This window comes from Magnolia sinica, chromosome 12 (assembly GCF_029962835.1).
Source record: "Magnolia sinica isolate HGM2019 chromosome 12, MsV1, whole genome shotgun sequence".
Taxonomy (NCBI): domain Eukaryota; kingdom Viridiplantae; phylum Streptophyta; class Magnoliopsida; order Magnoliales; family Magnoliaceae; genus Magnolia; species Magnolia sinica.
In genome coordinates this window covers 62847017-62991195 of record NC_080584.1, presented here as the reverse complement: position 1 = coordinate 62991195, position 144179 = coordinate 62847017, and the positions used below count along the sequence as shown (strand labels likewise).

Genomic DNA, 144179 nt, shown 5'->3' with positions numbered 1-144179 from the left:
CCAGTGAATGGAATGGATTTATCAGAAACATAATTTTGGGCCTCACTTACGCTCAACCAAATCCCACTCTTGACTTGAATTTCCTAGACAGATTGATTGACGTGGATTGTCATGCTGATCTAAGCTCGACCATACATGGGGCCCACCTTGATGTTGGTTAGAAATCAACCCCATCCATCTGCTTTTCTAGCACATGAGCCACATCCATAGTTCAAAGTGGCCCCTTAATGGCTCCAATATGTTTCAACAGTTGGTATTCAATCCCATGTTTCCTATCGTATGGGCCACTTAAGCTTTGGAGCTGCGTCATTTTCTGCCAATGTCTTAAAACGATCTGGATATACAAATGGACAGGGTAGATTTGTCGCAAACAATCCGTGACCCTGCAAATGTTTCAACAGTGGGAATTCAATCCCACTTATTCTGTTTGTTTGGCCACTTGAGCTCTAAATCGGCCTCATTTTTGGGTGCATGTCCTGTGTGTTATCTAAAATCCAATGGCTAAACCTGAGTGGATTTTTCACAAACATGACAGTGGGCCCCACCTAATGCTGGATAACCCTCCTTATCTAGACTTAAAATGCCCAAAACCTCTCTCGAAAACTTTCCTGACGCTTGATTGACTTGCCGACCTGACCTTGACTGTGCGGGTCCTACCTTGAGGTTGTGAGAAATCCACAGTCCATTTGTTTTGCTAGCTTGATGGGCCGAAAAATAAACGAGATCCAATGCTCAAAGTGAGCCCCATGATGGCCCAAAATGTTTTAAGGATGAGCTTTTAATATCACCGTTCCCTTAGGTGTTGTCCTTCGTGTTGGCCTCATTTTTGGCCCATGGCATAAATGGAGCTATCAAAACCTATGGACCAGGTGAATTTCTCACAAGCATCTCATGCCCTATGAAATTTTCAACCGTGGATGTTCAATCCTCACTGTTTCCTGTCATGCGGCCCAGTTGAGCCTTGGATTTGTTTCATTTTTTTTTCTATCAACAGTGCCTGTCAGCAACCACGATATCATTAGTATAGAGAATTGTACAAATTGTGTATAATGATGGGATGCATGACCTTCGGCTCTCATTAGCAAAAATCTAGAAACAAGGTAAAGAAATACTAGTGAGTGAAATTTTGTATTATTGTCCATCCATGATTAAATCAAGGATTTGGACGGGTTGGATTATCCAACAACCATGATATATGTATACAGCTTGATAAGTGCATGTGTAGACTAAGTACACTCCACCAAGCACTGAACTCCACTCCCCTCATTCTTTAATGTGGCTATTGTCAGGCATTGGTTGCCTCGCCTAGACGATGGAAGCCGATTTATTTATTATTTATTATTTTTTTATTTTTATGGTTTAAAAAAAAAATTTTAAAAAAAAAAGAAAAATTAGTAGACACCCACGTCAGCACCCACACTCCATGTTAGCCACCCCACTAGGGATCGATACCAAGTCCTTAAGTATTGAAACGAGGTATCTCCCCTCTTGCGTCTCGCCCATGCCTGTCTCTAGTAAGGAACGGGAAGATCTGCATAGGGGCACCGTGAAGATTTCAACGGTGGGTACCATTATGCCTACTCTTTCCTTTGTAAGTGGCCCATATATGCTTCAATTTTGAGCTTATGCCCTAAAATGATATAATAAAACGGATGGACGGCATGGATAAGCCACAGTATCGTAGAACCTATTATCCTCATGGGTTTTGTAGGGCGAGCCATTCATGGAATTAAACTAGCTGGAATTAGAAAGAAAGTGAGGGTAGTGGCGTCGATTGGTAAAGGTAAAAGCATGAAATGAATCCGACCGTAATATCTGTTCAACAGGGTTAAGAGAGACTTTTTTGTGGGTCGTGGGAAATAGTTTTAAATCAGGAGGTTTTCGGTCTATAGCCAAAAAGGAAGGCCGCCATATGGAAAAATCCCAAAAAAAAGCCCCAGTTGTTGGGTATCTTTCATGTTTTGCAGGTCTACAAAACGGGATCTACTGACCTCACTGTGGGGCCTACTTTTTATTTATTTTTTATTTAATGTAAGCTCTGTTGTGGGTGAAAATGGAAACCTAAAATGAGCTGGAAAAACGGATGAGCGGTGTGGACATACTGCATGTCCAGTTCATGGTGTAGATGATTTCTTAAACGTGGGCCATAGTTTGGTGAGTCGAACCACGACTTGAGGACAGGGCATCACCCAAAATCTTAAAAATTACAAGTCGCTATGCTTTCAATCAATGGATCAACGTAGATGGTCAGGAGAGGCTCCATTTTTATAATCAATCAAATGCAGTTGATGTGCTCTCACATGTTAAAAGGAAAATTGCTCAGTGATTTCAAGCACCGAAGTATTCCCACATGGGTGATACTTGAAGTGAGCCAAGCACAGGAGGACCGACCACTTTGTATATGTGAAATCCATTCCATCAACCAGATATATAATTAAAATAAGCCTGATTAAAAACTCAGACCAATAAGTTTACATGGTGTACTGGCCTGATGAGTTTTGTATCTTCTATTCATCATGGTAAGTTACACCTGATTAACAGGTTTGGTGAAAAATACACACCAGGGTGGCCCCACACACGACCCTATGGGGTTGGCATGGCATTCCCATTGTTCCATGTGGTATATATGACCCAGCCAAGCAGTGGATCTAATTAATAATTTTGGCCTGGGTTTAACTGAGGATAGAACCTGATAGACACTGAATTTCACAAATTCAACCTAATCGGCCCAGCAGACCTGGGTGTTTTAGGCAGTCCCCCATGACATATGGAGTCAACATCAAGGACTATATCTACCTATGCAGAAGCGGTTTGGCTAGTGGTCGGTGCTTTGTGGGCCCTATTATGATCTATGTGTTTTATCGACACCTACCATCCATTTTTACACATCATTTTAATATTCTATCATATAAATAAGGTAGATTCCCAACAGAAATAATATCGACCTGTTTCTGAAGTGCAATAGGTGATCTTTTAGTAAATAAATCCGTTAACTAATTCATGCTCTTGGCCTGGCCGACCATCCACTTATTAAAGGTTTCAGTTTGAGCTCTCAAGTGTTTAGCTCGAACTCGTGACAATTCTATGATGTCCTGAATCCTTCGTTGCATATCAATCATCTTAGTTGACATAATGTTAAGCAGTTCAACTCGGGATGTCGATTGTCTATCTAAATTTGATGGAACGAGCACCAGACTAGGTGATGGATTTCCTTGCTCGGGCACCTGTTGAATTTGTAACTCTTCATCGTGAGTAGGAGGCTCATTTGCTACAATAACTGTTGAATTTGTAACTCTTCATCATGAGTAGGAGGCTCATTTGCTACAATAACTGTTGAATTTGTAACTCTTCATTGTGAGTAGGAGGCTCATTTGCTACAATAACATTGGTAGTGGATGTTGATGCATTGCCACCATGCCTTTGGCTCATGATTTTGAGAAATTACTATCCCAATAAGTATACTTGTGTGCTAAAATCATTCTTTTTTCGAAATTAATGCAAAAAAAAATGATGACAGCCAAGTAGTTTGTCCTGTCCCACCATGCATACAAAAAATGTGGCATTTTGGTTTTGCACGATACGTGCACAATAAATATTTATGACAATTTAGTAGTTGTAAGTCTCACTAAGCGTGCCAAAAATGTCGGCTAATCGATTTGCTTTGTCAAGTGTAATGTGTGCGACCATGTCATAATCAATAAAGTGGCTCGATGCAATTCAATCAACTTTGACCCCAATCGCCAAATTGAGCAAATACATCTAAATTGAATGTTTATGAGCAGATTCTGAGAATATCAATCGCTTACTCAGCCATTTACAAAATTTTATAATAATTAGGCAATAATTGGAGGGTGGGGTACCTCCTTCGAAGATGGACTACTTTAGGTCTTCCATAAGAAAAGACTTTCATAATACCATTGTATTCAAACAAAAGGAAAGACTCATAATCGGTTACTAGGAGGAATTGCAAGATTGCGTCTCTTGAAAGAACTGTGTGATATTGGATAAAGGATAAATTCAACTTATGACCATAAATTTGGATTACAACTAAATATTATACTTAAGAATTATTGCTACTCTAAAGATAAGCTAGAATAAAAGTAATTTGATAGATTGATTATTATTTTTTTTTTATATTGTGTTGTTTTTTCTCTATTGGATTCCTATGCTATTTAAAGAGTTTTGTTTCAGGTTATTCATCCATATCCTTCTTCCATTACTGCAATTGTTACAGTGGTCAAAAACACTTTCTCTAAATCCTTCTTTTTATTACGTTTCTCTTTTTCAACCATTCTTCTTTTGTCGCTCAAGCTTTGCTCACATCGGTTGCCTTTTGTACCTCAGATTGCTGGACCGCGTTTTTCTCTTTACTCGTTAGACTTTCAAATTACTCGATCAATCCTTAGTCATGAAGACATGTGAGGGTCACAAATATAATTGTATGGCTTTGGTTCACTTTATAAGGCTACCACATGGCCATTAAAATTTGGTATGATTAGGAACATTCATAAGAGTTTGTTGATTTTCACATGGGCTAATAAGAGGTCCATTGATTTTCTGAGGATGTATTTATGGTGAGATCATGACTATGGAAGTAAAACTATGGTGAGGTCTATGTAAGCCCTTTTCATGCTGGGCACGACTTCTACAACTCAAAGGATCAAAAGTTATACTCGAAGTAAAACTTACTATTTATAGTAAAAATTAAAATAAATTGGACTTTTGACCAACAATCCAATGGAATCTGGCAAATATGGCTTGTGAAACTATACACGGCAGGGTTGGTTAGTTAAAGTAGCTTCTCCTGCCCCAAAATCATATATGATATGTCGAGAAACTCATCCCGGTATGCGTGATATGACTGTTTTAAGGTTCTGACAGTCTAGATCGTTTCCACCTCCAATCTGGCCCTCTCTAGTCCATCTTTGCCATTAAAGTGTTTGCGACCCGCTCTTCATGACGCAGGGTGTGGGCCTCTTTTGTATTCTTTGGATGGCATGCCCATTGGAAAGAAATAAGTCTTTTTGGTTGTTTTTGAAAAAAAAAATAATTCTAATTAGATTTACAAAAAATATATATAATAATAATAATTTTAAAAAATAAAATTAATTTTTAAAAAAAAAACACTTAAATTCTTCTATGTTTCTAAAGAAAATCCTATAGCATGGTGCTCCAACTTGACTTTTATTATTATAAAACACAATCCATGCATAATAAGACGCACAATTTAGATGGTCTTATACAACACTTTCTTTCTTCTTCTTCTTCTTCTTTTTTTTTTTTTTTTTTTTTTTTTTTTTTAAGATACAGTTGTATAACGGTACCTATTGCAGATTTGTATAGGGTTGGATTTATAAATATCTAATAGGTCTCTCACATCTTCTATATATTCCTATCATCTTCATTAAAATAAACACAATAGAACTTCCATGATGTCGTTCCTCATAGATAAAGTTGTGGTTATTAATTTAACTGTATCAAAGAATCTAGTTAAGTTTTCCAGTTTTGGAACTGTGAATATATCTATTATTTGCTCGATTACAAGTCATCCAAGTTGGCACCAATGATGAGCTCCCACTTTTCTTTTCTTTTCCTTTTTTCTTTTTCTTTTTCTTTTTAAAAAGTAGATTGATACCCCTATTTGATAAATAGTATGTACTATGCAAGTTAAATTTATTTTTTACTAATTGCTTTCATTTATATATTGCAGGAACACAATTTCTTTCCAACTATAGAAAGGTCATAGTAAAAAACCTGTAGCCACTCGTCCACTGGGTTTCTCTAGATTTTGCTAATGTAGAGAAAACGAATCATTGATGTATTTATAGCAATCGAACATTTCAGACTTCATCAAAGTCCGTTGAACATAAAGTTGATCGATCATGCAACTAGGGGCTTTCATGGATGGACGCACAAATTTAACCGCATCAATTCACCAGGAGCCGTGTATATGATGGCGAATGGAACGGAACAGATAAAAGTGGCCATCTCTTTCATGAAATAAAAGCTTGAGCATCTTCCATCCACTGGGCTTCCACTAAAGTCCATTGACGATAAGGTTGGGCGGTTGGCGTTTTGTAACTAAGGGTCTTTACGTACGGGTCCACCAGATTGACTGCGTCCACCAACCAAGACGTGTATTAGGTGGCCAAGACAAACCTCAATCATCTCTTTCATAAGATAATCGAAGGGAAAAACTTCAATACTCTTGCATTATGTGAAGCATGATCAGCGGGCACTTATAGATTGATTAGAAATTCCACGGTTAACATATAACTAACACAAATTAATCTGTCTAAATTTTGTATTATAATTTAGATGTGACATGAACCACAAAGAAATAATAAAATTTAAAAAAAAAAAAGAATAAAAAAACATATTTAATTATCTAACTATCAGATTAGTGTACATTTAATTTACTTGATGGATCATATATCAGTTCAAGTGTTGACGAATTTGAGGATAAAATTGTGCATCCAATCCGGCTGTTAGATTAATCTAAGTTGGAAAGAATGGATTACATAGTTTAGACGGCTTAAGTTGAGTAAATGTACTGCAGATGTACCATTTGGAAGTGCCTACGTATCAAGCCTCATATGCAGCCGGAGTATCAACTAACGCCCCCAGTTTAAATTTTTTTTAAAGAAAATAATAAATAATAATAATAATAATAACGAGAATTTTCCATAGGACCTAATACCTCCTGCATTTGAACTATTTCCCGAAACCCGCCCAAAGTTTTCACCCTAGGCATTGCACCACCCGCTGTCAATTAAGTATGCTAATAGATTTTTATATTTTCATATCACCGAAACTGCCCTCTCATTGCCGCACTCGGCAATCTCCCGTCCTAAGTACACATCTCGTGCCAACCTAACTTTAACCACACGTGGATCCCATCTTGATGTTCGCAACAAATCCGCCCCGTTCATCTGTTTCTCCAGATCATTTTATGACATGTGCCTGAAAATGAGACCGATCCAAAGCTCAACATGTGGTCCAAGACGGATATAATATGTTTCAACGGTAAAAGTTTAATTCCACTCTATCCCATTGCGTGGCCCACTGGATATTGATATTGGCCTCGATTTTTGGACCATATTGTAAAATGAGCGGAAAAAACACATGGACAGGGTGGATTTGACATAAACATTCCATGACCCCAAAAATATTTCAACAGTTAGCGTTCAATCCCCACCGCTCACTTGAGATTTGAATGAGACTCATTTTTGCGCCCATGCCCTAAAATGAGAAAAATCCGGTGAATGGATTATCCTAACATAATTTTGGGCCACACTTATGGTCAACCAAATCTCACTCTTGACTTGAATTTCCTTGACACAACATTGATTGACGCAGATTGTGATGCTGATCTAACCTCGACCATACATGGGCCCACCTTGATGTTGGTTAGAAATCAACCCCGTCCACATGCTTTTCTAACACAAAAAATTGAGCTACATCCATAGTTCAAAGTGGCCCCTTAATGGCCCCAATATGTACAGTCGGTATTCAATCCTATGTTTCCTATCCCTATCGTATGGGCCACTTAAGCTTTGGATCTGTGTCATTTTCTGCCAATGTCTTAAAATGATCTGGAAATACAAATGGACAGGGTAGATTTGTTGCAAACAATCTGTGACCCCACAAATGTTTCAACAGTAGGAATTCAATCCTCACCTTTTCTGTTAGTTTCACCACTTGAGCTCTGAATCGGCCTCATTTTGGGTGCATGTCCTAGATGTTATCAAAAATCGAATGGATGGAGTGGATTTTTCACGAACATCACAATGGGCCCCACCTAATGCCGGATTACCCTTCCTATCTGGACGTAAAATGCCCAAACCATCTCTCAAAAACTTTCCTGACGCTTGATTCACGTGCCGACCTGACCTTGATTGTGCGGGGCTACCTTGGGGTTGTGAGAAATCCACAGTCCATTTGTTTTGCTAGCTTGATGGGCCGAAAAATGAAAGAGATCCAACGCTCAAAGTGAGCCCTATGATGGCCCAAAATGTTTTAACAATGAGCATTTAATCTCACCATTCCCTTATGTGTTGTCCTTCATGTTGGCCTCATTTTTGGCCCATGGGATAAATTGAGCTATCAAAACCTATGGACCAGGTGAATTTCTCACAAGCATCTCATGGCCATTGAAATTTTCAACCATGGATGTTAAATCCCCATTGTTTCCTGTCATGTGGCCCAGTTAAGCCTCATTCTTTTCCATCAACAGTGCATATGTCAGCAACCTTGATATCATTCGTATAGAGAATTGTACAAAATGTGTATAAAGATGGCATGGATGACCTTCGGCTCCCACTAGCGAAAATCTAGAAACAAGCAACAGAAGTCCTAGTGAGTGAAATTTTCTATTATTGTCGATTAAATCAAGGATTTGGACGGGTTGGATTATCCAACAACCATGATATGTATACAGCTTGATAAGTACATGTGTAGACTAAGTACACTCCACCGAGCACCTAATTCCACTCCCCTCATTCTTTGCTGTGGCTATTGGCACGCAATGGTTGCCTCGCCTATACGATGGAAGATCTGCATGGGGGCACCGTGAAGATTTCAACGGTGGGTATCATTATGCCTACTGTATCCTTTGGCGTGACCTATATATGCTTCAATTTCGGGCTCATGCCCTAAAATGATATAATTGACGGATGGACGGCATGGATAAGCCACAGTATCGCTGACCCTAATATCCTCATGCGTTCGTAGGCAGAGACATTTATAGAATTAAACCTTCTGGAATTGGGAAGAAAGTGAGGGTAATGCTGTCAGTAGGCAAAGGTACAAGCATGAAAAGAGTCGGACTGTAATATCTGTTCAACACAGGCAAGAGAGACTTTTTTTGTGGGTTGTGGGAAATAATTTTAAAGCAGGAGGTCTTCGATCCATATCCAAAAATGAAGGCTGCCATATGAAAAAATCACGAAAAAAAGCCCGACTTGCTGGGTATCTTTAACGTTCTGCAGGTCTAAAAAAAGGGGACCACTGAGGGCCTACTTCTTCTTCTTTTTTTCTTTTTCTTTTTTTTTTTTCCTTTTTTTTAAAATGTGAGTTCTGTTAGGGGTGAAAATGGAACATGACCTAAAATGAGCTGGAAAAACGGATGAGCGGTGTGGACATACCGTGCATAAATCAAGGTGGGCCCCAACGGTCAGGGTCTCTCCAACATGGCTGGTCAGGGGTCGCAGCCAAGTTGCGCTGGACGACATGCCGGTATGAGACGGAGTATCCGAGGGGAGAGTGTCACCTGTCACCAATTGCAACCATTAGTCCATGAAAAAATTTCCTTAAATTTCAAAGATGACGGCCATACCGTGTGGTTCGCGAAGAATCCCAAGGTCGTTTTGACCAAACTGCATGTTCATTTCATGGGGTAGGTGATTTCTTAAACGTCGGCCATGGTTTGGTGAGTCGAGCCATGACTTGACGACAGGGCTTCACCCAAGATCTTAAAAATTAAGATCTATGTGTTTTTATCGACACCTACCATCCATTTTTACACATCATTTTAATATTCTATCCTATAAATAAGATAGATTAAAATCTCAGGTGGACCACACCATGGGAAAACAGTAGTGATTGAATGTCTACCATTAAAAACCTCCTAAGCCCACTAGAATGTTTATTTGACATCCAACCTATCGATTATGTCATACAGGCCTGATGAAGGCAAATTAACAAATATCAGCTTGATCCAAAACTTTGGTGTAGCTCTAAGAAGTTTTTAATGGTGATAGTTCAATCAACACTTCATGGCCCACTTGAGATTTTGATCTAGCACATTTTTAGGTTCATGCTATAAAACTGTCTGTAAAAATGGATGGACGGAATGGATGAGACAATAAATACATCAAGGTGGGCCCCACACTGTTAAGATAACACCTACTTTAGTGTTGCCCCGGTAACGGCTAATCCGCTCCTTTATAAAATGGGGAACTACTTGGTACGGCAACTGAAGTCAACGTCAATGACAGGATGCCCCACCAGCCTTTCAGAAGTATGAGGATTAAGTACTATTCCCAATTTTATCCACACCGTCCATACATTTTTCCATATAATTTAATTTGAGACTACTAACCACAAAAGTATAGTGTGTCCAAGTCTCAATTGGATCCGGAAGAAGCCGTGCTAACGATATCCACCCTTGAAACCTTTTTGGCATCCACCTTATTGTTTAGTTTCCATCCAACCTATACACCCTGATCTCTGGCTCAAGTGGCAGACTGTGTGAAAGATACCTCGTCTCAACTCACCCCCTCTTGGTATGATTCCTAGTGGGGTGGCTAACAGTGAAGTGTGAACTGACAGCGGGTGTACTCACGAGCTAAAAAACAAAAACCAAAAAAAAACAAGAAGAAGAAGAAGAAGAAGAAGAAGAAGAAGTTACGGTTTAGAGGAGATCAAAGTTACGTGGGCCCAAAAATGGTGTATTTATTATATCCCCACCATTCATCCATTTTTTGAGATCATTTTAGAGTATGAGCCAAAAAATAAATCATATCAAAATCTCAACTGGACCACACCAAAAATAGCAACGGGGATAATGATTTTCACCATTAAAACGTTTGTAGGGCCTATTATAACGTTTATTTTCCATCCAATCTCTTCATAAGCTCAAAAAAACCCGGATGAAGAGGACAAATATGATATTGATCCAAAACTTCTCTGACCCCCAAGAGGGTTTCAACGGTGGATGTTCAATTCCCCCACTGTTTTTTGCAGTGTGGTCCAGTTGATTTTTAGATCATTCTTATTTTTAGGCTAGCCTTACAAGGAGCTCACCAAATGGATGGATAGTTTGGATATAACATGCCTCATGATGAGACCCACAGAACTTGCTGACGTCAACACACCAGCAAGATCGCTGTTGTGCCAATCCGCTTCCGTCCCCTTGGGTGCTTCTTGCTAGGTTAGCCTAGTTCTCATCATGCCCCGCTGCAAAGATGGTATCGTCGGCCAACTCACTGTTCATTTTTCCTGTACAAGTGTGATCCACGTGTTAAGCTATTAAGCCCCTGCAACGTATTTTTTAGACCAAACCATGTTCATGGTGGATTCATTTTATCTTTCACATCCTTTCATTTCACTTGACAGTCTCTATCAGAACTTTTTAAAAGGTTAATGATTTATAATTATAAATTGTGTTCAATCACGGATTGTAAGATGTTCAGATCAACAATTAATCATATGAATCTCGCAGCAAAACCACGTAACTTTCTTGTTGATGCAGAAATATGGTTAGACTTTCTTGGAACTTCCCCTACCTGTACAAGGGACAACTAAAGGATACCCGGCTAACACAAGGGACCGTACGATGCCTAAGTCAGGTATGAAATCTGGGTCTGGTTGAGTAAGAGGTTTTAGGCTAGAGATTGTGCATACCTTTCACTATTAGAGGGGCTCTTATTTATAAGTGAGGAGAGGTGGTAACGTAGAAGAAATCTCTTTGTTTAGCGAGGGTGTGTTGTAGTAGGATTCGGATCCCACACGTGTCACAGGAATCTCCCAAGACTCTCAGCTAAGATCTTGGGCGGATCCACATATTGGTCGATTTCCTAGATCTTCGGCTGTGATATAGGGTAGATGTTATTGGAGTATGGTCGGAACTAGCAGAAGAAGTGTCGCACTGACCTGGGGTTGTGTCGACCTGACTCCTTTGACAAGGGGCCAATCAGTGGGTCTTCTGACCTGTTGTCGAGAGACCGGGCTCGATTTCATCTCTAATCATCTGACCTACTGACGAGAGGTCAAGCTCGACCTCATTTCCTATCACTACCAGAAAACAGGGAAAAGGCTACGGATAAAAACCGTAGCTAAAAGCCTATGGCTACGGTTAAAATCCGTAGCACGACCGTAGCCATTGGTGCTGTAGCCATAGGTCTAAAAGCTATGGCTACGGCTAAAATCCGTAGCTACATAGATAATAGATACGGATTAAAGCCGTAGCCGTTGCTTCTGTAGCGGTCAAGGATTTACGGCTACGGATTATATCTGTAGCCAAAAGTTAGGCAAGAACTGTAGCAATAGGCTGAAATTAGCAACAACTACGGTTAGTAGCCGTACCTAATGAAAGTATAGGTACGAAATAAATCCGTAGCAATATTGTCTGTAGTTTAAAATTACATACAGCTACAGATTTTATCTGTAGCTAAAAGTAGAATGAGAACTGTAGCGAAAAGCTAATTTTAGCAAGAGCTACGGTTTCAACAAAGGGCTACGGTGAATAGCCGTAGCTAATGCTTGTTGTTAATAGAAAATTTAATTAGTAATGGCAGCTGTTACCATTGTAGTACACCCTGATAAATTATTCATTCATTCAATCAAATACAATCATTCATTTCCATTCACAAAAGTACAATGCCAACATAATAATAGTTATATGTCTATTTAAAGTTCTCATTAACAATAAGATCCAATCGGCATCGACAGTAAATACTCATAATCACTTGCTCTTACAACTATTCCCACCTCCGGTGTCTCTTCATTTTCTTCTGTTTCCATTGCCTCGCTGGTATCAACGCCTTTGGTTTTAGAGAACGGTGTGAAACCCTTCTACTGCAACTCGAGGACCAGATCTGCTCTCTTCCTGTTACTCACAATAATCTCTCCTTCTACCACCCCAATGATGAATCTGACTTTGTTAGACAATCTCAACAGCTTTATTTCAAGATTATCCAACATTACTTTCTGCATGAAAGTAGCAAGTCAATACTACCATCTTCTCAATTACCAAAAAGAAAAAATGGGGGGCCTAGATCAAAGCTCACCTTTCTCTTTACATAGAACTCAAGTCTTAAATGAAAGAATTCTTCAAGAACTGCAAGAAAAGAAGGCATGGTGATGAGAAAGCATGTATAGATTTAAGAAATTCATAGCAGTACATAGAATAAGCAAACTTACTTTGTTCGGGACTGTCATATTTCTTGATGACACCCCTCACGTCGAATGAGCATATCAATGATCTTACCGAGACTGAACATGATGAGCATATCAATGATCTTACCGAGACCGAACATGGCCATCCCAAGACCTGCATTCGACAAGATCGTGACAAAATTTTTCATGATTTGAGGCTTCTTAACACCCCATCTACAGTAAGAAAGATGTTAGAAGAAAATCAGATGCACATGGAAAGAGCAACATATCTAAAATTCAAATCTCTGCCGGAAAAAAGGAAAACTATAATTCCAAATACCTACTTCCAGTTCATGAAGAAAGACTAAAGATCACACTGAAATCCATCGCTCTCCCCGAGGACCTGAAATTCCAAACTCCCAACCTCAAATTCAAGAAAAAAGAGCAAAAGAACAAAGCTAAATTCAAATATCTCTCTGAAAATCTACAAAACCCTTCATCAACTGTTCTATACAATAGCAACTGTTCAACTAAACCCTTCATACCCCAACAACTGTTCCACACACTTCAAAAATCTGCTACCATTGTTCTATACAACAACAGCATTAAGATATATTTAAACAACAACGGTGAGTGAAGGGCCAGTGAATAATCATACATTTTGAACTGTGTTTGGACAGAGATGCTAAAAAAGATTTATTTTTGTTGATCTGAAGAGGCCAGTGAATAATCAGATTGATGCATCATGTGTTCATGAATCTGTAGCTCCACCATTTTGCAGTCTTGGATTAGCATGCACAAATGATGCCTGCAACCTTCTCAATTCCTTAGAAAGTTGGTGGGAGATGAGCTGGCCAAAATGGGCTTGAAGGACCTGTGAAATATTCATGTGCATAATAGTTCTCTATGACGCTGTGTATAGGTAATAGAAAAAGAAATTTTGGAAGTAAAAACCTTCAAATGAGTAGAACTTGTCTCTAGATAAAGATTCATGACAGAGCAGGAATGTTGGAAAGGATTGGCAGATGCATCATTTGTTGCTGCAGAAGGTATTTCTTTTAAGAACTTGAGGCAATCCTGGGAAAAAAGAAAGAAAGACGTTCATGAGTGGACTCTTAAACATTTTCATGTTCAAGAAGCTTTAAGAGAAAAAAAATGGAGCATATATTGAGGACAAGTTCATTCATACAATGTCAATGAAATAAAGCATGTGAATCACCTCGAAAAAAGTATCCTTATATGTGCACAGAAGTTTTGGATCAAGCTTATATTTTTGTTTAAATGGACCACACCACATGAAACAGATAAAATGTACTACGGTTGAAAATTTCTTGGGGGGCACAGAAGTTTTGGATCATGCTTATATTTTTGTTTAAATGGACCACACCACATGAAACAGATAAAATGTACTATGGTTGAAAATTTCTTAGGGGGCACAGAAGTTTTGGATCAAGCTTATATTCTTGTTTTCCATTCATCCATGTCTGTATGATCTTATGAACAGGTTGGATGACAAATAAACATCACTATGGGGTCTAGCAATCCAATTTCCTTAAAATGTCATGTCCACATTCCATTGGAAAAGTCAAACTACATGTGCAAGATTTTCCAGAGGTGAACTTTGGGAACAAATTCATGATGGCACCACCAGATGAATGGTCAGGGTCACAGAAAGGTGGAGGCCAACAACACCATTGCTAGCAAAACCAAAAACACATTTTTGTTCGGCCAAACATCATCTCTATCCATGTAAATTCATCAGAAATTGGGTCAAGTAAAAAGAATTGATGTATTTTTTAAACAGTTAAGATTTATCCTTCAAACTTCATCAGGTTTGAGAAATCAAGTTCTGTTTTCAACTATTCTCATCCGAGGAAAACATCAAGATTCATGCATTCCATGTGAAAGCTGACCCCAAATGGCTGGGACAAGGCTACTACTATGATGACAACATGCCTTTACAGTGTATCCTTCTCTTCTGATCGATAAGCTAAAGCAGAAACATGCATTTCAATGCAATATCACAATGTGGCAGAGTCAGATCCATTTATCTGCTGCTACTGGGGCCAACTAAGAGTCTGGACCAAGACAGTGACAAGAATGGAATGCTAATAATAGTTCATCTATGACCAGAAGACGCTTGTTTTTTGTCCAGTTATGACAGAATTTCATTATTAAGAAATGAATGAATGACCAGCCAAGTTTTCAAATAAATCAAAGTTAGATTATGCTGCATTTGGACTAAAATACCCAAGAAAAATTTATCAACAGATAGCTAATCCCATGATATACCACATAAGAAAAGTGTTTGTTGTTTCAAATGCCACCCACTCTTTACAATATTGGCAACATTGGACTGGATTGGACTGTCCCACATGAATTTTTTTTTCTTGGGGATTTCAGTCCAAAAGTAACTGAAACCTCTAGCTCTATAATTCAAGAAATGAGAGAATGGAGACTTACTGCAATACATCGACAACACGACCACAGTCCATTAAGAACTCCCATGGCTGCAACAGAGCATCAAGACGATCAGACAATGCTATGAATTATATTAGTCTTTGTTGCTCGTGGCTGTCACCTTTATCATTACCTTCGCATTCTCCTCTGCTTCCTGTTGAAGTTTCATTGACTCTTGGACCACCCTTTCCATGATGAGTTCTTGTTCAGCAAAAGAAAAAAGAAAAAGATTCCTCCCTTTTCACGCTTCTCCTGTTCAGCTGCTACCCTTTCTGCCTCTGCAGCAGCCAGTCGAGCTTTGAGATCTCGGCACATCTAGTATAAAATGCAAGATAAGGTTAGAGAAGAGGTGAGGTCTGAAAATCTTAATATCTTTCTATCAAAACAGTGGGTGGCATTTGAAACAATTGATACTATCAAACATAATAATTGTTGAAATTAAATATATTATTTAAAACATAATATCTTTCTATCAAAACAGTGGGTGGCATTTGAAACACCAAGTGCATTCGCACTTTTGCCAATCCACATATGCTAGTTCTAGCAGAAAAATTATAACAGCTTAAAAAAATGGAAAAAAAAAATAAAATGATAAAACTCACCTTGAAGCTATTGTTGTTTCTTCTTCCCAATAAGTTAGGATTGTCATATCAGTGACATTTTTTGGAAATTCCCAATTCCAAAATGGGCCATCAGATCAACAGTCTAGATCACTACACCACGGGCCTACCCCACATATAAAAACATATTCTCAGGTCTGAGGGCCATAGACACTTCTGTCTAACCTGAAAGCATTTGGCTGAAAACCAATCCAACAAATGTCCTTGGTTTTGCTGCAAATATATATAAGCCATCATTAGTGACAAGTTCTCAATCAGGTAGCTACACATTCCATAGAATTTCAAGTTTATAGGCTATGACAGATTTGTTTACAAACACTAATGCAGAGATTGGTGCCATGTCTTTTTCTTTTCTTTTCTTTTTTGTTTTTTGCCATTTTTGGTTTCATGAAAAACGGAACCCAGATTCAGATAGCAATGAACTGAACACAACATTATTCATGCAGTGCTCATACCAGGATCATGATATGATGATACCAATGCCAATCACTGTTCAAATTCACTGTTCAAACTAGATTAATGTTCAAATTCACTGTGCAAAACCTCAGAATTTTATGGCGTGTTTGCATGGTCCGTGTCAAAGAATTCGATGACAGGCATGCATCCATTTTTCATTCAAATTAGAATAATGATACCTGATTCAAGATTGTTTTTTTCCATTTTTCTTTGTTTCCTTTAGTTCAATTCAACTGAGCATGCCTTGCATCCAAACACGCCTTACGTTTAATATAACAACCTCGCCAAAATTTGTGGCCCATAAGACAGCTGCATTGAGATCCATAAAGTGAGTTTGGCAGCTTGAATTTGAATCCTGTCAGATCCATAAATTCAGTTTGGCAAACTACATTATGACATTAGAATTATTCAAAAGAGCTTTTCTTTTCCAAACAAACACAAACCCATGTAACTTAAGTACATAATCAAGTCTAATCAGCCATGTTTAGAAAACCAATAACTAGGCACTGAACATGCCCCACAAGTGTTATATGATTTTTAAATTTGTAGGGAAATGATAGTTGGGTCATTTGGTAAGATTTCACTGTTCTCACCTTTTGCACTCCATCCCTAGTCTCAATGTTGAAATAGAGTCTGTATCTGCTTCATTTGAATAGTTAAGGGTGTAAACTGGCCTTCCTCTAAAAGCTGGGCTGAGCAAATTAAAATTTCGAATAGTAATGGCCTAACAAGCCAGCCCTAAATAGTTCAAAATCCAGTCCCAAATCCTACATTTGGTGCTTCTGAGGATAAACAAACGAAGTGATCAATAAAGCATTAGATTGAAGCCTGAAGGCAAGAAGAATGAAGCATGTATCGATCTATAAATACTGTTAATTACATATATTGAAAATGTATAAGTAAAACATACCATTCAGAAGAAAAACATCATTGCAAGTGCTGCTAAAATGGATATTGTTGCACCTGATAATGATGCCTCTGTCAAATCTAGGAATTTTCATGTCAATGCGTGTGTACACACACACACACACACACAAGGACACACCATGTAGTAAAGAACTCCCCTGCCAAACTTTAAGTTTATATATGTTTGTAAAAATAAAATAAAATTTAGAGATCTAATGTCTGTAACTTGCAGTATGTCTGTAACAAGCTTATATTTCTTACTAATTGTGACAAGAAGGATGATACAAGTTAGAAATGCTAAAAACGTTTTTCTAATCGGCATTGCAAAACAGTCAAAGTAGCAGAACATAAATCTAATTGACTTTATTACTTCTAACAATAAACCGTTGCTGCTTTAAGAAGTGATGGTTTTTCAACATTCAGTTTCTAAAATTTCTGCACATGGATATTTTACCCTCTCCTGCTCCTACATCCAAGTAATGAGTTACATGCGTACACACACACAGAGCAAGATTTGGATTCAGATTCCCAAGGAAATTTAATAAACACCAAGAACAAGAGTAGAAACCACTGCAAGGCATGGAATGAATAAGTTCCTGAATTGAAGTAGGGGAAAAAAGGATCACAGCTGCGAAAGGAAAAAATAGGAATTTGGGGATTGTAGGGTGGATTTGTCAATGCATATGGCTAGGATCATATAATTCCTGGCAGAGGATCATATAATTCCTGTTTACATTAGATATGTTGGAGTCCTTGAGGAATTCTATTATGGTGAGTGAATGATTGAAGCAATATGCAGTTCCCTCATCACTGTACACATGAAAAACATGTATGGTAATTGGGACTGTCTGGCGGGAGTGGGTTAGAATTGACCTAAGATAAGTTTTGTTGTTTTTCTTGCTGTTTTTTGTATGTGGCTAATTTATTTATTTTTTATCTTAACTACTCTCTCCTGCGTGGCCCACTTGAGTTTTGGATCTACCTCATTTTTCATCCTATGTTTTAAAATGACCTCAAAAAACATATGGATATAAACTATGTGGGGCCCGCTATGGATGTATGTCTTATCTACATTGTCCATCCATTTTTCCAGCTCATTTCAGGGCATGAGCAAAAAATTGAAGCATATCAAAGGCTTAGCTGGACCACACCACAGGAAACAGCGAGGACAATTGCATCCAACTGTTCATATGGTCACATGGACATGGATGAAGGGAAAACGCAAATATCGGCTCGATCCAAGACTTCTTTAGCCACTTAACAATTTTCAGCCATAGGCGTTACATTCATACAGTTTCCTTTGGTGTAGTCCAATTGCATCTTCATCTTGGATATGCTTCAATTTTCGGTTCAAGCCCTAAAAGGAGCTTCACGTATCATATACCCCAACAAAAAAGATTTTAAAAAAAAAAAAAAAAAAAAAAAACAATGCTGCATGATAAACAGCTTGCATTGACTCAGAGACACATCCCCAAAGCAATACTGACAATTAACTTCCTTCTCAGCTGAGCATTGTGTCTGCTTCCCGAGAGTACACCCATCACAATCCAAAAATCGACTCTGAGCTTCCAAACAGAGCATGAAGACTGATCCTTGAACTAACTTGCTAACCAGAAAAGCAAGGCAATTCAAATTCTTTGCATAACAAAGATTCCCCATGCAACCCAACTTTTGTTAACATTTTCAGGTACACTTCCAAACAACTGATATGTTGCTGAGTTGCAGTTGCAAATTTCTTTTGGGTTGCGGGGCTGAGAAAAATGAGAATGGAGAGGTGGCATTCTCTTAGTGTGCTATTATTACTCTTAATGCAGGCATGAGAAAAATGAGAATGGAGAGCCGTCCATTAATTTATGAGCTCATTTTAGACATGAAACAGAAAATGAGGCAATTCCAAAGCTCAAGTAGACAACACCACAAGAAGTAGTAGGGATAATGACACCCACCTTGAAACATTCACAGGGCTACTATGATGGCTAATTGTCATCCAACTTGTTCATAAGGTCACAAAATTTGCTTACAGTCAAGCAGTCCAAAGTGGATCAGGGTCACTACCGATCCGGTTTTAAATGGATCATGGTTCTTTTTTCTTCTTTCTTTTTTCTTTTTACCCATTTAAAATTCAAGTTAGTCATAGGTCCACAATGTTAGACCTGATTTTGTTTTTTTTGTTTTTTTTTTTCAAGTTACTCATAGGTCCACAAAATTTGCGATTACTCTTCTACCTTTGTATAAGCTAACTACCTCACGTAGAGACACCCCAACAACAACTAGGATCTGAGAGATATCAATAGACAGACATTTGATACTCCAACACATTAAAAACCAGGCTTCTCAGGAGCATTCATCTCTTATCAAAGTAATCATAAAAACTCTTTGAGTTGCTCGGTCAGAAAATATGCAGGTTGAGTTGAATGGGGCCCAAGTACTAAAAAATTATGGAAAACAAACTATAACATATTCTTGTAAACTAACTGTAAAGAGATAACATTCCTATCTGTTGTCCCAAATGTAAACAGTGTAATTCTTTTAAATCAAATAACTACTGTACTTAAATTTTGTAACCACATCTCAGTAAGTTCAAAATGTGTGTAAACCAAGGATCAGAGCAAGATCGTACCTGCAATAAGTTCAAAACCCAGTATGCTATCGAACAGGTTGCCGTGTAATGCTGCATCAAACAGGTCAAGCTACTGATCGGTTTGCTCATGTTCTAACAAACACAATACAGGAAAATCTACCGCACTTGAACATGAAAATGAGGCATAGTAGAGCTCTCACTTTGGCAATCTGTAGTGCAAGGAATGCAATTCAGACAGAGACAAAAAGGATGAGGTCATTCCAGTAAACATTCTTAAGAACTGGGACTTGGGATGGTTACAAGAAATTACTCTAACAGCTTAGATAGATGGGAATACAACTAACAACATAAACTCACCTCTGCATCTCTAGATGCCCTAGTCTCTTTTTTAGTACCATTTCTTAGACCACCCGGGAGAGGCTTGTACTCCACCTCTTCATTGCCAGTGCCTGTTTCAAAAGGGAAAAGGAATTGTAAGTCTCAAAAAAAAAAAAAAAAAATCCAATTTTCCACAGAATAAAATTCCAAACTCTGCTTACAGCTGGAAATACAGAGTTCTGAAGAGCTCTTTTTGCCTGAATCTCCTATAGTTAGGTTGGAAAAAACAAAGATTTTTAGCTACAAAACTTCAAAATAGAGAAATTCAAGAAAGTAATCTGATCTATGACTTCTCATTTCCCATTGCTGCATACAACCAAAAGAGTAAGACCAATATTAAAATCAATATAAAGAAGGCTAAGAAGCTGTCCTCATTGGTAGGCAGATTTGCGACAATTAAAAAGCTCATAAAGAAGGCTGAGAAGTGTTCTGCATGCTTACTTTGAATAAATGCAACCTGTTCTGGAAGCCATGTGTCGAGTGTAGCAGATCGTACCTATAGCACATAGCCAATACTTTCATTTTTAGACCTAGCAGGGATACAAAGCTAACCAGTAAATAGCTGTGTACAAAAGGGATGTGTACACAACTTACCTTTATAGGCTTTCAATTTTGGAACAGTGATTTGTTTGGGGCTGCAAATTCCTGTAACCATATCAAATTTCAGGATCTTCGACAAACAACGTAACTAGCAAAAAATAAATAAATCTCACGGGCCTGCCCCACGTATAAAAACATATTGTTAGGTCTGAGGGCCATAGACACTTCTGTCTAACCTGAAAGCCATCATTAGTGACAGATTCGTTTTGCTGCAAATATATATAAGCCATCATTAGTGACAAGTTCTCAATCAGGTAGCTACACATTCCATAGAATTTCAAGTTTATAGGCATAATATGTTTCAACGGTAAGAGTTTAATCCCACTCTATCCTATTGCGTGGCCCACTGGATATTGATATTGGTCTCGATTTTTGGACCATACCATAAAATGAGCTGAAAAAACACATGGACAGGGTGGATTTGACATAAACATTCCATGACCCCAAAAATGTTTCAACAGTGAGCATTCAATCCCCACCGTTTTATGTTGGTTGTCTCACTTGAGATTTGAATGAGACTCATTTTTGCGCCCATGCCCTAAAATGAGAAAAATCCGGTGAATGGAATGGATTTATCATAACATAATTTTGGGCCTCACTTATGGTCAACCAAATCTCACTCTTGACTTGAATTTCCTTGACACAACATTGATTGACGCGGATTGTGATGCTGATCTAACCTCGACCATACATGGGCCCACCTTGATGTTGGTTAGAAATCAACCCCGTCCACATGCTTTTCTAGCACAAAAAATTGAGCTACATCCATAGTTCAAAGTGGCCCCTTAATGGCCCCAATATGTACAGCCGGTATTCAATCCTATGTTTCCTATCCCTATCGTATGGGCCACTTAAGCTTTGGATCTGCGTCATTTTCTGCCAATGTCTTAAAATGATCTGGAAATACAAATGGACATGGTAGATTTGTTGCAAACAATCTGTGACCCCACAAATGTTTCAACAGTAGGAATTCAATCCTCACCTTTTCTGTTAGTTTCACCACTTGAGCTCTGAATCGGCCTCATTTTGGGTGCATGTCCTAGATGTTATCAAAAATCGAATGGATGGAGTGGATTTTTCACAAACATCACAATGGGCCCCACCTAATGCCGGATTACCCTTCCTATCTGGACGTAAAATGCCCAAACCATCTCTCAAAAACTTTCCTGACGCTTGATTCACGTGCCGACCTGACCTTGATTGTGCGGGGCTACCTTGAGGTTGTGAGAAATCCACAGTCCATTTGTTTTGCTAGCTTGATGGGCCGAAAAATGAAAGAGATCCAACGCTCAAAGTGAGCCCTATGATGGCCCAAAATGTTTTAACAATGAGCGTTTAATCTCACCATTCCCTTGTGTGTTGTCCTTCATGTTGGCCTCATTTTTGGCCCATGGGATAAATTGAGCTATCAAAACCTATGGACCAGGTGAATTTCTCACAAGCATCTCATGGCCATTGAAATTTTCAACCATGGATGTTAAATCCCCATTGTTTCCTGTCATGTGGCCCAGTTAAGCCTCATTCTTTTCCATCAACAGTGCATATGTCAGCAACCTTGATATCATTCGTATAGAGAATTGTACAAAATGTGTATAAAGATGGCATGGATGACCTTCGGCTCCCAATAGCGAAAATCTAGAAACAAGCAACAGAAGTCCTAGTGAGTGAAATTTTCTATTATTGTCGATTAAATCAAGGATTTGGACGGGTTGGATTATCCAACAACCATGATATGTATACAGCTTGATAAGTACATGTGTAGACTCAGTACACTCCACCGAGCACCTAACTCCACTCCCCTCATTCTTTGCTGTGGCTATTGGCACGCAATGGTTGCCTCGCCTATACGATGGAAGATCTGCATGGGGGCACCGTGAAGATTTCAACGGTGGGTATCATTATGCCTACTGTATCCTTTGGCGTGACCTATATATGCTTCAATTTCGGGCTCATGCCCTAAAATGATATAATTGACGGATGGACGGCATGGATAAGTCACAGTATCGCTGACCCTAATATCCTCATGCGTTCGTAGGCACAGACATTTATAGAATTAAACCTTCTGGAATTGGGAAGAAAGTGAGGGTAGTGCTGTCATTTGGCAAAGGTACAAGCATGAAAAGAATCGGACTGTAATATCTGCTCAACATGGGTAAGAGAGACTTTTTTGTGGGTTGTAGGAAATAATTTTAAAGCAGGAGGTTTTCGGTCCATATCCAAAAATGAAGGCTGCCATATGAAAAAATCACCAAAAAAAGCCCGACTTGCTGGGTATCTTTAACGTTCTGCAGGTCTAAAAAAACGGGACCACTGAGGGCCTACTTCTTCTTTTTTTCTTTTTCTTTTTTTTTTCTTTTTTTTTTTAAATGTGAGTTCTGTTAGGGGTGAAAATGGAACATGACCTAAAATGAGCTGGAAAAACGGATTAGCGGTGTGGACATACCGTGCATAAATCAAGGTGGGCCCCAACGGTCAGGGTCTCTCCAACATGGCTGGTCACGGGTCGCAGCCAAGTTGCGCTGGAGGACATGCCGGTATGAGACGGAGTATCCGACGAGAGAGTGTCACCTGTCACCAATTGCAACCATTAGTCCATGAAAGAAGTTCCTTAAATTTCAAAGATGACGGCCATACCTTGTGGTTCGCGAAGAATCGCAAGGTCGTTTTGACCAAACTGCATGTTCATTTCATGGTGTAGATGATTTCTTAAACGTCGGCCATGGTTTGGTGAGTCCAGCCATGACTTGACGACAGGGCTTCACCCAAGATCTTAAAAATTAAGATCTATGTGTTTTTATCGACACCTACCATCCATTTTTACACGTCATTTTAATATTCTATCCTATAAATAAGATAGATTAAAATCTCAGGTGGACCACACCATGGGAAAACAGTAGTGATTGAATGTCTACCATTAAAAACCTCCTAGGCCCACTAGAATGTTTATTTGACATCCAACCTATCGATTATGTCATACAGGCCTGATGAAGGCAAAATAACAAATATCAGCTTGATCCAAAACTTTGGTAGCTCTAAGAAGTTTTTAATGGCGACAGTTCAATCAACACTGCGTGGCCCACTTGAGATTTTGATCTAGCTCATTTTTAGGTTTATGCATAAAATTGTCCGTAAAAATGGATGGACGGAATGGATGAGACACATCCATCATGTTGAAGCCGACAGAGAAGCGACCAGTAGCCATTAGCCAGTGGCAGGGTGAGCCGCCCATCCGTTACGGTTTTATGCACGGCAGCACCGTCGGGCCGACCGTCATGATGCGTTACATAACCACGCCGTCCATCCTTTTCTCCAACCCAAGTAGACAGTCCAGAAAATTATGCATATACGAATATCATGTGGACCACACAGCAGGAGTCAGTAGCGATTTAGTTCTTCGTTATTAAAATTTTCAAAGGGCCATCATCACCGTTTCTAGTGGTATAGTCTACCTGAGATTTGCATCGTTTTAAGCTTGGGATGACATCTTAAAATAAGATGAAACATTAGATACATGCGGTAGATATACAATAAATACATCAAGGTGGGCCCCACACTGTTAAGATAACACCTACTTTGGTGTTGCCCGGCTAACGGCTAATCCGCTCCTTCATAAAATGGGGAACTATTTGGTACGGCAACTGAAGTCAACGTCAATGACAGGATGCCCCACCAGCCTTTCAAAGTGTGAGGATTTAGTATTATTCCCAATTTTATCCACACCGTCCATACATTTTTCCATATAATTTAATTTGAGACTACTAACCACAAAAATATAGTGTGTCCAAGTCTCAATTGGATCAGGAAGAGGCCGTGCTAACGATATCCACCCTTGAAACCTTTTTAATATCCACCTTATTGTTTAGTTTCCATCCAACCTACACCCTGATCTCTAGCTCAATTGGTTCCATCCAACCTACACCCTGATCTCTAGCTCAATTGGTAGACTGTGTGAAAGATACCTCGTCTCAACACTGAGGTCTTGGTATGATTCCTAGTGGGGTGGCTAACAGTGAAGTGTGAGCTGACAGTGGGTGTACTCACAAGCTAAAAAACAAAAATAAAATAATAAAAAAGAAGATGAGACGAGTCAGGGTTGAGTCAGGGTTGGTATGGATAAAACATATGTCACAATGGTCCCAAACATAGTTGAGTCAGGGTTGATTGGTGGTAAAATGGGTCACTGTTGTTTCCCGTGGTGTGGTCCATTTAAGCCTTTGGATATACCTCATTTTTTATTATTTATTTCTAATTAAAGGAAAGGCTGTAACTTAAGATGTGATTCATGTTGAAAGTGGAAATTATCTAACGCACGTTAGTGATATAAAAAATAAATAAATAAAAACTTTTTGGGAGCCATAGAAGTTTTGGATCAGTCTGATCTATCAGCGAAACTACACAACACACACACTCTCTCTCTCTCTCTCTCTCTCTCTCTCTCTCTCTCTCTGTCTCTCTGAGAAAGATAGGAGCAGATTAATGTATTGCTAGATTGCAAATGTTTTAAAGCTTCAAAAAATAAATAGTAGAGAATACCTGTTTTTAGATAATAATTCCCTGTTGAGATGAGACGAGAACTTTTTGTAGGCCAGGAACACAAACAAGATCATAGAGGCCTAGGACATGTTTAGCCCCGCCTATTTATCAAATCCTGGTGCTGTGGTTTGCAATGGATGCAGCCCACAATCCTGCTATAAATGTGATAATTGGCACTAATTGCACTCTTGGTCCAATGCAGTGACTCAAAGATGGGCTAGTGGTGAGAAAATAGAGAAAAGATAAAATTTTCTGTATTTCAGATAATAGAAAGTTGCATCATTACTTAAAGTAATTGTAATTAAAAGATTAATTACCAAAATATGATCATTTAATATTTTATTTTGAACTCTGATTGTTAGATAATCAAATAAGTATGTTTTTTAGGTTCATGTTACATCTAAACTATAATATACAATTGTAAGACTTAATTTGTATAAATTTACATGTTAACCACGCAATTTCTAAGTAATTTACAAGTGCCTGCAAATCGTGATGATGCTTCATACTCTTCCAGAGTATCAAAGTTTCTTTCTTTATTATCTCATGAAGGAGATGGTTGCTGGTTATCTAGATGCCATGGGTTATCAAAGACATGACTTGCTTAACAGATGCTTTTAATCTGTTGGACCCATGAATATCTGATGTAGAGCAGGTCAAGGACAGTTTCATGGCCAAGATGGATCAGAAAAGGCCCGGTCGATGACAAAAGTGATTCGGACCATCGGACCTTAGATCGGGCGTATCTCGCAATCCGGAATGAGTTATCTGATGTAAAATATATGATTTTAAGGTAGAATGAGCTACTTTAGCCAACTAACTCCGCTACGTCGGGTTACGTAGCCCGGAATTGCAAAAAACCCCTGGATCGACGGTCGTTTCCCTGTTTAAATTTCATTTTTACTATAAATAGTAAGTTTTAGTTTAGCTTAGAATAATTAGGAGAACGGTTTGGCGAAGCCAAATAGGACACTCACTATTTTTGGCCGAAAACCTTATGCACTAGTAGACATCACGACCGTCTATAAATAGTAAGTTTACTATTTATAGTAAGTCGCGAATTCTAGGAGTTTTAGTTGTAGTTTGATTCTAATTTCTTTCCCATTGCTTGGTATCCCTATTTAAAGGGTTGTGAACTCATTTTTATTGATTTATTAATCAATTTCGAATTTATTGGAATTTATTTCTATTTTATGCTTTCTTTCCTCGTGGATTCGAGAAGTCTCTGTGAGGAGTCTAGAGAAGTTCCGTGGATTCGGAATAGTTATCCTTTTGAGGAAGACGGTGCTCGACCTCACGTCCTCCCCTGCGTCAGTTTAGTATAATCCATGGAACTTCTCTGGACTCCTCACAGAGACTTCTCGAATCCACGAGGAAAGAAAGCAGGAAATAGAAAGAAATTCGAATAAATTCGAATTTGATTAATGAATAATTGATAATCCTCTAATGCGCCTCCTTACACCATTAATAAAAAAAAAAAAAAAACTAAAATTCGTAATTACCAAAAATAGCAAAATTCCAACTCTTATAAAAATCCTAATTCTAATAAAACTCTTCTAAGGCCTAATTTCTAAAAATAAAAATTGCAAATAAACTTTTCCTAGAATAGTCCTAGTATAACCAAAAGTTATTTCTAAAAGTAATGAAAATCTAAAACTCTAAAAATATTTGAAAAATCAGAATTACTAAAAATAGTAAAATTTTCCTAAAAATTCGTTTTTGAGCTGAAAGCGCGAGTTTTCTGACGAAACGGATAAATGCGAGTCGGTTCACCTCGGATGACCCATTTCAGTAAAGATTGATAGGTTGTGCGCCCCGTAACGATACCCGGATCAAAGGTTATGGTCAATTTAGGGTCCATCTTCTTTTGGCCCAACCATGCTAGGAACGTATCTGTGACACGTTCTACATCAATATCCATTACCAGTGAATGATGCCAACCATATAATCAATGGATTTTGGTGGAAGCTCATTGGATGGAAGATGCTCAGCATTTAATTCTTGAAAGAGATGGCCATTACCTGTTTACATGCAGGCGTTATCCATTCCTTTCACCACCTTACACACGGCTTGGTGAATTAATGCAGTCAATATGGTGGCTCCATCCATGAAAGCCCTTAGGTACATAAGGGCTTCATTGGATGATGCTGACCTTATGGTCAATGGACTTTGATGAAATTCTACAAGTTGGATGGCTGCAGTTACACCAACGACTTGTATTCTCTAAACTGGTAAATTCTAAAGAAGCCCCAATGGATGGGCGGCTACAGTACCTTGGCTATGATTTTCCATAGCAGGATATTAATTGTGCCTTTCAATGTATAAATAAAAGCAATCAATATGGAAAAAATATATTTTCAAGTGACCAACTTGTGTAGTGTATAGTATTTATCACATAGAGTTGTCACCCTAGTTGGACGACTTATTACAGAGAAAATAACAGATACATAGTGGAGGTTCAGCTGAATTGTGGAAACTGTAGTTGTGTCATTTAATTGAAAACGTTAGTAATTTTTATAAGAGGTGGAAATTCTGTAATTAATACAATATTTTTTAAATAGCTTTAAATTAGTGGAGGCTGCTCCTTCTCATATGTTCAACTCTTTTACAGAGTTGGGTGATCAGGAGGGGTATCTCTTGCGACCGGTAGGCAATCCGTGTTCTCTACGTTTCTGGACTTTGTGGCATGTATCCCTCACATGTTCACCGCTTTAGGACATGGGATGATTGTTTCGGCTCAACAGTTTGAAGGTCACCAGTTGAAGGGATGTTGTATGTGCCATTCATGGCGAGGATCATTTGATCAACAGTCTAGATCAAACTACAGATTGAAGAGTTGTCGTATAGTAACTCCATTGACCAAGACTTCGTACCAAGACTGGAGGTTTCCTAACTTGAAAGCCACGATGATTTCTTTTCTTTCTTTTCTTTTTCTTTTTTTCAGAAAATACGGTAGATGCTGATCATCGAGAAGGAAACGGATTGGCTACTCCCCTGCCACCGGCCAATGGCTGATGGTTGGTGCACTGTGGGCCCCATCATGATGTATGTGTTTCATCCATGCTGTCCATCTATATTTCTAGATCATTTTATAGTATGAGACCAAAAATTAGGTATATCCCAATCTCAATTGGGCCACATTACAGGAAACAGTGTTGAATGAAAGTCGACCATAAAAAACTTTTTGGGGGCCATAAATGTTTTGGATCAAGCTGATCTTTGTTTTTCCCTTCATCTGGGTCTATATGACCTAAACAACGAATTTGATGTCAAAAAAACAGCACAGTGCGCCTTATGAGGCTTTTAATGGTGGATATCGAATCACTATTGTTTTCCTGTGGTGTGGTTCACCTGAGATTTATATCCCCTCTCATATTTGGGATCAAGCCCTAAAATGATCTATAAAAATGTATGAAAGGAATGAATGAAACACATACATCATGGTGGGGCTCACAGAGCACTGCCCACCAGCCACCGGGCTGGTGGCAAGGGGAGTAGCCCATCCGTTTCCTATTAAGAAATCCTAGCCATCTGTTCATCTGCCTGCAAATGGACACTAAATAAAAGATTGATGCCTACATTCTTTCTTTCTTTTTTTTCACTATCTTGATAATTTGATTAATATAACTTTGAAAAAGGATTGCATATTCTGTTTGGCAGATTTAGGAAAAAGCTTTTCTTCACTGTGAAATTGTGGGCAGTGTGCTTTCTTTTTTATAAGCCTAGTAAATGCTCTTCTTTATTAAAAAATGAGACAGCACGTATTCTTTTATGTTTTTTATTTTTTTAATTGCTAAATGTAGGACAAGCAGAACTGTCAATGGGACAGGCTAGTCCATCCGGCTTTTGGGCCTGTAGTGCCTTGGGCTGGACTTGTGATGGTGTACCAGGCCTTGAGGCCCAGCTGGAATCTGTCCGGCTGTACTATTACTCACTTGCAATGGCAGTGTTGTTATAAAAGAAACTATGGGTATGTTCTTCCTCCTCAATCACTAGGCGTTTCACCATATATTAGGCTCAGGATCCAAAAATCAAACCTATCCATTCTTTAGGTGGACCACACAATTAGAAACAATATAGAGGGCAACTTTCACCTTACAAACTATTTTCCTGGCTATGGCTTATATGAATCACATATTGGTGTGATTTTTTGGGTTTTGGGTGTAGGTTCTATGCTATGTATGGCATCAAATGGATCGAATGGATTTTACATAATCATCATGGTAAGCCTTGTAAAAATCAACGGTGTACATCTATCTCCCAAATATGTCTGTTGGTGTGCCCCACCTTAATTACATGTCAGCCTGATTTTATTTGCCCAACGCCTAATATGAGATTACTCATCCAATGCCCACAATGGATCTCACTTACACATCACCGTGGGCCCCATAAAAAAATCAAGGATAGGAGTCCTATAAATTTGTTATCATTACTATTTCTTATGGCATATAATGGTTGGAGTGTATATCATATAATCATCATGATGAACCATGAAAAAAATCTCTTTCAACTATTTCCTTTATTGTGGCCCACTTTAATCACAAGTTGTCCTGAGTTTTTGGTCCTAGTATTAACTTGTGATTACACATCAATTTTTTAGGTGTCCCACCATGATGTGAATGTGAAATTTGCTCCTACCATTCGATGTGTAATCACTAGTTAAGAGGACCAAAAACTCAGGCTCACTTGTGATTAAATAGGGCCACAACAAAGGAAAAAGTTGAGAGAGATTTTTTCATGGTTCATCATGATGATCATATGATATACACTCCAACCATTATATGCCATAAGAAAAGGTAAGCCTGTGATCCAAAACAAGAACCCCGTGTGTAAAACAAGTGAGCTACTTCATGGGAAACAGTTTAGGGTGAACATTACCCTGTATACTATTTCTAATTATCTGGTCTCCTAGAATCATAGTTGAGACTTATTTTTGGGCCTTGGTTTGGTTCCACCATGCATTGATGTACCTAGTAGTCACGGTGGATTTTACATAACCAACATGGTGCGGTCCATTGAAGGCGCTTTCTTTGGCACTCTTTCTCTCCTCCCTCTATGGGCAGCATTAAGCTTTTCATTGCGGAGCCTTCGACTGAAGGCGCTTTTTTGTCACTCTTTCTAATGGCCAAAGACCTCGTTGTCAACCTCCTCCACCAAGGAAAAAATCCACCACACCCTCAAGCAAACCGATATCACCTATGTCCATGTTTGAGATTTTTTAATGAGGTTTAATTTTAAGCTTGGGCTTGGGTTGGGTTCAGGTCAGGCTTGGGTTGAACTGTTTTGGCCAATCACTGGCCCATGCTGAATTTGGACTTTGGTTCAAAAAAAGCAGGCTGGGTTTCAACAAAGCTTGTCCCCGCCCTAACCAAATCCATTGCTTGGCACGTGAGGTGGAAAGCATCTAAACTAGGGTGTCAATGGGCCTGGGTTGGGCTTTTAAAAAATAGAATTTTGAGTAGTCTGGCCTGAACACTCGGCCTACAACAGTTCAAAATCCGAGCTGAGACCTACCTCAAGCCCAGCCCATTGACAGTTCTAATCTAAACCGGTGTTGGATTAGCAAGCCTGCACGTTATTTGCCTGTGCCGTGCCCACAAAAAGTTCCCATGGTTGGAAATTATGTGGGCCAAACGAGACTCCAGTGAGCAATCCACTCCCTTAATCAGTTTTTAAAGCTCACAGTAGAATAGAAGTCCAAAAATAAGATAGATCCAAAACTCAGGTGAGCTATGCCACAGAAAAGATTGGGGATTCAATGCCCACCATTGGAAACTTTCTAAAGGCCACAGAACTTTTGGGTCCGGATGCTATTTGTGCATATAGTTTATCTATTGGTAACCTAATGAATGGTTTGGATAGAATATAAACATCACGGTTGGCTCAAGGAAAGTTTTAACAGTAGTTGATGTTTTCATTCCTACTATTTCCTTTCATGTGGCCCACCTATGTTTTGGATCTATATAATTTTTGGATTCCTACCATAATTGGGATATATTTAGAAGTTGAAACACGGACGAGAATCTCTGCGAGCTCCCACAAAAGCTTCCAACAACAGGAACTTACCATGGGTAGGATTCCGTGGGGTGGACACATGGGCAATTCGTGTCCACAAAACCTCTGTGCTTCTAAAAATCACTACCCTTATTTTCTCCAGACCAGCTATTTTACTCATGCATTTGTGGCCCAACTGATGAGTGAAAAGTACTGATATTTGGAATAGATCATTTTAACAGCATGCCTCGTAAGGAGGATGGAATGGATACTTCACAGTAGGGGTGCACAACGAACTGGTAGAACCGTGGAACCCGACCGGAACCAATCCAATGGTCCGGTTTGGTCCGGTTCTAGACTGCACCAGTTCCAGTTCCAAAATTCCAAGAACCGTTGGATAGAGTTCGGTTCCGGTTTAGGGGCTTGTAGAGCCGATCCGAACCGTTAACCAAACGGTGGACCTGAACCATGGATCCGAACAGTGGATCCGAACGGTGGACCCGAACTTGTGATTAAAACAACAAAACAAAAAAAAACAAAAAACAAAAACCTTGTATCTTTTTCTCTCTTTCTCTCGCCGTCTCCCTCTCTCTCGCCGTCTCCCACTCTATTTGCGTGCTGCTGCAGCCCCTGCCCACTCTCACCTCTCGCCGTCTCTCTCTCTATCTCTCTTTCTCTCGCCGTCTGTGAGTTTGCGTGAGCCGTGCAGTTGCCCAGGCCCCTGCCCTCTCTCTCTCTCTCTCTCTCTCTCTCATACATCTAAAAATCTGGCCTCTCTCATCTCTCTTGTTTTCCCTCCAGCATAAGGCCGCTGACTTCAACTTCGCAACCATGGCCTGTCCAATAGAGAAATGCATCTTCTAAACCCTTGATGCAGAAGATGAAAAGAGATGGGCTAATGTTTTTGGAAATGGGCCTGGATGAAGGGCCTGTGGTCTATCTCGTTTAAAGGCCTGATAGAGTGAAGTTTTAGCCACAGTACAAGCACAAACAAAGACAATAAGTTGACCTAGTAAAAGAGAGTGAGATCAAGTAGAAATGGATAATGGATTGGATTTTTAGGCCTTGTCTTTAGGCTAAATGGGCTTGCATGAATATTGTCCATTTTGCAAAGTTTTTGAGTTGGATTTTACAAAGCCCGGAACCGTGGAACCAATCCGGAACCGAACCAGTTTTTGCGGTCCCGTTCCGGTTCGGTTTGAGGGTGCTAACGATCCAGTTCCAGTTCTGAAAATCCTAAAACCGTTAGGAACGGTTGAGTTCCGGTTTCACCTCAGAACCGGACCGAACCAACCCGTGTGCACCCCTACTTCACAGGTAGGCCATTACATAAGGTGAGGTAAACAAAGAGAAATAACATTTTTTGTGAAATTAGGGATCGTTTGAATAGTGGTAATTAAATGGGGGCAAGTAGTAAAGACTTACTAGCAAATCATTTAATATTTGTATTTAGATGCTCTAATTTACTTGTAAATCATTTAGTACTGGTAAATGATTTACCACGTCAGACCAAACAGTGGTTGTTAACCACTAAAAACCTTCCGTAGGCCAAACTGTTTTGGATCAAGCTGAAATTCGTTTTGCTGTTTCATTCAAATCTGTTTAACCTTATCAACACGGTAGATGAAAAAAATAAAAAAAAACATCATGGACCCTACGAAGCTTGTAATGGTGGGCATTCAATGACCATTGTTTCCTGTGGTGTGATCCACCTGAAATTTGCACCTTCTTCATTTTTTGTATCACGCTCTAAAATCAGCTTGCAAAACATATGGTCAGCGTGGATATACAATGTATGCGTCAAGGTAAGCCCTATGGTTAGGGTCCACCCGACATTGTTGGTTCGAGCGTAGCAGCCCAGTTACGCTCATCCTTTGCCTTGTCCACGTGCACCTTTCATGTTGTCACGTATGACAAGGTGTCATGTTGTAGGACATTCTCTCGTGTTAGGTACGTTGGACGTGCCCTTTTACCACCTTGGGGGCATTATATCAATGGTAAGGATCACCGTACATGTGCATGCACATACAAACTGAAAAGACGTTGTAGTTTCACAAACTCTTGGGCCAGGTGCTATCTTTAAGTAAAGCCACACCTCTGTGTATGGAATATTGTCTTGTGCTTCAAGTCCTCCCAATCGCTTGAACCACATTACCAAAATCTCCTACGGGTGTAGTCTTCACTCTAAAATGGATAGGACATGCCTTTTTACAGATAAAGATGAAAGTCTTAAGGCTCAAAAATAAATTGATCTCATTTTAAATAACAATAATTATGCAAGAGAAATTAACATCTTTATTTTATTTTTTTAACACACCCCCACACTTACACACCCATCTACACCACATGCATGGTCACCCAATCCCTAGTCTCGGTATTGAAATAGAGTATATCTACCACTGAGCCATGGAGCTGGAATGATGTAGTGGATTGCGGACACTTCCATGGCAAAGATGCAGCAGAGAAGGCCCGTTCGGAGGCAGAAATAATCCAGACTGTTAGAACCTTAAAACAGTCATAACTTGCAAACTAGGATAAGTTTTTTGACGTATCATATATGATTTGGGGGTAGAAGAAGCTACTTTATCGAACCAACCTATCTATGCCACTTTTCCACGTTGGATTTGCGAGATTCCATTAGATCAATGGTCAAAAAACCCACAAGTTTTAGATTAAGCTTATATTTGTGTTTTCTCTTCCTCGAAGTTTTCGTGATCTAATCAACAGGTTAGATGATAAAAAAAAAACATTATATTGAACCCTAGGGAGATTTTAATGGTAGGCATTCAATCTTCATTGTTTTTTTTGTAGTGTGGTTCATTAGAGATTTTTATATCCCTCATTTTTTGTATAATGCTCTATAATAATCTGGAAAAATAGATAGACGGCTTGGATAAAACATACATACAACATTCGGGGCTCACATAGCACTGTCCCTGGCCACCTCTCTACCGACGATGTCAGTACGCAGTCGGGAGCGGATTAGGTCTTATTAAGGTGCTACCGTTACCATGGGGCCACCTTGATAATATGTTATATATCTATTCCGTACATCCGTTTTTCAGTGAAAAAATTAAGCATATATAAATCTCATGTGGATCACACACACCACAGGAAATAGTGGTTATTGATCGCCCACCGTTTAAAACTTCCTAAGGCCCATCGGAAGCAGATCCATCATGTTTATTTACCATCCAACCTTTTGATAAGGTCAACCTGACCTGGATGAACGGAAAATAGGAACATCAGATTGATCCAAAACTTTTGTTGCCTATAAAAAGTTTTTAATGGTCATTGGCCACTTTTCCAGTTGTGTAGTCCACCAGAGATTTGGATCTGCTTAGATTTTAGTACAACGTCCTAAAATGAGCTGAAAAAAGCAAGATGTTAGTGGTGGATATACAATACATTCATCAAGGTGGGCCACTACCAATACGATGTTACTCAGGTTAACAGCTCCCTGCCTCACCTAATCGGCACCCCCTGCCACCAAAGAGGTCATGTATATCCCTGACTGTGGGCCGGCCATCCACACCGTTCATTTGTTTTGACAGCTTATTCTATGGCACGATCCCAAAAATGAATCAGATCCGCAGGAAACAGTGGTGATTGACCGTTGAAAAGTTCATGTGGCCCACTAAGGTTCTAGATCAAGATGATATTTGTTTGGTCCCTTCATCCCGGTATTTGGGACTTTATCAACAGGTTAGATAGCTAATAAACATTCCATTGGATCTCAAGAAATCTTTAATGGTGAGCATTCAATCACCGCTTTTGTTTCCTGTGGCTGTGGTGTAGTCCAGTTATATTCTTCTGCATCATGCTTGCCACGGGTTGAATACATGTACGGATAATACTTCATCTGAGTTCACAAATCCCCGTCCAAGTCAGTGGCTTACCTGGATCTCACCTGGACCCCAGGAAATTCCTGCCGTTAGAAGCTAGGTGAGGCTTTGTAGACAATCCACTCAAAATGAGATTAAATTGATTTTCATACTTTAACTGAGCTTCGATGAAATCATCCTTAGACAATTCAAAGACCATTATAAACTCAATTAGACAGGACCTTTCATGTGTCAGTAGAACAATCAATGGACATAATCGGTAGATCCAAAACCTAATCAATCAAATCCTTACCAATCATCCAAACTCTTCAAGAATCCCTGTTTGTAATTTATTTCAATAAAAGTTATCTTTATTTGACATGTGAAACATTCTAAATCCAAACGGGTCGCATATTAATGATTCTCGATACCTGAGAAGCAACCAACATATTAATGATTCTCAATACCTTCTAGAAGCAACCAGCAGACAAAACTGTAAGTGATGTCATCATCCCCACTTTCATTTTTGGCTCTCAAAAGTATCAAGGAACTTATTTTGTCTAACAAAATGGTGCCAAGTGGACCGTTAGCCCACCTCAAGCTAATGACCACCTAACATAATTTTTACCTGACCAAGATCTATATATGAACCCTTGTAGATGTCCAAATATGAAAATGGAACTAGTGTCGGTCTTTGTCTACAAATGCAGCATTGCCGCCCCCATTCCATGGGGGGCCATTGACAGATAGGGTGAGTGAGAGAGATGTTGGGGTGGGGTCATCTTCTCCGAAGACTTCGTAGATTCTTGACTGAGGTGGAAGCCCAACCCAACCCAAGAGGCTAGCTCTGAAAAAAAAAATGTCCCTAAATTTGTGGAACCATTGCACCCATTCAAGTGAGCTGTCCCCTGAGCAAATATCTCAACCTTCCACCCTGGCCCAATTTGTACCATATCCAGAACAGCCATGGCTAATAGTGAAATAGCTCTCCCCTTCTCAACCTTTGAAATGCGTAGGACTCTCCTCCATAACCGCATTCGTAAAATCCATGCTAATTTCTTACATCCAAGAACTGACACAGCATGAAGTTCATGTAGGAAATGCTTTTTCAGTGGGTACAAGCACCAGTCCCATCAGCCCGAACCCAAGATGGCTCAAGACAACAACAACCGCCACTGGCTCTCATGCTTCTTCCAGCCTATAGTTCACTCCCACCCCAGCAGACGAAGACTGCACAAGATATCCAATACCCTCTCAAGGAAAGCCTCCAGCCAGACTGCATACATATATACATATATGAGAAATGCTCACACACAACTAGTTGGACCGTCCAACTAGTTGTCTTATTAATGCTAATAAATATTATTTTGGAGAAAGTTGTTTTAAAGAGGAAAAGGACTGATGGCTTAGGTGGGACCCATGCTGGAGTTAATATGAAATCCACACCAACCATCTGATGAGTCGCCACATGTTGGACCTCGGGGCTGAAAATCAGCCACATCCACATCCATGGTTAAGGTAGACCACACGATTAAAAACAGTGTATAGGAAAAGCTTATCCTCCAAATTACTTCCCTTGGTATGGTCCACTTGAATTACAGACCAGCCTGATTTTTTGGCTTTGGGCCTAACATGGATTTACACATCTAATGATCAAAGTGGATCTCATGTATACATCATGGTGGGTCACGTCAAAAGATGAAAGGTGGGAGTTGGTTTCAAGAAAGACTCGGATTGCAGGCAGAGAACACAAGGCCGAATTTGTGTGCCTCGCCATGACTTATGTGTTATATTCACACCATCCATCCATTTTTTCACAACATGTGGGCATGAGCCCAAAAATGAGGCAGATCCAAAGCTCAAGTGGACCACGCAGAAAGCAGTGAGGATTAAACCCCCACCGTTGAAAACTTATTAGGGGTAAGTTCTAGATCAGATATTTGTGTTTTTCCCTTCACCCAAGTCTACATGACCTTATGAACAAGTTGAATGGCAAATAAACATCATGGTGGACCAGGAAGGTTTTAACGATGGGTGTTATTGTTTCGTTGCTTTTTATGGTGTGGTCCACTTGAGCTTTAGATCTTTCTCATTTTTTGTCTCATGCCCTAATGAGGGAGCGTCCTCACCTGGGGAGAACATCCACTAGCCGATGGTTTCCAACCCTATATGAACAACACCCGCCCCCCTTTGTCCGGAGAGGTAAAAAATAGTAAAGAGAATAGCTTAGATGCTTGGAGAAATTATCTTCAGTTTCCGCTCCCCAACAACGAGGAGATTCTACCACCTAGGGTGCTCTACAACTCGCATGCTCCTACCTAAGTTCTGCACAACAATCCAACTCACCAAAGCCAGCGAGTCAAGTTTCGAGTAGAGTCAAGATTAGGGATGTTTGATTATCCTTTTCTGGCTCAAGAAAATGGTATTTGACTTTGCTTTTTCTCTTTCTCACATCTCAATGAAGCTCAAAACGTGGTCTATTATGCACATTTCTCCTCTCAACAAATATCATTTCTTATTTTACTTGCCTGCCCAAGGTCTCAGCTCTGTGAAGCAAGGCTAGAACCTTTTATCTTCTTTGCTACATGTTTATTTTATCACTTAAAGTCTTGGCTCTATGAAACAAGGTTAGAACCTTTAATCTTCTTTGCTACATGTTTATTTTATCTCCTACCCATTGTCTTTCGGCTTTGCAAAGCAAGTCTAGGACTCTTTTTGTTTTCTTTCTTGGCTGTCTTATCCTCTTATAGGGTTATGCGAAGCATGGCCGTATGACTAAATTTTGTTACGCATATATGATTCCCTTAGAAATTGCTCGTCCCTTAAAGTAGAGACTACATATGAGTCTAGGTGAAAGAAGGTGCCTAACTTCTTCCCTTGTAACCGAAATCCTTACCCAGGTTGCGGGCCATATATCAGGAGTCATTTTAAACACCAGGAGTCATTCACGATTCCCCAGCCTAGGACAGGTCCATGGACTATAGCCGACTGTGGGCATATTGCAGCCTAACCTGCTAGTGGCGACTCAAGTCTTTTAAACACAACATCCAGAGGCCACCCTTGGAAAGGTACTACACAACCAAGGAAGACAAGACAAGCCCAACAACCCATATACATCAGGCCCTTGTTACCCCAAGAAGATCAACTGCACGCAACAATGAAAACCCCCATCTAGTGAAAGGCGGTCTTCCACTGCAGCTGCGCATGTGCCTCAGGGGAGGGTGTTCACAACTGTTCAATGGCCAATCTAGTGTACCCAGGTAACACCGCAATGGGTGTTTCCATGACCATGGGGCCCACCTTGATATATGTGTTATATATCCATGCCATCCATCACTTTTTTCAGCTCACTTTAGCTTATGGCCCGAAAAATAAAGTAGATCAAAATCTCAAGTGGACCACACCACAGCAAAGAGTGCTGATTGCCCATTAAACACTTATTGGGGCTGCAAAAGTTTGGGATCAAGCTGATATTTGTCTTTTCCCTTCATCCGGGTCTATGTGACCTTATCAACATGTTGGATGGAAAATAAACATTACGGTGGGCCCTAGGAAGTTTTAATGGTGGGCATTCAATGTCCACTATTCCTATGGTGTGGTCCACCTTGATGATGTGTTATATATCCACGCCGTCCATCTGTTTTTTTTACCCCCCTTTTAGGACATGGTCCCAAAAGGTTAAGCAGATCCAAATCTCAGGTGACCGCACCACAGGAAAAGTGGTGATTGAACTCCCACCATTAAAAACTTCCCAAAGCCAACCGTAAGCAAATCCGCAATGTTTATTTGGCATCCGTTGATAAAGTCAACCAGACCTGGATGAAGGGAAAATACAGAGATCGGCTTTGATCCAAAAGTCTTATGGCCTCCAAAATGTTTTTATTGGTCATTTACACCTTTTTCTAGTGGTGTGGTCCACCCGAGATTTGGATCTGCTTAAGTTATGGGATAACGTCTTAAAATGAGCTGAAAAAAGGGATGGACATATATATACAACATATTCATCAAGGTGGGCCCCACACGATAAGGGTAACACCCACCCATGTAACACCTAATCCGCTCTTACGCCTATGATATTGTTATGATTGGACTCGGATTCCGTAGTCACCCTTCTGGTACCGCCATGGTGGGTTTTGGAAAGTTTTGGATCAAGCTGATATTTGTGACCTAATCAACGGGTAGGATGGAAAATAAACATTATTGTGGAGTTTAGGAAGTTTTTAATGGTGGGCGTTAAACCACCACTGTTTTCTATGGTTTGGTCCACCTGAGATTCAGATCTGTGTCGTTTTCAGGCTCATGCCCTAAAATGAGGTGGCAAATGGATGGACTAACATGGATAGCAATCCAATTGTAAGACATTGAGAAAACACAACAAAATCTTATGAGCTGAAAGAGCATGCAATTTCTAGTTTCACTACACTTTTCTTCTCAATTTTGGAGGCTTATGGATGGTCTCAACTGTAGGAAATTTCAATCATCAGGTGGGTCACACAACATATGAGTTAAAGAGAATCAAACTTACAAGAAATGGACCAAAATCCACACTCAACGTAAACTCATGCCCCACCAAATAACCAAAATGACCAACCTAGCTCTCCCCACTGTCCATTACAAGTGGGACCCACCTGATGAGCGACCCACCTTCACAAAAAAAAACCAATGCATCGCTTGTTTTGGCTGATCAGGAACTAAATTTTATGATAAACTAAGCACGATATTTCCAATGAAATCAATTAGTGAGTTGGGTAAAGTCCAAAACTCATACCACTGATCTTGGTTTCCTCCTTCAATCTCTAATCTCCAACAGTCTTTGCTTGCTTTCCTTGAAATCTCCTTCTTCTCTAATTCTCTTTGTTGTTGACCAATCGATCGTCGACCATTGCAGGAGAGAAATGGCCATGGAAACCTTAGGTTCTATAATCCTCCAAGCAGGAAAATACCTCTGTGGCTTCATATTCTCCAAGGCCACCATATTCATCAAATTCTGATCGAACGTGGAAGAACTCGACCGGTACATGAAACGACTTGTGAATCTGAAAACCACCATAAATGAAGAGCTTGAATCCGCCGATAAAGAAGGGAGGCTACCGACTGCGGAAGTTAAAGAGTGGCTGAAAGATGTCGAAGAAATCCAGATCAAAGTGAATTTGATAGAGGAAGAAGTCACAGCAAATGAAGAAAATCTACGTGGGTGTGGGTTAAATTGTTGTATGCGATATAGATTGAGTAAAGAAGTGGTGGAAAAGCTCGTGGACGTGAAAGAAGCTATAGATTCAGCTAATTTTCCAATGGGGATGGTGGTGAGGAATCCCCGAGCACGGGCAGTTGAGGAGATCCCGGTTGCACCAATCATGGGTCAGAGAGTGGCACTTGATACACTAGAATGGATTTTGGAGCTTGTGGTAGATGAACGAGTCAGAAATATTGGGATATGGGGTATGGGAGGAGTAGGCAAGACTACTCTAGTAAAAAACTTGAACAACAAGCTTGAATGTTCTTCCTCAGCTCAAGCTTTCGATGTTATCATATGGGTGACGGTATCAAAGGACTCAGACATGAAGAGGGCTCAATCGCAGGTCGCTAAAAGATTGAACGTGAGGATGAGAAGGGGAGAAACCATACAGGAACTTGCTATTCGGTTGTTCGCAGAATTGAAGGGGAAGAAATTCCTCTTGATTCTCGATGATGTCTGGGAGAAAATCGATATGGATGAATTGGGTATACCACATGGGGAAGGTCACAAAGGTTTTAAGATCATATTGACCACTTGATCTCTCGATGTGTGTAGGGGGATGAAGACGGATAAAGAAATCAGAGAAGAAGTTCTTAGCGATGAAGAAGCTTGGACGTTGTTTTGCCAAAACGCAGGAGACATGACTGATTTGGACAGGGTAGGAGATCTTGCAAGAGCTGTTGCTAGAGAATGTAGCAGTCTGCCACTGGCGATCATCACCGTAGGGAAGGCTATGAGGGGGCAGACAAGGATCGAGTTGTGGAAGCATGCTTTGGAAGAACTGCAAAGCTCAGTCCTAGACATCAGAGGGATACAAAAGGTCTTTTCTCCATTGCATACTCACTCACAAAAGCCTAGCAATGTAAAAGAAAAGACCTATGTGAATATCGGTCAATGCCTAACAATGTAAAAGAAAATAAAAGGACACAACTCACCTTGACGCCCTTTTCCCTCAGAGAAGATTCGAAGAAGTATCCTCTTCCATCTTGGAGAATTTGCAGCTACGAGTCCTCCCGTGTTCTGTTGAAGTTGAAGCCTTTGCAAATGTTTTAAAGAAATTCATCTATTGCATCGATCTTGGAATATCACTTCCAAAGCTGAAAACCATGTAGAGAACATCATAATTTCTGACTCGCTGTAAATTTAAAAGGAATACAATAGAACGCGTAGCGATAACTTGCTATGATAATGTGGCACTTCATAACAATGAAGATTTTTATGCAAGAAGAAAACCTGTAGTCCGACCAAAGGACCAAGCATAGAGGACTATCTAGATGAAAAAAAAAAAAAAAGAAAGAAAAAGAAAAAAAGAATCATAAACGACCAACTGATGTACCAGCTGCAAATCTAAGATGTACCAGTTGATTTTAAAAAATCTTTAAAGAGTTTTTGTTGCTGCCTATATAGCAACGACAAAATCTTTTGAAATTCTTGTCAAGCACATATCTACAAGGCTTTAGGACAAGACCTGATGAAGTAGGAGAGTTTAATATCATTTTGTTTTCTATTCTCTCCCTCTTACCTATTGTGCTGTGCTATTAGCTCATTTAAATACTTACTAGGAATTTTTCTATTGCTGGAAGTCTTATACAACTTTCTTCTATGGAAAACAGTTACTGAGTTGATGTTACTGCAGGAGCCAACTACCAATGCAATCATTTGGAAGTGCACCAAGCTCCAACATTTTGAAATTCAACAACAGTTCGACAAACGTTGGAAGCAACATACTAACCTTCTCTCCAGTTGCACTGCCACACCATCCCGGTTCTGCAAATAATAAGTTAATCAGCATCCTCAATGGGACTGAAATTGCAGTTAATAAAATATTAACACCCAAATGAAGGAAGAATGTCCAAACTTCTGAAAAAATTTCAACAAACAACAGTCCGAGGGAGTTGGCAAAGGAAGTAGACCCAAGAAAAGAAGCAAACAGGGAATATAAAATCAACTAAGCTGATACAAATCCAGAGACTCCCCTAGATCTAGAAATGATGATAGAAATATAACTTCCAGAGTAGCAGCATACATCTCCAAGTATCAGGCCCTGGTCAACTCAACATGTGGGTATCAATGTACAAAACAAATAAACAGCTACCAAGCTTTACCATGTTCTTCTGGAAATTTATGTGTCGTGGTCCATCTGATAGTGGACCAAGGTGTGCCAAAACGGTTACGTATCGGCCGTAACGGCCGATACATAACGGTAACGGTGGGAACCGTTACCCGTTTCGGGGTCGTATCGGCCGATACCCGATTTTGTACCCGTATCGGCCGATACGGGCCCGTAACGGGCCCGAAACAGTAACTTTTTTTTTTTCTTTTTAGCTTTGTTTTTGCTGTTTTTTTGAAACCTCTTGCTTCCAAACTGTTTCTAACTCCTTTTACTACTAATTTCGACCAACCTTAGCTAGGTATTTGATAGAAAAACACATTATATTATAGATTTTTTTGAATCAAAGCTCGGTGGGCCATTTTTCAGAAATTCGTCAAAAATAGGTATTTATACTTTTTTTAATATATTTTGCTGTTTTAATCATGTCATATGATGTGTTAATCATAGTAGAACATGTTAATGTGCATTTTACAGATTTGGGGTGCCATTTAATAATTTTTTAATATTTTTTTCTATTTACGCATGAATTTTGGCCCCTTTTTTTAAAATTCGAAAGTTCAGTTTTTAATGGTTGTTTTGCTATTTTAATCATGCCATTTGATGTGTTAATCATAGTAGAACATGTTAATGTGCATTTTACAGATTTGGGGTGCCATTTTATATTTTTTTAATATTTTTTTCTATTTACGCATTTATTTTGGCCCTTTTTTTGAAAATTCGAAAAACCATTTTTAAATGATTCTTTTGCTGTTTTAATGATGTCATATGATGTGTTAATCATAGTAGAACATGTTAATGTGCATTTTACAGATTTGGGGTTCCATTTTATATATTTTATATATTTTTTTTCTATTTACGCATTTATTTTGGCCCTTTTTTTGAAAATTCGAAAAATCATTTTTTAATGATTCTTTTGCTGTTTTAATGATGCCATATGATGTGTTAATCATAGTAGAACATGTTAATATGCATTTTACAGATTTGGGGTGCCATTTTATATTTTTTTCTATTTACGCATTTATTTCGGCCCTTTTTTTGAAAATTCGAAAAATCATTTTTTAATGATTCTTTTGCTGTTTTAATGATGCCATATGATGTGTTAATCATAGTAGAACATGTTAATGTGCATTTTACATATTTGGAGTGCCATTTTATATTTTTTTTTCTATTTACGCATTTATTTCGGCCCTTTTTTTGAAAATTCGAAAAATCATTTTTTAATGATTCTTTTGCTGTTTTAATGATGCCATATGATGTGTTAATCATAGTAGAACATGTTAATGTGCATTTTACATATTTGGGGTGCCATTTTATATTTTTTTTCTATTTACGCATGAATTTTGGCCCTCAAAAATAATTGCAAACACCTAAATGTAAGATATTTTCATATTACATTCATTCTAATATATCTATCATTGATAGTAGATAGTTAGAAAATTAAATATATGAATTTTGTAGTCAAATTCAGGTTATCTAGTTCATAAATTCATCAGACAGTCTGATACAACTTCTCACAAAAGAGTGGACCGTTACACCACCATAAACATGTTCCAATTTATAAATGAATGCATATTTGGAATGCTTAGAATATTCCGGATTTAATCCATATTTTTTCATATTTTTTTGGCAAAAAAAAAAATTTGCGCCGTTACGGGCCGTTACGCCCCCGTATCCGTATCGGTTTTGGAGGTCACCGTTACGCCAACCGATACCGATACGGGACACCTTATAGTGGACCCATCCTATGGACAACTTGGATGTTCCACAAGAGTGCCAGCTTGGCCTTGGTGGCGGTATGTAAAGGGCGCCACGATTTACAAGAATGTGGCATGGATACGGTGAGAAATATGCAGACATGCAAGATTCACAATCAAAGAAACCTGGAAGGACAGCCCTCAAATTCAACTTCTACTGATTCATCTGTAGTTGATCCAATCATATGATTCACCCATGCTTCAGCCTAAAAATAATTGCAGTCAAAACTCTGTTATGAATCAGTTGCCAATAGGAAACTATCTCTTGATCAAATACGGAAATACTTCAGTGCCATGGAAAATCCAACGGATAAACTATTTGCCTACGAGCTTTTGATATTACAATAATGAGGAGAGATTGATATGAGTTTCTCACTTTTGAGCTTTCGGACATGGAAAATGTTTCTGGCATTTAGGGGAAGGGCGTCAATGAAGAAAATGCTTTCCACAATGCATATCAAACCACAGTTTTCTGATCAATAACAAAGCAGTCAATTTAAGATTCATCAGTTGAAGTTCTAAAGAAAAAGATTGAAACAACATGGTCCTACAGATGCTTTGTCAAATGTACTGAGTCCAACACCAATAGCAAAGACAAGAAGGCCCTGCCAAAAAGACAGGAGACTCATGTTGGTTGAAGTTACATTTGAGATTATGAAATAACCACAACGGGCATTTTAACTGACTATAGTATGACCAGAACAGGCATTTTACGGCAAGTAAAAGCTTACAAGTACATATTGTACAGGCTTACCTCTTTTGAGTATCCAGACAATCCAATAAGTTGAGAATCACGGTATAAATCAGCAGGAATTATAGGTTTCTGTAATGACAAACAATACTCACATTAAACTTCTCAAGACCATAAAGACTACTCACAAACCTTTTATCAAGACTATATGCTTGAGACTTCTCAAATTTTTCTTGACTGACCACTCCAACCAAAGGTTTAGGAAGAATTGGCAGCTTTAGAGATGCATGTTGCTGTATATCCAGATGTCTCAAAGATGTACATCAAGACCATAAAGCCTGCAAGATGGGATCCTCATCACCAAGAAATTCAAGCAGAAAATAAACTTGACAATGCAGAAAATGATCAAACATTTATTAAGCATTTTCTAACAATAGTCAAAACAGATATACAAATACATGACACCAACCACATTTATTAGAGTTAAAAAGGAGTAGGAATACAAAGAGGTTTATATACATGGACCTGAAAGTCAAGCAGCTCTTGCTAGAAATTAAACGGTAAAAATTAAAAAATAAATAAATAAATAAATAAAACCCCTTCCATGCAGATAACAAACCAAGTAACTAAAGTATGGATGACAGTGTGAAAGTTCCTTGTTTATGGATACCCCACAATTTATTAAAAAGGAAAAGAAGCACAAAAATGAAAGATGGCAATGCAACATGAACAGTAGTAAATACATCAATCAGCCAAGAACTGCAGTGCACAGCAGATATCGAGAATTTCCTCCAATAATATCGGCCAAATGCTGAGGAAAGTACATGACTATCATATCCTAAACTTAAGAAATTAAGGGCACATTTGGTCGTCTTCCAAACTGACTATCTGAGGCAGAACAGATGCACATCTGTCATACAAGCATTTGCCAAATTCTGAATCTAAATAAGCAGCATTTCCAATAGTTCTTCGCTCCAAACTGATAGAAGTGGGGAAACAAATCTTCCGGCATTGCTTTTTTAGATATCCTTCAATCCCACAATGGTTACATGGGACATCCAACAGGCCTTAAACCTGTCAAACGAGCTAGAAAGTATAGCTGCAGCCAAAGTTTTTGTTTTGTGCCCACAGTTAATTTGATTCAAACACTTCACAAATTTCATGGAACTCCCAGGACCCATTTGATCAACATAGTGCAAGTTCTGAATGAACAAACCTGATAGTGCAAATGCAATATTATGATGCAATCGTCGATCACAAAAAAAAAAAAAAAAAAAGTAAGGTCTTCAGCTCTAACCAAGTAGCATGAATTTTACAGTAGTAAAAGAAGGTTTGTTGAGAAAAGGTTGGAAGCCCCACGAGTCTCCTTAGAGATTAAGGCTTGCTACTCTCCAACAATCTCCACCATAAACATGGAACATATACACTTATATATGTAAGAAAAGGATTCAAATGAACATATCCAATAAATGAGAACTGAGAAAATAAAAATCACCAAGAAATTTTATTTTATTTTTTTTAAAGGAAAACTAAATTCATACATTTTGGTGCAGTTCCCATAGAGACAAGTCCTGTACGAACCTGGCCCCCATGGTCCCAACTTGATCTAATTTTAGGCCTGCAAGTCAAACACGGGCCTATTTTTAAGTCCACCAAATGAACAGGACAGGCCCAGTCCAATTTTGACAGGCCCACCAATTGTACATGTCTTAGTCCTCCCACCCAATGAATCACGCAACAAACGTGTGAGTTTGCACATAGGAAATGCCTTTTCAGCCTTGAATGTATCCAAAGCCGCATCTACTCCACCAATCTCACCTTGCCAAATCACTTCCTGCAGGTTCATAAAACAGTCAATCAAAAATTATTGAGTAGGAGTATTTTTCACAACATGGGCATGGATTATGTGGATGTGACCATGCCAAAAGAAGAACATAGTAAAGGGAACTGCAGAAATAATCAACCATGCTTTTGGAATGAGAGGGACCTTGGATTCATCCTTCATGTCAAATGTAGACATCAAAATCCCAGCTCATGATGGAAAAATAGATTATTATTATTATTCAATAAAGATCGACATAAATCCGGTACTACAGGCAGATTATGATACACAGCAGATAACCCATTTCTTTTTGACAGTCCAACCTTTTTTTTCTTTTTAAAGTACACCAGGACAACAAAGTCAACTGATTTTCTGCTCCCACTTAAAAGTTAGACAGTTCTTTAAAACTTGTAAAATCTGATAAGGATACAGAAAAACATATATGAAGTTATTAGTGCAAAAGTCTACCTAAAGAGAAAACCAATTCACTGAATGCAATAGCCAAGCTATTGCAGTTGCATTCACCAGCCTTGGGTTTGAGTCACTTGACCAGTGCTAATGCCCATTTCAGAGTTATCTTAGTTTTCAATGTCTTTCTAAGAACTGAAAATGTGAACGTCACAATTTGGTGAATCCTGGAGGGAGAACCATCACAGTTGAATGCAGTTACAGACTGGGTATTGATGATTTGAGTATTTTTATGAGTTTGCCAGGATCTAAAGAACCAACCTGCAAAAAGATTATAAAGCTTTGGCAAATTTAGCAAATGCACGGCTAATGTAAATGGTGATGCCAAAGTCGAAACAAGAATGGAACCTGCAAGGGAGACATTATTAAGTGATTGCCACATGCTCATTTCTGTTTTGATAAATGAGCTCACTTGTCATTTGAAGCCAGTTTGATGGACTTTCTGCTTTCCACCTAATATAGAGTGGGGCTTCCACAGTTTCTGAATTGGGTGCATTTTGCCATTGAAACAGGGCACAATTACCTAATATAGAGTGGGGCTTCCACAGTTTCTGAAATCTTGACTCTCTAGGAACCAAATATCTATTACAATGAGTTCATACAATGGACCAAAAGGTGAAGGGACTGAACTTGCCTTCTCTAGATGATGGCGAAGATAAATAACATCATGCATTGCCTTAATAGCAGCAACCCGAGATGATAACAGCACGAAATAAATGAGTTATCATAGGGCCGGATTTGAACAAAATTTACATGAGCTAGAAGTAAAATTGCATGGTGTTAACAACAAAAACAATAACAATTATGACACGATGAAATGGTTAAAAGCAAAATAATATTTTTTTTTAGAGGAAAGATGTTGGCTGATTTCAGGAAATAACTGAGCCCATGGGTGCAACATCAGTTGCAAGCTCGCTGTTTTGCAGGAGTCAGCAAAATCATTTATAAGGAGAAGAGATTAAATTATGATCAATTTACATTCCACCTTCTTTTGGTCCAACCATGCCAGGAATGTATCTGTGCCATGTTCTACATCAGTTTGCTAGTTTCTGTTATAGTAGTGTAAGCATGCAAAGTACAAACAAACAACTAACCAAAAAGTAAACAGCTTATACTATGGAAAAAGTAAAATGTTTATACTATGGCTGTCTTCTTACAAGGAAGATGGAGTATAAGAAAAATAGCATTTGCCTTTTAGGGCTTGTTTTACATATTTATGATAGAAAAGAAGAAGAGAGGGGAAAAAAAATTATACTTACTAATTCCTACAAAATCCCTAATCATAATGAAGCTTGATGATCCTATTCATCCATTCTACAGATCCATAATAGGCATATAGAGATTATAGTATGTCAAATAATATCCAAAGTGTTGGTTTCGGAAGATGGAATGTCTAATGTTCCCCGGCCTTGCCAGTTCCTTTAATCATCCATCTTTCTTTTACATGAGACCTACTAGAGACCTCATCAACCTGATTTTTGGCTACATGGAGGGGTCCACTTGATGAATGCCCCAAACTCATACATGTTGCCACACTTGCATGTATTGGGAGTAGGAACCAAATTCCTACAATGATTAACCCTGCCAGGGCTCTAAGATAATATACAGATAGATGACAAGCACATCATTATTTAGTTAAAGAAAGCATACATAGTTTTTCTATGGAATACCTGTGTATAATTATGTTAAGTGTGATATTATCTTTTAAAAAAAAAAAAAAAACCAGCTGTATATTGATATGGACAAGTATACAATATGATGATTCGGGAGGGCCCAGCTAAACAGCATGCCACTCCTATCATATGAAAAAAGGCAAAATCAGACAAAAAAAAAAAAAAAAACAGGGGAGCAGAAAATCTGAAGATAATGGCACTGTGCCCGGCTGCTGGAGAAAGGCTGAAAGCAAAGCCACAATATGTTTGCACATGCCATCGATCACCCAAATGATGAGCGGCCTATGGACCTCTTTGAATATAAGACAATAAATCCGCAGAGGGACAAACTGATGATTGAAAATGGCTGATTTGTAGACATCCACGGACAAAGGCTTCTGCAAGAAAAGCTTTGTATGATCTACATCCCTATTGCAAATCAATGTTACGAAACCTAAAGGGAAGGTGATACGACTGATTGACAGTACTAAATAGTTAATCGAAAGAGGGTGCCCCAGGTCTAGCCAGCATATTTGCTTTGGGTGTGAGGGCCTATTTATTTACCAATCGTGGTTGAAGCATTTCTCAAACACATAGGGGGCCATGGACAGCGGCGGACATGGCTGCCACTGCCATGGATGCTGCCCAATTTCTGGCCATCGAAAGAGGAAAATAGAGAGAAAGAGAGAGTACCTTCAAGTGCCTTCTCAGATTTCTTCTTTTCTCTTCACCGTTGATGACCACGTCCGTAGGTTACCGGGCCTACTCGATCTGTAGCTGTAGATCTGATCTAAGAACCCTGAGAATGAGAAGAAAGGAAGAGAAATAAGAGAGAGAATGAGATTTGGAGATGGGAGATGGAAAGTTCCAAATCAAAGATGGGAGAAGCGCAGGAGACGAGAGGGAGAGATGAGAAAGGGAGTGCTACAAACGAGGAATAGAAAGAGGGGAGAAGGGTTTTGGAGAGGAGGCGCGCGGGAGAAGAAGCGCGATTTGGAGTTCGGGCGCGCGGGAGAAGAAGCGCGATTTCGGAGTTCGGGCGCGCGATTTGGGGTAAAATAGATTTTAGGTTTGTTTTTTTTTTTTTTTTAATTTGGAAGGTGCGGCGGTGGATTCATCTTACACGGGCGGCCACATAAAAATGCCCCTGATTTCCATCTACAGTGGCGTTTGTTGTGGCCGCCTGTGATTAAAACGCCCCTGATACTAGTATTTCTTGTAGTGACATCAGGATACACAGCATTGCTTGTCTTGCCTTAGATTTCAGTTGGTTGAAACAGTTGAGAAGATTCCACATATGCATTGATCCAAGAACCTACGTTTCGAAATACTCGCCAATGTGGAACAATGAAAGAAGCACAATTATGAGCGGTGTTGATCTCTCAGGGGAAGGGGCCGACGTGTTGTTGAGCAGCACAAGTGCACTAGTGTTGGGTTCATGTAAGGGTCTAAACAGCATATCCGGATTAGTTCAGAAGAGCAATTTCAATCTTGCGACCCTAAAATCAATTTGGATTGCAGGTTGTCGTGGGATCAGCAGTGTAATAAAAGGAGAAGACGTACACGGTAGCATATTACCAAATTTGGAGGAACTGGACCTGGATTGGCTCGGGAACTTGACTTGCATTTGGGAAGGAGTGGTTCCTATTGGAAAAAGCCTCAGGAAATTAAGGGCATTGCGAGTGGGGGGCTGTCCATTGACTAGTCTTATTGCTTATGATCTTCTTCCACAGCTGGAAAACCTTGAAGAGATCAAGGTAAGATCCTGTTATAACATGCGGGCGATATTCGAAGAAAAGGAGGAGGTTGAAGTAACAAAACTTAATGGAGAAAGCCTTGGGAAATTAAGAACCATAAAAGTAGACAATTGTAAACCGTTGAAAAGTCTCATCTCCTATGATCTTCTTCAGCAATTAAAGAACCTTGAAGAGATTGAGGTAAGAAACTGTTCTCAGATGGAGGAGATAATCACAACCAAGGAGGTGGCAGATGGACAAGCATCGGATATCATCAGGGAAGAGGGAAATGCAATTCCAAGGCTAGGGATTTTGAAACTCTTTAGCCTTAAAGAATTAATTCATGTTTGCAAGGAGGCATTGCCATGGCAGCATATTGAAGTGAGTGATTGCCCAATGTGACAAAAGGATTCTCAGTCTGTCGCTCGTCCCAGGTTCTTGGAAGATCTTCACAGGTTCTCAATTCCAAATGGGGAATGAAGCACATACTTCGTTGGGCCCTGCAGTCATGTGCCATAACCCGGAAGTCACAGCACTGGGATGATCCTACCCCCAATTGGAGGACTCCTGAGGAATATAAATGGCAGCTAGAAAAAAGTGCAGCCCATGTCTGTGCACGGTAGCACATGAGAGCACGATTTGGCTGCGACCCTAGAACGAGCGATGTGGGTGGGACCCTGACCCTAGGGCCCACCTAGATGTATGCATTGTATTTGTTGACACCATCCATCTGTTTGTCCAGCTTATTTTAGGGCATGGTCCCAAAAATGAATCAGATACAAATTTCAGGTGGACCACACAACAGGAAAAGAGTGCTCATTGAACACCCACCATTAAAAACTTCTTAGGGTTCACTGCAATTTTTATTGACCATCCAACCTGTTTAAAACATCACACAGACCTGGATGAAAGGAAAAAAACAAATATCTGCTTGATCCAAAACTTTTGTGGCCCACAAAAAAGGTTTTTAATGGTCAATAATTACTCTTTCCTGTGGTGTGGTCCACCTGATGTTTTTATCTGCTTCATTTTTTGGACCATACCCTAAAATAAGTCAGAAAACAAATGGACGGCATGTATATACAATGCATACATCGAGGTGAAGTGGTGAACCCTAAGGTCGGGGTCACACCCACAGGAAAGTGTATCAGGATAAGCTATTTAAGCATTGTGAAATTCATTTGGGAGATTTACTTTTACTTATTTTCTTTGCTTATCTGTTTAGATAAATCTTCAATTTTGCTTTATTCCCTGTAATAGTTTCTTAAGTTCTTATACATTGTGATGTAAACAACTACCTCATTGGATAAAATATACGAAATGTATTAAGTTGCTCTTTTGATGTGTGGTACTGTCAACCTCATTCTATCCATGGATGGGCATGCTATTTTGGCCAGATTATATAGAAGACAGTGGGTCCACTTGATACACAGATTAGATGCCATGTGAAAAAGGTGCATGTGGGTATGCAGACATTTTGAGAAGGAAAAAAAATAATAAAAAATCACATGCAATTGGTATATGGTACAATAGGGAATTTCACATTCAAATTCAATGAAGATTTTCAAAGAATTTTTTTAATTTAACTATAGTAATGAAATTTGTTTTGATTTAGTAGAGGAGAGATTTCCTATTTGCACCACACAAACAGTTGTATGTGATAATTTCTTATTGGAGTACGAGGTAAAAGATGTGGCCTTTAATAAATCAAGACTCCAGTACAAAACCCTTTTGCATCTTCCAAATCATTCCCGCAGGAGATACGGACCGATTTTTTTTCTTATCCTTCGATAAAAAGATTCATTCTCTTTGTAAAAAAAAAAATAATAATAATTAAAAAAAAAAAAAAGGAGGCAGAACCCATTCATCTATGGAATTGGATGCTTCATTCAAGAATTTTAGAGATCAATCCATAGGAACTGGTACAAAAGGCAAACCTCTTATGCTACACTAGATCTAGCTTGGTTATTGATAGAGTGAATAAATCTACCATTCTATTTTGATTCAACCAGTGGATATTATACAATTCTATGATTAATGGACATTTGTTCATTGAAGTCAGGCTGTTTGACTATTTTTTGATTAATGTTTGTGATTCATCTAAATGTAGCCCATAATTTAAATGGTTTAACTTAAGTTGCTTTTATGCCACTTGTACGCTTTCTTAGTGCATGTGTTTATGTGTCAACCATCAATACCTGCCTGAGTATCGAAGTTTTTCTCTTTCATAATATATTAAGCTCTTCAGTTCTAGTGGGCCGATGGTTCAGCACCTAGATCACTCTACTGGGGTAGGACAACCCCAGTGGACCGATGGTTCAGTGCCCAGACCACTCTATTGGGTGGGACAAGTATCATTGAGATTTTGAAAATCTCGCGAAATACACTTAACCATTTCATCGTGAGATTTTAAAAAATATTAGTAGATTTTAAAATAGGGATTTTTATCACAAAATTCCTTACAAATTATGATTTTACCTAATGACTCTATAACTGAAATTTAGTTCTTTTTGAGTGGTGAAAATCCCATAATGCACACAGTGCACCTTTTTCTTCAGAATGTGGTGAAGTGGAGAATTGTGGGGCCCACGTGATATTTTTATGATATTTAACCCGTCCATTGATGTACTCTGCCATGATGTTCAAAAGAACCAAAAATTTAGTCAATCTAAGCATAATGTGTGTCACACCATAATAAATAATATACACCAATCAAAAACATCACAATGCATGTGCAGTCCCTCTACGGATTCAATCAGAAAGATTTTCAGTTCATGTGATTATTACGGTCGACTGTGTCTACTTGACAGGCTCGATCTCAAACAAAAACCATTTGGGCCCCAGATTTTCCTGATTATATTACTTTTAGGGTATATTCATTTTTCCAATTACCTTAGTAAATAAATGAAATGGGTAATAATTACTATTTCCTTTACTTGTTTGGTGATGTCAGTCGCATTTGACCACAACAATGACATTCTTCCACTATTTGTTTTAACATTGTAAAATTGTACAGATTGAGATTTTATGAGGTAAAATTGCAGTGAATTCTCGGGAAATGTTAGCGATGGTCCACTTACATGAACCAACAGGCCCAAAGAAAAACAATAAACAAGGGTACTTATAATTTCCTTCTCAAAAAACACTAATAGGTATTTTGATTCGTGGCGGAATCCCTTGGTAAATTTGGGATTTATGAGGATTTTTTCTATTAAAAAAAAAAAAACCCTCAAAATATTGTAAATCACCCAAGAAATTGCTGAGATAAAGATTTCTCACTATCATTGTTGAAAGTGAGAAACAGGATAAGTGAGGTTTCCAATTTTTTTATATGTAAAGCTAAATAAATTGGATAGTTTTACCAGCCAAGTCTTTTACTTCTTCTTCTTCTTCTTCTTCTTCTTCTTCTAGACATTTAAACAATCACTTGTCATGCGGTCCCAGTCTTCACTCTTCTGCAGATCTCTTCAATCAAGTCACACCTTTTGCCCTCCTACTTTTTCAACTGCTGCTTACACGTACACTGCAGAGTACTAAATCTCGTTGAGCCCAAACGTCGAACATATGGTGTGCATCATCTTGAAACTAGCATGACGAGGAAGGAACACAACACGAATATGAAAGCAGTATCTGAGCCATTCATCAGGGGCGTCATCAGGTAGGCCAGGCGTTGAGGAAGCGTTGCATTAAAATCATTGGGATTAAACGGAATGTGGAAGATGAAACTTCCAAAGTGAAATGCAGAGTGCAGCCATGCGATCTTAATACTTGCGTATGCATTCCTTAATCAAACTGTTCGAACGGTGGGGATGAGAGCCGATGCATCATAACACAACAAATCATCGAAACGGGTCATTAAACAGTCCGACTTATGGTCAGAAAATTAACGGTTGTAATAAAACACTCCAACGGTCCAAAATCAACAGACGAATGCACATTGATATGAGGCTACGATCGTCCAATCCGTTTTCTGTGGGAACATAGTCCATCTACTGTATAGCCCACCATTTGGACGGTTAGGATTGTGCCACTTGTACAGTAGCAGCATATCTGTGCATCAGTGGGCATATTATGCTAGCCTATCAAATGGCCCCACTTTTTCGGACGGGGATTGCCTGATGACCCAACTCTGTGGGGTCCACCGTGATGTATGTATTTTATACACACCGTTCATCCACTCTGCAAGCTCATTTTAAAGCATGAGCGAAATAATGAGAGAGATCCAAAGCTGAAGTGAGTCACTCTGCATGAAAGAGTGAGGATTGAATGCCTAACGTTGAAAGGTTTTCCAAGTCTACGTGACTTTTATAAATAGGTTGGATGGTAAATAACTTTAATGAGGGCCTGTGAAGGTTTCAATGGTGGGAGTCACTGGAAACCGATTGGCTACTCTCCGTGCCACCAGCACCATGGCTTGTGGTTGGTTCTATGTGGGTCCCATCGTTATTTATATGTTTCATCCATTCTGTTCATCCATTTTTACAGATTATTTTAGTGCTCCCAAAAATTAGAGTTATATAAATCTCAGTTGGACTACACCACAGGAAAACAATAGCGATTGGATGTCCACCATTAAAATCCTCCTAAGGCCCACTGTACTGTTTATTTGAAATCCAATCTGTTGATTAGGTCTTGCAGACCCAGATGAAGTAAAAAAAAAAAAAAAAAACAACGATCAGCTTGATCCAAAACTTTTATAGCCCCCAAAAGTTTTTAATGGTCGACGTACATTCAACACTGTTTCCTGTAATGTGGTCCAATTGAGATTAGGATATACCTCATTTTTTGTCTCATACCATAAAATGATCTAGGAAAATAGATGGATGGCATGGATGAAACACATACATCATGGTGGGGCTCACAGAGCACCGACCACCAGCCATTGGCTGGTGACCAGGAGAGTTGCCAATTCGTTTCCGGAATCACTATCCCTACTCTTTTTCTTCTTTTTTTTCTTTTTTTTTTCGGTGGTGTGTTCCAATTCAGCTTTGGATCTATGGCTTTTTCTGGCTGATTCCCTACATGAGAGGCAAAAACAGATGAACGGTATAGATAAAACACAAACATCACAGTGGGCCCCACAGAATCCCATGACCAGGCAGGCCGAGCCTCTTTTGGGGTTATTCGGTGGCCCCACATGCACCCCTACCCACATCCCAGCCTTCTATCATATGTATCTCACATGCACAGAAACTCAGGAAGTTAGCATCTTGCTCGATCAGATAGACCACACATACAAATGATGAATCCTCGTACACTTGCAAGAAAAGCTCGCAACATCTGAGCTCTGTGGGCCAAGCCCGCCATGTGGGTGTAACTCTCCTTGCATCAGTTGTAGCACATCATCTTCTGACCTGATCCCATCAACAAGACCCATCCAAAACTCACAACAACGAAGATCCAAATGCCCACCTTAGAAATCTTCCATGGCAACTGTATTCTTACATGCCATCCAACTCAATAATCAAGTGAGTTTTAGGTGGACCGGAACAGTGAAGTTATAAGTTTTAATAGTAACTTTTACATTGTTGATGTTTTGTGGTCCACCTAAACTTTTTATCAAAATGATTTTCATTATGCTCTTGAAATTTCTTTTATTTTATATCTCAGGTTCGATGGTCCAGATCACTTCTGTCGTCGACCGGGCCTTTTCTGATCCATCTTGGCCATGTAACTGTATGCGACCTGCTCTACATCAAGTTTTAATAGTAACTTTTACATTGTTGATGTTTTGTGGCCCACCTAAACTTTTTATCAAAATGATTTTCATTATGCTCTTGAAATTTCTTTTATTTTATTTTTTTTAACACACACCCACACACGCCATAGTGGGATTTCAACACCTATGGTATCAAACCCATGACCTCTTGTTGAAACTCCTCGGAGGGTACTACTGAGGCAAGGACTCAAATCCATTGGCTTGCAGTTGAGTTTGATATCACATTGGTTGTTCCATGTGCTTCCTACAAATTGTCTTGTAGGAGATTTCAATCCATCTTCCTATTGCACCACATGAGGGTGGCATTGCTGATGATATCATTGATGTAAGTCGGAATAGAGGACAACTTAATGGATTGTCTTGATCACACAAATTCAAACCAAAGGAACCTCATTGGGCAAAAATAATCTAAATGCCCACTATAGCTTCCAATAGCTATAACATTGCAGATATAATTATCTATCTCGTGCCAATGATATGCTGTTGGAGAAAGCTATCGGCAATCTCCACTCCCTAGCTAACCATCCAAGGCTCGCTGGCCCCATATGATTTTATAAACTTTAATCATTTTATAAGTTTAATTAAAATTGCAAGTAAATTTAATATTTTTAAAACACTTCATTTTTTCTTTTATACTTTTAAGGTTCCTTGGATTTGAAATATGATGGAATTCAAATACAATTTCACTTGAATTGAAGTGATTTCGAATCTTTATTTGTATTTGGTGGCCCATAAATAGAATGATGTTAAATCCAAAATTTGTATTTGGAAGCCTAAGTTTGGGCTAAGGTGGAATCTGCAATATATTCACAGGATAATCAATTTGATAAAACAAATCACATTTAATATACTAAAGCTATATACATGTGTAATATGTTAAATAATCATTATAATAAGTCTTATGAAAGATTTTATTTTTTCTAAAAATGAGAAATTTTGAGTCTCAAGTGAGTAGACTAATTTTATAAGTTAGGTAAAACCACATATGTTTAAGATAATAAAAGCTATTCATTTTAGTGTATTTATCTATAATTCTAACCAACACACAATTTAAATTACACTTTAGAAAAACACTTTAGAATTAAAAAAGGGTTTTCTTCCTAAATACACCCACGGTATCATGGGAGCTCTAAAATCCACTCATTTTTTTAAAACATTTTTTATCCTTCTTTTTATTTTTTTCAAGATGAAAATACCCTTGGGCCTTTTTTACTACACTTGAACCTTTTTTCACTACTATATTTCGAAGATCTTTCAAGCATTCCGGCTACTTTTCGCCAATCTTTTGTACTTACCAACAACTAGCTCTCTATGGCACAAACTCCTACCTCATAAAAAAAAGTCATTCTTCCTCTTTTTACTTGTTATGCTTAAATGGATTTGTTTAGACATAAAATAATTAAAATGAGATGAAAAAATAGTGCAGAAGTTTTAACTTTTAGAAGATTATTTATTCTTCTTTCTTCAAAAGACTCTACTTAGATGGGTCTTTTACCACGAAATGGAAGGGAAAAAAAGAAGAAGAAAAGAAATCACAAAAACCCCACTTTTAAAAGACTTGTTAATTTTATTTCTACAATATTTTGCTTATATGAGTCTACTTGGGAAGAAGATACTGGCAAGCTAAACTATCAGCTTACTTTTGACAGGTTAAACGATGTCTAAATGAGACTATTCTAGTTTTATTTGAAAACTTATTTAATTAACTTTCTAACAAGCCCAAGATAATCTCGATCTAACCTGCAACAATAGAGTTGTGCTTTTTTTTTTTTTCATGAAATCACATGATGCTAGAAATGAGAGCAAAAACAAACAATTTATAAATGCCATTATTGACTTTGGGTCTACTTTTGAAAAGGTCAAATGGTATTCAAATGAGATAATTCTAATCATATTTGAAAGATCATCAAATAATCTTTCTAATAAGCCTAAGAACACTTCGATTCGACTTATGATAAGGGAGTTATGAACATTTTTGTGGGTTCATTCGATGTTAGAAAAAGAGTGTAAACACGAATGTGAGTACACTCATGTTCACTCTCATTTCTAGCATCATGCGATCTCACGAAAATAGTTATAACTCCCTTATTATAGGCCAAATTGGGGTGATCTTAGTTTCATTGTAAAGATGATTCGACAAGCTTTCATATATGACTAAAATCATCTTATTTGAACACCATAAAGATAATGAGCTCTAGAATGCTCTAATCGAACCTATAGCGCGGGAGTTATGACCATTTTTTTGTGGGATTGTTCAATGCTGGAAAGGAGTGTAAATGCAAAAGCAATCTTACGAAAATGGTTATAATTCCCTTATTATAGGTAAAATCGGGGTGCTCTTGGTCTCGTTGTAAAGATAATTTGACAAGCTTTCAAATAAGACTAAATTCTTTTCATTTGAACACGGTAAAAATAATGAGCCCAAGAATGCTCCAATCTGACAAATGACGAATGAGTTATGACTATTTTTGTAAAATCATTTGATGCCGGAAAATAGAGGTGTACACGAGTCGAGCTTGGCATAGCTCGACTTGGCTCGACCATTGGTTGACCCCAACTTGAACTCGGCTCAACACGGCTCGGTCAACAACTCGGGCCAGTTCGAGCCGAGTTCAAGCAAGATCGAGACGAGTTCGCCTATGCAGCACTTTCACAAACACATGTATCTGCACATTCAAATTCTTACTGTATATAAAATAACAACAACAATTTTATAGGTATTTCATCAAACACCTTGTAGGCAATGTCAAAATCAAGAAAAAAAGAATATTTGTTTCATATACATACCTTCATTTTCACTAGCCGATACTTCGTCGAGTTATTTCATCAAACACTTAGTGAGCAACATCAATATCGAAGTAACCGAGTCACTGAACTGGTTCGATCCAAGTTTGATTCGAGTTGGGGTTTGATCCAAGTCGAGTTGAGTTGAGCTCGAGCAAGCTCGAACCTGGTTCGAAATTTTTTCGAGCTCAAGAAATCAACTCGACTCGGCTTGAACTCAGTTTCAAACCGAGTTGAATTGAGCTTTTTCGAGTCAAGTCGAGTAAGCTAACCTAGCTAACTCAGTTCGTGTACAACCCTAGCTGGAAAGGAGTGTAAACGCGAATGCGAGTACACTCGTGTTCATTCTCATTTCCAACATCATGCGATCTTTCGAGAATGATTATAACTCCTTTATTGTAGGCCAAATCAGAGTGATCTTAGTCTCGTTGTAAAAATAATTCAACAAACTTTCAAATATGATTAAAATCATATCATTTGTATATATTTTGACTTTTCAAAAGTGGGCGTAAAGCCTATAATGACATTAACAAATTGTTTGCACTTACTCTCATTTCAAATCTTGTGCGATCTTACAAAATTTGCCACAAATATCTCATTACAAGTTAAACAGGAGTGATCTTTGACTCACTGGAAAAATAATTCAACGAGTTTTCAAATAAGATCGAAATCAACCCATTCAAGCATGCTCAATCATTCAAAAGTGGGCCTAAAATGTACATGTTAGCAAACAATTTCCCCCCAACATCGAAAGAATTGGGTGGATACTAAATACACGCATTAAGGTGGGCCTCTGGTAAGGCCAGGGTCTCACACTGATGTATGTGCCTTAGATCCACACCATCCAACTATTTTGACAGCTCATTTTATGACATATCCCAAAAAATTAAACTGACTCAAATCTTAGGTGGACCACACCACATGAAACAATCAAGATTGAACCCCATTATTAAAAACTTCATGGATTTCACTGGAATATTTATTTGCCATCCAAACCTGTTCATAAGGTCACAAACAGCTGGATGAAGAAACTACACAAATATCATCTTCATCCAAGCTTTCGTGGTCCACAAAGTTTTTAATGGTCAATTACCACTATTTCCTCCACTATGGCCCATCTGAAATTTGGATCTACTCTAATTCTGGGATCATGCTATAAAATGAGCTTTCAATAAAGAAGGACGGCGTGGATGTAGTCACATGCATTATGGTGGGCCCGACAGTCAGGGGTCCCACCCACCTTGGTGGAAGTCGGCACCGTCCTGGCGGGGGTAGCAGTAACACCCAATCCGCGCCCGCCCAAAACGTGGTCCCATGTGTTTCAATGGTGGGCATTCAATACTCGGTTTTTTCCCTCGTGTGGCTCACATGGGTTTTATATTTTCCTTATTTTTGAGTGATTCCCTAAAACGAGCTGGCAAAACAGATGAACGGAGTGGATTTGACACAAACATCACCGTAGGCCCCACCCAGGTTCCGACCGCAGGAACTTCCTCCGTAGTGGTCGCTGGCAATCCGCGTCCAAAACACACTCCTCTTCCGCTTCCGTCTCTTGTTACCCGACACCACCATCTTCTCCAGCCAAAAAGTGCGACGCTCGTAATCAGGTCAGCTTCCTCTCTCTCTCTCATAGCCGCTCTCTCTCTATTCCTCTTTCCATGCACCGGTTGCTACCTCTCTCTCTACATCTCTGTCTAACCGCCGTGAATATCTCCTTTATAAACGAGAGTGGCAACGGTCTAAGATGGGGATTGCATTTTTCAAAATCACCGATTTGGGGAACCCAAATACCCCAAATCCAACCTCCAAATGCCCCCAAAAACCTCAACAACTTCTAAATACCCCCAAATACCTCCGAATCGTCACTGCCAAACAACCTCTTCGGGTTTAAGTCAACTGCAGATTTTTTATGAGTTTTGAAACGATTAGACAACTTATTACTATTTTTGTTAGTTTATACTAATTCGGGAAAGTGTTTATTTCACATCAAAGTTCTAGTTTTTATTTTGCTTATATAATGCCATTGTATAGGATGTAAACATTACTTAATTCAATAATATCAAAGTTCTTTTGTTGTTTTTAGAGATTTTATCTTTCTTTGTCGATTCAAGCTCTACACTTGAGAAGCAAATGATGATCTCTTCTCTTTATCCATGTACCTACCACATTAATCATCTCTTGTAGAGCTGGAGCGTTCGTGTGGCAAGCTTCCTCTTCCATTCTCCCTGGCGCTCTCGAAGGATTTTCAAAACCTTCTCTCCCTCCTCCTCCTCCTCCTCTGCTCTCTCTCTCTCTGAAAACGGATGGCGAGTATAATCTGCCCTTTGGACAAGGAGTACTCAGATATAATTGCAGCCCTGCTCGCACCTCCCTCTACTCAATCTTCTCAGGCATTCCATCTCCAACGACACCTTTCTCTTGTATTTTTATTTTCCAAACGCTCCCTCTGTTTTTATACATATACCCCTTTTCAATGTGCCTAAAAAATGGGGTGCAAGTATAGAAAAAGGCGGGTGTAAATATCAAGTTGGTTGCCTGTGACATAAGTTGACATTCTCACCCTTATTTTTTATAAAGGACTACTATGACCAGCTTATTACAGAAAGGTGATGTCATGGTCTCGAAATTAAGCAGAGTGAAGAACATGGAAAGGGTATCTTCTCTTTCTACTCATTTTATCCGCCGTTTGCTTAATACGCCCATCTTTTCTGTTTTTGGTTATACCATGGTAAAGATTTTATACAGTTTTATAACCAAGAGTAGAAATGATGGGTGTTTTTAGCAGTAATAGTAGGTGTAGATATTCACTTACTTCTTTTTGCCGTAATTTTTGCATGCCTGACGATGTTTACTCCACATGATAATATGTTGCGAAGAGTGATTATATAATGCTTGATCGAGAGGAACATCGTTTGTTTTAATTGGCCCAGAAATGGTACAGGTGCGGCCCACCATCATGTAAACCGAGCCATTTGTAGGTTGGCTCCATGATATTATGTTTCAAAGAGGAATTGTTTGCATGTTATCTGCGTGTTTTTGGTTCTGAAAAGTAAGACTCGTGGTTTTATAATCCAAGCCATAAAACTCTCCTCAATGAGACAATCCTAACCATTCAATTTGTGGTCCACAAATGGATAGTTAAGAAGAGAAATGCAGCAATGGTCCCCATTCAGCTGATCAAAAGTTCCAAGATTGGTTGCTGGGATATACCAATGTGGGAAACTTTTGGGGAGTAGTCCACTAGCAGTGCGAGGCAATATACCAATTGTCTGGACTGCTGAACTGTGGGTCCCAGTTTTCAGAACTCAAAATCTGTGTATATTGAACAAACACATAGGCTGTGTATCATATGATTCCTCAGCTCAGGATGCTGAAATTGGCACCAAACTGTAGATGGGTCTCATAAGCCAAAGATCACACTGAACGTATGATCTGAAATATCTAGTCAGCGGCCATCAAGTGTACGGTTAAAATGTAAAATAGCCAGGGGTCTAGTTCAGCAACATGTGTCCATGTGTCCATTTTGAGGCATGTCCTATCTATAGTTGGGTGCGATTTAGACTGAATTATAGCATGCATGTATATGCTAAGTGTACAATAGCTATGTGCATGCTTATGGATGGTCATGCTTTGCCAGACTATAAGCTAATTCATAACATTTCCATACGTGGATAATATTCTCATGCTTGAAAATGCAAATGCAAGAAATGATGCATATGCATATGATCTTAGTGTATCGCCTAGAATCTGTTCGATGATAGTACCCCCATATTTTTTTTTTTGTGTACACCCAATAATTTTTATGACATCCAACCTGCTTCGGTACAGTATATACTATATAGTAGAGTTCTGTTATAGTGTATTGCAGCTGCATTCCAATGCTTTGCTGAAGATTATGGTTTTTTGCAGACTGGGTCTAAAAAGTTTTGTGCTCAATTACTAATGTAATGTGTGAGAAAACAGGATAAATTGGAAAAGTTAGAAAAGGCATTATGAATGATGCTAGAAACAATTCGTAGATCATACTTTGCCTTTTCAATGTTGAGTGTTATCTTTTACATTTTGTGATCTATTAGGGTGTGTTTGGATTGATGGTAAACTAGGGAAGGCAAGGGAAAGTACAAGTGTGACATAAGCGGATGGTAAAGTGAGATTGACGTTGGGGGAAGGAAAACCTTTGCACCTGTTCATTTTACTACAGAAACTGTCTGGTTTGAATTTCAATTTTCAAAGGGAAACATTTTTCCTTCCAATTTTGCACTAAAAGCGTCACATCATACAGAAACCTCTTTTCTCATCAATTGATATTTTGAAAAAAAAAGTTTTACTCCCTTGCTTAGCAAAGGAAATTGATTTCCTTCTCCTTTTATGTTTAACAAATAGAGAAAATTGTCAAATGAAAGCCTTTCCAAAGGAAAAATGAAAAAGAGAGAAAAAAAAGGTAATGTCAAGTCAAAGGAAAATTATTTGCTTTCTGTAGTATACCCTCAACCCAAACACTCCCTTAGCAAAATCTATTTGCACTGTCTATTCACTTTTATTGTACTTCTCGTGAATTGTGATATCTTCAATTTGGATTGGCAACTGCAGCTGTCTATGCAAGCTTGGAATTCAAAGAGAGGCAGTTGGTTTTTAGGGACCAAATGCTTGTCGGTGCTCAACAAAGTTTGAATAAGGTTGTGCCAATGACCATGCTTTTGCTTTTATCTCTATCTAATCTTTCATTTTTCCATTCTTTCTTTGGAATTTGCAGTTTCTTCATATTCTTGGGCTAGACTTCTATATGGTTTCTCTATGATTTCTTGATGGTGGTGCCTCATCCACTGTACATGTGGCATACATGGTCACTCGGTTCTAATGAGGATGTATTGTGTCCTGAAATCGCACTTATTGGATATATGTACCCATCCAATTTGCAGCCAACACACGCCTAAGAGGAAAATGATCAAATGTCCAAATTAATTGGATGTATGGTTAAGATCAGTCACTCGGTGTGATTTTTGGGCTTTGCTACACCCACGGTGGGGCTGACTATTTTGGTGGTTGGCATTGAAATACATATATGCCATGTACCACGTGTATGGTGGATGAGTAACCACCATCCAACAAGTGTCGAGGTCATGCAGTGGTCTAGTCTCACTCTTCTTACATTGGCCTCTCATATATACATATTGCTCACTAATTTCTCATGTTTTGCAGGTAGACTGCCTTGTATGTAGCTACTGTTTTTGTTATATTGGTTCAATAGAACTTCAGATTGGTAGGGAACTCTATTTGCAATCTCTGGGATTACCAGCAAATACAGAACATGATCATGAGACATCTTCACATTCTTTAGAAGAGGCTTGTCTAGTTGAATTATCCGATGAAGAAGATAATACTCTCATGGCGAACTATGACAGTGTACAGTCATGTTCTTCAAGTAATATGAAGAACAACAATCTTGTACCAAAAGAGGTCTTGGAGGTGCTAGTAAATGGTAGCTTGGCTTTGCCTCACTCTAAGCAGTTTACATTGCCTTCGGTCATTCCATGTCCTGGAGGGTGTGAAGAAGAACATTACTGCAGGTGAACGAAGCTAATAAATATGCGCACCTCATGTGCAAATTTTCATTATTGTGTTCAACGCATCATTATAGCCTTGTCCCAACTCCCAACTATTTGGGGTTGGCATTACTATTCCGTTTTGCCAATCATATCCGAAGCAAGAGTTCTTATGATTCTTGGAAAAAGTTCTACAATGGGCTGCTCACTGGACATAAATTCTGCTCCTTTAACTGCGCTTGGGTTCAGTTGATGCATGTCACACATTGCTTCTTGGTGAAGTTTCCATTCATGGGATGCATGTGATTGTGAACTTTCACATGCAACTGTCTTACTTGCCAACATATCACATGTCTATTGTATTCAATCCATGTAATCCTATAAAGACTGATTCTAGTTATAGAGAAATGGAGCCATGTTAACTATAATTACAGGAGTAAGCAATAGCGAAAGCCTAGAAGTCAAGGCCGCAAGAAACTTCTGAGCAAGGGTTTATATTTTAAGTGTATTCACTATAAAATTTGAGTGTTGTTTTTGATAGTTGGCTTCCACAAAGAGATTGTAGCTTTCTGGATTTGTATGAGAATTTGTTATGGTTAAATGTAATTTCTGTTGCTTTACTGTCAGTAAGTTTCTATGGATACTGATGTTATTTCCTACCTTAGTAAATGAAAGATAGATGTTGGTAACACAACATGTTTCTGTTCTAGAGTTCTACTAAAGCTCACATGCACCTGCACACTTCAAAAAGCAGCAAATCATTTCAAAATGGCACTTGTGTGTGACATTGTACCCATGCATCAAGTGGACCACATTGTGTTGATAACCTGGGCTAAAGATGGAGGTGGTCCACTAATCATGCAGGTCACACCAACGTGAGCATCAAATAAATTGCCAACAGTGGCCTGCATGATGACTGGACCAGCCTAACATTTGGACGAGGTGGTTGGGCCCATTTGACTACCTACCGATATCCTTTTAGGCTTCTCTTTGCACTTTTAGAGCCTTCAACTTGAACCAACTCACTCCACACCAGTGCAGTTCTTGGTCTCTGTTGCAAATGGCAAAACCATCTAAGTCAACTTCTCATATTATTTACCTATTAGTTTTACTCCTAAATTCTCTATTTTGTGTTCATCTAATTTTATCCATCTTCTTCTTGCAACTCATTCATCTCATCATTCTCATTTCAGCTACGCTCATCTTATGAACATGTTGTTCCTTGATTGCTCAACATTCTCTCCCATAAAGCATGACTGATCTTATGGCAATCCTATAAAATTTTCCCTTCAATTTTGATTGGGTAAGATTCATTTAATAAATTTTGTAACTAATAAATAGCTGAATATCTGGATCAAAATTGACAAATGAAAGGGATGTGATGATGGTGGCGGCAGGGAGTTGGCGAAGATAAAAGCTTGGTTCCAGAAAGTACTAAGTGAGAGTAGGGCAGGATTCAAGAGGAGTGACAATTTGCTATTTGGGTATCCTTGGTAGAAAATTAATGGAAATGGACAACAATGGTCAGTAAAACAAGGCTGAACATTTGGATGGCTCAGGATACTCTAATCTGGAAGATCTTTTAGATATCCCCCAAGACTGGGCCTCATTAGATCAACACTCTTGATCATTGATCATTGGCGTGCTTGTACAAAATAGGTGTATTAGGAGTCATTCATGGTGTGACACATCAGGACCCAATAATTTCTACATGGAGGATACACCCCATGACATTGTTTCCCAAATGTAATTTGTCTGAGCTTGGCTACATTCTTTAATTTGGTTTAGTGATTGATGCCTATTTTTCTTTCATTTAACTCTAGTTACATAATTTGACATGCTTGTGAGTGATGTTGAATTGCCAAACTTTTGTAGCTAATTATGTGCGGAGGCTGATTGGGAATTGTTTCATTCCTTACTATGTACTGGAGAGAGCTCAGGATCCTCACGTCAGGAAGCACTTGTTAAATTTATAGAACATGCCAACAGTAAGATGTCAACTCCAGTGCACATTCTGCTCGATTAGAATCATACAGTTCTCATTGGGAACCATTTTAATAATTTTCATTTTCTCATTTTTGAAGCCACATTTGTGTCCTAATACTTTTTATCCCTTCTAATTATCTTTATATCATTTTCTTTCTTTCCAGGAACGAATGATATTTTCCTCCTTGCTTCAAGGTACTCATGCTATTAATCCCTTTTCATTTGTTTGAGATTTTAAGTTTTGCTCAAGAACCTCATGCACTAGCACTTATCATCATCATCATCTAGCCTTATCCCAACTAATCGGGGTCGGCTACATTAATCCTATTCCATCAGTCACTCTATCAAGGGCCATAACTTCGGTTAGACCATAGGTCATCAAGTATCTTGTTATTACCTCCACCCATGTCCTTTTGGGCCTTCCCCTTGCCCTCTTTTGAGAGACTTCAACTTGTACCTGCTCACTCCTTTAAACCAGTGTTGTTCGTAATCTCTATTGCATATGACAAAATCATGTAAATCTACTTTCCCTCATCTTATTACCCATTGGTGCTACTTTTAAGTTCCCTTGAATGCGTTCATTTCTAATACTATCTTCCCTTATCTTGCCACTCATCCATCTCAACATCCTCATGTCAACTACTCTCATCCTGTGAACATGTCGTTCCTTAACTGCCCAACATTTTGCCCCATAATGTATGGCTGGTCTTATAGCTATCTTATGAAATATCCCTTTTAGTTTGAGTGTTACATGAAGATCACATAAAACTCCAAAGGCACATCTCCATTTCTTCCACCTAGCTTGAATTCTATGGGCATCCTTCTCAATCTCCCTACTCTCATGAATTGTTGACCCCAAATGTTGAAAGTGGTCCTTTTGGGAAACTTTTTGGTTGGCAATCTTAACTATTCATTGCTTGCATTCCTATTGTTACTAAAATTGCATTCTTTATACCAACTAATTTTAAATCCTTCCGATTCTTAAGCGTCTCTTCATAAATCTAGCTTTGTGCTTACACCCTCCCTCATCTTGTTAATCAAACTATGCCACTTGCAAACAACATAATCCATGGGATCTCTTCTTGGAAATGCTTCACCAACTTGTTTGGTTGCTCAATGCCGACCTTGGTGCAAGCATACAGTAATTGGAAAGTCACTTGTCTATCTACTAGTGGTCCTCACATTTGTTACTGCTCCCTTATACATATCCTCAATCATGTCATGTATCCTCTTTAAACTCCTTTCTTTCCTGACACTCATTAGGTTTACTCTCTAATTTTCTTTCAACCAGTTGTCAATTGTGACTAATTTTGAAGTATTTATGAGTATTCGATGAAATGATCATCACATATACTCTAATTTCGAAATTTTGAGTGCAGGTGATCCGATTTGAGAAAAATTCAAACATGTCCCAATTTCTCCCAAATTGCTTACAATGTTGCACTCCAAACATGAAATCAGAGCATGTATGAGGCCCGATCTACTGATTTGTTAACTCCTAGTCAATTTTCGGTACATAAAAATCATTTTTTAAATTAAAAATTATTATTATTATTATTATTATTATTATTTACTTTTTCCTTCAACCAGCTTTCAATTGAGACTAATTTTGAAATATTTAGGAGTGTTTGATTAAATGATCATCACATACATTCTAAATGTTATGCATTCAATTTGAATATAGTTGCATTAGTTCAATCAGATCACACAATTTAGGACCCTATATGAAGAAAACCTATTATGTGTACTTCTTTTTTTAGATGTTATGATTTAAAAGTGTGTATTAAAGTCTTTTTTAACAATCCCTGAAGTTTCATTGAAAAATTCAACCATTTTACCAATGTTTCCCCATGTTTTGCAAAAAGTGTGATATATTTTCTAATACAAATGATATATTCCGTGCGATAACCGATGCGTATTTGTATCCCAAGGATGCGATACGTAATGCGATACCAATATTTTGAACACTGACCTGACCCATTTTCATATTGTATGACTTGAACTCGGCTTAATCCCAATTCTTCTGTTTGAGTAATGAAACTTGATCCAAACCGTTGATATGAAGATCCCCACTAGGGATCATGTTTTAAATATAGCAAGTAACCGAGCCTTGAGGGAGAGCTGAGTTGGTTTTGTCATGACCTGCTAGGACAAACTGTTCAAGTCAAATTTGACTCGGTTTTGGTTTGAAACGAGTTGCATGCTAAAATGGGAATGTAAACCATGCCACGAATGGTTTAAAACTGTTATAGATTGGAGCCGGGTTGGGTTGAGTGCTGCATGTCCAGGTTGGGTTACAAGTTGTGACTCAACCTGAACCTGATCTAGATTAGAATCAGTTTACAAGAATCCGGTCTGAACCTAAACCAAACCAACCCAACCCAAGTTAGAATCAGGTTGGGCCAGTTGGGATCAGGTTGAGCCTGGCCCAATTTGAAGCCCTGATTAAAGTGCCCTTGGGTACACAGGCGTCTGCTTGTGACAATAATGGGTCGGATTAAGTACTTCTATCGTATCGGTTTCACAAATAAATAAGTGAAAGAACCTTTGTATTCTATACAAAGTTGTATTTTTTGAGTGTTCTACATCACAAAGCTTATGCCCAATCATCTGCTGAACTTCCTAACTAAAAGGTTAGCAAAGGAAAAAAGGTCGGTAAGCATCTCCATACACTATTCATGAGCAATATTTTGTGAACATGTTGTGTTCACTTTTTTATTTTCTTCTTCTTCTTCTTCTTTGTTTATTATTTTATTATTTTATTATTATTTTTTGCTTTTCTCAATGTTTTTATGCTCACTCTGATACAAGAAGACGTCCCATACTTTTCTAGCAAACTTATGTAAATTGAAAAAGGATAAGGGTCAAACTAGCATATGACAAATGGAGAAAATTTTATGATATGTATATAGATAGATGGAAGTTAAATGATACCTCTTTCCTGATCATATTTCTTCATTTCCATTTTGTAGGTTATCTCGTTCACGATTTTGAGGTACAAGAAGTTGAAATCATGTCATCAAGACCAAAAACAGCCTACTATGGTAAATGGAGTGGATGATTCCAGATTTCGTCTGCTTTTGGAGGCTTGGAAACCAATCTCAATGTGATTCAAGAGAAGGTGTGTCATGTTTCTCTGTCATCTTACAATTGATGTAGCTTATCAATTTAGTAAAAGCATTTGCCTTATAATGTAAACAACGTAGAGATATTTGTGCATGGATATGTGCATGTAAATGTGAGACGTTGTTGAGCTAAGAATCTTATTAAAGTGCTATTGATGGACTTTTTGTTACCTTTGGAAAAAAAAAAAACTGGACTCCTTGTTGATACATGCATATGCACGAGCTTCCCTAAGGCTAGCATGTCTCTCTGCACACAGACATGGATGCAAACCTAGCCTTTTTGTGGGACATCCAAGTTGTACATAGGTGGGCATATGTGTTGTTCTAGATATCCGGACAGTCCAGTCATCAGGTGGGTCACACGTGGGAAAACAACATTCAGCTTAACAAAATTTTCTAATGATCCACATCCACTGCACGTGTGCCCCACCTGATGAATGGACTAGCCTGATTTTTGAGCTTGATCATCTACAAGGGGCCCCCACCTGATGCTTGGCTCCAATGCTCCACATACATGAATGGCTGTCTGCTGTGTGCAGGCTTAGATAATCTGATATACATTTTACACATGTAAACTGAACTTTCAGGGTTTTCCACTAGTAAAATACAGATGATGGATGCACCCTTCTCTAACCTCTTCATTTGAAGAAATGATGAGAGGCAAAAAAATATTAAGTCATGTCATTTCTTGAACATTCCCCTTCAAGATTAGATGCAGTTTTGGTGCACCGAAAGCTTGCTTATGGCAGCTTTCGTTCCCTTGATAGGCCTTTTATAAGGACATCCACCAACTGTTCGTTAGATGGACCATGTTGGGACTTTACCTGATCAGCTTCATTCTCCTCTGACAAACGATAATATACTCTCTTCTTTTCAAGATAAATTCATTTTTTTTTCCCTTTGATAAAAATCCGATCTTATCTAAATCATGTAAAAAAAAAAAAAAAAAAAAAAAACAGAGAAATACAAACCATTAAAAGTAAACAAGTAAACATCCATACATTGAATAATTAAACCATTCATTTGGACACACAAGGCTAAAACAATCTAAGCATCCCTCCATGTTTAATATCTGAGTGTCCGTCAGTGTCAAGAAGCTTACTTAAAATGAATACCATAATCAAGACAAATTTTCGAGAGTGAATTTTCCTTGCAAAAGATATTTTCTAAAAAAATTCCTATCCTTTTCTGGTTGTAAAATGACCAACATGGCCCCATGCGGCACCTCATTTTTACAAGGAGCTGCACATAGGTGCCTTGTCCGCTCTTTGGAGACAAGCACGGCACCTCGCTATGGTTCATGCCTCGGTCCTGCTCAGTCCCATAACTCGTTAGTACGTTGGCGTCAACATGTGTTCTGCGCCATGTTTATGCTTATACCTTCTCATGTTGCATTGATTTATATGAAACAACATAACTTCCCTTGTATTTACCTATTCAATAATTTTAAGGTGTTATGGTTCCATTGATGCATATCATTAAATTTTGAGTATCATAAGTCATCAGTTATTACGGATGTTACTCTTAATTCATTTCTTTCCTTTTTCATTGCATTTTCATGTTGCTTTGTTGTGGGAGTAGAAGATTATTGTTAAAACAAATTAAGACAAGTATTTATAATACGTCTGTAGGTGGTGGGACTGCATTGCTTTGCCAGATGATGTTGATTGTCATGATGAAACATCATTTAGACAGCAAATAAAGGAACTTGCATTCACGGTATGCTCTCCGGCAACTAGTGTCGTGCATGGACCATCATTTTTGGATAGATTTCTAGTGTTGCATCCCTCCTAACAGTATTGATTCTTCAGAACCTTTAAGTTGAAAATTGCACTAGTATCTTTCTCATAATCACTTGGAGAGCCCATTAGTCTCAATGGAAAACTGTGTACACAATATACAGAAATAAATATTTTATAATCTGATCTTTTTAGTTCTTCGTATGATTGAGCATCAGTAGGTTCAGTTTATTGTTATTATTTTATTTATTTATTTATTTTTGACTTGAGTTGATACCAGCAAAGTATCTTAGGTAGAGGCTCAAGAAAAAAAAAAACACGGACATCTATGTTTCTTGGGCATGGTTTCTTGGACTGGTACAAATCTTGTGTAGGATGTGTTTTACACCTAAATCACAGGGTAGATAGGCACTAATAAATATACATTAACATTTTGTTTCTTTATCATTAAAATATTTTATTAATTTTGATGTGTTTTAGGTTTGTCTCTCTCATGTTTGGGATCCATTACTGTGCATGTACACATGAACACAAAGCTAATGATGCCTACCTGTTAACCAAAAGATGGAATGTTATTGTTCAAACCATGGAAGCTCTTTGATTCTCCTGCAAGAACTGCTGCTCTGATGAAATGACTTGAGCATCCATGAAGCCATAAGGAGAAATCTTGTAATTTAAATGATATGTCCATTCTTACTCTCTGCCAGCCCATTCTGTTGAGGGTGTGAGGGCATGAGTAGAGGTACACCATTGATGTAGGACAATTAACCAGTTGCTCTAAAAGCTCGAATTGTTAGAGTATGGCGAAGTAATCCCTTTATCTCATAGCCTGGGTTCCACATCCATGGGTTAGGTCCTCGGCCGAACCCTCTTCGTGGGTCCAAATCACATGGGTTCCGGCTCCCTCGTGGGCCCCAAATCACATGGGTTCCGGCTCCCTCGTGGGCCCCAAATCACATGGGTTCCACCTTACACAAGCCATCCGCTTCACACGGGCCTCCCACCCTGAGTGTGTCTGTTGAGGGTCAAATATTGCATATCAGACCCTATTATTGCCTGAATTTTCAAACATAGTATTGTTTAACGGCCTGATTTAATCATGTTTATGATGCAGGGCGTATTCACGAGCTTGGACTGGAAAAGAATGCTAAAAGCACGGATTTAACGTTCAGAATGCACCAAGGCAAGGGACGGACTCCAAGGGACCAAGATCGACGGAATTACATGTCAGGGATCCGCGAAAATTAAGAAACTGAAGCTCAAGCGGCCTGAAAGTCAGCCAGAATGCAAGATCACTGGGTTTCCATCATCTGTTTGGCTCGAAACTTTATACATGGCTCGAGGACCAAAAACTAACCGTACATGTCAAATTTCAGCCATTGAATCTTCGTGAAAGTGGCTGAACTAACAGATCAGTCCATAAAATCCTGATTTGGGGCCCACCCGCTGTCCAGATACGCTTTAACTTCGGACTACCAAATGAAATGGGAACAAGATGGATGGTGTGGATTTCTCATAATCATCATACAGTGTACATAGTACACTTTTTGCACTAAGACGTGCATGGCAGGGACGTTTCCTTCTTACAAAATAACAGCACACGGAAGCTGTTCGTCCGTTTTTCAGTAATACGGCCCAGTCATCATCTAAATGGATGATCCAGACCGTCCATTGAATCTCTTGGGTAGACGTAATCGTCACCTAGGTGTCCTTTTCGACCCATGAACGTACGGACAGGCAGATTACCGTTCAAACACAAGATGGACGGCGGAGTAGATAATCTCATGGGCCACACCGAATTCGATCAAAAAACAGTGATTCCCACCTGGTTTTTCGAGAATATTGCAATTAACGGAGTGGATTTCTCTGTCGATTCCGATAAATGGGCCCACCATCGTCACAGCATCAATTGCGATGCTCTGTTTCACAGTGCGAAAATACCGGAGGTTCCAAGTCGTCCTAGCCCACTAGTGATGATCGGAGGTCCGATCTGAACTGTCCATCATATAGAGACGCCCTTTCTGGTCAGAACCATTCTGACTGTTTTCAGCTGTACACGCATACATGTCCACTACAGTGATCTTAAGGGGGCCATTCAAATGCCGCTACAACAGTAGTTCCCTCTTGGGCCACATCAACGGACAATCAAAATAGACCATCTCCAGACGAAATTCCGAGGAGAAGATGATGAACAGTATGGATCTATCAAATGACAGCTAAAGTAGGCCCCACCAAATATCCAGCGTAAGTCTTTTACGCACTTTCTGTTTCGCAGTGCGTAAAACCTCCGCACCTATTTCTTCTGTGCGTAAAGGCTACGCACGCAAGTGGCCCCTGACGTAGATAATATAAAACAGAGAGAGAGAGGAGGAGGAGGTGGAGGTGAGCAAGAGTTTGGCAGGGAAGCTTGAAAACAAGGTGGGCGTCAGCAGAGGCAGAGAGAGAAGCGGGCTGGCTTGGGTTGGGTCTGGTTTTTCTTTTTCTTTTCTTCTTCTTCTTTTGTTTATTTTGAATTCAGCCTAATCATGGTTAGTAAACCTCTTAGCTAGGGCTAAGAGGTGAAGCTTGTAGCGTGATGGGAGAACTTGTTGCTTGTGCCTTTTTGTTTAAATTAAAGAGGTTTTTCATGTAATTTTAATATGGGAATATTTTTAGTTTTTAATGGCCTGTTGTGACTGAAATTACAATGGGTTTGCAATGGCTTTGAGTATTTCTTTTTCCTTATTTTGATTATGACGTCAGGAAGCCCTGTTGTTCGCCATCATCCCCTGGGCATGGTTGGATGACGGTACCCTTCCTGACCTTCATGGCATGTTAATTAGTTGGTAATTAGTTTAATTCTTTTGTTAACTGTCTCCTGGGCATGGTTTGGTGATGGAATCCATTCTAATTCATATACCTTTCATCTCTTTAAAATTATATCAGAAGAAGTTCAGTTTAATTTTTATGATTTTTGAAGCAGGCATAAGATCTCCCTGATCTCTACAAGTGGATCTTTTGAATCACTAGTTTCCTTCCTCTGAATTCCTTAAAGTTTTACATTAATCTCTCACCATTATTCATAATTTATATTTGATTTAGATTGCATCTTAGGCTAGTTCTATTTCTACCTAGTTTCAGGAAACATACAAGTTTCAGTCCCTGTGGATTCGACCTCGGTCTTACCGAGTTTATTACTACATCACAACCCTATACTTGGGGAGTGAACAGTGTCCCCACATCCCATAGGCCACCCCACTCGAGCCCGATATGAAAATACCCCTGCATTAATCATCCCTGGTGAGGCGTCTTGAACATGAGATGTCTTGCTCTGATACTAATTTGATGTAGGACAATTAACCACTTGCTCTAAAAGTTCGAACTTTTAGAGCAAGTGGTTAATTGTACCGCATCAATAATCCTCCCTCTCCGAAGTTATGACTGAAACTTGATGCACTAATAGTTCTGCTTGAGTATAAATGTATCACTTCTGCCGTTTTTATTCAAACTAAGTTTTATTGTTATGCAGATTGCATTGAAGTTCCATTAGGCTTTTTTCTTTCAAGTATTTTTACCTGAGCAACCTTATTGAACATCAGCAAAGTGATGTGACACAAACCAGCACTCTTAGGGCCTGTTTGATTTTCCATGATACATGTAAATCATGGTAAATAAGTAATTATTACTTTTTTCACCTTGTTTGGAAATATGAGAGTAATTCCACCTCGAAAATCGAAACAAAAGTGTTGGCTTAAATATGTGGACCCCACCGTAATGTATATGATATATCTGCACCGTCCATCTATTTTATTAGAACATTTTGGAGCATGAACTGAAAAATGAGGCAGATCCAACACTCAAATGGCCCACACAAAAGGAAACAGTGACCTTAATTCGTCCACCATTGAATGTTATTTTCTTCACTGGGCCCACATTAAGGTTTTTTCATCATCTAACCCGTTCATAGGGTCACACAGACATGGATAAGGGGAAAACACGAATATCAGCGTGATCCAAAACTTTTAAGGGCCCCAAGAGGTTTTTAATGGTAGGTGTTGCATTCCCGTTATTTCCTGTGGTGTGGTTCACTTGAGCTTTGGATCTACCTCATTTTTTTGCACATGCTATAAATTCGGCTGGCATAACAAATGAGCGGTGTGGATAAGTAGCATACATCACGATGGGCCCCACGTTGATGTTGTAAATTTCTTGATTGTTAAAAAAGTAAGTTGTTACATCCGTATTGGTAAAGATGTGGTAATTACCTAGGTAAATAATTATTACCCATTTACATGGTAATTACACTTGAGCCGAAAAATCAAACAGGCCCTTAGCAACAATTGAAGTAGAAACCCCTACAACAAAACGTACAAGATGAAATGTATAAATAGCAATGACAGGGCTCTATTAAACATTGCTTTGTACATGGAATTCGTTGCCAGTGGGGTAATCTCATCTTATTTGAATAGAATTTGTTATCCATAAAAAAGAAAAGAATTTTTGTTATCATTAAAAGAAAATTGGTGGGTGCCCCAAGTTGCAGCTCTCACAGAGTTGTTTACACTATCAAATACAGTATTGGATGTAACCTAAGATAACCATCCTTAGATTAACTAGACACTCTATAGTAACTGATGGCTGACAGGACCTACACATGGTGCCACAATGTCTAAGAGAACTCGACTATCTTATTTCACTAGATGATGATGGAACAAGGAGATAGTACTAGAATGAGGTCCTCCCAGAAATTTCAGATAGAAGACTCTTTGCACTCTGGGCCCCTTTCTATTTTTCACCTTTTACTTTCATGTCCCATGTTCTAACATAGAGATGAAAAGTTGTGAATGGTGAGTTTAGGTTCCAAACAAGAAAAAGGAGAATGATATTAATAAAGTTATGATTGAGTTTATATGAGTAAATAAAATGTTCATTATTTGCTTCGCACTCAATAGGGTTCTATATATTAATTAGATGGATAGATTGAAAAAAAAAACCATATTTTAGATTGTTGTAACGCTTGTTAATGTTGATTATCATAAACGTCAGAACTGGTATTGCCTTATCGTCATCATATGAGCATGTGATTCATTCTAAGGTATTAACCTGTACTGTCACTATCATTATATACTATGGCTACTCAATTTTGGGTCCTGCCCTCCCTATTTATGTGTGCAAGATCTAGAATGTTTATCAAGTAGGCACTGATGCATGTCTTGTGGCCTGAAAATTAGTCTGATCTGGACCGGTGAGTGACATTTATGCATCAATTGTTAGATGTCAGTCAACCCTTTTAATGCAGGCCTGAATGTGCAAAATCCATGAAACAACTGGATGCGGTTAAGAATTCCAGTCCTAATGAGCAACTCAAGCAATGGGACACGGAATCCTCCAAAATTGGGCGATCCATGATTGACTCAATTGAAGATTGGATCCGATCTTTAGAACAAGAGAAGGGAAATCTATCCTTCATCTTTTGTCCTCTTTCTCACAAGAGAAATAAATTTCATTTCATTAGCAAAAAGTCTCCCCATTATATTACATTAGATGTATATATACTAAGCCTTAGCAACCAATCTAGACCATTGATCAATCCCTTGGCATCTGTTTTCAACTGTAAAATGATCAAAACATAGCGACAGTTGTTAACTACACACTTATTCTTGAAGTAGAGAAGCAAAACATGCAAGCTTGTCTCGAAACAGAAGACTTTCTGATTGGTGGGAAATGGTTTCCGCCAACTGGTAATGGTTTCCAAAACACTGTTTGGTAGAAATGAGGATTCCTGCCGACTGGTAATGGTTTCCAAAACATCTCCGGCTGGCAAAAAACAATTTCCACCTGTTTTCATTGTGTTAATTGATCAACAATTTTCTTCCATCCAGGCTTGATCCTGGGACCTATTATTTATGGGCCCACTTGAATGGTGTTTTCTTCAAGATTTCTGGTGATCTAAATGTCTCAGTGCCCGTGGGGCTTGCAAGCGAGGTCCTTTGCTGTCTTTATGAGTCGAATACGATGATCCTCAAGTGAAGCTGTGAAAACCCGACACTTCATGGACCATGATCATGGTCTTCTTGGTGACACATGGTGTGGTGAGGGATGTGTTGCATCGGTCTCCTCCTGTTGTGAAGAACTTGTCCTGGGGTAAGCTTTATGTCTGTGAATGCTGTCTGCCTAACTTGAGTGCATTGTGGCTCATGGGTACCCTGGGAGGTAATTGAAATTGCTTCATTATGTCTTCCTGCAACTCATCTACCAAGGGGCCATAAAAATCATTTCCATTGTCAGAGATTTGATGAATGCAGCCCAATGCTAGCATCTTGTTAGCCTGGACCATCGCAATCACCATATATTCATCTGAGTAGGCAATAGTGGGAGCTGTTAGATGCAACTGCCAATAGTTACTGAAGTTTACACACTTCTTCTGGCCATTTGTCAAAGAATGGATCTCTGTCTTGATACTTCTTTGGTTCCTTGTCGTAGGTCAAATCTCCCATGGAGTCTGGGTATTCGTTAGGCACCTCATTGAAGATTGGAGCTTTGTCCAAATCCAGCTATCTCACATGTGCATGAGGCATAACTTCATAGAAGAGATGCTCAAAAGCCATAGGGAATTTGGTGACGATCAAGTGGTTGGAGTCTGCCACCTGATTACGTAAATCAATGGACTACGTAAATCAATGGACTACACGTGGGTTGCGAGCTATTAGATTTGTGTTATCTACTTGGCTCATAGTGTTTTAAGTTCAATGTGTTGAGTCAATTGTTTGATTTGTTATTGGAGGCCTCCAATTTCCGTCTTTTGTGTCTTCAGTATGTTGTCCACGGCCTTGGTCATGTAGAGCCTTGAAGGATGTATGATCAAATTTGCGAAATCTGTTGGGCTGATTGGATGTTTGGTCGGTTGGATGTGGTTGAGGTGATTTTTGGTGATGGACAGGTAATGTCTGTGATGGGGTTTATGGCTGGGATTCGGATGGTATGGCGGCTTGTTGTGGAAGGAAATGGAAATAGAAAGGAAGATTGTAGGGAGAGGTTGCTTGGATCGTTCAATTTGTTGAACATGTAGTGTTTGAAGCTAAACCGCCCTCCCAAAGAACTTTGTCGATGTTCAAGCGATCTGTCGAACATTTGCAGATTGTAGTTGCAACTAACTCCTTAGAGCCTAGATGTGGATCCAACAATTTTATTGAAATCAAGGTATACAAAAACTGTTATGTAATAGTAACAACCATAAAAATTACGCGTTACGGGGCTGAAACAGGCGTAGCGGCCATTATAGAAAAAATTGCCTGTAATGGACCCATAACGGTCCAGAAACATGTTTTTTTTTTTTCAAAATAAAAAATAAAAAATGCCATAACAACTGTTACGGCCTGTATCGTAACGGTAACGACAATGGCAATTACGACCACCGTTACTATTATTGGTTGAAATTGATGTGCACAACTACAATTCACCAAACCTTCGTAGAAATTTGCATGGATCAAGCAATCATCGAACAATTGGTGTGTGTATCTACAATTACCAAACGGTTGTAGAAAATTGCATTGATCTCCAACTCGTTGATCCGACCATTGCAATTGTCTCCCTCCCGAAGAATGAACCCTGCTCTGTTACCAACTTAAGCAAGCCCAGTAGCACCGAATTCACGATGCAATTGGCTATGGGGTGAGGATTCCAAGCTAGCGAGGAGCTTGAGCATGGGTAATTTGAAACCTTTGAAATTGGGGATCCAAGAGCGACTCAAGCTGATTGTTAAAAACTTGGCATACGTATGTGCAACTGCCTAACCTTTGTATGAACTTGCATTCATCTCCCAACTTGTTGATCCGACTCAATTGAATTGTAATTGTTTTCCTTTTGGTGAATTGTGCCATATGATGCCAAGTAACATAGACCGGGTTGTCGAATTCCCAACACTACCTGATACGGTTGAGAATACTGGTCTCAATGAGGACTCAAGAATGGAAATATGAAATCTTCCAAAATTGGGTGATATGCAAAGACTCAATGAAGATCAAAGGGTCTATTCAGAGTATTGGTATTGTTACATGTATCAATGACTGAGGGAACATTGGGAAAAGGAGGATTTTTTCAATGACATCTCAAGAGATGTCAAAAGATACATGTTTACACATTTAGGTATCAAAATATTGCAGAAAATAAATATACATAATAAGTTTGCTTTTTATAAGGCCCTAAACAAGTGCCGTTGAAAAAAAAAACAATGCATTTGAATGATATATTCAAAATGAGTTCATATTGTTCAAACCATACACTGCAAGTTATAAAACACGAGCAATACATCCAGAAATCAAAGAGAATGAAAACAATACCTTTGCCTCAAACCCACATGGAGTTACAAGGCGGTTCATAGTCATTATCTCTGTCCCCACATACATGATATATCCATGCATCCATTGTTGGAGTTATGTGTGCCCTTTCAAGCCAATTTGACTCATTTGATCATTTTGATGTTTGGAATTTGGTCATTAGTGACCTCTTTTGGTGAATGGAATAGGTTCACTAGTGATCTACTTTATTATTTGCTTTATTGTTAATTTTGATTGGAAACTCGGACAAATTAATGGGCTGTAAGGATTTCTCCTGAAATTCCTTTACCTTTGGGTAAAGAATGCAAGGGACACGACAGCCCATATTGGCTAGTGGAGGTTGATGTTCAATACACTTGAGTACCCATAATTCTCCACAACCATCTCAATGGGGGAAGGCAACCCCTGGTCAGTTTTGTGGTCATCCTACGTGATATTAGCCAATGACGAAATGGGATGGATTTATCTTCACCATCTAAATTTGGTTGTTGTTGTCCTTCACAGACAATAGTACAGGTCATTTGTTTATTGAGATCTAGTTCTAGACGTGATTAAATATCTACATTGGATGGATCATGTGAAGTCCCCTTACCAAGAGAACCCATCATGTTTGGACTAGAGCAACTTAATCGTGCACTAACCTGGACTTGTCCTAATACTTGAGATTACAAAGGACTTCAGGGGTCTTAATACAGGTCTTTGATACACCTTTGATATTACATAGTGGTTGGCACATGCGATATTGGGTTCTCATGTTAAGATTTAGGTGAGGCTTGATGTACTTTAAAAAAGAATCCACTTGTTGTCTAGGATTAAGTTTAGTAGCTAGACCTACCTCTTGGATGCTCCATCAAGCTTAAAATAGCTGGCCAACACCGTCATATGTTTTTCAAATGTTTTTAGATGAATTTTAACCATTGGATTGTTTGTTTTCATTATATATATGTTTTTATCAAGCTTGATGGAAATCAAATGGTAAGATCGTTTGATATCTAATTTAGAGCCTTGCATTGGGTTTTTGAAGGCTTAGATTGGATGCCACAGTAAGGTGGAAGGACATTGGTCTGTTTGGGTGTGTGGAATGGGCAGGATGATGGATTTTTGATGTTGTAGGGCATACTAAAATTTGTAGGGAGGCCCAGTATGATAAAAATTGCAAAAATGGATGAGTATTACTTCTCCGGAAAATGGGGTTTTGATTGTTTGTTCATTCGTTCGTTCGTTCGTTTGTTTGTTTGTTTTTTTATTTTTTTTTTGTGGAATTTTCAGTAGGTACCAGCGTTGTCTGAGTATTGTCAATATGTATCACATAGATCAATGATTCAAGGGAACATTATAAAGAATTTTTGACGATAAATGGCTAAATTTTGTGCAACACAGTGAATTTTATAATTCCTCTTCTTTATCATATCGTATACATACGATATTGACAGTACAAGAAAACTGGCCTTTACCGGCGGTCAAAACCGCCGGCAAAGGCCCAGAAAACCGCGGGCAAAAGACGGTTAGTTAACAGCCGGTAAAGCCTCAGTCAGTAAAGGCTTTACCGGCGGTCAGGACCTTTACTGACAGTTGTGCTGGACGCCGCTAAATTATCAGTGTTTTGCTACACTACCGAATGTAGGTTAAAAGCTACGGATAAAATCCGTAGCTGAAGATGACTATCCCACAGTACGACTATAGCCATTTGGATCGTAGCTCCTTAAAACTTCTTACAGTTTAAAGCCGTAGCTATAGAGATCACGGCCACCTAAAACCCGTAGCAATAGAGAAAATCTTTCTTATCAAAAAGTATTAAAAAAAAGAAAAAAAGAAAAAGAAAAGAAAAGGTGACCCACATGTATCCTAGTTTTTTTTTTTTTTTTAATTATACACCAATCTAAGCAGCTAACATACCTTGGTTAATGTCAATGATCTCCTCGTTGCCAATGATTGCCATTGTTTCCAAGGGACTGGTTTCTTCTGTCCATCTTTGGTGAGCTGTGTAGCTGCCATTGAGGTTCACTCTACTTGCCTTCAAACAGGCTGTAAGAGATTCTCTACCTTGTAGAGTGTTAACTGGCTTGCAGCGGGTGAGAAATTGCGGGTATGCCTCCACCTTGTAGACAACTCAGAATTTGGAGTTCTTATTGAGCTTCCTTGGGAGTTCACCTTATACACATTAGTTGATGAAATGGATCTCTTATCAGGAGAAGACCAGTTCGAGTCTACGGAACAAAAATCCGCTGAACTCTCAGCATTATTATTTGATAATTCCAGTTCATTGATTTTTCCTACAACAAATCAAAGGTAAAATGAGAATTGGTTGATGCCAATTCAGATCCAGCAAAATTCAGATAAAACCAAACAATAATTTAATCAAAACCAATTGAGAAATATTATGCATTCATCTGGCTGCAAGCAAGATCCAATCGAACTTGCTCTGCTTAAATGAAACAACTAAAACAAGCTCAAATCGTTTGACCTAGAAAAGGTTCAGTTTCATAGTCTGCTGGACTACCAAAGAAAGATGTTTGAGTGGAACAAATGGACCAACTTATTTTCAATTAGAACCAGCATCATCATCATCAAGGTTTACTACTCGAGGTCTGCTACTCTGCTTAGGGTGAATCAGAATCCAAGTGGCCAATTCAAAAAACCAGCATCACCATGAAGGCCACATCTCGGGTTGGCGACCGCCTGATGATTGGTAATGATTGATTTTTGGGCCACGTCATCTTAAGAGCAGATCCCATCTATGAAAATGAAAAGTATTGCTTGCTAATAATAGATACAACATTTCCAAATAACTTCATGCACAACATAAATAGGAACACAGATGGAAAGTTACAAAATAATAATAATAATAATAAGGAAAGCAATATCTGCTAGTACAATACTTCGATTGGAAACAAAAGCTGAAATAATGAAAAAGTGCCCTGGCCAACAAAACAATGTACAAAACCGATTGGAAAATCCAAACAAGCCTTTTGTACTATTTTCAAAATGAGGGCAGTCATCAACTGTATTGTCCACATTGTACACAATTTAGTCTGCAATGACCCACCAGGATTTATTCTCATTGGATTGAAAGCTTAAATTTCAACATAAATCAAGATGTTAGAAGTTAAGAACTAATGAATGACCCTTGCATTACTCATCATGTACAATTTTCTTCTTTCGACAATTGAGCCTAAATCAAAGCTTATTTAGCAATCTGCCAAGAAATAATACCAGAAAATTAAGCACAGTAACTTGCCTCACAGACCCACCAACCAACCAAAAAACAGGATAGTCGTTTGATTGGACAAAATATCAGCAACCAATTAAGCTAAGAAATTAATTACCCAAGTTATTGGAACAGAAAAATACTAGTGAATGGTCAAACAAATCAGGATATAACTGAAAGGATTTGAAAAAATGGATGGACAGCATGGATGAAACAAATACATCATGATGGATCCACATATAAATGAATTAATTAAGTACTTGTAAGTAAAAAAGTTACTTATAACTAATCATAAACAAAACTTATCTGAAATAAGTTACTTATCTACTGCTGTAAATTGAAAAAGTAACTTATTTGACGATATCCAAACAGGGCCTTAATCATAAATTCATACTTGTCAAATAAAAAAATAAAATTAGTGGAATAGATTTGAAGTGTGTAAGAGAAGTTGTATTCATTAAGTATATGCAGAAACAACTATCTGCATATCCTGTCTTTTATCGAAATTCCTTTCAAGGCAACATAGGTCGTGCTGCTTGCCTGAACCTAAATCTCTGCTTTGTTAGTGTCTTCTATTGTGGAATGATCCGATTTAAACACTTTAACAAAATCTAATGTGTTAGCAAACTTTGGGATCATCATACAATTCTGATCATTCCTCTAATACATGTGGTGCTCCATGCTTGTCACAATGTCCAACCTATAGACCAGATTTTGTTAACCTTGCATATGCTTTAAGTCGGAGTAAGCTACAGTTGCAACTTAAACTATCATTTGGTATCCAGATCAGTGGATGCATGTATCCATCCTGATTTACTTATGTATGAATCCAAATTTCTGGACCAATTAATTATTGGGTCAGGTTTGGGTCCACATGCAATTCTGTCTAGAATATAAGGTGTTTAAAAAAAAATAATAATTAATTACATTCATTATTTAAAAGCGATAAAAAGGCATTTTCTACTATGCACCTGACCATGATTCTTAGACCTGAACCCCATTCTGAACTCTAAATCATGCTTAAAATAGACCTGATGGAGCTACTCAAATCAAATTAGATTTGGATTGTGTACCTCATGTGTGTTAACATCCGGATATGGGAACACCAGTAACTGACCTGAACCTGATAGTGACAGCCCTAGCTGCCACTAACTGCTCCTGGCCCAAGTTTGGCCTAGGTCTGGCCTGAGGCCAGCTAGCATTGGTATCAAGCTAGAGTTTCGAGTTGAATGTGCCTAAGCAGGCCTTACTAATCAGTCCAGCCTGAAGGATTAACAATTTGTAAGCCAAGTATTTGGCTGGTGAGACTGGCCCTGAGCATCATTCTTAGGGGGTGTTTGGCGCATGGTATTGGGAAGGATCAGGTGGGATGGGTTCAAAAAGTGTAATTATTACATGTGTAAGGGATTGTCCCCTGTTACCAAGTGGGCTCCACCTGTTAGATGGGCTACAAGTTGTCACTGCTCCTCATCAAATGACTTCCACCAAAGGTTGCTACTCTCATTTGTTAGCAGTTACAGAGGCATAAACTGTGTGCATAGATTTTTTATGTGGGTTAGGGATGGATTGGTTTGTTGCATGGAAGGGAAAAAAAGTTTGGATTTGAGATGGGTTTTCTGAAAAGAAAAAAGTTGTACACATTGTTACTTGCTTCATGATTATCATTTCATTGTGGTTATATTATAGTCGATTCATGAACTGTTGTTCAATTTAATAATCTTTCTATGCATCCAGGTTGGATATGATATGCAAAAAAAACACTTGGCTCATACACTACCTTTATTTCTTCTGTGAAGATTCCACAATAAGCAATCGGGGCAACCATCAACCCACATGCCACTCCTGCTTCAAATTAGGCTATGAGCACTCGCTGTTGCTCCCTCTCCTGCTTCCTAAATGTTCACATACTTGCTAACTTCTAGAAGTGAACCTTTCGTATAGAATGAACTCCAACTAATGAAGCAATAAATTTCCCCACAAAATCAACAAAAAAGAAAAAAAAAAGAAAAAAAAAAGAAAAAAAAAAGGAAAAAAAGAAAAGGAAAAGAGATTAAAATATGGAATTGAGAACACCATCCAAAGTGTTGATATATGATGGGAGCCATCATGGATGTACCACATCTCCTAGATTGGAAGATCTAGTCCAATTGATGGCCAACAAATGGACAGTTAAGAAAGAAAATATAGCAATGGTCCACATTCAACCCAAAAGGCCAAAGACTCAATGGCTAGAATCTTCCTTTCTAGGGCATTTTTGGTTTGTGGCCACCATTCATATCTACAGTTTCAATCATTGAACCATGGTCCCAACTTTTACAAACTGAAAACCCCAATGCATCATAGAAACTAGGAGCAATGCCAGGACTGTTATCATTCATAAATATAATTGTTTTCATCTTTTGACATTAAAAAGCACACAAAAAATACCAAATCCCTTCAAGAAAATTGAATTGTGCCCACCTTTGTAACACCAACAGATCGGACCTCAACTGATCGATTACCTTGGACTACATCAACAACTACATTTGAAATTGGGCTTGTCCATAGATGTTGCAACATATCCCTCGCTTGAATCCTTCCAAATTCAACATCTACAACCACAATAAGTGCATTTTTCATTTATGGCATGCACTTACTGTTTGCGCCCAAACACAATAGCGATAGTTCTGTAAAATTCCAACTAACCTAATGATGCATTCGGACCCAAAGTTTATTCATCTCTAGGAAGTTTTGAAGTACAAATTCCATAACATCATTAACAGTGTTAGCATCCCTGTCGAAAGACAATGGACAGGGTATAGAGCATTTTATCAGCGATCTATAAAAAGATATCATTCATTTTAAAAGATATCTACACCATATATCACATAAGAACCTTAGATCTGACAAGAAATCAAGGAAAATCAAAGTAGAAGGGCAGAAAACGTAGACATCGAAGAAAAAAGATCATTCAAAGTTCAGACACATTGCCTAAGCAACCCTACCTGAGGAAATGCCGCTGAAACAGAAAATAAAATGTGGATCAGTGAGTGAGATGGCAAAGAACCATACAAAAGTAAGAGGAAATAAAATGTGCAACAATAAGACAAAGGGATACTATGAAACTCAATCCATTCCAAGGATTTAGTTGGATTGGATGGCATCTCTAGAGCATTTGATTCCTTTCCACTCTCTCCACAGGGGTCACCACTGACAAAAGTCCATCCAGTGAGTTGGGGTGGGAAGTTCAGGGAGATGTTGTGCCATCCTTTCTTATAGTGTACATATAAATAGGGGTACTCCAAATTCCCTATTTAAGAATGAAATCAGAGCTTCTTAAAGGATTTTATCTTAAGCAATTTGAATATAGTTGGAAGTGGATAGGCAGCAAATTCCATATTTTTCTAAGGTAAAAAATATTTAAATAGACTAGTTTGCAACATCAGGTTGGTGATCAGCTGTTGATTAGTTACCTAAACGGTTCTGCAGCAACTATTATACTACCAACCATTTAAAGTTGTCAGGAAAAAGAAAAAAGAAAAAGAAAGAAAGAAAGAAGAAACCAGCAAGGTGGGAAACCAGAGGGTAATGGAGAGTTTGTGCAGTTCTAAAATTGGATCTGCAATGGAGATTCTTCATTCAGTTTGTAAATTAAAGAATCCAAGTTCCACAGTTAGTTGTGAGGGATGCAAAGATGTAGCTCTCTCTCTAGAAAGCACTTATGACCGTATCTTGGAGCAAGGCTACTCTAATGGCCATGCTAAAACAAATACATCTTTCAACTCTACAATGCAATCTGAACAAGATTTGCTCATTGATACCCTACTTCTGCATGTTAGGATGGCACTCACTGTGTTTGTATTCTCTCATATAGTTATTAAAAATAATAATAATAAGCAAACACTCACAGTCAGAATTGCTTTTCCAGTGTTGTCAAGCTTCAGTCCTGGACCTTTCATATCAGTTTCAAGGAAAAACTGTTTTCATTTTACCGCTTCTGTCATTGCAATGTCTCTTAGTTCCTGCATGTTTTCCATGGTAATGTTGTCATTGTATTTCAACTTTACCATCTAATGGCAACAGGAATAGAAGTTGAATGCCTATAGAGTAACTATTCAAATGGACTTTGCAGATTGTGAGCTGAGTTGAGATTTACTTACCAGAGCCTTTTTCCAAGTATCTTCTGCCAACTTCATCAAGACAAAATAAAGGAAATCAAGATAAATGACAAATCAATCGAAACTAACACTGGAAGAAGATGGCACAACACCAACCTTATTTTTCTCTGGTAGGTATGAGACAGTTAAACTCGACAATCTTTCTTTTCTTTGGTAGGTATGAGACAGTTAAGAATATATGAACAGTAGATGCTTTGTGATCAATTAACTCAAGTCTGAGACTTATGTTACATAATCATAGCAGTATTGCTGCTAGGCCCACTACACCTAGTAGACATCTGAATTCTCCACACAAATCTACTAAATTTAGCCAGTGAAGAAGCTACTTGTAGCCTACCCTGTGAATTATTGCCAATTTATCCAACTGGTTTGACACTCCATGTTCTAGGAGTTCCATTTGCCAGCAGCCGTTAAAAAGAGGAGTTCAATCTCGACAAAGATGGAAGAAGCAAAGACTACCTTCTCTGAAATTGCTCTTGAACCTTCAAGGCACATGACATAAATACCTCACCCTACCCGTTCTGGTTGTCATCCTCCTAATGGCCTTCACACTCCAGTTATCTATTTCTTTAAGATAATCAGCAAACAACATACTTAGAGAACCTGCTAAAACTATATAGATTACAAGAAGATAAACAAAGGAATAAAAAACTGTGACCCATGAAATGGTCCAAATGCCAAATGTTCTGAGTTTTGCCCATTGAATATTCTGTACAGTGTGTCATTTCGCTACAATGGACCACACTTCAAAAACACACAAATCAAATATTCTAATCATCCAACAAATAGCCTATAAAATGTGTCATTCTAAAAGTGCTGTTCGACTTCTCTTTCAGTTGACACAATCATACAACCTCAATATTGTGACATTTTTTAAAGATAAACCAAAAATCATTAAGAAAAACCAGGACAAAAAGAAAAGAAAGAATGCTGCAGGGCAATTCTCAAGAAAAAGGAAAAACACTGCCACTAACCAAAAAGAAAAACAATCCAATGATCATGAATCCCCTTGAAACTACCGAGATACAAACAAAATAAATATATGCAATAATATAAGAAAAGATGGTAATTCTGATGAAGAAAGAAGTCATATTCACTGAAGCTCCAATTAGAAAAATATGTAACAGCTACCTTTGGTTATGATCATGCAAATGGTCTGATTTTGGGGTATGCCCCATTCACGGTAGGTCCCAACAGACAGAGTAGCAATCCCATATGTGTTGCACATGTATGGAATCTATGGATACGTATGCTTTATAAGTCATCAAATATAGGTGATAAAACCATAGGTTTCCCATGTTTTCATACCAGTGTTTGGACAAGTTACCAGCAAAAGTACCTTTTTAGTAGCCACTGCAACTGATATATCGACAGAATCGCACAAGGTGGCCTCTCCTTTCTCATCATTCCAGTAAGCTGTGAATGTAGCAAAACAATAAGACTTCAGTGCCTAGTCCAGGCTGCAAAAGCAAGATGAAATAAATAACCACAAGATCAATTCAGACAACCAACAGAAGTGCTCAATATTCATGACTGATGCGAAACGTGTATGATGGGGATTGTTTGTAGTCATACAAGCTTCCTTGGCTTTCCCATTTGACAAAAGTAATAGTTATGAATCGACAAACATAGACCTGCAAAAGTGAATCGGGCAGACTGCTGGCAAATATGTAATTACTCCTCCCCAGCTATTTTAAATGGCAAATGCAGCAGAGCGTAGAACAGTTTGTCGGGGTCTAGTTGAAAATCCAAGGGTACTCCTGGAAGTTATTTGATACTCCGCCTGTAATGAAGCTTGATAAGCATGCACTTATAAATTATACGTTAAAAACAGACTACATTGTGGCGCAGCCAGTTGCTAGTTCAAAATCCTGAGATCAGATTGTCTATGTAATCCTAGCCTCTTATCAGTGGTATCTTTTATTTCAACCATCCAATGAATGTCCACCAATTGGAATGCGTGCTCATCAATTAAACGTGGAATCATAATTTCGGCCGTTTTATTTGACTTGCTTGCATGCCATGTATGCAGTTTCTTATCAATTTTCTAAGTGCCTGCATATCATCCATCACACCATGCCGGAGCATTAAAGTTTCTCTTATGAACAAAATAATCATTTAAAACCCCACTAATCAAGCTTTTAAGAATCGGACTGGTCTTGGTCGACTGATCTATGTTGGCAAAAACTAGGTCAGGTTGTTCTAGATTGTGAGCCAGAATCGAAAATTGAGGATGAGTCGCTGAATTTGGCTCGACACCACGAGCTAGAATTGTAATCTAGGGTGACTTGGCCCCAAAACATGAAATAGGATCCATTTTCAAGCATTTCCCAGAAGCCAAACATGTGCAGCAGCCCTTGCTAATGGATTCCATTTCAATTAGGGTTACTTTCTAGGAGCCAAATCAACCCAACAAAAGATAAGAAATCAGTAACTGATGTGTGAAATAAATGAGCTGGAAAAAAAAAAAAAAAAAAAGACAAAGAAGAAGACAGAAAATCGACAATGCAAATTTCTAAAAATGGATTCGACAACGCAAATCCCTAATTAGGGATTTGTAGTCAACAAAGCATACCTGAGATGGATGAGAATTCGAGATCCACGAGCAGTAGAAGACCAAACTGCAGCAGAGGGCCGGGAGATAGGGAGAGAGAGAGAGAGAGAGAGGAATAGGGTTTTGAGAGAGAGATAGATAGGGAGAGTGAGAGTGAGAGGAGAGCGAGCGGAGAGGGAGAGGTAGAGGGAGAGGGAGAGGGAGAGTGTGCGAAGGGGAGAGGGAGAGGTAGAGAGAGGGAGGGAGAGGGAGAGGGAGAGCACGCGAGAGGGAGAGAGACGGAGAGAGAGGGAGAGAGAGCGCGCGAGAGGGAGAGGGAGAGGCAGAGAGAGGGAGGGAGAGCACGAGAGGGAGAGCGAGAGGGAGAGGCAGAGAGAGATTCGGCGCTCAAATAGCAAGTAGGGCCGGCTTTTTTTTTTTTTTTTTTATAGGGCGTCCCTTTGCCCGCAGCCGATAAAACTGGCTGCGGGTAAAGGGTTGGGCCATCGGTCGGCTTAGGCCTGTTTTCTTGTAGTGTGATAATATTGGTCGATTTATTGCTACTGCAAAAAAATTGCTCCCAGGTTGAATAGGATTACCCTCAAGTGAAGCTGCAAAAACCCAGTACTTTGTGGCCATTATCTTGGTCTGCTCTATGATACATTGAATGACAACGGTTGATCCCAATACCTCTGCATCATGTTTTATACTGTATTTGTTCTTGTACGAATGTTCCACATAACGACCAGACAGCCTGATTTTGGGCCACAATACATAGACAATGGGGCCCAGCTGAGGATTAATCCGGATCTCACATGCATGTGGTGCATTTGGATACATGACGAGAGTTGGACTAGGAATCCTACTCTCTTAAGTAGGCTTATAGTTCTCATCGAAGTTATAATTGGAGTTACGTAGACTTTAAAAAAAAAAAAAAAAAAAATCTTTTGTTCTAAGGATTCAATTTAATTTTGCAGTCGCTGCAGCTTCTCAAGGAAGCCATCTTTGACAAGGAGTATGCGCCATGCATCCTTTTATGTTTACAAGTTAGCGGCTATCTGTTTATTGTGTGCAAAAGTGAATATCTTATTCATCAGGTGGGTTTCATCTATCAGACTCCTTGACTCTGCTAAAGTATTTTCACTTGAAATCTATGGGCATATTATTGGCATGTTTGAGCTAAACAATCTGTAAGTTATGGCATTTCTGCAAGAATTATTATCATGTTTCCTTTTCTGTTTTCATTCATGTTCATGTCATAGTCTTCTTTTTAATAATAGCGTGCATTAAAAGGGACATCTGGGGGTGTGTTTTGGTGGGAAACCATTCTCTACTGGTTTGCTGTGCTTCGGAAAGCATCCTAAATTATCGGCTTGGGCCTGCATGTCTCATGATGCCAAGAATGTCTCCTGATTGCTGAGAAACCAGTTCTGAATGGTCTCTCATGTAAATGAGTGCTATCCTTTATCTTGTAAAATATATTAATGGCTGGTTTCATGTGGTGGCGTTAATTGAATCAAATACAGCAGCCCTAACTGTTTCATTTCGAGTGGGAGAAGGAAGGGAATGGATTGAAGAAAAGATGGCCTTTCAATGAATTTCCGCTTTGGTGCTGGACGTCTTGGAGAGACCAAACATCCGACTTTTTCTGATTCAAATCCTTTCGGATGGAAAATCAGAAAAAGGTTGGTATACTCCTTTCCGAACCAACTCTATTGGTTGTCCTCACATACAAAAATCCTTGACAACATCTTTGTTATTTGTGTAGTGATTTGGTTGTAGCATCACCTGTGGAGGATTATTTTATATACATTGACGATCTCCCATATCCTGATAAGGTTAGTGCAATTCTCCCTCCACTTGTTCTGTGACTTCCATAAGACTGCTCATTGAAGATATGCTAGTGTTGTTTCTGCCCTTTTCTTAGGATTATAACATCATATCTTGTAGGAAGAAGCTGAAAAAGTTACACGGCCCTTTCTAGATGCTCTTGGTGATGATTATTCAGTTTGTTGTCAAGGTATGGCTTAGAATTTCAATCCTTCTATGAGTAAATTCCATCCTTGTTGGCATATTTGAAATTTTATTAGGGTTCTTAATGAGAAGTTGGGTTTCTTTGTCTTGGAATTGTTTGTCTGAATAAAAGTAGGGTACCTTGTTTGCTTCTATATGATCCAATTCACAAAGTTACCAGTTGGTTTATTTTAAAAATGGGTAATTTCCTATTTGGCTTGTGAATCGAAATGAACAACAAAATGAGCACCAAAAAAGGCAAATATAGATTGGATTAGAAAGTTTATCAACTGTACTTTTGGAGTTGTGCTCAATATGAATTTGTCTAACGTCAAAACATTTATTTTTTTATTATTTTATTTTATTTTTATAAATATTTTCAAAACATATATACAAACAGTATTTGAATTATGGATCACACTCCAGACTCATGTTCCCTGCTTCATATCTGTTTATACTAGCTAATGTGACGATACAGACCTTTCCCTTCATGGTCACCCAAACATGTTGCCTCTTCATTTCATGCTTTGTGCAATTATGATTGAAATTTAGCTTTCCAAATGGACTTTTGGAAAATCTTAGACACCTTGACATCCTCTCATTTCCAATATTTTGCTTAGTGTTCATAGTTCCTATTGTTACTCTTTGCAAAATGAGCTAATTGCTGGTTATTTCAGATCTTCAACTTTTCAGTTTATTATATCCTTTTGCCTTAAGATTTTATATCCTACTCAAGTTTTTGTTTCCCCTATTATGTTTCAGGCACCGCATTCTTTCCTATACAAAGTTGTATGAATCATTCTTGCTATCCAAATGCCAAAGCATTCAAAAGAGATGAGGTAATCATTGAATTTTGGTGTTAATTTTTACAGGGAGCCAAACATCCACCACATTAGGCTGTTAAGGGAATCCATATGTACACTTACCCTGTTTGACAGAGGCACCCTCTTTCTACTTTCATTAGTAGCGTAGTGCAACTTTGCAGTATTGTACTAAAAAAGTAGAAAGACAGGGTGAATGGATAAAAATAGGGCTCCCTTTACTCGTTCAGTAGATTCACTCTTATAATACCACAATTGGTAGCTCTTGTCATGGCTATCGATGAGTCTTTTACTTTTTCACCTTAATCATATAGAATGGCTGATTCTCACTCTCAGGATAGAGATGGCCAAGCAACAATAATAGTTCTGCGGCCCATCTTGAAAGGAGAAGAGGTATTCACTTTCAGCCATGGCATCTGGTTCTGATTCAAGCTTTCATTCATAATTACAAAAAACCCTCTACCTGGCTCCTGGATGAGGAATTATATGCTCTTGATGCAATAGGACATGAACAATATCCTGGTGCTCCATTTTGTTCCTGACTTTTGTGCTGTTAGAACCCACATGTAGATCCCATTATCCAACAATAAATAACTCTTGGATCAGTGGCCAACGAACAAATGGATGGGGAGAATTATGGATCAGAGGCCCTTCTTTTTTTTTTTCTTTTTTTTTTTGTGGAGCCCGCCCAAATGTTTGTACATCCTGTTATCATATCAACAAAACTACAAGTGGTGTGCTCCCACCTTTTTGTTATAAAAAAATGGTGGGATGGATATATGCATTTGACCTGGAAAACTTTTGGGGCATTCTCCATCCATGGTGGGGAACATCATGTCAATGGTCTGGATCATTGGCACGAGGCCTACTTGTACAAATTAGATGCATCTAGTCACTATGCACACTAGTGCTTCAGGACCTTGTAGTTCCTTGAGGAATGATCTTTCGTGTCTTTGGACAATCGTAATTGTTGGGGATAAAAACATGAGCAAACACAATATTTGATTCTCACATGCTTGCAGATTACCATTTCGTACATTGATGAGGACCTTCCGTACAAATAGAGACAAGCTTTACTTGCAGATTATGGTTTCAGATGTAGGTGCCCTAAGTGCCTTGAAGAAGAGGCCTAGATCTTCTGCTTCCCATCAAGAGATTTTGGAGTCTTAGGACAGCACATTTTGGGTCTTGGTACATGTGGGCTCGTGTTTTCTCAATCAAAATGATGTAATTGATAGGTTCCACCATAGATGGTGGACGCCCTATTTGCAGTTTCCATCTTATAAGGTGACCGCCGCTTGTCATTTGGACTTTATTGGGCACCATTGCTGCAATGGCATATGTAGGGGCCTGCCTCGCATTTTTTTTTTTTCTTGAATCGTGAATCACAACCTTAGATCTACATTGTTTTGGCACCAATGTTCAATCACCCATAGAAGGACATGCATATTTGTACTGTAATTTAATTATAGAGTGTTTATATATTTTTGATAAAATAATTTATATAAGGCATTAACAGGAGATCTACATTGTTTTGGCACCAATCTTTAGTAGATGAATGCATATTAGATCTACTTATTTTGTTGAATGCACTTCTGCTTAAATATTGACACCTTGTTTGGATATACTTGGTTCCATTGTTCTTCAAATACTGATGTAATGTTTGGGTTTGTTCTTCGCTTTTAATGCGATGCTTAGGTATATTTTGGAGCCAACCTCTTTTTCAATGGGCAAATAGAAAGGGTGGTAAAACCCAAGATATGGGTGTCTTCTTTGTGCTTCTGCATGATACATATGAACAAAGAGTAATGATCTAGTGGGCCATGTGTATGGAAACCTTCCCATGTATATAATTACATCTGGACTTGTTGACATTCACATCACCAATCTGAACTGTCTGTTAGGTCCAGTTCCCTCTTCTGCTATTGGGCAAAAATCACAGCAGTTAGTTGGTTCTAAACATCTGTGATTGTGCCTGTCATTCAACAACAACAATCTTCTACATCCATTTTTCATGCCACTAACTGAATGGTTTAGATAATCTAATCGGTACTATTTTTTTTCAAGACAGCCTTTGAAGAGTGCACTGGACCTAATGGATGGTCCGGATAGGTGATGTAGATGACAGGGTTTATTTATTATTATTTTTTTAAAGATGGGGCACGCCTCTATAATTCTTTTAGAATGAACAGAGGATGTACATCCTGATTTTCGGATGGGCTCCACAAAAACTCCGGGCCTCATCTATCATATCTCCTAACTTGCATACACAAAATGGAAAAAGAAAAGGCTTGAACCTCCCTGAAGCACATCATGATCCAGCTGATCTCTCCTACCAGTAGAGGAAACCTATCCCTGCTCCTCCTTAGGCCGATCTCTCCTGCCAGCAACCTGAAGCTCATTAGAAGCTGAGACCCTGCCTGCAGAAACAAAAACAGGACCTTCCATCGAGACCACAAATCCCTGCAACTTAGATTCCACTCAGGAAGAGGATCGCCCCAGCACCTTAGGAACCAGACCCAAGCTCTGCAGAAAAAAAAAAAAAAAAAACGGCAGCAAATGGCAAACATCCAGAATCATGCAAACCTCTTGCATCGAACACTTCGCCTGAGCTGCGCCTGGACCTCCAGCAGGAAGAACTTCCTGCAACCAGAGGAAGCTCCCAACTTAGCTTGAGGCTGGACACTGGCCTTACCACCCACTGCTACTAAATTCTGATTGCGACTCAGCGCAAGAAGTTTGCGGTAGCAATCGAAAAGGCAGGGAGGCGCCTAGAGAGTCATCCCACTCCCTTTCTAGCCTTATTCCTCCTAATTTCCCCAAGGCCAGAGTTATCCATCACTAAGATTCCTCTGATGTATCTTGGAAGAAGATGTTTCGAGCGATATACTTTGTTCGGGATCCTGCTGCTAGCAAGTTTCGCAAGTCCATCTGCTACTGAGTTGCCTTAGCGAAGGGTATGAGAGAATCAAAGGTTAATGTTGTCTTTGATGTTAGATGACAGGGTTCAAATGAATCTATGTTCATGGAAATGGTCCCATCCACTTTGCCCATGGGATCATTATTCATGAAAAATATATTTCTTTGTTCAAATTAATTCAACTCGTGTGACAACTTGTGAAGTAGTTTGTTCGTTTTTGACCCTTGGTTAAGCTCAACATCACTATTGATACCAAGCTCTATTTTGGAACTAATTTTAAAATAAAGATTGAGATATTTTAGAACTTGAGTATTATGAGACGATTGATTCGTGAAATTATATATTTGTGAAAGGGCATAAAAGGTATAAACAATGTTGTCAAATCACATATGCGATTGCATGCGATCTGCATATGCTGTTCGCATATGCGATTGCATAATCACTTTTTCTTCTCTTTTATTATTTTTTTTCTTGAAAAAAAAAACTAAAAAAAGAAAAATAAAAAATTTATAGAAAGTTAAGGAAGAAATTACCTAATTAGTAAAAGTGATTGGATAACATATTTTACTTATTTCGTTGTTGTTTGAATGTTTCATTAAATTATATATTTAATTACTTATATTATATTTACATGAATTTTAATAAGATAATCTACAATCTACATTAAGTGAGAATTAATTATTAAAAACTTTGAACAGAGGGAGAGAGAGGCTGAAATTAAAAAAGAAAAGAAAAGAAAAGTCCCACCGATAATATTTCTGATTGCAGGGCAATATGCGATTGCATATGCATACTCACATATGTGATCGCATGACAAAGTATGCTATGGTATACTTGCCAGCATGGCATATGCAATCTTTTCACATATATGAGCATATCCAATTGCAATTGACAATATTGGGTATAAACACAAGCTCATGAATTACTTAATGCATATCTAGTTTAACCTTGAAAGATGTAAATGAAATGTCACTATGCCATTACACATCGAGCAATGAAGTGTTGTTAAATACATAATGTAGTTAGACATCAAGAAATGTATGTTAGGTCTTCCACTGTTACTGTTGCACGTACTTTGTTCTTTGATATCGATGCCTTGTTTTGGATAATTTGATGAAAAATGTACTAAATTATTTTACCTTACAAAATGGTTATTACAAGGACTATGTTGAAGGAATAAGAAAGTTTGGATAACTCGTGTTGTATTGGGACAATTCTGTGTTGCTGCAATATGAGGAATTTTAATCAAGTCAATACTCCATGACTGGTTGATTTCAAGCTATTTTAGATTAGTGTCCTAGCACAAAAGCAGAAAAGGCAGATGTATCCCAAGTACTATAATCATCGGTGATAGAAAGTCTTATGTTTACCCTGGCATGCACTAAATTAGAAATTGCACAAGTAATAGAAGCAGACAATATATACATGACAAACTCAGGTAGAGATCACTGAATTGTGGTGAAGTTGATCGATCGTCACTTAAAGAGTACTTCTGAGATAGTTATTTGTTATGGTGGTCAAAATTTAGAGTTCTTTGAGTTTATGGATTCAGATTATGTAAAAAATTGTGATGAAAGAAGCTATATCACAGGTTACATTCTCTTTAGCTAGTAGTGCAAGTAGTTAGATGTGAATATTGCAGTTAGTGGTGACTTTATTTACTATGAAAGTAGAGTACATGTTAGTTATACGAGCATGCGGGGAAGATATTTGGTGGAAATGATTGCAAGAATAATTAAAATTCAAGAAGAAAGTTGCAAAGATTAATTGTGACAATCAGAGCATGTTATACTTAGAGAAAAACAAATCTAATATTTCATTCCTGAACCAAGCACATTGATGTGCAACATCACTTTGTTCATGACATTGTGGAAGATGTGTATATTTCATTATAGAAGATCCACACCAATGATCATGTAGAAGATATGTTGATGAAGCCCATTTCAGGAGATAAGTTTATTAGTGTAAGACTTTTCTTGAACTTATTATTTTCTAGTGATTGGTAACATTTGTGCAACTTTTATTGGAAATGTTTTTCATACTATTAGGGAAACTAGAATTCAAGTGAAAAGAAAAATGTTGAAGTAATATGGTCGGTTAATGCATGAAACGCTTTTGTGTAAGGGCATACATGTAGTCATTTCTTAATAGAAACCATCTATTCTCTCTTTTTGTTTCAAACGTGCCAACATGCAAACCTTAAAATGGGGTTAGGGATGCACTTGAGAGACGCACGCTCAGTGGATTCCACACGAGTGGACGTATGGATGGGGGCAAGAGGAGGAGAGTAGCAATCTCTCTTCTTGATCTCATTTTTTTTTTCCCATTTCTATCTTTAAGCAGTGACACCCTATGGGGCATAGGTGTCTAAAGCTCTCTCGTTCTCTATATACTCTCCCTTCGGGATAAGAACTTATTTATAAGGAGTTAGGGTTTTAGGAAGAGTTACTAGTGTGGTACTTTACCACCATACAGGCTTGGGTATAATACTCCACTACATCTAAGTCTGGAATCCTGTTAACCTTGCACCCAAATTGACTTTATCCCTTTACTCAACATAGTTATTCATCATCGATCTAATTCTCATGCAAATCAAGTGATATATTACAAGATCCTAATTGTCGAAATTATCAAGTGTGATGAAGATATTCAATGATTAAAATAAGATGTCAATGGTTAAAAGCATTTGTAAAATAAGTTAAAGCTTTTGAGGTATCGATATTAATAAAAACCACTTGATGATTCAATCCATCGAATCTCAGCTAGTGGATCTCTTGTATGATTGATTATATGCACCTCAATTGCATCCTAAGGCATGAACCTAACAACACTTTCATATGAGTTATTGCAATTGACTTGGTGAGGCATGTTAAAACATATTATATCATAAACTTGAATGCTCATTACATTCTCAAGTTTAAGGATTACTTAAAAGCTAGTACATACATAAGGCAATATGGATCAAGCATGATGAGTTTGATGACTTGAAGTAATCATCCAATGTAAGTCTTCAACTGGTTTAATACCATGATTCCATTACCATAAATACTAACACTCCTATATAGGGTAGGGCACAAACACAATGACTGGTCATCAAACCCGACGGTGGAGACTATCCATCCTGATTCGTCACCCATTTCCTCACAGAGGATCGATCATATAAAAATAACAACCGCAAGTTTGTCCTACAACCTGCTAGGTGGTTATGAAACAATAGTGTACTAAGATCCATGGAACACAACTTTCCCTTGACCCATGACTGTTGTGTTGAATCTTAAGTCCCTAGGGATAGCTAGAGGAATCCCTCTTCTTTATCTGATCTACATGTATGTTTTAAGGCATACCCACACATTGGTTATGACATTAATAATATGTCCGAACATGACCCATGGTCATCATGATGATCTGCAGTGAATATCATAAAATCAAAGGTAAGATTAACACATTGGCTTGGTAGGACACAATACCAACAATACTTTTCTTAAACTTAAGTGCACATGTCGAGTGTAACTTCATCCAATCATAGTAATACCGAGGATCATACCATAAGCTTGGCAGAAAGTATGCAAGCATGTAAGCTCTAATGGTTATTGACACAATCACATGCACAAATTAATCACAACACGAAGCCATATATACAAATTGTGCACCACCTTCCACCGTTGTCCATTCATTGTGCATTTAATCATGTGATCCGAGCCGTTCATCAAACAAACCGAAATTCACCCAAGGATGTCATGATCCTCAAGAAGGAAACATTCACAAGCCATGCATCTAAATAATCATGGAACTAACATGTATTGTACACACAATGCTTGACAACATTATTATAAGAGTGATAAGAAAATTCACTATATGAAATTTTACTCAAGTGCACAAATACAATATCTACATTCAGTTACCTCATATGTGAAATCTATAACTAGGTATTCATGGTGTGTCTTACTTTCTCCCATTGAATAAGAAGTCTATACATCTCATCTTATACAATGTACAATGTACATCACTTTCCTTTTAATCATAAAGGTCAAGAACCATACTTTCTCATTTCACTTAAAGGTTATTAGTAGTGGATCAAACTTTCCTGAAGGTAGGGCTGTTAATGGGCTGGGTTGGCCCGCTAGGCTTTTAAGTTGGACATACCTTGAGTTAGACTTGGGATGGAGTATCAAGTCCGAGGGCCAGGCTTGGGCTTGAAATTCAATCCCAGTTTTCAGTCAGGCTAGGTTTGACCCGAAACTGACCCAATTTGGCCCATTAAGGTTTGAAAGGGCAATTTTATAATATAAGAATATAAAAAATCCCATGCCTCGTTCTCTCTAAAAAACTCTCTCTCTCTCTCTCTCTCTCTCTCTCTCTCTCTCTCTCTCCAACAACCCATGCGTCCCTCGATCCAACAATCCATGCCTCTTGTGGTCATTGTAGTGGATTCGCCTGTGTGTGTGTGTGTGTGTGTGTGTGTGTGTGTGTGAGTGTGTGTTTAGAAATAACTTAGGGCTTGTGATGGGCCTACCAAGAAAACTTAGATTTGGGCTCGAGCTCGAGCTCAGGCCTAACTTAAACGTTTTGGGCTAGATTCGGGTTGGACTATTTTGATCTGTCATGAGAAGGGGCTGGGTCTGGGCCTATGTTGAACAATGCAGGCTATACTTAGAGAGAGCTTGGCCGATCCTAATCAGGCCCGTTGACAACCCTACTTGAAGGCATCCTTCCCCATTACTAGTAAGAACGAGTGATGCCTCGAACCATCTTATATGTGGTGACCTACCACGAGTATGATACATATCACATCCATTGTGATAAACATCTTAAGCCCCATCATTAGGACATGAGCGAGATACCATGACATATACACATATCATGCATTTTAAGGAATATCTAGACAAGATAACATAATGGCTGCTTTAGAGTATTAAGGAGCCACCTAATAAGGGTCCTTACTCTTGCTCGGGTGGTAGACTCTCAGGATTTTCAACATCGGTCAAGGGTTCGAGTACCCATAGGTGGTGAAATTCCACTTCGGCGTGAGTATGTGGGGTGTGTGCGCGTGCGTTTAAAAAAAAAAAAGAAAGAGCCACCTAATATAATTCAAGCCAAGTTTATGATGAAATATTAATGAAGCATGTGTGATGCTTTGTTCTAGGATTACATGCTCACTCAATCATGTTAACAAACCCACATGGAATATAAGGGAACTTCCATCTTAATATATCTTTTATGTAACTCATATAAATTTTAAGATTTAAACTACTACATGACTAGGGTAAACACTTTTTATTAAGGATCTTGACATATGTAGTGAATCAATCTTTTCATATGAAGTGAGCATCATATTATCAATTCCATCTTCTTCAAACATCCCATATGACATCTCATTATGAGTATTTATCAAAGTTCATTAACCCTTTATTTGGATATCTATTATGGATTAATATTTGTGATTCAACTCACAAAAATAACATCATCAAAATCCAACCCTTGATGCGGATTACGTCCACCATGCCACACAGCATAAATCATCAATAAAAGAGAATGAGCATCAGACATGAAGTCATAATGATGAATAATAGTGATAAAACTCAATTTGGTAATTATAAAGTGTAAGACCGTTTCTCAAATGAATGACTATAGTGTCAACCAATGTAAAAGTAGGTAAGCTGGTCATGGACCGACAATCCTCAAAGCATGCATCATGTGGCTACTATGCTTCTATCCTCATTGTACTCCTCAACTTAAGAGTCTGCAAGCCTCATCATCACTTCACTTTTTATCTTGAGCTTTTCGATCATCTTCATTTGCCTTATGAGCAAGTTGTTTGTTGAGTGCTAAACACTCTCTTGAAATGGCCAAGCTTCCCACAATGCCAATAGGGTTCTTTCTCTTGCGATTGTGCCTTGACTTGCCCTTTCCTAGCTTTTGGACATTACCCTTTCAGTTATTAGGGTTACCGTTCTCCCTTTGCCCCCTCTTCTAATATCCCTTAAATTAGGGCTTATTGCTAAAGGATGCCTCAATTAAGTGAGCAACACAGGGTTTATCGGTCTTATTGTTGGCCCTAAAGATGACTAAATGAGTGTGAACTCGTTAGAATAAGAAAACCTATTCATGCTATGCTATAGTTATTAACGAACCTTTTATACATTGGAGTGAAAGACGTTAGAATTGCATTTTCTATGGCGACCTTCTCCTTGATTGTTCCCAAAATCTTAAGCTAATTAGTGATCTCATATATTTTGAGGACATGATATCTTATAGGAGCATCTTCTTCTAGTTTTATGTTATGTAATTGCTTCTCTAGGGTTTGGACTTGGGTGATAATCTGGAAATTAAGCATGCCTTGTAGGTGTAGGTAGATGTTCATGTGTCATTCATCATATTTTAAAACTAATTGTGGAGGACATGAGAGATGGAGGCCATTATACACATTGCCTAAACAGTACTGATGCACAATTCCATACCATGGTAGAACACGTTTTTCTTCGTCAATTCGCCACTGACTAATCTGGTCATTCTCATCATTCATGAGCACTTGCCAAAGCCATGCTAGCGACTCAAAGCTTCAAACAAGTTGGTACTTGGATCGGTAATCAGAATGTCAATGTCATATGACACGCCACAGAATCGATGATGGGTACACCTTGAAGCCAGGCAATCTCGTAAATTAGAAGATCCCATCCATCATATTTTTGGCATTTACTTCCAGGCCCTAACATGTATCCACAGATACTAGCTCATTTTGGACAGGGTGAGAGGCACATAAGTTCACGAGTCTCGATTAGGAAGAGATGGGCCCACTTACAATATTAAGGATAGAGGATCTCGTGCACCTCTAGAATCTTACAATTACTCTTCAGACGCACAAAAAGGCCATCTATATCATTTGCATATACGTGCATTTGGGGACATGTTTCAATAATCAAAATCATGCATTAGACGGGTCTCACCATGGATCGGAAGCAATTCAAATATCTTCAGTTTTAGAATACAGTGGCAACTTTATCACATTAAGCTATTTTCCTTCCAATAGGTGATAGCACAAACTACTTTTGATATATACATATATATATATATATATATATATATATATATATATATATATATATATATATGCTTCCGAGCTCATGGAAACTTCCTATGAGGTCGAGCTACGTGGGCCCCACCATGATGTATGTCGAACATCTACCCCATCAGTCAGATGCACCATTCCATAGTGGGCCTAGGGCTTAAAAATCAAGTCAATCCGTGACTTGTGTGGGCCACACCACATACAAAAATTGAGAGGGGTTACCCTCCATTAAAACATTCATAATCATTTTTTGGGCCCATCGAGATGTGGTTCACAAATTCAGCCCATCCATTATGTGTGTCCCACTTGGATGAGGGGTCAGACCAAGTTTCAGACGCATACAAATTTCTGGTGGGCCCCATCAAGTACTTTTATATGTTTTAGGCATGTCTTCACATGATTTTAGATGGTATGACCCACCTGAGTTCGTATACGGCTGATTTTTGGGATATCCCATAATTTAAAGGGGACCCATCAAATGCACGGTGTTGATGTTTGACATACATCATGGTGGGGCCCTATGAGGTTGACCTCATGGGAACTTCCCATGGGGTCGAGCTGTGTGGGCCCCACCATGATGTGAGTCAAAAATTAACAACGCGCATTTGATGGGTCCCCTTTAGGTTATGGAATTTTCCAAAAAACTTCCATATATGGAACTCAGGTGGGCCATAACATTTAAAACCATGTGAAGACATGCCTAAAATCTATAAAAGCACTTGATAGGGCACACCTGAGTGTTGTATAGGGCTGAAACTTGGTATGGGCCCTCATCCAAGTGGGATACACACAATGGATGGTCTGGATTTGTGAACCACATCTTGATGAGCCCAATAAATGATTATGAATGTTTTAATGAGAGGGTAACCCTTCTCAACTATTGTATGTGGTGTGGCCTACCCAAGTCATGTATTGACTTGATGTTTAATCCCGCGGCTCACCATGGAATGGTGCATCTAACTGATGGGATAGATGTTCGACACACATCATGGTGGGGCCCACACAACTCGACCTCATGGGAAGTTCACATGAGGTCGACCTCATAGTACCAATTCCCTGTATATATAATAATAATAATAAGAAGACCATCTCCGTGACCGTCTGTATGTGAACCATTCATGGTAAATATAGCATCCTGTAATTTGGAAGATTTTGAATGAAGCCACTTCAACGATGTATCTCGTCCCGTCAATGGTTTGGATCACGTGGCCCACCAGTATCAAATCACGTGCATCCTGATCAAATGTACAGTTTGATGAGGACCCTATGACTCCTCGTGACAGAGACAGCACGCCGTGATCTTTGAAATTTCAGTCATGCATTGTAAGGAATTTCTCTGTGGAATAATAACCGCCATTCACTCCGGGAACAGCTAGTAACAGACAGGGGCTGGGAGTGGCCACCATGATGTATGGATTTTATCCCGTCCATCAATTTCCCATATCGTTTTAGGATACAAGCACAAAAATGAAGCAGATCCCTGGCTCAAGTGGACCACACCACAGGAAGCATGATACCTACCGTTGAAACTATCCTAGGGACAACTGTGATGGTTAGTTGCCATCCAATTTAAGGTCACGTAGACCTGAATGAAGTAAAAACATGAATATTAGCTTCATCCAAAATTCCCGCGGTCGCCAAAAAGTTTTCAACGGTATCTGTTTAATACCCATGGTGTGGTTCACTGTAGTTCACTTGAGCTTCGGAACTACCTCATTTCTTTTTCTTGTACCCTAATATGATATGGGAAAATGGATGGACGGTGTGGATAAAACCCACACATCACGGTGACCTTCAGAGCACTGGTCCGTTCCTATCTAGTGACCATATGGGTAGTACCGAATTTTGACCGTAGTATGGTTGAGTTCTCGAAATAGAAGGGAAGTTCTGAATATTCTCATGTGGTTATCTCACTTGAAAAGTTTTTACACCACGTTGTATTAGTAGTTGTCGGTTGTCAAGTTGACGGAAATTGTTATTGGGCGTATGGACTATATATCCAAATCATTCATTTTGTCTGTAGTCATTTATTTATTTAAAAAGATGCTAATTTCTTGCCGACATAATGTTTTTGTAGCCCACAAAACTTGATAATTTATAATGGTGTTCGTTCGATACAAACTATTTTCTTGTGATGTAGTTAATATGATTAGCGGATATTGATCATGCTTTTAATCATAACCTTTCATGAAATTCCAAAGTTAATGGATGGAGTGAATTCCACACATATTGATGATAGACCTCACAAACGGTTGTCATGGCCGAGGTTGTCATGGGATTAAAGGATACAGACAAAATCCATAGCGAAAGTCAGTAGCCATTCTTGGGCCCACAATAGGCTAATATGTTCCGTCCATCTTGTCAGCTTGCTCACCATGGAACCAAGAAGTCGTCACTTGTGCAGGGTATACTTCTAACAAACATCACAATGACAGGAAAGTATCAACAGTGGATGCCAATGTTACCATTGTTTTCTATTATGTGGCTCATACGAGCTCTGGATTAGGCTAATATGTGAGGTCTAACCCTAAAATGACACGTAAAAAAGAATGGGTGGTGTGAATTATAAAAATACATCAATGTGGACCCCATGAGTTTTATTTTTAAATTATTTTTTTAAATTTTTTATAAAAAAATTATTATTTTTTAATTTTTTATTTTAAAGAAAGCCATTGTGTGTGTGTGTGTGTGTGTGTATCCCTAAAGAAGAGTTGTACACCGTATGGATGAGTCTGCTGGCAAAAAAGGGGAGGCAGACCCACAAATAAAGAAGAGGCGACAAATGCCCTTTACAACTCACGTAGATATCTTAGACCTACTTTACCAAGGAAGAGATGGCCTCTTATGAGGGTGGGAAGCTCAGACATGGATCGAGGGACATGGTGGGCCTAACTGCTGCTACCTCTCCGAGTAAGCCCATCTGCCACCACGTTAGCCTCTCCAGGGGAGTAGGAGATGGAGACATCCATGAGTTGGGTGCCCACGCCCCATAAAGGGCTTTCACGGATCTCAAGTGTAAGCCTTTGACGAGCTTCTGCTATGGAAACCTAGATGGAGCCCAACGTCATGTTTGTGAGAAATCCACCCCATCCATCTGTTTTCTGAGATCATTTTAAGACATGGGGCAAAAAATGAACTGGCTCCAATACTCAAGTGGACTGAAAACATGATAATTGAACATCCACAGTTGAAATACTCATGGGCCACAAAAGCTTTGAATCATGCTAATATTTGTATTTTCAGTTCATCCCAGTAGGAATGACGTTATAAATGGTATGGATGGCATGTAAACATAACTGTGGACTCAGTAAGGTTTCAACAGTGGGAATTTCCTTAAGCACCTTTTCCTTTACCACGACCCACTTGAGTGTTGGATCCTTCTTACTTTTGGTCACATGTACTAAAAAGATGTCACAAAACAGATGGATGGAGTGGATTTCTCATAAACATTACGTGGGCTCCAAATAAGTTTCCTACAGAGGAGCTTCCTGCAAAATGCTTTCGCAGGAAAACGGACGGTGTACGTCCCAGACGAAATCGGATTAGGTACTATAAGTTAGTCAATAGGCTCACATCGTACTGAGTAAACTTTGTTGGGCCCACCGTGAATGTAAGTGGTTTATCCACACCGTCCATCCTTATTTCTAAATCATTTAAGGGGTTGAGACTAAAATTAAAGTATATACAAAGCTCAAGTGGACCACGGGAAACAATGGGAACAATAATTTCCACCGTTGAAAACTTTCTAGGCCCCATAGTGATGTTTATTTGTCATCCAACCTGTTCATGAGATCAAAAAACATAGATGGAGGGAAAAAAAATATAAGCTTGATCCAAAACTTCAGTGGCCCTCAAGAAATTTTCAATAATTGACATTTAATTCACACTGTTTCCCCGAAGTTTAGTCCATTTGAACTTTGTATATGCTTCATTTTTTTGGCTCAAGCCCTAAAATTATCTTGTAAAATGGATGGAAGGAGTGGATAAAATATATAAATCATGGTGGACCCCACAGAATTTACCCAGTACGATTAGTGTACTGAGTTACTCACTGCGCAATCCACTTCCGTCCGTGTATGCCGTGAACGTCCAGCGTTGGGATGTCTCCCTTTGGGAATGCTTCAGCACTCATAATCATTTAGATATTTTCCTTCCAGTAGGTGAGAGGACAGTAGCTGCATTTAACTGATTTTATTTTATTTTATTTTTTTTAATAATAAAAACCATCGCCTGACTATTTTCATGTGGGCTGCTTGTAATTTTAAAGATTTTGAGTGAAGCCCCCAAACTATGTATCTGGTCAAGTCATGGTTTGGATCACCAAACCATGGCACCACGTTTAAGAAAAAGGGCCTTGTGATTGCTCGTGAAAGACATTGGACGCATGCCATTCTGAAATTTCGTGGACTGATGCCCGCAGACTGCTCCGCGAGACTCGCCCGGGTGATTCACGCTTTTATGCCAACAACTCATCCTATGCTCTGCTGTACATTGCACAAAAGCAGTGGGTATTGTAACACTTGATATCTGAAATCAGGCCCATCTAAAATTCAAGTAGGCCACACATAGAGAATAGCATGATAGAACGTGTACCATTGAAATCTCCTTGGAAACCATCCGACTCTTGTATAAAGCATATATTTATTTATTTTCCTTCAACTTTCATGCACGCAACTTATGTATGAGTTGAATGTCATATGAACATCACGTTGCTAAGATTTCAACGGTGGAGGTTTCTATTCCCATATTTACCTATGGTTTGGCCTACTTAAGTTCTGGAATTGGCTTGATTTATTGACACTCTACCTAAAATTATCTGGCTCAAAGGATGGATGGAGTGGAAGTCACATATATGTCTTGCTGGGCCCACCGACATTATGTTGCACACCTTGGAAGTACGGGTGTACATGAGTTGAGTTAGCTCGTTAGCTCAATTGGATCGACTCGGAAAAGCTCAACTTGACTTGGATCGAAACTGTGTTCGAGTCGAGTCGAGCCAATTTTAACGAGCTCGAAATATTTCGAGTTGAGTCTGAGTTGGACCTAGATCGACTCGGTATTGAGCTTGACTCGACTCGGTTTAGCTCGGATCAACTCGGATCGATTTTTGAGTAAAGTATATATGGGTTTTTTTTTAAAAATAAATCCTTACTCATTCGCCCAACCCTAACCCCAGCGCCCAAATAGTCTCGAGTCAACTCTCTCCCATTCGCCCACCCCTAACCCCATCGCCCAAATCGTCTCACCCATTCGCCCGAATCTAACTCCAGCGCTCAAATCTTCTTGGCGGTTCACCAAAATCCTCTCGGCCGTTCACCCAAATCTAAACCAAACTTCTCGCCGTTCTCCAGCGCCTGACTGGCGATTACTCTCCTTCTAACATTTGTCCGAACGACTGACAACTAAAAGTGGGGCTCCTCTCCTCTCTCTCCATTTTTCCAGCATTTGTCCGACGAGTAGTGTCCGTCCGATTAGTGGACCCCACTCGACCACTGGCCGGGTGGCTCTTGTACCGTCGGACTTGAACCCTGCTCAAAAATTTGAATTCGAAACTCGGCTTGAAAACTCAAACTCAAATTGGCTCAAAGACTCGAACTTGAACTCGGCTCGAATTGGACTGAGTTGCTAATCCAAGCTTGAAGGCCAAGCTGAGCCGAGCTCAAGCTGAGGACTCTAGTTGGCCGAGTCGAGCCGATCTGAGCAAAGCTCGGCTTGGATCGACTCATGTACACCTCTACCTAGAAGAGACCACATTTGTTGCTATAACGTGGCAAAATCCTCGTTGAGCCACAAAGAATTGTTGTGGCGTGGGTGTTTGACCGCGTAGTGCAGAACGGATCACCATCTTTCGGTATTGACATGACAAAGTTCTCTTGGGCCTCGTCATGATATATGTATTATATCCACACTGTCCATCTATTTTTTCAGACGATTTTAGGAAATGAACCCAAAAAAGAGGTGGATCCAAAGCTCAAGTGGACCACAGAGGAAATAATGGAAATCGAGCGTTTATCATTGAAAATTTCATGGGGCTATTGAGTTGATATTTGTGCTTTTCCTTCATTCACGTATGTGTAACCTTAAAAACAGGTTGGATGGTAAATAAAATTTATGGTGGGTGATGTAGAGCGGGTTGTGGACAGTTTCATGGCCAGGATGGATCAAAAAAGGCCCGATCAGAAGCAGAAGTGATCCAGATCGTCAGGACTTAAAATGGATGTATCTTACAAACCAGACTAAGCTATCATACGTACCATATATGATTTTGGGGTAGGACAAGCTACTTTAGCCACCCAACCCTGTTGAGCGGGGTCGCCTACGCCGAATTTGCAAAATACCATCAGATGGATGGTTGAAATCCCGTTGTATTTATAGTAAGTTTTAGTTTGAGTATAACTCTCTATCCATTGGCCTTTAGGAGTTGTGTCCAACATGAAGAGTGCTTAGAATAATCAGGAGAACATCATGGTTCAGTCAAATAGGACACTATTTTTGGCCAAAAACCATGCGCATTAGTAGACATCACGACCATTTATGAATATTAAGTTTACTAATTATAGTAAATCATGATTTCTAGGAGTTTTAGTTGCAGTTTGATTCTGAAACTTCTCCCACGGCTTAGTATCTATATTTAAAGGATAGTGAACTCGTCTTTTTCAATCATCAATTAAATTATGAATTTTATAGAATTTATTTCTATTTTCTATTTTTTTTACTCTTGGATTTAAGAAGTCTTTATGAGGAGTCCAGAGAAGTTCCATGATTTCGGAAAAGTTATCTTTGAGGAAGACGGTGATTGACCTCATTCCATTCATCCCTGCGTGCCAGTGGGGCCTTAGGAAGTTTTGAGCAGTAGGCATCATTATTCTCCAATAATTTCTTTTATGTGGTGTGGTCCACTTAAGCTTTAGATCCGACTTATTTTTATTTTTATACTTAGTCTAAAATAATCTGAAAAAATGAATGGATGATGGGCATATAACATGTACATTTAGAGTAGGGCTCAAAGATCTTTGCCACATCAACACTGTACCCACCTCGTGCTCTGTTCTACACCATGTGATCTGAGTGGAACAACTCCCGTTCATTCCACATCCTGTCAATCCCAACTCATCCGGTACGTCTCATCATTCGTGACCCAAGTCCCAAAACCATGGGAGCTGATCGAGGTTAGATATTAACGGGTTGAACAGCGAGACTCATTATCGAAGTGACATCACCAAGTTCCGTGGGACTCCTTAATGAAGTGACTTCACCAAGTTCCGTGGGACCCACCATGACGAACATGTTGTATCCATGCTATCCATCCATTTGGAGAGATCATTCTAAGGCATAAGACAAAAATGAGTTAGATCCAAACCTAGAGTGGACCCCACCACATAAAACAGTGGAAAGAGTGACGCTTGCGTTGAAACCTTTCTAAGGTCTGCTACTGCGTGTTCATAAATTAAGATAGACATGAAAGAAAGGAAAACACAAATTTCACAAATTTCAGCTTGATTGAAAACTTTTGTGGCCGGTAGAAAATTTTAATGGTGGGCGTCATTCTCTCCACTGTTTTCTATGGTGGGGTCCAATTGAGCTTTGGATCTAACTTGTTCTTTGGCTCATATCCTAAATTGATATCTCCAAATGAATGGACAACGTGGATACAACACTTACATCATGAAGCACCATTGACCCATTCTTTCCTGTACCGAATGGTGAGCGGAGAGGACAATTCCAAAAAGAGCACTGAAATGATGCCAAAACTTCACGGCCAGACAGACACTGACGAATAGGTGGTTCAGCGATTCGGTACCAAGATGTTGATATGATTCTTCCCCACAACAAACGCATTTTGAAGCTAAGAGAACCCATTTTTCATGTATTCTGTCATCAACCGGGATGGCCCCCTGCAGCAGCCTCCAAATGAATGTGGAGATCTTCTGTGGCATTTTTGAGTGCCATACCCATTTGGCCCATCCCCTATGCTGCCCTCCTTCTCTACATATCTCCTAGGCTGATTTCACTGAAAAATTGCCTGATGGTTTGAGAGGCCATATGCAAGAGTCCATATTACCTGAAGTGCTGAAACCTCCCTAGACGATGTGGTCCAGCACTCCCTCGGGAAGGTATTTAGGAACCGATGGGGAAGGGGTCCCTCCCGACCAAGGAAATCCTGCACTCCTTGTGGTAGCGTTTTTTAGGCTGGTTTCTCACTGGTGAGGCCCAAGGTATACCCCTTCCATGGTGAGGCCCATTTCTCACTGATCTAAAACTTAGGGGCCCTACTATGAATAAAGGATTAAGCAAAAACTAACACTGGTGAAAAAATTCTACCTCTTTTCACTGAGTGCCCTAAACGCAATAGATGGTTAACAAGAAATATAAAAGGGCCGTGATCGATTTTCCGTGTGGGAAAGAGGCCATAGAGTTGTTGACGGTCAGGATCTTCTAATCTTAAAGATTTTGTGGAGTCTTCCATCCATGCTGTGGGCTATTAAATCGACTTTCTTGATCATCCAGCAGCCTCTGCTTCTCCAAGCTCAAGTAGGGAAGAAATATTCTATAGGCATGGTGAAAAGATGTTGTAAGTCCACTCACCAGGTGGGCATCAAACGTGTATTGAATTTGGACCATGGGAAGTGTTCTGACCTTTTCCCACGTAAACATTAGGAAGACGACATCTTACAGCCTCATCGTGTATATGCAATGGCCAGACTAGGAAGAATGTATCTGTTTTACTTTTGTTCGGCTCCAAATGTGGTGGGGACTGCCTAATGACTGACTTGGATTTCACATGGTGCATTCTGCAGAGCACCTGAAGAGGATTCGAATTCCCTTAAGAAATATTCGGATCAGACATGGCATGTGTGGTTGGGCAATTTAACGAATGATTCTGATTTCACACTAGCAAGCATCTGCGGGAGTCTCCCCTTACGTGCAACTGCATACTTCAGTTCACTTGCACGACCAAACAAAGAAGCGATGGAAACATGGGTTGAAATAAAAGTCATGCCATGCATAAACATGATTATTATTGTCTTACAAATAAGAGTTACAGGGAGAAACTGATCTGACTTGAAGGTAATGCACGTGGTCGGGTGAAAACCTTCCGAACGTTGTCTAAAGCAAAATAGCAGCTGTCTAAAGCAAAATAATAGCATGAATAGATACATGCATCAACGAAATAGAAGTATAGACCTCCCCAATAGCGGTTGATGTAGAGAAGTGCTATGAAAACTAAGAACGATACAGTACATGACACCGAAAAGCATGCGTAGAAGATAATGTCATAATTGTCTTCCTCCTCTTTTGGCTTTGAAGGTGGTAGCGGAGAAGTGGAGAAGCAACTCTTCAGTGGTGGTCCACAGAGTAGGGGATTGCCTTCATAGCTGGTTTCTCCAAAGGTGCCAAACTGCCCCTTCATCATGTCTGGTAGGACGCCGGATAAGTTATTGTGAGAGACGTTGAATGCAGATAAGAAGTTGAGCTCAGTTAGTTGAGGAGGAATCTCCCCGCTCAATCTATTGTGAGAAAGGTCCAAGCTCTCAATCTGTTTTAGATTTGAGAAGGTTTTTGGAATTGGTCCACTCAATTGATTGTGGGACAAGTTCAATGCATGAATATCAGTCAGATGTCCAATTTCAGGAGGAATTTCACCTGTTAACTGGTTCCATGACAGATCTACACCGGACATCAAGTAGAGAATGTCCCCCTTGTAAGTTTCAGACCTCTGCTTTGTTATGAACTCCACTTTTTCCTCAGAATCTGTAAAACGTACATCTATACCAGGCAAACTAACTTCAATACGGTATCGAAGCAGCTGATCAATGCCTGAAATGAAACCGAAACCGCATGCAAAGAAAACCGAAGTTGAGAAGTCAGTTACTCTTGCCCTCCCGAATGTCATATTACCAAAGCACATCGGTATTGGACCAGAGAGATTATTGTGTGAAAGATCTAATATGCTGACGCTCTTCAGTTGACACAACTGCATGGGAATGTGACCTTGCAAATTATTTCCTCCGAGGAGAAGAAACCTTAAATTTTGAAGTGTACCAATCCAATTTGGAATATTACCAGAGAAGTAGTTGTCGCTGACATCCAATGTAACAAGGGAGGAAATTTTGGATAAAGCATTTGGCATCAATCCTGTAAGCTCATTTCCTTGCAAATGTAAGAATTTCAGAGATAGATTGATGCATGAAGGTATGGAACCAAAAATTCTATTTTGGGAAAGGTCCAAAAGCGAAAGACTAGATAGGTTGCAATACTCGGCTGGAATAGGACCTTCTAAATAATTTTCTGGCATGGAAAGCCACTTCAATATAACCAAGCAGGCATCAATATTTAGCGAGTACATTCATGAAAATAAGTAGATCTAATATGCATTCATCTATTGAAGATGTACTCTTTCAAGAAAGGTTGCGTATTTTTTTATGAGAACATCTCACATTAATGCCTAATATAAATTATTTTATCAAAAATATATAAATACTCTATCATTAAATTACGGTACAAGTATGCATGTCATACATGGGTGATTGAACATTGGTGCCAAAACAATGTGATGGGGACATCACACGAGCACCGCAGCCCCATACGCACGTGCGCCGGAAGGGAGGACCCCCAGTCAATGCGGATTAATGACAACGTCCGAGGAGAGCCTCCTAGTTAGGAGACGAAGTTTTGATTCAAAAAAGAGTGGGCCCGACAATGAGAAAAGCCCACCATGGGATCTGTGATCGTAGCCATAGTCGGATTGATGTCATATTTTAGGTTTTGCTTATTGTTATTATTTAGAACATCGTGAACGCTTTGGATTTCTTTGTTTGGTTTTTATTTTAGTTTACTTCATCACCAAGTAATAGGTTGCGCACATGGTGCGAGTTTTTGGGGTATAGGATTTTCCCTATAAATAAGCACCCCTTGTAGTTTTTTTGATGGATTGAAGATTAATAAAAATTCTGCATTTTCCTACTTTCTGAGTTGTGAAACCTAATTAGGTGTGAAGCTCTCCCTTCATCGAAGGGTTAACTACTGCGATGCGAAGCCACATCTATCCCGATTTGTCCCAATCCATCGGCATCTCTACTACCCATCTTCTACCATCCCTTCTTCTCACCTTACCCCGTCATTTATACTTTAAATCAATCATCTATTGCAGCAATTCTCCTCTCCACATCAGAATTTCAGAATTTGACCTTACAGGAGGGCTGAAACTTCGGCGGATCACCACGCACAAACCGTATATCGGATCGAGCTGAGATTTTGAGGTTTTGGCATCCTTGGACGACCAGGGCTAAGGTGGCCTTTTTCTAAATAGTGGGCCCACACACGTGCGGCCGATATCACACGCACGTGCGTCTGGGCCACTGTTGTTGTCCACGCGTGTGGTACTTCTCTGGTTCACCTCTTTCTTTTCTTTCACTCCGCTTTCACCCAAAATCCCTAAACCTAACCCTAAATTACTCAAATCTCCAATTTTATGCCCCTTTTCTTACCCTAGGGTTCCCCGAATTGGAATTTCTGAATCCCTTGGATTAGGGACTGATTACTATGCATGTGTGGATGATTATTTCTTATCTTTGAGTATCGTTTGTTTCATAATTTTTATTGATCTAGCCCTATCATATGTAGGCCTGGACTCGCATAGATTCCCTTTAATTGAATGTTTGGACTTTCATGTGGGATATGGAATTTGTGTAATTGTTTCTGAACTAACATGATCTTAAGCCTGAAATCTCGCATAACATATTTAGTTTTCATGTCTTGCATCAACAAAGATCTTTTTATTTAAAAGAAGCATCCATTACATGTTTAGGGTTTGGTTGTTTATGTCCATTACGCATCAATTCTCATCATATATGGCTGTTTAGAAGTCTATAAACCCTGACATAAGTTGCTGAAATTTTCTGTTATCCCCTTATTTGAATTATTTTAGAAATTAACTTAACTTTCTATTTCTAGGTTTAGAAACTTTCCTTTTCTGTTTTTAGAAACTAAATTTTTAGAAACTTTCTTAATCTGTTTTTAGAAACCAATTTCCTTTCCTTTTTCTTTTTAGAAACTAGTTTACTTTCCTTTTTCTTTTTTAGAAACTAACTTATTTTCTATTTTTAGAAACTTTCCTTTTTCTGTTTTTAGAAACCAGGTTGTTTTTTATATATAGAAACTTTCTTAATTTGTTTTTTAGAAACTTTCCTAATTTGTTTTTAGAAACTTTCATTTATTTATTTTTGTTTTAGAAACTAGGTTGCTTTTTTAGAAACTTTCCTAATTTGTTTTTGAAACTTTCCCTTTTCATTTTTTGAAACTAGGTTGTTTCTTTTTTTTAAAGAAAAAAAAAAAATCTTATATTTTGACAACTATATTATTGAATTTTGGTTTACACCTACACTAAACATGGAACAAGTGCTAGAGTCACTAAACAAGTTGCCCGAGATCGAGTCTTGGGGTAAGTGCTTGGAACAAGACATATATCGATGCCTTGACCAAATAGAGGCCATCCTCAGGACAAACCCCACCATTAGGGAAGATGGCCGATCTCAAGCAGGTGGCCAGGAGGATAGACCAATGAATGGAGGTGGCCAAGAAATCAGTCATGGGCGTGCACCCGTACCCCCACCCCATGAGGGACATCAAGACCATTATTTTGAGATTTGTAGCCTCGTGGCTAGAAAGAATGCACCGAGGAGGCTAGTGTAGAGTTAACTACCGAGGCCATTCCGGTAGTGCATGAGTTTCATGATGTCTTTCCTGATGTACCAGATGAGTCTCCCCTAAGGAGGGATATAGAGCACACCGGAATATGGGACCGTAATACCTACAGTAGGAGTTTACGTTTAATAGTTACGTTGATAGGTCCACGAGGTCTCGATCCTTATGAAGTCATTCTGGTTATAAACCTAAGAAACCTATTGATATTGTCCCTATGTCTTTGTCCCATAGGCCATCAGAGCCAGAGTCCCTTTTGCATCACATTCATTCATGGTATCAAGAAATCAGGCAGAAGATCATTACTAGTAATGAACATTACAAATTTTCTACAGACCAGCATAAACGTTTCAAAGAATTCAATATTGGGGACTGTGATGGTCCACATCAGGCTCGAACGGTATCCTCCGGGGGCCGTTTGCAAGTTACACGTGCATAGTGCTGGACCCTTCGAAATTATAAAACGAAACGTTCTCAATGCGTATGAGGTAGATCTTCCACCTTCCATGGGAATTAGTTTCACATTCAATGTGTAAGATCTAGTTACTTTTCAGGGGACCACTGATACTTTGTCCGGCCCTTCGCCCACCCATCCTGATTCCCCAGATTTATCCCTTGATCCATGACCTCCTCCCGACCCATTTTCCTAGCCTCTACCTCCCATACCTACTCTTCTCGACCCATTTTTCTAGCTTCTACATCTCATACCTACCCTTCCCGACCCATTTTCCCAGCCTCTACGTCTCATACCTACTCGTCTCGACCCATTTTTCTAGCCTTTACCTCCCATACCTATTCTTCCTGACGTTTCTTCCCAGCCTTTTCCTCTTATACCTAACCTTCACACACCCAGAGAGGAAATATAGGATATCCTGAACCATGAGATAGTTTTAACGTCAGACAACGGGTTTCAAAAGTACCTGGTTAAATGGAAGTCACGCCTAACTTCAGACAGCACGTGGATCACTGAGGAGGAGCTTCAGAGACTTGATCCTTATATTCTGGAGCGGTTTAGGAGTTTTATTTCGCCAGTGGTGAAATCTTCGCAGCCGGGGAGAATTGATGAGGACATCACGCACCCCCTATGCTCGTATGCCAGAAGGAGGGCCCCACCGTCAATCTAGATCGATGACGACGTCCAAGGATGGCCTCTTAGCTAGAAGACGGATTTTTTATTCAAATGAGTGGGCCCGTTAGTCAAGAAAAGCCCATCATGAGATCTCATGATCATAGCCCACTAGTCAGATTGATTTCATATTTTAGGTTTTACTTATTAATGTTATTTAGAACATCATGAACGCTTTATATTTATTTGATTAGTTTTTATTTTGGTTTACTTCATCACCAAGTAATAGGTTGGGCACATGGCGCGAGTTTTGGGGTATAGAATTTTCTTATAAATGGGCACCCCTTGTAGCTTTTTTCGTTCATTGAAGATTAATAAAAAAAATTTACGTTTTCCTACTCTCTGAGTTGTGAAGCCTAATTGGGTGTGAGGCCCTCCCTTCATTGAAGGATTAACTACCATGGTACAAAGCCACATCTATTCCGATTCACCTCATCCATTGTCATCTCTACTACCCATCTTCTACCATCCCTTCTTCTCACCTTACCCCATCATCTACACTTCAAATCAATTATCTATTACAGCAATTCTCCTCCCCACATCAGAATTTCAGAATCTAGCCCTTCAAGAGGGCTGAAACTTCGGCGGATCACCACACACAAACTATATATCGGATCGAGTTGAGATTTGGAGGTTTTGGAGTCCATACCTGGTCGACCAGGGCCAAGGTGGCCTTTTTCTGAATAGTGAGCCCCACACACGTGCAGCCGTGATCACACGTACGTGCATCTGGGCCATTGTTGTTGTCCACGCATATGGTACTTCTCTGGTTCGTCTCTCCCCTCTCTTTCACTCCGCTTTAACCCAAAATCCCTAAACCTAACCCTAAATAACTCAAATCTCTAATTTTATGCTCCTTTTCTTACTTTAGGGTTCCCCGAATTGGAATTTCTGAATCCCTTGGATTAGGGACTAATTACTATGCATGTGTGGATGATTATTTATTATCTTTGAGTATCATTTAGTTCATAATTTTTATTGATGCAGCCCTATCATTTGTAGGCCTGGACTCGCATAGATTCCCCTTAATTGAATGTTTGGACTTTCATGTGGGATATAGAATTTATGTAATTGTTTATGAACTAACGTGATCTTAAGCCTGAAATCTTGCACATCATATCTGAATTTCATGTCCTACATCACAATGTAGATCTAAGGTTGTGATTCGCGATTCAAGAAAAAAAAAAATGCAAGGCAGGCCCCTACATATGCCGTCGCAGCAATGGCGCCCAATAAAGTCCAAATGACAAGCGGCAGTCACCTTATAAGATGGAAATTGCAAATAGGGCATCCACCATCTATGGTGGAACCTATCAATTACATCATTTTGATTGAGAAAACACGAGCCCACATGTACCAAGACCCAAAATGTGCTGTCCTAAGACTCCAAAATCTCTTGATGGGAGGCAGAAGATCTAGGCTTCTTCAAGGCACTTAGGGCACCTACATCTGAAACCATAATCCGCAAGTAAAGCTTGTCTCTCTTTGTACGGAAGGTCCTCATCAATGTACGAAATGGTAATCTGCAAGCATGTGAGAATCAAATATTGTGTTTGCTCATGTTTTTATCCCCAACAACTAAGATTGTCCAAAGACATGAAAGATCATTCCTCAAGGAACTACAAGGTCCTGAAGCACTAGTGTGCATAGTAACTAGATGCATCTAATTTGTACAAGTAGGACTCATGCCAATGATCCAGACCATTGACATGATGTTCCCCACCATGGAGAATGCCCCAAAAGTTTTCCAGGTCAAATGCATATATCCATCCCACCATTTTTTTATAACAAAAAGGTGGGAGCACACCACATGTAGCTTTGTTGATATGATAACAAGATGTACAAACATTTGGGCGGGCTCCACAAAAAAAAATTAAAAAATTTAAAAAAATTTAAAAAAAAAGCTTCTAATCCATAATTCTCCCCGTCCATTTGTTCGTTGGCCACTGATCCAAGAGTTATTTATTGTTGGATAATGGGATCAACATGTGGGTTCCAACAGCACAAAAGTCAGGAACAAAATGGAGCACCAGGATATTGTTCATGTCCTATTGCATCAAGAGCATATAATTCCTCTTGGTCATCCAGGAGCCAGGAAGAGGGTTTTTTGTAATTATAAATGAAAGCTTGAATCAGAACCAGATGCCATGGCTGAAAGTGAATACCTCTTCTCCTTTCAAGATGGGCCGCAGAGCTATTATTGTTGCTTCGCCATCTCTATCCTGAGAGTGAGAATCAGCCATTCTATATGATTAAGGTGAAAAAGTAAAAGACTCATCAATAGCCATGACAAGAGCTACCAATTGTGGTATTATAAGAGTGAATCTACTGAACGAGTTAAAGGGAGTGCTATTTTTATCCATTCACCGTCTTTCTACTTTTTTAAGTACAATACTGCAAAGTTGTACTACACTACTAATGAAAGTAGAAAGAGGGTGCCTCTATCAAACAGGGTAAGTGTACATATCAATTCCCTTAACAGCCTAATGTGGTGGATGTTTGGCTCCCTGTCAAAAATAACACCAAAATTCAATGATTACCTCATCCCTTTTGAATGCTTTGGCATTTGGATAGCAAGAATGATTCATACAACTTTGTATAGGAAAGAATGCGGTGCCTGAAACATAATAGGGGAAACAAACACTTGAGAAGGATATAAAATCTTTAGGCAAAAGGATATAATAAACTGAAAAGTTGAAGATCTGAAATAACCAGCAATTAGCTTATTTTGCAAAGAGTAACGATAGGAACTATGAACACTAAGCAAAATATTGGAAATGAGAGGATGTCAAGGTGTCTAAGATTTTCCAAAAGTCCATTTGGAAAGCAAAATTTCGATCATAATTGCAAAAAGCATGAAATGAAGAGGCAACATGTTTGGGTGACCATGCAGGGAAAGGTCTGTATCGTAACATTAGCTAGTATAAACAGTTATGAAGCAGGGAACATGAGTCTGGAGTGTGATCCATAATTCAAATACTGTTTGGATATATGTTTTGACAATATTTATAATAAAATAAAATAAAAATAAAAAAATGTTTTGATGTTAGACAAATTCATATTAAGCACAACTCCAAAAGTACAGTAGATAAACTTTCTAATCCAATCCATATTTGCCTTTTTCGGTGCTCATTTTGTTGGTTCATTTCAATTCACAAGCCAAATAGGAAATTACCCATTTTTTAAATAAATCAACTGGTAACTTTGTGAATTGGATCATATAGAAGCAAACAAAGTAACCTACTTTTATTCACACAACCAATTCCAAGACAGAGAACCCCAACTTCTCATTAAGAACCCTAATAAAATTTCAAATATGCCAACAAGGATGGAATTTACTCATAGAAGGATTGAAATTCTAAGCCATACCTTGACAACAAACTGAATAATCATCGCCAAGAGCATCTAGAAAGGGCTGTGTAACTTTTTCAGCTTCTTCCTACAAGATATGATGTTATAATCCTAAGAAAAGGGCAGAAACAACACTGGCATATCTTCAATGAGCAGTCTTATGGAAGTCACAGAACAAGTGGTGGGAGAATTGCACTAACCTTATCAGGATATGGGAGATCATCAATGTATATAAAATAATCCTCCACAGGTGATGCTACAACCAAATCACTACACAAATAACAAAGATGTTGTCAAGGATTTTTGTACGTGAGGACAACCAATAGAGTTGGTTCGGAATGGAGTATCCCAACCTTTTTCTGATTTTCCATCCGAAAGGATTTGAATCAGAAAAAGTCGGATGTTTGGTCTCTCCAAGACGTCCAGCACCAAAGTGGAAATTCATTGAAAGGCCATCTTTCTTCAATCCATTCTCTTCCTTCTCCCACTCGTAATGAAACAATTAGGGCTGCTGTATTTGATTCAATTAACGCCAACACATGAAACCAACCATTAATATATTTTACAAGATAAAGGATAGCACTCATTTACATGAGAGACCATTCAGAACTGGTTTCTCAGCAATCAGGAGACATGCAGCCCCAAGCCGATAATTTAGGATGCTTTCCAGAGCACAGCAAACCAGTTGAGAATGGTTTCCCACCAAAACACACCCCCAGATGTACCTTTTAATGCACGCTATTATTAAAAAGAAGACTACGACATGAATATAAATGAAAACAGAAAAGGAAACATGATAATAATTCTTGCAGAAATGCCATAACTTACAGATTGTTTAGCTCAAACATGCCAATAATATGCCCATAGATTTCAAGTGAAAATACTTTAGCAGAGTCAAGGAGTCTGATAGATGAAACCCACCTGATGAATAAGATATTCACTTTTGCACACAATAAACAGAGAGCCGCTAACTTGTAAACATAAAAGGATACATGGCGCATACTCCTTGTCAAAGATGGCTTCCTTGAGAAGCTGCAGCGACTGCAAAATTAAATTGAATCCTTAGAACAAAAGATTTAAAAAATAATAAAAAATAATAATAATAATAAAATCATCTACGTAACTCCAACTATAACTTCGATGAGAACTATAAGCCTACTTAAAGAGAGTAGAAGCCTACTTAAGAGAGTAGGATTCCTAGTCCAACTCTCGTCATGTATCCAAATGCACCACATGCATGTGAGATCCAGATTAATCCTCAGCTGGGCCCTGTTGTCTATGTATTGTGGCCCAAAATCAGGCTGTCTGGTCGTTATATGGAACAATCATACAAGAACAAGTACAGTTTAAAACATGATGCAGAGGTATTGGGATCAACCGTTGTCACACAATGTATCATAGAGCAGACCAAGATAATGGCCACAAAGTACTGGGCTTTTGCAGCTTCACTTGAGGGTCATCCTATTCAACCTGGGAGCAATTTTTTTGCAGTATCAATAAATCGACCAATATTATCAGTATCGTATGTATCTGATATGATAAAGAAGAGGAATTATAAAATTCACAGTGTTGCACGATATTTAGCCATTTATCGTCAAAAATTCTTTATAATGTTCCCTTGAATCATTGGTCTATGTGATACATATTGACAATACTCAGACAACACTGGTACCTCCTGAAAATTCCACAAAAAAAAAAAAAAAATACAATCAAAACCCCATTTTCAGGAGAAGTAATACTCATCCATTTTTGCAATTGTTATCATACTAGGCCTCCCTACAAATTTCAGTGTGCCCTACAACATCAAAAATCCATCATCCTGTCTATTCCACACACCCAAACAGACCGATGTCCTTCCACCTTACTCTGGCATCCAATCTAAGCCTTCAAAAACCCAATGCAAGGCTCTAAATTAGATATCAAACGATCTTACCATTTGATTTCCATCAAGCTTGATAAAAACATATCTATAATGAAATCAAACAATCCAACGGTTAAAATTCATCTAAAAACATCTGAAAAACATATGACGGTGTTGGCCGGCTATTTTAAGCTTGATGGAGCATCCAAGAGGTAGGTCTAGCTACTAAACTTAATCCTAGGCAACAAGTGGATTCTTTTTTAAAGTACATCAAGCCTCACCTGAATCTTAACATGAGAACCCAATATCGCATGTGCCAGCCCGTATGTAATATCAAAGGTGTATCAAAAACCTACATTAAGACCCCTGAAGTCCTTTGTAATCTCAAGTATGAGGACAAGTCCAGGTTAGTGCACGATTAAGTTGCTCCAGTCCAAACATGATGGGTTCTCTTGGTAAGGAGACGTCACACGATCCATCCAATGTAGATATTCAATCGAGTCTAGAACTAGATCTCAATAAACAAATGACCTGTACTATTGTCTGTGAAGGACGACAACAACCAAATGTAGATGGTGAAGATAAATCCATCCCGTTTTGTCATTGGCTAATATCACGTAGGATGACCATAAAACTGACCAGGGGTTGCCTTCCCCCACTGAGATGGTTGTGGAGAATTATGGGTACTCAAGTGTATTGAACATCAACCTCCACTAGCCAATCTGGGCTGTTGTGTCCCTGCATTCTTTACCCAAAGGTAAAGGAATTTCAGGAGAAATCCTTACAGCCCATTAATCTGTCCCAGTTTCCAATCAAAATTAACAATAAAGCGCATAATAAAGTAGATCACTAGTGAACCTGTTCCATTCACCAAAAGAGGTCACTAATGACCAAATTCCAAACATCAAAACGATTGAATGAGTCAAATTGGCTTGAAAGGGCACACATAACTCCAACAATGGATGCATGGATATATCATGTATGTGGGGACAGAGATAATGACTATGAACCGCCTTGTAACTCCATGTGGGTTTGAGGCAAAGGTATTGTTTTCATTCTCTTTGATTTCTGGATGTATTGCTCATGTTTTATCACTTGCAGTGTATGGTTTGAACAATATGATCTCATTTTGAATATATCATATAACTGCATTGTTTTTTTTCTTCCAACAGCACCTGTCTAGGGCCTTATAAAAAGGAAACGTATTATGTATATTTATTGTCTGCAATATTTTGATACCTAAATGTGTAAAAATGTATCGTTTGACATCTCTTGAGATGTCATTGAAAAAATCCTCCTTTTCCCAATGTTCCCTCAGTCAACGATACATGTAACAATACCGATACTCTGAATAGACCCTTTGATCTTCATTGAGTCTTTGCATATCACCCAATTTTGGAAGATTTCATATTTCCATTCTTGAGTCCTCATTGAGACCAATATTCTCAACCGTATCAGGTAGTGTTGGGAATTCGACAACCCAGCCTATGTTACTTGGCATCATATGGCACAATTCACCAAAAGGAAAACAATTACAATTCAGTTGAGTCGGATCAACGAGTTGGGAGATGAATGCAAGTTCATACAAAGTTTAGGCAGTTGCACATACGTATGCCAAGTTTTTAACAATCAGCTTGAGTCGCTCTTGGATCCCCAATTTCAGAGGTTTCAGATTACCCATGCTCAAGCTCCTCGCTAGCTTGGAATCCTCACCCCATAGCCAATTGCGTCGTGAATTCGGTGCTACTGGGGCTTGCTTAAGTTGGTAACAGAGTAGGGTTCATTCTTCGGGAGGGAGACAATTGCAATTGTCGGATCAACAAGTTGGAGATCAATGCAATTTTCTACAACCATTGGTAATTGTAGATACACACACCAATTGTTCGATGATTGCTTGATTCATGCAAATTTCTACGAAGGTTCGGTGAATTGTAGTTGTGTACATCAATTTCAACCAATAACAGTAACGGTGGTAGTAACAGCCATTGTCGTTACCGTTACGATACAAACCGTAACAGCTGTTATGGCATTTTTTATTTTTTATTTTTTATTTTGATTTTTTTTTTAAAAAAAAAAAAAAACAACATGTTTCTAGACCGTTATGGGTCCGTTACAATTACGGGGCCATTACAGGCAATTTTTTCTGTAATGGCCACTACGGCTGTTTCGGCCCCGTAACGCGTAATTTTTATGGTTGTTACCTTTACGTAACAGTTTTTGTATACCTTGATTTCAATAAAATTGTTGGATCCACATCTAGGCTCTAAGGAGTTAGTTGCAACTACAATATACACATGTTCGACAGATCACTCGAACATCGACAAAGTTCTTTAGGAGGGGCGGTTTAGCTTCAAAGACTACGTGTTCAACAAATTGAATGATCCAGGTAACCTCTCCCTACAGTCTTCCTTTCTATTTCCATTTCCTTCCACAACAAGCCGCCATACAATCCGAATCCCAGCCATAAAACCCATCACAGACATTACCTGTCCATCACCAAAAATCACCTCAACCACATCCAACCGACCAAACATCCAATCAGCCCAACAGATTTCCCAAATTTGTTCATACATCCTTCATGGCTCTACATGACCAAGGTCGTGGGCAACATACCGAAGACACGAAAGACGGAAATTGGAGGCCTCCAATAACAAATCAAACAATTGACTCAACACAGTGAACTTAAAACACTATAAGCCAAGTAGATAACACAAATCTAATAGCTCGCAACCCACGTGTAGTCCATTGATCTACACACGTAATCAGGTGGAAGACTCCAACCACTTGATCGTCACCAAATTCCCTATGGTTTTTGAGCATCTCTTCTATGAAGTTATGCCTCATGCACATGTGAGATAGTTGGATTTGGACAAAGCTCCAATCTTCAATGAGGTGCCTAACGAGTACCCAGACTCCATTGGAGATTTGACCTACGACAAGGAACCAGACAAGTATCAAGACCGAGATCCATTCTTTGACAAATAGCCAGAAGAAGTGTGTGTAAACTTCAGTAACTATTGGCAGTTGGATCTAGCAGCTCCCACTATTGCCTACTCAGATGAATATATGGTGATTGTGATGGTCCAGGCCAACAAGATGCTAGCATTGGTCTACATTCATCAAATCTATGACAATGGAAATGATTTTCATGGCCCCTTTGTAGATGAGTTGCAGGAAGACATTATGAAGCAATTTCAATTACCTCCTAGGGTACCCATGAGCCACGATGTATTCAAGTTAGGCAGATAGCATTCACAGACATAAAGCTTACCCCAGGACAAGTTCTTCACAACAGGAGGAGACTGATGCAACACATATCCTTCACCACACCATGCGTCACCAGGCAAACCATGATCATGGTCCATGAAGTGTCAGGTTTTCACAGCTTCGCTTGAGGGTCATCGTATTCGACTCATAAAGACAGCAAAGGACCTTGCTTGCAAGCCCCACAGGCACTGCGACATTTAGATCACCAGAAATCTTGAAGAAAACACCATTCAAGTGGGACCATGAACAATAGGTTCCAGGATCAAGCCCAAATGGAAGAAAATCATTGCTCAATTAACACAATGAAAACAGGTGGAAATTGTTTTTTGCCAGCCTGAGATGTTTTGGAAACCATTACCAGTTGGCAAGAATCCTCATTTCTACCAAACGGTGTTCTGGAAACCATTACCAGTTGGCAGAAATCCATTTCCCACCAATCAGAAAGTCTTCTGTTTCGAGACAAGCTTGCATGTTTTGCTTCTCTACTTCAGGAATAAGTGTGTAGTTAACAACTGTTGCTATGTTTTGATCGTTTTACAGTTGAAAACAGATGCTAAGGGATTGATCAATGGTCTAGATTGCCAGTTGCTAGGGCTTAGTATATATACATCTAATGTAATATAATGGGGAGACTTTTTGCTAATGAAATGAAATTTATTTCTCTTGTGAGAAAGAGGAGAAAAGATGAAGGATGCATTTCCCTTCTCCTGTTCTAAAGATCGGATCCAATCTTCAATTGAGTCAATCATGGATCGCCCAATTTGGAGGATTCCGTGTCCCATTGCTTGAGTTGCTCACTAGGACTGGAATTCTTAACTGCATCCAGCTGTTTCATGGATTTACCACATTCAGGCCTGCATTAAAAGCGTTGATTGACATCTAACAATTGATGCATAAATGTCACTCACCGGTCTAGATCAGACTAATTTTCAGGCCACAAGACATGCATCAGTGCCTACTTGATAAACATTCTGGATATTGCACACATAAATGGGGAGGGCAGGACTCAAAATTGAGTAGCCATAGTATACAATGATGGTGACGGTACAGGTTAATACCTTAGAATGAATCACATGCTCATATGATGATGATAAGGCAATACCAGCTCTGACGTTTACGATAATCAACATTAACAAGTGTTACAACAATCTAAAATATGGTTTTTTTTTTTTTTTTCTATCTATCCATCTAATTAATATATAGAACCCTAATGAGTGCGAAGCAAATAATGAACATTTTAATTTATTTACTCATATAAACTCAATCATAACTTGATTATCATTCTCCTTTTCTTGATTGGAACCTGAACTCACCATTCATAACATGGGACATAAAAGTAAAAGGTGAAAAATACAAAAGGGGCCTAGAGTGCAAAGAGTCTTCTATCTGACATTTCTAGGAGGACCTCATTCTAGTACTATCTCCTTGTTCCATCATCTTCTAGTGAAATAAGACGGTCGAGTTCTCTTAGACATTGTGGCACCATGTGTAGGTCCTGTAAGCCATGAGTTACTATAGAGTGTCTAGTTAATCTAAGTATGGTTATCTTAGGTTTCCTCCAATACTGTATCTGATAGTGTAAACAACTCTGTGAGAGTTGCAACTTGGGGCACCCACCAATTTTATTTTAATGATAACAACAATTCTTTTCTTTTTTATGGATAACAAATTCTATTCAAATAATATGAGATTACACCACTGGCAACAAATTCCCTGTACAAAGCAATGTGCAATAGAGCCCTGTCATTGCTATTTCTACATTTCATCTTGTAGGTTTTGTTGTAGGGGTTTCTACTTTAGTTGCTGCTAAGAGTGCTGGTTTGTGTCACATTACTTTGTCGAAGTTCAGTAGGGTTGCTCAGGTAAAAATATTTTAAAGAAAAAAGATTTATGGAACTTCAATGCAATCTGCATAAAAATAAAACTTAGTTTGAATAAAAACAGTAGAAGTGATACATTTATACTCAAGGAGAACTATTTGCGCATCAAGCTTCAGTCATAACTTCGGAGAGGGAGGATGGTTGATGCAGGACAATTAACCGCTTGCTCTAAAAGTTTGAACTTTGTCCTGCATCAAATTAGTATCAAAGCAGAACGTCTCATGTTCAAGACTCCTCACCGGGGGTGATTAATGCAGGAGTATTTTCATACCGGGCTCGAGTGGAGTGGCCTGTGGGATGCGAGGACACACTCAGGGTGGGTAGCCCATGTGGAGCGGGTGGCTCGTGTGAGGCGGAACCCATGTGATTTGGGGCCCACCAGGGGGCAGAACCAATGTGATTTGGGCCCACGAGGAGGGTTCGGCTGAGGACCTAACCCATGGATGTAGGGCCTAGGCTATAAGATAAAGGGATTAACTCGCCATGCTCTATCAGTTTGAGCTTTTATAACAAGTGGTTAATTGTCCCGCATCAATGGTGTACCTCTACTCATGCCCTCACACCCTCAACAGAATGGGCTGGCAGAGAGTAAGAATGGACATATCATTTAAATTACCAAATTTCTCCTTATGGCTTCATGGATGCTCAAGTCATTCTATCAGAGCAGCAGTTCTTGCAGGAGAATCAAAGCGCTTCCATGGTTTGAACAATAACATTCCATCTTTTGGTTAACAAGTAGGCATCATTAGCTGTGTTCATGTGTACATGCACAATAATGGATCCCAAACATGAGAGAGACAAACCTAAAACACATCAAAATTAATAAAATATTTTAATGATAAAGAAACAAAAATATTAATGTATATTTATTAGTGCTCATCTACCCTGTGATTTAGGTATAAAACACATCGTACACACAAGATCTGTACCAGTCCAAAAAACCATGCCCAAGAAACATAGATGTCCGTTTTTTTTTTCTCTTGAGCCTATGCCTAAGATACTTTGCTGGTATCAACTCAAATCATAAATAAATAAAATAATTCTAAAAATAATAACAATAAACTGAACCAACTGATGCTCAATCATGCGAAGAACTAAAAAGATCAGATTATAAAATATTTATTTCTGTATATTGTGTACACAGTTTTCCATTGAAACTAATGGGCTCTCCAAGTGATTATGAGAAAGATACTAGTGCAATTTTCAACTTAAAGGTCCTGAAGAATCAATACTGTTAGGAGGGATGCAACACTAGAAATCTATCCAAAAATGATGGTCCATGCACAACACCAGTTGCTGGAGAGCGTACCGTGAATGCAAGTTCCTTTATTTGCTGTCTAAATGATGTTTCATCATGACAATCAACATCATCTGGCAAAGCAATGCAGTCCCACCACCTACAGGCATATTATAAATACATGTCTTAATTTGTTTTAACAATAATCTTCTACTCCCACAACAAAGCAACATGAAAATGCAATGAAAAAGGAAAGAAATGAATTAAGAGTAACATCCATAATAACTGATAACTTAATGATATGCATCAATGGAACCATAACACCTTAAAATTATTGAATACGTAAATACAAGGGAAATTATGCTGTTTCATATAATTGAATACAACATGCGAAGGTATAAGCATAAAAATGGCGCAGAAGAACACGTGTTGATGCCAATGTACGAACAAGTTATGGGACTGAGCAGGGCCTAGGCATGAACCATAGCGAGCTGCCATGCTTGACCCCAAAGAGCAGACAAGGCACCTGTGTGCAGCTCCTTGTAAAAATGAGGTGCCGCATGGGGCCATGTTGGTCATTTTACAACCAAAAAAGGATAGGAATTTTTTAGAAAATATCTTTTGCAAGGAAAATTCACTCTCAAAATTTTGTCTTGATTATGGTATTCATTTTAAGTAAGCTTCTCGACACTGACGGACACTCAGATATTATACATGGAGGGACGCTAGATTGCTTTAGCCTTGTGTGTCCAAATGAATGGTTTAATTATTTAATATATGGATGTTTAATTGTTTACTTTTAATGGTTTGTATATCTCTGGTTTTTGTTTTTTTTTTTTTTTACATGATTTAGGAAAATAAAAAAAAATAAAAAAAATTGAATGTATCATGAAAAGAAGAGAGTATATTATCGTTTGTCAGAGGAGAATGAAGCTGATCAGGTAAAGTCCCAACATGGTCCATCTAACGCACAGTTGGTGGATGTCCCTATAAAAGGCCTATCAAGGGAACGAAAGCTGTCTTAAGCAAGCTTTCGGTGCACCAAAACTGCATCTAATCTTGAAGGGAAATGTTCAAGAAATGACGTGACTTAATATTTTTTCACTTCTCATCATTTCTTCACATGAAGAGGTTAGATAAGGGTGCATTCATCATCTGTATTTTACTAGTGGAAAAGCCTGAAAGTTCAGTTTACATGTGTAAAATGTATATCAGATTATATAAGCCCGCACACAGCAGACAGTCGTTCATGTATGTGGAGCATTGGAGCCATGCATCAGGTGGGGCCCCCTTGTAGATGACCAGGCCCAAAAATCAGGCTAGTCCATTCATCAGGTGGGGCACACGTGCAGTGGATGAGGATCATTAGAAAATTTTGTTAAGCTGAACATTGTTTTCCCACGTGTGACCCACCTGATGACTGGACTGTCCTGATATCCAGAACAACACATATACCCACCTATATACAACTTGTATGTCCCACAAAAAGGCTAGGTTTGCATGCATGTCTGCGTCCAGAGATAAATGCTGGCCTTAGGGAATCTCATGCATATGCATGTATCAACAAAGAGTCCAGTTTTTTTTTTTTTTTTTTTTTTCCAATGGTAACAAAAAGTTCATCAATAGCACTTTAATAAGATTCTTAGCTCAACAACATCTCATATTTACATGACATATCCATGCACAAATATCTCTATGTTGTTTACATTATAAGGCAAATGCTTTGACTTAATTGATAAGCTACATCTATTGTAAGAAGACAGAGAAACACGACACACCTTCTCTTGAATCCCATTGAGATTGGTTTCCAAGCCTCCAAAAGCAGACGAAATCTGGAATCATCCACTCCATTTACCGTAGTAGGCTGTTTTTGGTCTTGATGATGTGATTTCAACTTCTTGTACCTCAAAATCATGAATGAGATAACCTACAAAATGGAAATGAAGAAATATGATTGGGAAAGAGGCATCATTTAACTTCCACCTGTCTATATACATATCATAAAATTTTCTCCATTTGTGATATGCTAGTTTGACCCTTATCCTTTTTCAATTTACATAATTTTGCTAGAAAAGTATGGGACATCTTCTTGTATCAGAGTGAGCATAAAAACATTGAGAAAAGCAAAAAATAATAATATAATAATAAAATATTTATTAAAAGAAGAAGAAGAAGAAGAAGAAGAAGAAGAGGAAGAGGAAAATAAAAAACTGAACACAACATGTTCACAAAATATTGCTCATGAATAGGGTATAGAGATGTTTACCAACCTTCTTTTTTTTCCTTTGCTAACCTTTTAGTTAGGAAGTTCAGCAGATGATTGGGCATAAGCCTTGTGATGTAGAACACTCAAAAAATACAACTTTGTATAGAATACAAAGGTTCTTTCACTTATTTATTTGTGATACGATAGAAGTAATTAATCCAACCCATCATTGTCACAAGCAGAAGCCTATGTACCCAAGGGCACTTTAATCAGGGCTTCAAATTGGGCCAGGCTCAACCTGATCCCAACTGGCCCAACCTGATTCTAACTTGGGTTGGTTTGGTTTAGGTTCGGGCCAGATTCTTGTAAACTGATTCTCACCCAGATCAGGTTCAGGTTGAGTCCCAACTTGTAACCCAACCTGGACATGCAGCCCTCAACCCAACCCGACTCCAATCTATAAGAGTTTTAAACCATTCGTGGCATGGTTTAAGTTCCCATTTTGGCATGCAACTCGTTTCAAACCAAAACCGAGTCAAATTGGACTTGATCAGTTTGTCCTAGCAGGTCATGACAAAACCAACTCAGCTCTCCCTCAAGGCTCGGTTACTTGCTATATTTAAAACATGATCCCTAGTGCGGATCTTCATATCAATGGTTTGGATCAAGTTTCATTACTCAAACAGAAGAATTGGGGTTAAGCCAAGTTCAAGTCATACAATATGAAAATGGGTCGGGTTAGTGTTCAAAATATCGGTATCGCATTACGTATCGCATCCTTGGGATACAAATACGCATCGGTTATCGCACGGAATATATCATTTGTATTAGATAATTTATCACACTTTTTGCAAAACATGGGGAAACATTGGTAAAATGGTTAAATTTTTCAATGAAACTTCAGGGATTGTTAAAAAAGACCTTAATACACACTTTTAAATCATACCATCTAAAAAAAGGAGTACACATAATAGGTTTTCTTCGTATAGGGTCCTAAGTTGTGTTGTCTAACTGAACTAATGCAACTATATTCAAATTGAATGCATAACATTTAGAATGTATGTGATGATCATTTAATCAAACACTCCTAAATATTTCAAAATCAGTCTCAATTGACAGCTGGTTGAAGGAAAAAGTAAATAATAATAATAATTTTTAATTAAAAAATGATTTTTATTTACCAAAAATTGACTAGGACTTAACAAATCAGTAGATCGGGCCTCACACATGCTCCGATTTCATGTTTGGAGTGCAACATTGTAAGCAATTTGGGGAGAAATTGGGAATTTATTGAATTTTTCTCAAATCGGATCACCTACACTCAAAATTTCGAAATTAGAGTAAATGTGATGATCATTTCATCGAATACTCGTAAATACTTAAAAATTAGTCACAATTGACAACTAGTTGAAAGAAAATTAAAGAGTTAACCTAATGAGTGTCGGGAAAGAAAGGAGTTTAAAGAGGATACATTGACATGATTGAGGATCTGTATAACGGAGCGGTAACAAATGTGAGGACCACTAGTAGATAGACAAGTGACTTTCCAATTACTGTACGCTTGCACCAAGGTCGGCATTGAGCAACCAAACAAGTTAGTGAAGCATTTCCAAGAAGAGATCCCATGCATTATGTTGTTTGCAAGTGGCATAGTTTGATTAACAAGATGAGGGAGGGTGTAAGCACAAAGCTAGATTTATGGAGAGACGCTTAAGAATCTGAATGATTTAAAATTAGTTGGTATATGGAATGCAATTTTAGTAACAATAGGAATGGAAGCAATGAATAGTTAAGATTGCCAACCAAAAAGTTTCCCAAAAGGACCACTTTCAACATTTGGGGTCAACAATTCATGAGAGTAGGGAGATTGAGAAGGATGCTCATAGAAGCTAGGTGGAAGAAATGGAGATGTGCCTTGGGAGTTTTATGTGATCATCATGTAACACTCAAACTGAAAGGGATATTTCATAAGATAGCTATAAGACCAGCCATACATTATGGGGCAAAATGTTGGGCAGTTAAGGAACGACATGTTCATAGGATGAGAGTAGTTGACATGAGGATGTTGAGATGGATGAGTGGCAAGATGAGGAAAGATAGTATTAGAAATGAACGCATTCAAGGGAACTTAAAAGTAGCACCAATAGGTAATAAGATGAGGGAAAGTAGATTTACTTGATTTGGTCATGTGCAATAGAGATCATGAACAGCACTAGTTCGAAGGAGTGAGCAGGTACAAGTTGAAGTCTCTCAAAAGAGGGCAAGGAGAAGGCCCAAAAGGACATGGGTGGAGGTAATAACAAAATACTTGATGACCTATGGTCTAACTAAAGTTATGGCCCTTGATAGAGTGACTGATGGAATAGGATTAATGTAGCTGACCCAGATTAGTTGGGATAAGGCTAGATGGTGATGATAAGTGCTAGTGCATGAGGTTCTTGAGCAAAACTTAAAATCTCAAACAAATGAAAATAGATAAATATCATGAGTACCTTGGCAGCAAGGAGGAAAATATCATTCGTTCCTGGAAAGAAAGAAAATGATATAAAGATAATTAGAAGGGATAAAAAGTATTAGGACACAATTGTGGCTTCAAAAATGAGAAAAAGAAAATTATTAAAATGGTTCCCAATGAGAACTGTATGATTCTAATCGAGCAGAATGTGCACTGGAGTTGACATCTTACTGTTAGCATGTTCTATAAATTTAACAAGTGCTTCCTGACGTGAGGATCTTGAGCTCTCTCCAGTACATAGTAAGGAATGAAACAATTCCCAATCAGCCTCCGCACATAATTTGCTACAAAAGGTTGGCAATTCAACATTACTCACAAGCATGTCAAATTACGTACCTAGAATTAAATGAAAGAAAAATAGGCATCAATCACTAAACCAAATTAAAGAATGTAGCCAAGCTCAGACAAATTACATTTGGGAAACAATGTCATGGGGTGTATCCTCCATGTAGAAATTATTGGGTCCTGATGTGTCACACCATGAATGACTGCCAATACACCTATTTTGTACAAGCAGGCTAATGATCAATGATCAAGAGTGCTGATCTGATGAGGCCCACAGTCTTGGGGGATATCTAAAAGAACTTCTAGATAAGAGGATCCTAAGCCATCCAAATGTTCAGCCTTGTTTTACTGACCATTGTTGTCCATTTCCATTAATTTTCTACCAAGGATACCCAAATAGCAAATTGTCACTCCTCTTGAATCCTGCCCTACTCTCACTTAGTACTTTCTGGAACCAAGCTTTTATCTTCGCCAACTCCCTGCCGCCACCATCATCACATCCCTTTCATTTGTCAATTTTGATCCAGATATTCAGCTATTTATTAGTTACAAAATTTATTAAATGAATCTTAACCAATCAAAATTGAAGGGAAAATTTTATAGGATTGCCATAAGATCAGTCATGCTTTATGGGAGAGAATGTTGAGCAATCAAGGAACAACATGTTCATAAGATGAGCGTAGCTGAAATGAGAATGATGAGATGAATGAGTTGCAAGAAGAGGATGGATAAAATTAGATGAACACAGAATAGAGAATTTAGGAGTACAACTAATAGGTAAATAATATGAGAAGTTGACTTAGATGGTTTTGCCATTTGCAACAGAGACCAAGAACTGCACTGGTGTGGAGTGAGTTGGTTCAAGTTGAAGGCTCTAAAAGTGCAAAGAGAAGCCTAAAAGGATATCGGTAGGTAGTCAAATGGGCCCAACCACCTGGTCCAAATGTTAGGCTGGTCCAGTCATCATGCAGGCCACTGTTGGCAATTTATTTGATGCTCACGTTGGTGTGACCTGCATGATTAATGGACCACCTCCATCTTTAGCCTAGGTTATCAACACAATGTGGTCCACTTGATGCATGGGTACAATGTCACACACAAGTGCCATTTTGAAATGATTTGCCGCTTTTTGAAGTGTGCAGGTGCATGTGAGCTTTAGTAGAACTCTAGAACAGAAACATGTTGTGTTACCAACATCTATCTTTCATTTACTAAGGTATGAAATAACATCAGTATACATAGAAACTTACTGACAGTAAAGCAACAGAAATTACATTTAACCATAACAAATTCTCATACAAATCCAGAAAGCTACAATCTCTTTGTGGAAGCCAATTATCAAAAACAACACTCAAATTTTATGGTGAATACAATTAAAATATAAACCCTTGGTCAGAAGTTTCTTGTGGCCTTGACTTCTAGGCTTTCGCTATTGCTTAAACCTGTAATTATAGTTAACATGGCTCCATTTCTCGATAACTAGAATCAGTCTTTATAGGATTACATGGATTGAATACAAAAGACATGTGATATGTTGGCAAGAAAGACAGTTGCATGTGAAAGTTCACAATCACATGCATCCCATGAATGGAAACTTCACCTGGAAGCAATGCATGACATGCATCAACTGAACCCAAGCGCAATTAAAGGAGCAAAATTTATGTCCAGTGAGCAGCCCATTGTAGAACTTTTGCCAAGAATCATAAGAATTCTTGCTTTGGATAAGATTGGCAAAACGGAATAGTAATGCCAACCCCAAATAGTTGGGAGTTGGGACAAGGCTATAATGATGGGTTGAACACAATAATGAAAATTTGCACATGAGGTGCCCATATTTATTAGCTTTGTTCACCTGCAGTAATGTTCTTCTTCACACCCTTGAGGACATGGAATGACCGAAGGCAATGTAAACTGCTTAGAGTGAGGCAAAGCCAAGCTACCATTTACTAGCGCCTCCAAGACCTCTTTTGGTACAAGATTGTTGTTCTTCATATTACTTGAAGAACATGACTGAAGACTGTCATGGTTCACTGTGGGAGTATTATCTTCTTCATCTGATAATTCAACTAAACAAGCCTCTTCTAAAGAATGTGAAGATGTCTCATGATCATGTTCTGTATTTGCTGGTAATCCCAGAGATTGCAAATAGAGTTTCCTACCAATCTGAAATTCTATTGAACCAATATAACAAAAAAAGTAGCTACATACAAGGCAGTCAACCTGCAAAACATGAGAAATTAGTGAGCGATATGTATATATGAGAGGCCAATGTAAACCACTGCATGACCTCCACACTTGTTGGATGGCGGTTACTCACCCACCATACACGTGGGACATGGCATATATGTATTTCAATGCCAACCACCAAAATAGTCAGCCCCACTGTGGGTGCAGCAAAGCCCAAAAATCACACCGAGTGACTGATCTTAACCACACATCCAACTAATTTGGACATTTGACCATTTTCCTCTTAGGCGTGTGTTGGCTGCAAATTGGATGGCTACATACATCCAATAAGTGCAATTTCAGGACACAATACATCCTCATCAGAACCGAGTGACCATGTATGCCACATGTACAGTGGATGAGGCACCACCATCAAGAAATCACAGAGAAACCATATAGAAGTCTAGCCCAAGAATATGAAGAAACTGCAAATTCCAAAGAAAGAATGGAAAAATGAAAGATTAGATAGAGATAAAAGCAAAAACATGGTTATTGGCACAACCTTATTCGAACTGTGTTGAGCACCAACAAGCATTTGGTCCCTAAAAACCAACTCCCCCTCTTTGAATTCCAAGCTTGCATAGACAGCTGCAGTTGCCAATCCAAATTGAAGATATCACAATTCATGAGAAGTACAATAAAAGTGAATAGACAGTGCAAATAGATTTTGCTAAGGGAGTGTTTGGGTTGAGGGTATACTACAGAAAGCAAATAATTTTCCTTTGATTTGACATTTCCTTTTTTTTTCTCTCTTTTTCATTTTTCCTTTGGAAAGGCTTTCATTTGACATTTTTCTCTGTTTGATAAACATAAAAGGAGAAGGAAATCAATTTCCTTTGCTAAGCAAGGGAGTAAAACCTTTTTTTCAAAATATCAATTGATGGGAAAGAGGTTTCTATATGATGTGACGCTTTTAGTACAAAATTGGAAGGAAAAATGTTTCCCTTTGAAAATTGAAATTCAAACCGTTTCTGTAGTAAACATGAACAGGTGAAAAGGTTTTCCTTCCCCCAACGTCAATCTCACTTTACCATCCGCTTATGTCACACTTGTACTTTCCCTTGCCTTCCCCAGTTTACCGTCAATCCAAACACACCCTAATAGATCACAAAATGTAAAAGATAATCCTCAACATTGAAAAGGCAAAGTATGATCTACAAATTGTTTCTAGCATCATTCATAATGCCTTTTCTAACTTTTCCAGTTTTTCCTGTTTTCTCACACATTAGTAATTGAGCACAAAACTTTTTAGACCCAGTCTGCAAAAAGCCATAATCTTCAGCAAAGCATTGGAATGCAGCTGCAATACACTATAACAGAACTGTACTCTATAGTATATACTGTACCGAAGTGGGTTGGATGTCATAAAAATTATTGGGTGTACACAAAAAAAAAAATATGGGGGTACTATCATCGAACAGATTCTAGGCGATACACTAAGATCATATGCATATGCATCATTTCTTGCATTTGCATTTTCAAGCATGAGAATATTATCCACGTACGGAAATGTTATGAATTAGTTTATAGTCTGGCAAAGCATGACCATCCATAAGCATGCACATAGCTATTGTACACTTAGCATATACATGTATGTTGTAATTCAGTCCAAATCGCACCCAGCTATAGATAGGACATGCCTCAAAATGGACACATGGACACACACTGCTGAACTAGACCCCTGGCTATTTTACATTTTAACCGTACACTTGATGGCCGCTGACTGGATATTTCAGATCATACGTTCAGTGTGATCTTTGGCTTATGAGACCCATCTACAGTTTGGTGCCACTTTCAGCATCCTGAGCTGAGGAATCATATGATACACAGCCTATGTGTTTGCTCAATATACACAGATTTTCAGTTCTGAAAACTGGGACCCACAGTTCAGCAGTCCAGACAATTGGTATATTGCCTCGCACTGCTAGTGGACTACTCCCCAAAAATTTCCCAGATCGGTATATCCCAGCAACCAATCTTGGAACTTTTGATCAGCTGAATGTGGACCATTGTTGCATTTCTCTTCTTAACTATCCATTTGTGGACCACAAATCGAATGGTTAGGATTGTCTCGTTGAGGAGAGTTTTATGGCTTGGATTATAAAACCACTAGTCTTACTTTTCAGAACCAAAAACACGCAGATAACATGCAAACAATTCCTCTTTCACAATATGTTCAGGACCATCCCTGAGATATACGGCATGAAACATTATATCATGGAGCCAACCTACAAATGGCTCGGTTTACATGATGGTGGGCTGCACCTGTACCATTTCTGGGCCAATTAAAACAAACGATGTTCCTCTCGATCAAGCATTATATAATCACTCTCCACAACATATTATTATGTGGAGTAAACATCGTCAGGCATGCCAAATTTACAGCAAAAGGAAGTGAATATCTACACTGAATATTACTGCTAAACATGCCATCATTTCTATTCTTGGTTATAAATAAATAAATAAAAGTATAAAATCTTTACCATAGTATAACCGAAAACAGGAAAGATAGGCATATTAAGTAGACAGTGGATAAAAGAGTAGACAGAGAAGATACCCTTTCCATGTTCTTCACTCTGCTTAATTTCGAGACCATGACATCGCCTTTCTGTAATAAGCTGGTCATAGTAGTCCTGTATCAAAAATAAGGGTGAGAATATCAACTTATGTCACAGGCAACCAAATTGATATTTACACCCACCTTTTTATATACTTGCACCCCATTTTTTAGGCACATTGAAAAGGGGTATGTGTATAAAAACAGAGGGAGCATTTGGAAAATAAAAATACAAGAGAAAGGTGTCGTTGGAGATGGAATGCCTGAGAAGATTGAGGAGAGGGAGTTGCGAGCAGGGCTGCAATTATATCTGAGTACTCCTTGTCCAAGGGGCAGATTATACTCGCCATCCGTTTTCAGAGAGAGAGAGAGAGAGAGAGGAGGAAGGAGGGAAGGTTTTGAAAATCCTTTGAGAGAGCCGGGGAGAATGGAAGAGGAAGCCTGCCACACGAACGCTCCAGCTCTACAAGAGATGATTAATGTGGTAGGTACATGGATAAAGAGAAGAGATCATCATTTGCTTCTCAAGTGTAGAGCTTGAATCGACAAAGGAGGATAAAATCTCTGAAAACAAGAAATGAACTTTGATATTATTGAATTAAGTAATGTTTACATCCTACACAATTGCATTATATAAGCAAAATAAAAAACTAGAACTTTGATTTGAAATAGACACTTTCCCGAAATAGTATAAATTAACAAAATTAGTAATAAGTTGTCTAATCGTTTCAAAACTCATAAAAAATCTGCAGATGAGTTAAACTCAAAGAGGTTGTTTGGCAGTGACGATTCGGAGGTATTTGGGGGTATTTAGAAGTTGTTGAGGTTTTTGGGGGCATTTGGAGGTTGGATTTGGGGTATTTGGGTTCCCCAAATCAGTGATTTTGAAAAATGCAATCCCCATCTTGGACTGTTGCCACTCTCGTTTATAAAGGAGATATTCGCGGCGGTTAGACAGAGAGATGTAGAGAGAGAGAAAGTTAGCAACCGGTGCATGGGAAGAGGGATAGAGAGAGAGCGGGAGCTGACCTGATTAGGAGCGTCGCACTTTTTGGCCGGAGAAGATGGTGGTGTCGGGTAACAACAGACGAAGCAGAAGAGGAGTGTGTTTTGGGGGCGCGGATTGCCAGCGACCATAACAGGAGGAAGTTCCTGCGGTCGGAACCTGGGTGGAGCCCACAGTGATGTTCGTGTCAAATCCAACCCGTTCATCTGTTTTGCCAGCTCGTCTCAGGATACTCATTCAAAAATGATGAAAATATAAAACTAAAGTGGGCCACACGAGGGAAAAAACCGATTATTGAACTCAACATGGGACCACGTTTTGGGCGGGCGCGGATTTGGTGCTACTGCTGCCAATCCAGGACGGGGCCGGCTTCCGTGGATCCCCGGATCCACCAAGGTGGGTGGGACCCCTGACTGTGGGGCCCACCATAATGCATGTGACTACGTCCATCTTTATTGAAAGCTCATTTTATAGCACGATCCCAAAAATAAAGTAGATCCAAATTTAAGATGGACCATTGTAGAGGAAATAGTGGTAATTGAACATTAAAAACTTTTAGTGGGCCACGAGAGCTTTGGATGAAGATGATATTTGTGTAGTTTCTTCATCTAGCTGTTTGTGACCTTATCAACCGGTTGGATGGCAAATAAATATTCCGGTGGAATCAATGAAGTTTTTAATAATGGGGTTCAATCTTGATTGTTTCATGTGGTGTAGTTTAATTTTTTGGGATGTGTCATAAAATGAGCTGTCAAAATAGTTGGATGGTGTGGATCTAAGGCACATACATCAGTGTGAGACCCCGGCTCCACCCAAGGTGGTGTGGCCTTATCACAGCCCACCTTGATGTGTGTATTTAGTATCCACCCGATTCATTCGATGTTGGGGGGAAATTGTTTGCTAACATGTACATTTTAGGCCCACTTTTGAATGATCGATCATGCTTAAATGGGTTGATTTCGATCTTATTTGAAAACTCGTTGAATTATTTTTCCAGTGAGTCAAAGATCGCTCCTGTTCAACTTGTAATGAGATATTTGTGGCAAATTTTGTAAGATCGCACAAGATTTGAAATGAGAGTAAGTGCAAACAATTTGTTAATGTCATTATAGACTTTACGCCCACTTTTAAAAAGTCAAAATATATTCAAATGACATGATTTTAGTCATATTTGAAAGTTTGTCGAATTATTTTTACAACGAGACTAAGATCACCCTGATTTGGCCTACAATAAAGGAGTTATAATCATTCTCGGAAGATCGCGTGATGTTGGAAATGAGAATGAACACGAGTGTACTCGCATTCGCGTTTACACTCCTTTCCAGCTAGGGTTGTACACGAACTGAGTTAGCTAGGTTAGCTTACTTGACTTGACTCGAAAAAGCTCGATTCAACTCGGTTTGAAACTGAGTTCAAGCCGAGTCGAGTTGATTTCTTGAGCTCGAAAAAATTTCGAACCAGGTTTGAGCTTGCCCGAGCTCAACTCAACTTGACTTGGATCAAACCCCAACTTGAATCGAACTTGGATCGAACTAGTTTGGTGACTCGGTTACCTTGATATTGATGTTGCTCACCAAGTGTTTGATGAAATAACTCAACGAAGTGTCGGTTAGTGGCAGGAAAGGTATGTATATGAAACAACTACGCTTTTTCTTAATTTTGATATTGCCTACAAGGTGTTTGATGAAATACCTGTAAAACCATTGCTGCTGTTTTAAGTATGCCGATGTTTTACCTACAATGAGAATTCGAAGGTGCAATAGGCGAACTCGGCTCGATCTTAGCTCAAACTCGGTTCGAACTGGCCCAAGCCATGTCGAGCTGAGTTCAAGCTGGGGTCAGCTAGTGGCCGAGCCAAGTTGAGCTATGCCAAGCTCAACTTGTGTACACCTCTATTTCCAGCATCAAATTATTTTACAAAAATAGTCATAACTCCTTCGTCATTTGTTAGATTAGAGCATTCTTGGGCTCATTATCTTTACCATGTTCAAATGAGATGAATTTAGTCTTATTTGAAAGCTTGTTGAATTATCTTTACAATGAGACCAAGAGCACCTCGATTTTACCTATAATAAGGGAATTATAACCATTTTTGTAAGATCGCATTCGTATTTGCACTCTTTTCTAGCATTGAACGATCCCACAAAAAAATAGCTATAACTCCCTTGTCATAAGTTCGATTAAAGCATTCTTGAGCTCATTATCTTTATGGTGTTCAAATGAGATGGTTTTAGTCATATTTGAAAGCTTATCGAATTATCTTTACAATGAAACTAAGATCACCCCAATTCGGCCTATAATAAGGGAGTTATAACCATTTTCGTTAGATCGCATGATGCTAAAAATGAGAGTGAACATGAGTATACTCGCATTCATGTTTACACTCCTTTTCCATCATCGAATGATCCCACAAAAACGATCATAACTCTCTTATCATAGGTTGGATCAGAGCGTTCTTAGGCTCATTAGAAAGATTATTTGACGAGCTTTCAAATATAATTAGAATTATTTCGTTTGAATACCATTTGACATTTTCAAAAGTAGACTTAAAGTTAATAATAGCGTTCACAAATTGTTTGTTTTTGCTCTCATTTCTAGCATCACATGATTTCATGAAAAAAGAAGAAGAAGAAGTCACAACTCTATTGTTGCAGGTTAAATTGAGATGATCTTGAGCTCGTTAGAAAGTTAATTAAATAAGCTTTCAAAGAGGACTAGAATAATCTCATTCAGACATCATTTAACCTTTCAAAAGTAAGCTTATATTTTAGCTCGCTAATATCTTCTTCCTAAGTGAACTCATATAAGCAAAATATTGTAAAAAGAAAATTAACATGTCTTTTAAAAGTGGAGTTTTTGTGATTTCTTTTCTTCTTCTTGTTTTTTTTTCCCCTTTCATTTCATGGTAAATGACCCATCTAAGTAGAGTCTTTTGAAGAAAGAAGAATAAATAATCATCTAAAAGTTAATTTTTTGCACTATTTTTTCATCTCATTTTAATTATTTTATGTCTAAACAAATCCATTTAAGCATAACAAGTAAAAGGAGGAAGAATGACTTTTTTTTCTTGAGGTAGGAGTTTGTGCCATAGAGAGTTAGCTGTTCGTAAGTACAAAAGATTGGCGAAAAGTAGTCGGAATGCTTGAAAGATCTTCGAAACCTAGTGGTGAAAAAAGGTTCAAGTGTAGTAAAAAAGGCCCAAGGGCATTTTCATCTTGAAAAAATAAAAAGAAAGATAAAAAATGTTTTAAAAAAATAATTGGATTCTAGAGCTCCCATGATACCGTGGGTGAATTTAGGAAGAAAACCCTTTTTTAATTCTAAAGTGTTTTTCTAAAGTGTAATTTAAATTGTGTGTTGGTTTGAATTATAGATAAATACACTAAAATGAGTAGCTTTTATTATCTTAAACATATGTGGTTTTACCTAACTTATAAAATTAGTCTACTCAATTGAGACTCAAAATTTCTCATTTTTAGAAAAAATAAAATCTTTCAAAAGACTTAGTATAATGATTATTTAACATATTACACATGTATATAGCTTTAGTATATTAAATGTGATTTGTTTTATCAAATTGATTATCTTGTGAATATATTGCAGATTCCACCTTAGCCCAAACTTAAGCTTCCAAATACAAATTTTGGATTTAACATCATTCTATTTAGCCACCAAATACAAATAAAGATTCGAAATCACTTCAATTCAAGTGAAATTGTATTTGAATTCCACCATATTTCAAATCCAAGGAACATTAAAAGTATAAAAGAAAAAATGAAATGTTTTAAAAATATTAAATTTACTTGCAATTTTAATTAAACTCATACAATGATTAAAGTTTATAAAATCATATGGGGCCAGCGAGCCTTGGATGGTTAGCTAGGGAGTGGAGATTGCCGATAGCTTTCTCCAACAGCATATCATTGGCACGAGATAGATAATTATATCTGCAATGTTATAGCTATTGGAAGCTATAGTGGGCATTTATTTTTGCCCAATGAGGTTCCTTTGGTTTGAATTTGTGTGATCAAGACAATCCATTAAGTTGTACTCTAGTCCGACTTACATCAATGATGTCATCAGCAATGCCACCCTCATGTGGTGCAATAGGAAGATGGATTGAAATCTCCTACAAGACAATTTGTAGGAAGCACATGCAACAACCAATGTGATATCCAATTCAACTGCAAGCCAATGGATTTGAGTCCTTGCCTCAGTAGTACACTCCGAGGAGTTTCAACACGAGGTCTTGGGTTTGATACCCATAGGTGGTGAAATCCCATTATGGCGTGCGTGGGTGTGTGTTAAAAAAAAAAAAAAAAAACTTTCAAGAGCATAATGAAAATCATTTTGATAAAAAGTTTAGGTGGGCCACAAAACATCAACAATGTAAAAGTTACTATTAAAACTTGTAACTTCACTGTTCTGGTCCATAAACTCACTTGATTAATGAGTTGGATGGCATGTAAGAATACAGTTGCCATAGGAAGATTTCTAAGGTGGGCATTTGGATCTTCGTTGTTGTGAGTTTTGGATGGGTCTTGTTGATGGGTCAGAAGATGATGTGCTACAACTGATGCAAGGAGAGTTACACCCACATGGCGGGCTTGGCCCACAGAGCTCAGATGTTGCGAGCTTTTCTTGCAAGTGTACGAGGATTCATCATTTGTATGTGTGGTCTATCTGATCGAGCAAGATGCCAACTTCCTGAGTTCCTGTGCATGTGAGATACATATGATAGAAGGCTGGGATGTCGGTAGGGGTGCATGTGGGGCCACCGAATAACCCCAAAAGAGGCTCGGCCTGCCTGGTGACGGGATTCTGTGGGGCCCACTGTGATGTTTGTGTTTTATCTATACCGTTCATCTGTTTTTACCCGCTCATGTAGGGCATCATTCAGAAAAAGCCGTAGATCCAAAGCTGAATTGGAACACACCACCGGACAAAAAAAAAGTTGGGATAGTGATTCCGGAAACGGATTGGCAACTCTCCTTGCCACCAGCCAATGGCTGGTGGTCGGCGCTCTGTGAGCCCCACCATGATGTATGTGTTTCATCCATGCCATCCATCTATTTTCCTAGATCATTTTATGGTATGAGACAAAAAATTAGGTATATCCTAATCTCAACTGGACCACATTTCAGGAAATAGTGTTGAATGTACGTCGACCATTAAAAACTTCGGGGCCATAAAAGTTTTGGATCAAGCTGATCTTTGTTCTTTTACTTCATCTGGGTCTGCAAGACCTAATCAACAGATTGGATTTCAAATAAACAGTACAGTGGGCCTTAGGAGGATTTTAATGGTGGATATCCAATCACTATTGTT

General features: G+C 38.7%; 5 protein-coding genes and 1 pseudogene across 27 annotated transcripts; 1 reads left to right on the top strand and 5 right to left on the bottom strand.

Annotated features, from left to right (window-relative positions):
* Window positions 1-12451: 12451 nt before the first annotated feature.
* Window positions 12452-13128, bottom strand: LOC131220570 (DNA topoisomerase 2-like). Of its 2 annotated transcripts, none has more exons than XM_058215411.1 (3): window positions 13028-13128; window positions 12792-12841; window positions 12452-12711 (listed from the first exon to the last, which is right to left on the bottom strand). In XM_058215411.1, exons 1-3 carry the CDS (start codon window positions 13086-13088, stop codon window positions 12577-12579), a joined length of 246 nt encoding a protein of 81 aa, XP_058071394.1. In that variant the 5' UTR covers window positions 13089-13128; the 3' UTR covers window positions 12452-12576. The 2 variants fall into 2 exon arrangements, with proteins under 2 accessions (XP_058071394.1, XP_058071393.1); XM_058215410.1 differs by having other exon boundaries at window positions 12925-13124.
* A 28184-nt stretch (window positions 13129-41312) lies between these two features.
* Window positions 41313-45164, bottom strand: LOC131221505 (uncharacterized). 10 transcript variants are annotated; one of them, XM_058216786.1, is made up of 6 exons: window positions 45089-45164; window positions 44886-44939; window positions 44711-44806; window positions 44461-44540; window positions 42200-42234; window positions 41313-41505 (listed from the first exon to the last, which is right to left on the bottom strand). In XM_058216786.1, exons 3-6 carry the CDS (start codon window positions 44744-44746, stop codon window positions 41420-41422), a joined length of 237 nt encoding a protein of 78 aa, XP_058072769.1. In that variant the 5' UTR covers window positions 44747-44806; window positions 44886-44939; window positions 45089-45164; the 3' UTR covers window positions 41313-41419. The 10 variants fall into 10 exon arrangements, 2 of the variants coding, with proteins under 2 accessions (XP_058072769.1, XP_058072768.1); XR_009159359.1 differs by lacking the exon at window positions 44461-44540 and having other exon boundaries at window positions 41313-41737; XR_009159356.1 differs by lacking the exon at window positions 41313-41505 and having other exon boundaries at window positions 41751-42270.
* Window positions 45165-46220: 1056 nt separating this feature from the next.
* LOC131221504 (uncharacterized) lies at window positions 46221-47808 on the bottom strand. Of its 9 annotated transcripts, none has more exons than XR_009159350.1 (4): window positions 47518-47808; window positions 47013-47264; window positions 46567-46859; window positions 46221-46424 (listed from the first exon to the last, which is right to left on the bottom strand). XR_009159350.1 is itself a non-coding variant. In XM_058216783.1 (3 exons), exons 1-3 carry the CDS (start codon window positions 47732-47734, stop codon window positions 46638-46640), a joined length of 288 nt encoding a protein of 95 aa, XP_058072766.1. In that variant the 5' UTR covers window positions 47735-47749; the 3' UTR covers window positions 46221-46637. The 9 variants fall into 9 exon arrangements, 2 of the variants coding, with proteins under 2 accessions (XP_058072766.1, XP_058072765.1); XR_009159352.1 differs by having other exon boundaries at window positions 46221-46859; window positions 47518-47576; window positions 47728-47804; XR_009159349.1 differs by having other exon boundaries at window positions 46221-46859; window positions 47013-47450.
* Window positions 47809-60632: 12824 nt separating this feature from the next.
* LOC131220143 (histone-lysine N-methyltransferase ATXR2-like) lies at window positions 60633-94167 on the top strand (annotated as a pseudogene).
* Window positions 94168-111672: 17505 nt separating this feature from the next.
* Window positions 111673-112980, bottom strand: LOC131220142 (cuscuta receptor 1-like). Its single transcript, XM_058215113.1, has one exon. It carries the CDS (start codon window positions 112978-112980, stop codon window positions 111673-111675), a length of 1308 nt encoding a protein of 435 aa, XP_058071096.1.
* Window positions 112981-117668: 4688 nt separating this feature from the next.
* LOC131221502 (histone-lysine N-methyltransferase ATXR2-like) lies at window positions 117669-138960 on the bottom strand. 5 transcript variants are annotated; one of them, XM_058216778.1, is made up of 16 exons: window positions 138875-138960; window positions 138109-138308; window positions 137846-137921; window positions 135791-135876; window positions 134915-135282; window positions 132949-133061; window positions 132755-132786; window positions 129835-129983; window positions 128129-128216; window positions 120804-120852; window positions 120640-120694; window positions 120012-120081; window positions 119830-119899; window positions 119001-119077; window positions 118626-118682; window positions 117669-117983 (listed from the first exon to the last, which is right to left on the bottom strand). In XM_058216778.1, the coding sequence occupies exons 2-16, from the start codon at window positions 138193-138195 to the stop codon at window positions 117876-117878; spliced, it is 1485 nt and encodes a 494-aa protein (XP_058072761.1). In that variant the 5' UTR covers window positions 138196-138308; window positions 138875-138960; the 3' UTR covers window positions 117669-117875. The 5 variants fall into 5 exon arrangements, with proteins under 5 accessions (XP_058072761.1, XP_058072760.1, XP_058072762.1 ...); XM_058216777.1 differs by lacking the exon at window positions 128129-128216 and having other exon boundaries at window positions 120640-120852; XM_058216779.1 differs by lacking the exons at window positions 120640-120694; window positions 128129-128216 and having other exon boundaries at window positions 120733-120852.
* Between the last annotated feature and the right edge of the window lie 5219 nt (window positions 138961-144179).

Coding starts and splice junctions, on each gene's coding strand:
- LOC131220570 (XM_058215410.1), bottom strand. CDS start 13,060: ATGCAGGTCTTGGGATGGCCATGTTCGGTCTCGGTAAGATCATTGATA. Junction 12,842..12,924: donor ATATGACAGTCCCGAACAAA/GTAAGTTTGCTT, acceptor CTTTTCTTGCAG/TTCTTGAAGAATTCTTTCAT. Junction 12,712..12,791: donor AGTTCTATGTAAAGAGAAAG/GTGAGCTTTGAT, acceptor ACTTTCATGCAG/AAAGTAATGTTGGATAATCT.
- LOC131221505 (XM_058216785.1), bottom strand. CDS start 44,746: ATGCCAGAAACATTTTCCATGTCCGAAAGCTCAAAA. Junction 44,541..44,710: donor CCATGTCCGAAAGCTCAAAA/GTGAGAAACTCA, acceptor AATTATTTTTAG/GCTGAAGCATGGGTGAATCA. Junction 42,235..44,460: donor TTTGAGGGCTGTCCTTCCAG/GTTTCTTTGATT, acceptor TATTATTTGCAG/AACCGGGATGGTGTGGCAGT.
- LOC131221504 (XM_058216782.1), bottom strand. CDS start 47,703: ATGAGCATGTGGCAATCACTTAATAATGTCTCCCTTGCAGGTTCCATT. Junction 46,860..47,517: donor AAATCATCAATACCCAGTCT/GTAACTGCATTC, acceptor ATGAACCTGCAG/GAAGTGATTTGGCAAGGTGA.
- LOC131220142 (XM_058215113.1), bottom strand. CDS start 112,980: ATGTACTCGCTAAATATTGATGCCTGCTTGGTTATATTGAAGTGGCTT.
- LOC131221502 (XM_058216777.1), bottom strand. CDS start 138,195: ATGGCGAGTATAATCTGCCCCTTGGACAAGGAGTACTCAGATATAATT. Junction 129,984..132,754: donor TTTTCCTCCTTGCTGCCAAG/GTACTCATGATA, acceptor TCCATTTTGTAG/GTTATCTCATTCATGATTTT. Junction 120,853..129,834: donor TCAATGGGATTCAAGAGAAG/GTGTGTCGTGTT, acceptor TTAATTTTGCAG/TCGCTGCAGCTTCTCAAGGA.